The 108802-nt window shown below is 39.5% G+C and overlaps 1 protein-coding gene across 4 annotated transcripts; it reads left to right on the top strand.

Moving 5' to 3' along the window:
• The first annotated feature begins 45478 nt into the window (after positions 1-45478).
• ZNF280C (zinc finger protein 280C) lies at positions 45479-107513 on the top strand. 4 transcript variants are annotated; one of them, XM_082609137.1, is made up of 20 exons: positions 45479-45590; positions 55364-55409; positions 55533-55579; positions 59793-59942; positions 70680-70745; positions 70845-70981; positions 73767-73857; positions 77001-77171; positions 77320-77429; positions 79237-79451; positions 84087-84244; positions 84951-85051; positions 85810-85956; positions 91639-91770; positions 95616-95914; positions 96377-96517; positions 101449-101511; positions 105183-105301; positions 105716-105752; positions 105870-107513. In XM_082609137.1, the coding sequence occupies exons 3-20, from the start codon at positions 55549-55551 to the stop codon at positions 105883-105885; spliced, it is 2184 nt and encodes a 727-aa protein (XP_082465263.1). In that variant the 5' UTR covers positions 45479-45590; positions 55364-55409; positions 55533-55548; the 3' UTR covers positions 105886-107513. The 4 variants fall into 4 exon arrangements, with proteins under 4 accessions (XP_082465263.1, XP_082465261.1, XP_082465264.1 ...); XM_082609135.1 differs by having other exon boundaries at positions 73767-73881; XM_082609136.1 differs by lacking the exon at positions 45479-45590 and adding an exon at positions 45607-45836 and having other exon boundaries at positions 73767-73881.
• The last annotated feature ends 1289 nt before the right edge of the window (positions 107514-108802 follow it).

The following is a 108802-nucleotide window of genomic DNA, read 5'->3' as shown; positions in this document are numbered from 1 at the left end:
AATTAAAATCACACTGCACACGCACCAGCATGGCCGAAGTTAAAAGGACTGTCAAAACAAGAGGTTCGGTGGAAAGCATTTCAAATTCTCATACACTGCTGGTGGGAGGACCTATTAGTTCTCTATTGTTGTGCTAAAGAAAATTGCCACAAATTCAGTGGCTTAAAACATCACACATTTACTGTCTCTTAGTTTCTGCAGGTCAGGAGTTCCAGGCGTGACTTGACTGGGTCCTTGGGCTCTGAGTCTCACAAGATTGCAATCAATGTGTCAGCCAGACTGTGTTTTTATTTTGAGACTTAACTGGGGAAGAATTCACTTCCAAGCTCACTCAGGTTGTTGCAGAATTCACTTCTATGCAGCTGTACCACTAGGGCTTCAGTTTCTTGCTGACTGTTGGCCAGAGGCCACTCTCAGCCCCTGAAGCAGTCCCCAGTTTCCCACGATGTGGCCCTCTCCATAGGCAGTTCACAGTACGGCCACTTGCTTCTTCCAGGCCAGCAGGAGACAAGATCCTAAGATGTGGTTTTATCCACGCAGAATATAGTGGGACTATTATTTTCTGTGATAAAGGACTATACCTATTTTTGAAAGTACAATAGCTTCATTTTTCTGATTATAAAAAAGTACATAGTCATTATAAAACATTTGAACTGTATACAAAAGTGGAAAGAAGGTATAAATTACCTGAAAGCCAAACATCCAAAGACTACTCCTCTTAACAGTGTGGAGCACCTCCTTCTAGTCCTCTTTCTATGCCTACACACGTGCTTATACTATCACTCTTGTGATTTGCATGTTCCTGTCACAAGTTCCTGTGGGGTGGCCTCGAGCTAAAGTCAGTGTTTCCGGCTACCTCTAATTTATGGTCCCTCTATATTTCCCCGGTTTTAAAAGTCCCCGGTTTTAAAAGTTATGCCTCTTTATGGAGGAAAAAGGAAAATACAAAAACATATATTACAAAAGGAGTAAAAATAAAATGTAAACGTCATCCCCACTACCCAGATACTGGCATTAACATTTCTATGTGTTTCTTTCCAGTCTTTCCGTCTTTTCTATAACTGTATACATGCCACATAAACCTTGCCTTACCTCCAGCCTCCTTGTAGACCTTGCTCTCTCACTCTCCGCCCCCTTGCTGATCCTGGAGAGCCAACTTCTCCCTTTCTTATTAACTTCATGTTCTTTCCAGGCTACCAAAGGAAGAAAATCCTCTTCTAACCCTGTGACACCCCCTAGATATTGCCCGATCACCTTCCATTCATAGCCGTTTTAAAAAATTTAACATTTTATTTAACCCAATATAACCAAAATAATATCATTTCAGAATGTAATCAATATAAAAAGTATTAATGAGATGTTTTACAGTTTCTTTTTATACTAAGTTCTTGTATATTTTACACTCACAACTCATCTCAGACTAGATATATTTCAAATACTCAATAGTCACGTGTGGCAATCTGACCACCGTACTGGACAGCAGAGATCTAACTTTATGCTCCACCTGATAGATTATCACATACCTTCTCCAGCATCCACCCACCCCAAAGAATCATCTAGCTCACTTGGCTGCATCAACATCACCGGATGTTGTTAGAAATGAAGAATTTCAGGCCCCACAAAGACTTGTTTAAATTAGAATCTGCATTCTAACACTATCCCCAGGTGATTCATTTGCATACAAAACTTAGAAGTCTGTTCTACCTCCTGTTAAACACTTCCAGTAGCGTGAAACTCACTATCTCATCCCCAAGGAAGCCCTTTCCATTTTTAAATGGTTCCAATTATTAGAAATACATTTGTCCTTCCTTTATTGAGGATTCCCTATAAGCCCAGCATTATGCTAAGCACTTCACATGAATTATCTCGTTTAAGCCCAGCACTCTATGTGATAGTGTAATGTTGTCTCCTTTTGTCATTGCTGCTGCTGTTGTTGTTGTTTATGGTAAAATATATATAACATAAGTTAACCTTTTAACCATTTTTAAGTGTACAATTCAGGGCATTAAGTACATTCACAATGTGCAACCACCACCACTATCCATTTCCAGAACTTTCCATTATCCCAAACAGAAGCTCATTAAACAATCACTTCCCCTTCTCCTCTCTCTGCAGCCCCTAATTACCATTATTCTTTCTGTCTCTCTGAATTCGACTCTTCTAGATACGTCATATAAGTGAAACCATACGATATTTGTCCTTTTGTGTCTGGTTTATTTCATTTAGCATAATGGTTTCAATGTTAATCCATGTTGTACGCTATATCAGAAATTCCTTCCTTCATACAATAATTATTCCATTGTATGTATGTACCACATATTGTTTATCCATTCATCTGTTGATGGGCATTTGGGTTGTTTCCACCTTTTGGTTACTGTGAATAATGCTGCTTTGAACATTGGTGTACAACAAACTGTTTGACTCCTTGCTTTGAATTCTATTGGGTATACACCTAGGAGTGGAATTGCTGGGCTATATGGTAATTCCATAATTAACTTTTTAAGGAAATGCCAAACTGTTTTCCACAGCAGCTGCATCATTTTTTCATAGTCTTTTTTAAAAAAAAGAACAGTCATTGTGACTAAATTTCTGATCAGAACATTTTAAAAACATGCTCTTTTAAGAAAACTGGAGTATAGAGACAAAGAAGATTTTTGTAAAAACCTCTAATCCCATTATCTCATAAAACTCTTCACATATTGATAACGTTCTTCCAGGATTTCTTTTTGTGACAATTATTTCTTAAAATAAAGGTTTTGTTTGTTACCATGGAATTCTAAACATGTTTTTGAAGGAATAATATCTTAGAGATATACTTGTCTTAAATATATACCATTTTTCAAATAATATGCATCCATCAGAAATTATGTTTATGAGAACTATGTAATAATAATAATAAACTCTACCTTCTATTGACTACCATATTCCACAAACCTTTCACATGCTGACTCTATTCCTTACAACAACCCTGTTTATAATTTACCACTGATGGGCCAGATTTCACCAGCTGTGTGGTCTTGGATAAGTACCCATCCTCCCTGTTCCTAAGTTTCCTCTCCTGTGAAAAGAACACTCCTGCTAGCACCCACCTCCTGAGTTACTGAGCATTCAAATGTGATGATCCACATAAGGCATTTGGAACAGAGCCTGGTGCACCACAAGCATTCCAGACATGTCTTTTCACCAAGTAAATTCCAGGTCCCCTGAAAATTTAAACATGAAAAAGAAAATCTAACCATGACAGTACTAGAAGAAAATGCAAGTGAACATTTTTATAATCCTGGGCTGAGCAAGACCTTCTAAGCATGCTATCAGAGGCAGAGACACTAAAAGCAAAGGATTATTAGAACTTACCTCACAATAAAAATCATTTCTGAATGGCAGAAAACACCAAAAAGTTAGAAGATGAGCAATAATTTGGGGAAAAATTATAACAAATTTGACGGACTAAAAGCTCTTTAATATACCATGAGCTTCATAACTTAAAAAAATACAAACACTTAAAGATATTTCCCTAGAAAAATAGGTAAAAGATATAAACAGCAAAGCAAGACAGTCTGATGTGGCCAATTTATCTGTGGAGACATTTTAGTGAGCCCTATTGACACAGCTGCTCCAATGCAGCCGCTGTTTCCCACTGTGTCCCATCCCAAGGCACAGTGCACTCTCCCAGTCTGCCCTCTCTCCTCACCTCCAGTCCACAGGACTTTCACTTTCTACCTTAGTTAGTCCTTTCTGCATTGCTTACATTTTCTTTTACAAAACTGTTCCTTCTAATCAGAAAAAATGAAAAGAAAACAAAAGCCAAATCATCTTTAAAAAGGAGATTTTATGATATTAAATATATTTGCATACTCAAATCCTGAAAGTTAAAATTTCGTTGAGCAATTTTCCTCTATAGTCTGGAGCTGAGGATTAGGAATCTTGTGTTCCAAATGCCTTCCTTCCCTATACTATATCTATGTATACATATACATATATATATATATATATATATATATATATACATCTAGATATATAGATGTCTATATCTATATCAGATTCATTCATTCATTCACTGATAGGTACCTACAGGCACTCACTGTGTGCCAGGCACTGTGCTGGGCATGGGGATCTAGCAGTGAACTACAAACATTCCCTGCCTCCATGGAGCAGACAGTCTGGTTGGGGGAAGAGCAGGCAAAAAGGAAGTAAATATTCAGGTTAATAACACTGTCGAGTGTGAGGAATAATGAAGCAGGGAAAGAACACAGAGAATGGCAGGGGCTGCTGTTTTACATTAAGTGGTCAGGAAGGCCTCTCTAATGAGGTGATATTTGAGGAGAGGTGTGAAGGAGGTGAGGGAGTGAGCTATAAGGATCTCTGAGAACGTTCCAGGCAAAGAGAACGGCAACAGCAAATGGCCCTAAGCAGGAGTGACCCTGGTGTGTTTGAGGAACATCAAGTTCACCAGGGTGGCTGGAGCAGAGGGATGAAGGGGGACAGCAGTTGGAGATGAGGTCAGAAAGGTAACAGGGGTCGGGGAGACCAGGTAGGACTGTAATATCCTGGTAAAGACTTTGGATTTTATTCTAAGAGTCTGGGAAAGTTGATGTTATCAGGAAAAAGCAAGACTACAAAAAAGCAGAAGTGTCTATTCTTTACATTTTTTAATGAAAAAGAGAGTAATTTCCATTAAAACAAATGTCTCCTGGTTATTTGTGATTACAGACCAAATGGTGCCCAATCCCCAACCATTTTTCACTGCCCCATGACTGAGACCTGTGCCTCAAATTGGCAGGAGTTACCAATAGGGAAATCTCATGTTTGGGTGTTATGAGGAAAGAGTTCACACAGCAGGCTTGGCGACTTACTCCTTGCATGTCTCCAAGAGAACCATGATTGACCCTTAGCCAACCCATGAGAATATGTCTGTCAGAGTATTCTTTATATCACCAATGGATTGACGATTTTGTTGTGTACACCTGGAGTAATAGACATTGCTGTACCATCTTGTTAGGGTTGCTTTGCACAAATATCAAGCTTGATGATGTGAACCTGTTTTCATTGCTGGAGTCAACAAGAATGTTAGAGTCCTGAGTTTTCTGGTCATGGCCAGTTGTTAACAAGATGTGCATATGTGACCAACTCTCCCATCATTGGGCATAGATATTCCACACATATTCCTGGAGTTCACTGCTACAAGAAATCGAAAGGGAAATTAGAAAATATTTTGAACTAAATGAAAAATGAAAACAACAAAACCGTGGGATGCAGCTCAAGCAGTATTTATAGCACAAAATCCCTATATAGGAAAAGAAGAAAGGCCTCAAATCAATGACCCTAACTTTGATCTTAGGAAATTAGAAAAATAAGAACAAATTAAATTCAGAGTAAGCAGAAGAAGGGACATAATAAAGTTAAGGGCAGAAATCAGGGAAATAGAAAATAGAGAAAATCAATGAACCAAAAGCTGGTTCTTTGAGAAGATCAATAAAACGTATACACCTGTATCCAGACTGATCAGGAAAAAAGAGAGAAGACATAAATTACCAATATCAGAAATGAGAGACATGTCCTCCAGACAGTAAAACAATAATAAGAAAATACTATGAAAAACAAGCAATAAAGAAAATTTAGATAAATTGAACTTCATCAGAATTTTTTAAAATTTGTGAATTAAAGGACACTACCAAAAAAGTGAAAAAATAACTCACAGAAAGGGAGAAAATATTTGCAAGTCATATATCCGATAACAGGTTAGTATCTAGACAAAGAACTCTCACAATTCAACAAAATTTAAATAATCCAATTAAAAAGTGTATATCACCAGGGAAGGAGAAGGACATTATATTGATATGATTATTAAAAGGGGGATAAATTTTACAAAAGGACATATAATACTAAACATTTACACACCTGATAACAGAGCTTCAAGAGACATGAAGCATAACCAGAATTGAAATAAAAAATAAACAAAAACACACAGAGATTTCAACACACCTGTCAATAATTGATAGTGAAAGTAGACAGAAAATCAGTAAGGCTATAGAAGAGTTAACACTATACCAAGTTGACCTAACTGGCTTTTATAAAACATTCCAATCAACAACAGATACATTCTTTTCATGGCCAGGGAACATTCACCAGAATAGACCATTTTCTGGGCCATAAAACAATTCACAACACATTTAAAAGTATTAAAATTAATACACATTACTGTATATAAAATAGATAACTAATAAGAACCTACTGTATAGCTCAGGGATCTCTACTCAATACCCTGTAATGACCTATATGGGGATAGAATATAAAAAAGAGTGGATATGTGTATATGTATAACTGATTAACTTTGCTGTACAGCAGAAACTAACACAACATTGTAAATCAACTATATTCCAATAAGGGACTTCCCTGGCAGTCCAGTGGTTAAGACTTCACCTTCTAATGCAGGGGTGCTGGTTAGATCCCTGGTTGGGAATCTAAGATCCCACATGCCTTGCGGCCAAGAAACCAAAACATGCAACAGAAATGCGAAGAGAGAGAAGAAGCACTCACTGCAATGAGAAGCAATGAGAAGCACTATCATATTAAGTGAATTAAGTCAGACAGAGAAAGATAAATATCATATAATATCACTTATATGTTGAATCTAAAAAAATGACACAAATGAACTTATTTGCAAAACAGAAATAGACTCACAGACACAGAAAACAAACTTATGGTTACCAAAGGGGATAGCGGGGGTGGGGGGGATAAATTAGGAGTTTGGGATTAACAGATACACACTACTACTACATATAAAATATATAAACAACAAGGACCTACTTTATAGCACAGGGGACTATACTCAGTATTTTGTAATCACCTATATGGGAAAAAAATCTGAGGCAGAATAAATATATGTATATATATATATATATATGTACACATATATATACATATACATATATATAACTAAAACTGAATCTCTTTGCTGTACACCTGAAACTAACACAACATTGTAAATCAACTATACTTCAATAAAAATGAATTAATTATAAACAAAAAATTTTTAAAGAATATATATATATAACTGAATCACTTTGCTGTACACTTGACACTAACACAACGTTGTAAATAAAATAGACTTCAATTTAAAAAAGAAAAAATAGGGCTTCCCTGGTGGCGCAGTGGTTGAGAGTCTGCCTACCGATGCAGGGGACACAGGTTCGTGCCCCCGTCCGGGAGGATCCCACATGCCACGGAGCGGCTGGGCCCATGAGCCATGGCCACTGAGCCTGCGCATCCGGAGCCTGTGCTCCGCAACGGGAGAGGCCACAACAGAGAGAGGCCCACGTACTGAAAAAAAAAAATTATTTCAGTTGGATAACATTGGATATATATCATAAATAAGTATCGGTTCAGTATGTTGAGGGAAATCATTTCAAGCTTGTTATTCTCAAAATAAAAATATTACAATATACGAAAACAAAAGTACATCACAAAAGAAACTAATATTTATTGAGCATGAAAAGCTGTTGACATACCTACCCCATTTAGGTCTCATAACTACCCCGTGAGGTAAATATCTCCTTGTCCCTTTTTAAAAGATTTGAGAAACTGAAGCATCCTCTCTTCTAAGAATCTGCATTGTCATAAGAATCTGGGTTGCCCCTGTTTTATTCCCAATAATTTCCAAAACCAAAAAAAAAAAAATCTAATGTAGTGAACTTCTCCAATGACTCCAATTTTACAAACAGACTTTAATTTTCCTGACTTACAAGAACCTTTGGTTGAGCACTTAAAAAACAATAACAGATCCATCATCTTGTTCAGGACAAACTGTAGGAATTCAAAACAGCTACCTCTCTAAGGAGAATCCAAGATTTATAAGAGTTCCTAACATGGTTTGTATCAAAACCAATTTGTAACTTTTCATGGGAACAGAAGTAAAAAGAGGAATGAATGTTTATGGAGTGCTTAATAAATTCCACATATTGTGCTAAACAATTTATAAAGCTTCCTCTGTGTAATTCTCACACCCTCCTTATGAGATAAGATATACCTTGCTTCTGGAATGTTTTATTATTATTATTATTATTTTTTGGGGGGGGTACGCGGGCCTCTCACTGTTGTGGCCTTTCCCGTTGCGGAGCACAGGCTCCAGACACGCAGGCTCAGCAGCCATGGCTCACGGGCCTAGCCGCTCTGCGGCATGTTGGATCTTCCCGGACCGGGGCACGAACCCGTGTCCCCTGCATCGGCAGGCGGACTCCCAACCACTGCGCCACCAGGGAAGCCCTGGAATGTTTACTTTTAAAATTATGAGTTTTAAAAGTTAGAAAAACAAAGTGCATAAATGGGATAAATGTTTAATAATGAAGATTAGCCATAAATACACAGAAAGTAAACTTAAAGACAGCACTAGTCTAGGAAAAAAAATTCATTTAACTTTAAATCTAAATTTCTATTTATTTGTATCATTTATTTCATTAACATTTTAAATAATAGTCCACAAATATAAGGCAAATACATTGAGTGATACTATTTCCCAACAATACTTGGGAAATATTGGTTATGTTCTGTTTTGAAAAACCAGTCACTTACATGAGAGATTTTAAGATTATTAAGTTTAAATTGTAAATTTTTGCCTCTGATCTTCATTTTGGAACGAAGTGAATCTCACTACATTTACACACATGCAGTCAAAATTGTGTTCAGTGACACTACCATACACAGTAAAGATTCATTATATCACAGTTCTATAGAACAGCTGCGGGTCCTGCCTCTTACCCAACAGTGAACAACAAAATTCAACCCATTAAAAGGGCAGTGGCCCTTTGGTTTCAGCTGAAACTTTTTAGTTATTAAATTATTCCCCATGTCAAAAAAAAGCCAAAACAGTCTTATATAATAAAAGTGCCCAGCTAAATTGGCTGGAAATTCTAGCCCTGTACTGTCTTTCTTATAACTGACATCTTTCAGCTATCATAAACTATATTAATCTGATCTTGGAGAGGGGAATTGAAAGGGATGTTGAAGAAAATTTAATGTTCTTTTTTCATATAAGACCTCAAATACCTTAATTCCTAATAAACATCGGGATCAGAGACTGACTCATGATTTCACTGTTCTCAACTGGTTAAATCAAATGACCCCTCTGGCAGTCAAGTTTTAAATCTGCAAGTCTAGACATTACATCAAAATTCAGATGTCCAAGTCCTGGAAGCTGGACTCCGGCCCCGAGAACTACTGCTCAAAGTAGATGGAGTTTAAGCTGCCTAATCTCCACATCGCTTTTTTTTTTTTTTTAACCTGGCAGCACTCCAAGATGCAGCGGAAAGTTCTCATATCGCACTGAAGTCGAACAGGTTGCTAAGCTCCTAGGTCCGTGTAGCGGCCACGCGCTGCTGCTGGGTTTCATCTTAGGACCCCACGTCCAGCAGGTCCTAAGGCTGGGGAAAGGGGCTCAGTGGGAGGCAACCAAAGCCAGAGTGGAGAGTAGGCAGGTGGGGCACGGAGTCAGGAAAGAGGAAGAAGTTTGGGGGCGACGGGCTGACTTCCAATGTCCCCTACTAGTTTCCAAAGCAGTGCGGGCAGGAGGTGGGAGACCCCAGGCCGGGTAAGGGGGTCAATTAGGCATCCCACCAGCTGGGCGGCAGCGGCGGCGAGGAGAGACGTGAAGTGACCCGCTAGCCCCGCAAGGGTAGAATTGCCAAGTTGCAGGGAACGCGCCTCTGGCAGCGCGGGATCCGAGAGGCCGCTGGATGTCCCCAACGGGGTCCTGGGGTCGGAAAGCAGGTCCAAGGAGCGCTGTTAAAAAGAAAACAGCGTCTCGCTGTCGCCTGGCATCCTCCTCCCTTGGGTTGGCCTCCTCCCACTTTTGCTGTCCTGCCCGCGGCCGACCGACCCCGGACCTGCCGAGACAACGAGGCTCTCTGGGCTCGGAAACCGCGTTCTGCCCCACGTTCCCTGGAGCCAGGGCGCCGGCCCTAGTCCGGCGTGTCGCCCGTGGACTCGTGATCCCGGACTTGCGCCCCCCATCCGCTCCCCAGTGTAGAGCGAGCTAAGGGCTCGGCGCGCTACCGAGGAGCGCAGGGGTCGGGGCGCGGGGCAGGGGCACTCCTCTACCTACTGCCAGCCTGAAACTGCCAGCCGCCCCACGACTGCATCCATCCACCGGAATTCCAGCTCCTTTGGTGGGGAGAGCGCCTCGGTTCACTTTGCCCCGCAGGGGCTCTGGGTCCCGGCGGGGTAGGTGGCTGTCCGTCCTGGCTGCCCCTTCCTCCTGGGACGAGGTGGCCATCCCCTGGACTAGAGCTGGTGGGTCGCCTCAGGCGGGCATTTTTCGCTGGGGTGGGATTGGCACCGGCTCTGCCCCAGCTCCCGCTACTGCGCGCCCCCTAGGCCGCAAAGAGCCCCTGGTTAACCCCTTAGCCCCTGGCTCGCTGGCGCCACCTGCGCAGAGGAAGTAGGGGCCCGCGGGTGGCCGAGGGGCTGCGGGCACAGAAGAGCCGGCGGGAATCTGAAGGGGCGGAGGGATGCTACACAGCGGGAGGACAAAGCCCTCTGTGAGGGAAGGAGGGGCCGGCAGAGAGGAATGCAGGCCCCCTGGGGAGTGCGGGGCTACGGGCGCCGCGGCGCCTCCTGCCTTCCGCTCTTCCCGCTCCTTCATCCGCCCCGAAGCGCGGCCAGAAGGAGATGCAGCTGCGGACGCATCTGGATCGGCTGCCCAGGCCATTGATGGCTGCCGTCCCCCAGCCAGCCGCTCTGGACGCTGGCGACTCGGGCCCGGGGAGGCTATGCTGCGCTTGGCGCTGAAGATGCGCGCATGAGGGAAGGGAGGCCAAGATACCTCGGCCCACTCTTGGAGTAGGTTTAGGTTGGTCAAATTCGGTGCGGAGCCCAATGCAGAATAAAGGGCAAAACCTCCCTCAAACTCTGCAAAGCAGTGTGGGCTTCAGGTTTCCAAACATGACACTCACTGAGCCCCTCACGTCGACGATCATTTCCTCCCACCAGAATCCAACTTTTCATCCTTCGAATACCAACTGATTCAGAGGGAGAAATAGCCATCTGCCCAAATCCTCAGTCACTGCGACTTCTGTGTGGGTACTGACTGGTAGAATTTTTCATATCGATCATGGTCACAGAATTGCAGTGGGACCAGTCCCTGGAAATGGATCAGAACACCCTTTCATTTTACCAAGGACCAGATAGGTTCTGTCACATAGCCACTATCTGGCATAAGTTCTGAATTTGGCCTGAGGAAGAACCCTCAAAAGCAGTAGAAAGAAAAGATAACTAACCTCCATTCATTTCAATTCAGGATTCAGGAAAAAATTCCAGTGACAGCTAGTCACTTTTGGGGTCAGTGAATTCAGTACAGAATGGTAAGGCCCAGGCAGAAGAGACGCTGCTGAGAAAGAAGACACATCCAGAGTAATAAATGCAAGGAAACAGCATGGCAAGAAGGAGCCGTTGGTACTCTGAGTTGGATGGAAACAGAGAGGTTGATTCAACGGAAAATATACTTTCTTAAAATGCAAGTTGTACAGCAGGGAAGGCAATTGTAGCTTGGGAATGGGGATTTTCATGATGTTGTCAATGGCTAAACCAAGACCCTATGCCAGACAGACGCTGTGGTAACTTCCTCAACATCCATCCCTTCTTATCTTGGTGGTCACCTCCTGTTCTTTAATATCACATCCCTGCCCTTACTCCCTTCTGGAATATATGATTCCAATCTTAGCAAATTGGCACAATTCAAATCCAGATTAATCAGCATAGTCCCATGCCCTGCCATTGGTTGGCTATGGGTATAACCTAATTGGGGCCAATGAGGGTAGCAATTTCCTGGGGCTTTGGAGAAAGTTTTTCTTTCATATTCTGGAGGAGTTTCAGAAGCAACCCCCTCCTCTGCATGTTTTCAAAGAAATAAAGAGCCCCTAATACTGCAGGCAGCTATACATTAGCAATAAGAAAGAGCCAAGTTAAAATAAAGCAGACATCAAGAAGCATAGGCAGGACTTCCCTGGTGGCGCAGTGGTTGAGAGTCCGTCTGCCGATGCAGGGGACGCGGGAGGATCCCACATGCTGCGGAGCGGCCGCTGAGCCTGTGCGTCCGGAGCCTGTGCTCCGCGGCCGGAGAGGCCACAGCAGTGAGAGGCCCGTGTACTGAAAAAAAAAAAAAAAGAAGCATAGGCAGAAAGAAATCTGACTTTGGTGCCAATTTTGAGCCTCTGAATCAAGCAGCTTTTGAGTCTAGGTCCACCTTCATTGATTAGGCCAGTGAGATTTGAGTTTTCTGTTACTTGTAATCTAGTGTTTCTAACTAATACAGGCCCAATGGTCATTTTTGGTAGCAAAGATGCAAGCGTAAAATGGGCAGATGGATTAAATAACTTTTAAGGCCCCATCCCAGTGATAAGGGTCTACCTCATTTCAGTGGTAGAGCTAAAAGGAAATCCTGGAGAAGGAGAAAACATGTAACCTGATCTGAGGGATTCATGTCTGTTTTCAAGAGTAGCAAAGAGCCAACTTTTCACCGTTCACATAACAACTGATTCAGAGGGAGAAATAACCTTCTGCCCAAATCCTCAGTCATGGCGGCTCCTGTGTGGGACTGAATGGTGGAATTTTTCATAGCTATTATGGCCCATAATGTTTTATTTTATACTTTCTTTTCCTCACTATACTGCAAATTCCATGAGAGTTGGGGCTGCTGGGCATCTTTCTACAACATATAACAAAGTAGACACTCAAACAATGGGAGCTGGAATAAAATCTGTCAATCATTTGACATTATAACAGAAAAAAAATTGTATGCTGTAATGCAGTCTTTGCATGTGTCATTTTTAATGATTTTTAATGACACATTTTATTATTCCCACCAGGGGATTTCCTATAATAGTTCTGTCCACTTGGGACTAGAGGGAACAATATGATAAAAAATATTAGGTTAATAACAATCAAACCCTTCTGTTCACGGCATGTCTGTTATCACTGAACTAAAACCCAAGATTTAAACCTACTTTACCATAAGCCAGGTTTCAGCATTTACCAACAGTTTACTCCCGCTATTCTCCTCTATCAGCCAGCAAGAATATCCCACCTCTGGGATTCCCTGGTAGAAAATTTATTTACATTTACTCTCTGAACATTGGTAGGTACAAAGATCTCTCTAAACCTTGCTGGTATTCCTGTTTATTTTTATTAAGGTAAAAATCACATCACATACAATGAACCATTTTAAAGTGTTCAATTTAGTGACATCTAGTACATTCAGAGTGCTGTGCAACCATCACCCCTATCCCGTTTCAAATCCTTTCATTACCCCAGAAGAACACTCCATACCCAGTAAGTACTCACTCCCCACTTGCCTCTCCACCCATACCCTGGCAACCACTAATCTGCCATCTAACTTTATGCATTTGACTATTCTGGATATTTCATATTAAAAAATCATACAATATATGACCTTTGTGTCTGGCTTCTTTCACTTAGCATTATGTTTTCAAGGTTCACTGATGTTATAGCATGCTTCAGTATGCCATTCTTTTTAGGGTTGAATAATATTCCATTTTATAATTATTCCATACTTTGTTTATCCTTTCACCCATCGATGGACATTTGGGTTGTTTCTACCTTTTGGCGAATGTGAGTATTAGGTAGACCCTTATCACTGGGATGGGGCCTTAAAAGTTATTTAATGTGAATATTGCTGCTACAAACATTAATGTACAAGTTTTTGTTTGGATATGCTTTCATTTCTCTTGGGAATATACCTTAGAGTAGAATTTCTGGATCATATGGTAATTCTATGTTTATCTATTTGGGGAACCACAAAAATGTTTTCCACAGCAGGGATGATATTTTACATTTCCTCCAGGAATGTATGAGGGTTCCTATATCTGTACATCCTCACCAGGACTTTTATTATCCATTTTTAAAATTATACCCACCCTAGTGTGTATGAAGTGGTACCACATTGATTTGCATTTCCTTAAGGACATCTTTTCATGTGTTTGTTGGTCTTTTGTATGACTTCTTTGGAGATATGTATTCAAGTCCTTTGCTGATTTTTAATTGGGTTGTTTGTCTTTCTGTTGTTGAGTTATAAGAGTTCTTTATATATTCTGGATATTAAACTCTTATCAGAAATATGATTTGCTAATATTTTCTACAATTCACAACTTTTCACATTCTTGATAATGAACTTAGAGGAACAAAAGTTTTTAATTTTCATGAAGTCAGATTTATTTATTCTTCGGTTGCTTGTATTTTTGGCATCAATCTAATAAACAATTGCTAAACCCTTATACAATGCTGGTAAGAATGTAATATGGTGCAGCCAGTGTGGAAAACACTTTGGCCATACCTCACAAAGTTAAACATATACATAAATATATGATCTAGTAATTCCATTCCTAAGTATATACCTAAGAAAATTAAAAACTATATGTTCACACAAAAACCTATACAATGGTCATAATGGCATTATTCATAATAGCTAGATACAAAAGGACACATACTGTATTATTCCACTTATATGAGGTATCTACTTTACACCAATTTATAGAGAGAGAAAGTAGGATAGAGGTTACAGGCACTGGGAGACAAGGGAAATGGGTAGTTATTGCTTAATTGTTACAGTCTTTCTGTTTGGGGTGATGGAAAAGTTATGAAATAGATAGTGGTGATGGTTACACAACAATGTGAATGCATTTAATGCCACTATATCATAAGCTTTAAAATGGTTAAAATGGTAGTTTTTATGTGATACATATTTTGCCACAACTAAAAAATAGCATAATACACCAAAAAACATTGCATTGTACTCTTTAAGTGAGCAAATCCATTATATACGAATTATATCTCAATAAAGCTGTTTTGAAAATCCAGTATCACCCCCCAAAAAAAGTATCATTAAGAAGGACAAAAATATTTAGGAATATATTTAACCAAAGAAATGCAAGACTTGTACACTGAAAAATACAAACTATTCTGGAAAGAAATTAAGGAAGACCTAAATAAGTGGGAAGCCAGCCCAATTTGATAGACTAGAGAGGTAATAGGGTTAGGATGGCAATTCTCCCCAAATCGATTTGAGGTTTGATGTAAGAACTATCAAGATACCTTTTTTTATAGAAATAGATGAGCTTATCCTAAATTTCATATGGAATTCCAAAAGACCTTGGATAGCCAAAACAATTTTCAAAAAGAAGAACAATGGTGAAAGATTCACACTACCCAATTACACAACTTACTATAAAGCTGCAGTAACCAAAACAGTGTTTAGCAGTGAGAATCCAGAGGTAAGCTATATCTCTATGGGCAATTGATTTTCAGCAAGGGTGACACATTGATTCAATGGGGAGAAATAGTGTTTTCAGCAAATCATTCTGTGACAATTAGACACTTATATACAAAAGAATGTATTTGGCCCCTACTTCAAACCATACATAAAATTCACTCGAAATGGATTAAAAAAATGAAGTGTAACCTAAAACTATAAAAATTTAGAAGGAAATATAGGTTAAGTCTTTGTGACCTTGGATTGAGAAATGGTTTCTTCATTATGATACCCAAAGTACAGGCATGAAAAGAAAAAGTAAATGACTTGGACTTCATCAAAATTAACAATGTTTGTGCCTCAAAGGACATTATCAAGAAAGTGATGAGACAACCTACAAATGGGAGAAATTATTTGCAAATCATGTATCTCATAAGAAGGTAGTATCAAGAATACATAAAGAACTCTCGCACTTAGGACAAAAAGATAAACAATCCAGTTTAAAAAATAGGTAAAGGACTTGAACAGGAATTTCTCCAAATAAGATATATAAAGTCAATAAACACATGAAAAAATCCTCAATTCTTTAGTCATTAGGGAAACACATCAAAATCACAATGAGATATCACTTCACATCCACTGTACATCTACAATTTTTAAAAGGTTAAAAAACAAGTATTGGCAAAAAATGTGGAGAAACTGGAACCATCATATACTGTGGATGGGAATATAAAATGGAACGGTCCCTGTGAAAGACAGTTTGGCAGTTCCTCATAAATTTATGCATAGAGTTACCATATGACCAAACAACCCACTTCTAGGTATATACCCCCAAAATTGAAAATATTATTATTATTATTATTAATTATTCTTATAGAGAAAATTATTCTTAATAGAGTAAAAGTAGAAGCAACCCAGATATCCAGCAACTGATGAACAAATAAACAAATGAGGTAAACCCATACAATAAAACAGCATAGAGCCATAAAAGGGAATGAAGTACTGCTACATGCTACCATATGGAGGAACCCTGGATACATTTTGCTAAGGGAAAGAAGCCAGGCACAAAAGGCCACATAATGTATGATTACATTTATATGAAACATCCAGAATAGAAACAAGTAGATTGTGTTTAATTAGGGTTGGGGGAACAAGGGGTGAAGGTAATGATAGTTAAGTATAGGGACTTTCTTTTTGAAGTGATGAAAATGTGCTATAATCAACTACGGTAAAGAAGACATACAAATGACCAATAAGCACATGAAAAGGTGCTCGACATCATTAGTCATTAGGGAAATACACATCACAACCACAATATGATACCACTTCACACTCACTAGGATGGCTATAATTTTTTTAAAAAGAGGGAAACTAGTCTTGGAAAGGATTTGGAGAAATTAGAACCTTCATGCATTGATGGTGGGAATGTAAAATGGTACAGTCGCTGTGGGAAACACTTTGATGACTTAGCAATTCTACTAGATACATACCCCAGGAAAAGGAAAACATATATTCACACAATAACTTGTATACCAATATACATAGAAGCATTATTCATGATAGCCAAAAGGTGAAACAACCCAAATGTCCATCAAATGAAAAATGGATAAACAAAAGGAGGTATACTCATACAATAGAATATTATACAGCCATAGAAAAGAACAAAGTACTACTATATGCTACAACATGGATGAGCCTTGAAATACATTATGCTATGTGAGTGAAACCAGACACAAAAGACCACATAATGTATGAGACCATTTATACAAAATGTCCAGAAAAGGCAAATCTATAGGGACATCAGGGAGAATGGAGGTTGCTTATGGTTGAAGTAAAAAAGGAGGTTAGTGAATGTCTGCTTAATGGATATGGATTTTCTTTACAGAGTGATGAAAATGTTCTGGCATTAGATTGGTGATAGTTGCACCGTATTCTGAATATACTAAAAAACCACTGAACTGGACACTTTAAAATGGTTAATTTTGGGACTTGCCCTGTGGTCCAGTGGTAAAGAATCCACCTTACCATGCAAAGGACATGGGTTAGATCCCTGGTCGGGGAACTAAGATCCCACATGCTGTGGGGCAACTAAGCCCTCGTGCCACAGCTGCTGAGCTCGCGAGCCTCAACGGGAGAGCCCGCGTGCCACAAACTACAGAGCCCATGTGCTCTGGAGCCCACAAGCCATAACTAGAGAAAGAAAACCTGCATGCCACAACTAGAGAGAAGCCTGTGTGCCACAATGAAGACCTGATACAGCCAATAAATAAATAAATAAATAAATAAAATAAATATTTTAAAAATAGTTAATTTTACACTATAGGAACTACAGCTCAAAAGTATATTTTCTATAAATGAACAATACAGAAACAAATAAAAAATTATATTTCACTTTTAATCCCACCAAACAAATAGCCAATAGGGACTTTTTGGTAGATTTTCTTTCCTTTCTAGTATATGTATGTGTGTATACATATATAATATATATTTCAAAATTAAAAGTAAGATCTTGTTCTAAATATAACTTTATAACCTAATTATATTTTATGAAAAATTCATACCTTATAATATGGATAAAACAGTATAATTAACCTCCATGAATTTATCATCTGAATCAACAAATATTCACCTCATGGCCAATTTTGCTTCATCCTTACTTCCTGATTAATTGAAGCAAATCCCAGATATCAATTCATTCTATCCATAAATATTTCAACATACATATCTAAAAGATAAGGATACTTCTTAAAAACAAAACTGTGATATCAATATTGTATTTACAATTTTTATAATAATTTTTCATAGCATCAACCTTTCAGTCAGCATTCAGATTTCCCCTAATTGTATCACGAATGTTTTTGTAATAGTTCTTTTATTCATAGTGGGATCCAGATAAGTTCCACACACTAAAATTGTTTTGTTATAGTTGTTTTGTTTGCTTTTTTTTGTTTGGTTGGTTTTTCCTGTTATTTATTTATTTATTGCCACTGTGCGAGGCATGCGGAATCTTACTTCCCCCCACCAGGGATCCAACTGGCGCCCCCAGCAGTGGAAGACCGGAATGTTAAGCAATGGACCACCAGGGAAGTCCCTACAATTGTTTATGTCTTAGATGTCTTTTAATCTAAAGCATCTCCCTCCTTCACTTTTATTTATTTATTTATTTCAAAGGGCAACAACTTATTAAACAAATAACTTTTATTTTTCTGGTTTTGTTCTGGAACAGGAAGAAATACCAAAATCATTTTAATGGTGAAGACTAAAACTCCAAATTACAAGGTACAGGATGGATGGTGAGAAGTAAACAAAAATAATTTTATAACATCATATGAAAAGCAAGTCACATACAGAATAAAATTTGTTCCTGTACTATATCAACTAATTTAAATCATGATGCTAATAAATATCAAATTACTACTAAGTATTTTCTAAGGGTATATTATATGTATAAGATTATATTCTAGGCTATATTCTAGTTCCTGATTGGGTTCACAAGAAATATAAAACCAAGGTCTACCATATGTTATTTTTTCCTTTTTAATATTGTGTTAAACATAATATAAAATTTATCTTTTTTTTTTTTTTTTTTTTTGCGGTAGGCGGGCCTCTCACTGCTGTGGCCTCTCCCCCTGCGGAGCACAGGCTCCGGACGCGCAGGCCCAGCGGCCATGGCTCACGGGCCCAGCCGCTCTGCGGCATGTGGGATCTTCCCAGACCGGGGCACGAACCCGTGTCCCCTGCATCGGCAGGCGGACTCTCAACCACTGCGCCACCAGGGAAGCCCAAATTTATCATTTTTAAGTGTACAGTCCAGTGGTATTAAATATGTTCACATTGTTTTGCAGCCAACACCACCATCCATCACCATAACACCACCTGTTCTTTTTTTTTTTTAACATCGTTATTGGAGTATAATAGCTTTACAATGTTGTGTTAGTTTCTGTGTATAACAAAGTGAGTCAGCTATACGTATAAATATATCCCCATATCCCCTCCCTCTTGCGTCTCCCTAACACACTCCCTATTCCACCCCTCTAGATGGTCACAAAACACTGAGCCTATCTTCCTGTGCTATGCAGCTGCTTCCCACTAGCTATCTATTTTACATTTGATAGTGTATATATGTCCATGCCGTTCTCTCACTTTGTCCCAGCTAACCCTTCCCCCTCTCCATATCCTCAAGTCCATTCTATAGTAGGTCTGTGTCTTTATTCCCGTCTTGCCCCTAGGTTTTTCATGATCATTTTTTCTTTTTTTTTAGATTCCATATATGTGTGCTAGCATACAGTATTTGTTTTTCTGACTTACTTCACTCTCTATGACAGATTCTAGGTCCACCCACCTCACTACAAATAAGTCAATTTCGTTATATTTATGGCTGAGTAATATTCCATTGTATATATGTGCCACATATTCTTTATCCATTCATCTGATGATGGATACTTAGGTTGCTTCCATGTCCTGGCTATTGTAAATAGAGCTGCAATGAATATTTTGGTACATGACCCTTTTTGAATTATGGTTTTCTCAAGGTATATGCCCAGTATTGGGATTGATGGGTCATATGGTTGTTCTACTTTTAGTTTTTTAAGGAACCTCCATACTGTTCTCCATAGTGGCTGTATCAATTCACATTCCCACCAGCAGTGCAAGAGTGTTCCCTTTTCTCCACACCCTCTCCAGCATTTACTGTTTGTAGATTTTTTGATGATGGCCATTCTGACTGGTTGGAGATGATGTCTCATTGTAGTCTTGATTTGAATTTCTCTAATGATTAATGATGTTGAGCATTCTGTCATGTGTTTGTTGGCAATCTGTATATCTTCTTTGGAGAAATGTCTATTTAGGTCTTCTGCCCATTTTTGGCTTCGGTTGTTTGTTTTTTTTTGATATTGAGCCTCATGAGCTACTTGTAAATTTTGGAGATTAATCCTTTGTCAGTTGCTTCATTTGCAACTATTTTCTCCCATATTGAGGGTGTCTTTTCGTCTACTTTATGGTTTCCATTACTGTGCAAAAGCTTTTAAGTTTCAGTAGGTCCCATTTGTTTATTTTTGTTTTTATTTCCATTTCTTTCGGAGGTGCGTCAAAAAGGAACTTCCTCTGATTTATGTCATAGAGTGTTCTGCCTAAGTTTTCCTCTAAGAGTTTGATAGTGTCTGGCCTTACATTTAGGTCTTTAATCCATTTTGAGTTTATTTTTGTGTATAGTGTTAGGGAGTGTTCTAATTTCATTCTTTTACATGTAGCTGTCCAGTATTCCCAGCAACACTTATATAAGAGGCTGTCTTTTCTCCATTGTATATTCTTGCCTCCTTTATCAAAGATAAGGTGACCATATGTGCATGGGTTTATCACTGGGCTTTCTATCCTGTTCCATTGATCTATATTTCTGTTTTTGTGCCAGTACCGTATTGTCTTCATTAATGTAGCTTTGTAGTACAGTCTGAAGTCAGGGAGCCTAATTCCTCCACCTCTGTTTTTCTCTCTTAAGATTGCTTTGGCTATTCGGGGTCTTTTGTGTTTCCACACAAATTGTGAAATTTTTTGGTCTGGTTCTGTGAAAAAATCAGTGGTTGTTTGATAGGGATTGCTTGAATCTGTAGATTGCTTTGGGTACTATAGTCATTTTCACAATGTTGATTCTTCCAATCCAAGAACACGGTATATCTCTGCATCTCTTTGTATCATCTTTAATTTCTTTCATCAGTGCCGGGAAGTCTCTGGTGGACCAGTGTCCTGAACTCGGCTCTCCCACCTCAGAGGCACAGGCGTGACACCTGGCGGAAGCCCCTAGACCCTGTCAGCCACGCGGCTGAAGGTCAGGAACACCGTCCCCTCACTGGGGCGCCGGGGGGCGGTGTGTCTGGGAGGGGCGGGGGAAAGAGATCCAGTCGGAACTCGCAGTGGAAATCTAAAGGCTCACGAGATTAGCAACAGTCTGAAGGCGTGGACTCGGAGCGCGCCTCTGCGCGCGGATAAAGAAGGCAGCCGCCGCACGAGGGTTCGTACGTGCCGTGGCGCCCCTCCCCCGCGGCCGAGCCTGGCCTGGCGCCATCCCTGGGCGTGTGCTCCGAGGAGCGACCGGGGCTCCTGCAAAACGGGGCGGGGAGCTCGGCGAGCGCCCCGCGTCTGCGGCTTCCTCTCGACGCCCGAGCCTCCGCGGAGCGAGCAGAGGACGCGCCCCGGAGCCGGTTCCCCGCGCCGCGGCGCGCCCGGCCTCCCGGCCCAGCCCAGGTAACTTTTCTGCTTCCTGAGTCTTTTTTAGCATGATCCAGTGATCTTTCATATTTAACTTCTGATATGACAGGATGTTCCAGAATCATATTGTAATTTCCTGCTCCAATCCTAGAGTCAGCTATATCTCCAAGAAGACCTGGAAAAGATGATTTTTAATGGCTGCATCTTATGGATGTACAGGTTCTTATTTAACCAGTCCACCATTTGGAGGGAAAGAGCTTTAGATAGTTTCTGTAATTCTTCTGTAGTGTAAATTAAATACTGAGATGTTTTATAGAAATAGTATATATAAGTGAGTGATGATGACCTTATAATTGTTTTCTCTATTATTTAATATTTTTAAAAAGCCTAGTCAGTTGACCCACCTAAGTAAGGCGTGACGCATAAACTGGTGTGCGTCATTCACCTGTTAGAGATGTCTGCTTCTAGAGAGGGGCTTGCAAACAATGAGTTAAAAGGTGGTAGCCGAACAAAATTAAGAAAATAAAAGGTGGCAACAAACATGAAATAAAACCTCTGGAGAGAAGAGTACGTACATTTTAGTCGCTAATAGTCACTAGCCCCAAGGATATTCTGCTTCCTGGAACTATAATCCCTCTGACAGTCCCTGGACATTTCATCACCTGTCAAGAGGATAATATTAATACTTCGTGGGAATGTGATAACTGAAAGGTGTTTGTTGTTGACCTTCATTGGAGGAAGCTCACTTCTTGGTCACCTATGCAAGAAGCTTTTATCTAGAAAACTTGTCCCTTATTCCTAAGAATTATAAACAGAAAGCACTCTCTCCCAACCATGCAAAACTCCTTATTTGGTTGCTTGGCAATAGGTGTATTGGCTGAAATGTTAGAGTGAATTAAGCCGTCTTATACTTGATATATATACCAAGGCAATTGGTATATATTTTGGAGCCCTAAAAGTTTTCTCTAATTTTTTAACATGATGCTTCTACTTCCAACTGATGCATCATACAGTCTGCCTCTTTCTCAGACAGAATGTTTGATAACTCTTTTTCTAAGACTCCTGGACACGGGCAACAACTCTTTTCTTTAGAAAGAAAATGAAGCGCTCTCCAGATGGAAGCCAGCACATATTTTCAAATTTTCTTGTTTTTAACGACGTATTTTCTTTATTTACTCTAAGACTCATTTCATCCATATTTTGAAAGGAATGTAAGTCCGATTCTATGGGATAAATGTGTTTTTGGTCAAAATTCCTTAAGTATAAGTAATTGTACGTCTAATTCATAGATCTGTTTGGAAAAAAGACTTAATATTCTATGGAACAGTTAATAGAGGAAGCCACTCACCCTTCAAATTATAAAGACCTCAGGAATGGAATGCGTATGCAGAATTCAGTGTGTTTAAAACTGTATAGAGTTTACATGCTCTACTGTCATGCTATTTATAATCTACCCTGTCAAAATAGAAAACTTGTGTACCCGCATTCCTCTCGGCCATTATGTTCACTTTTCCTTTTGTTCATTCTCTTAATTGTAGAGAGAGGGGTATATGGATGAGTAGAGTTGCCAGATAAAAGATGGGACATGCTTATACTAGAAAAAGTATTCATTGTTTATCTGGAAATGCAAATTTAACTGAGAGTCTTGTATTTTTATTTGCTAAATCTGAAAACCCTATGTATGGTAGAGAGTAACAGTTACTAATCTTGGGACATTAAAAAGGACTAAATATTGTAAAATGTAGACTCGGCTGCGCGGACTCGGAGCGCGCCTCTGCGCCAGGATACAGAAGGCAGCCGAGGCGGGACGGTCCTGAAGGCCCGCGATGCTCACTCCCTGGCGGCGAGTAAGGGTCCTGAAGTCCCGCGGCGCCCCCTCGCCCGCTGCCAAGTGAAGCTCCTTAAGTCCCGCGGCGGCCAAGCCTGGCCACGCGCCACACGTGGGGGTGCTCCGAGGAGGCCCCATGGCTCCTGCGAAAGGGGGTGGGGAGCTCGGCGAGCGGCCCGCGTCTGCGGCTTCCTCTCGACGCCCGAGCCTCCGCGGAGCGAGCAGAGGACGCGCTCCGGAGCTGGTTCTCCGCGCCGCGGCGCGCCCGGCCTCCCGGCCCAGCCCAGGTAACTTTTCTGCTTCCTGAGTCCTTTTTAGCATGATCCAGTGATCTTTCATATTTAACTTCTGATATGACAGGATGTTCCAGAATCATACTGTAATTTCCTGCTCCAATCCTAGAGTCAGCTATATCTCCAAGAAGACCTGAAAAAGATGATTTTCAATGGCTGCATCTTATGGATGTACGAGTTCTTATTTAACCAGTCCATTCTTTGGAGGAAAAGAGCTTTAGATGGTTTCTGTAACTCTTCTGTAGTATAAATTAAATACTGAGATATTTTATAGAAATAGTATATATAAGTGAGCGATGACGACCTTATAATTGTTTTCTCTATTTTTTAATGTTTTTAAAAAGCCTAGTCAGTTGACCCACCTAAGGCGTGACACATAAACTGGTGTGCGTCATTCACCTGTTAGAGATGTCTGCTTCTAGAGAGGGGCTTGCAAACAGTGAATTAAAAGGTGGTAGCTTGCTAGGTAGAGTAATCTTGCTTGTAGGTTTTTCTCTCATCACTTTAAATATGTCCTGCCACTCCCTTCTGGCTTGCAGAATTTCTGCTGAAAGATCAGCTGTTAAGATTATGGGGATTCCCTTGTGTGTTATTTATTGTTTTTCCCTTGCTGCTTTTAATATATTTTCTGTGTATTTAATTTTTGATAGTTCGATTAACATGTGTCTTGGCGTGTTCCTCCTTGGGTTCAGCCTGTATGGGACTCCCTGCGCTTCCTGGACTTGATTAACTACTTCCTTTCCCTTATTAGGAAATTTTCAGCTATAATCTCTTCAGATATTTCCCCAGTCCCTTTCTTTTTCTCTTCCTCTACCGGGACCCCTATAATTCGAATGTTGGGTCATTTAATGTTGTCCCAGAGGTCTCTGAGACTGTCCTCAACTCTTTTCATTCTTTTCTCTTTATTCTGCTCTGCAGTCGTTATTTCCACTATTTTATCTTCCAGGTCACTTATCCGTTCTTCTGCCTCAGTTATTCTGCTGTTGATTCCTTCTAGAGAATTTTTAACTTCACCTATTTTGTTGTTCCTCAGTGTTTGTTTGCTCTTTAGTTCTTCTAGGTCCTTGTTAAACATTTCTTTTATTTTCTCCATACTATTTCCAAGATTTGGGATCATCTTTACTATGATTACTGTGAATTCTTTTTCAGGGAGACTGCCTATTTCGTCTTCATTTGTTTGGTCTGGTGGGGTTTTGCCTTGCTCCTTCATCTGCTGTGTGTTTCTCTGTCTTTTCATTTTGCTAAACTTACTGTGTTTGGGGTCTCCTTTTCACAGAATGCAGGTTCTTAGTTCCCTTTGTTTTTGGTGTCTGCTCCCAGTGGCTAAGGTTGGTTCAGTGGGTTGTGAAGGCTTCCTGGTGGAGGGGACTAATGCCTGTGTTCTGCTGGGTGAGGCTGAATGTTGTCTTTCTGGTGGGCAGGACGGCATCTGGTGGTGTGTTTTGGGGTATCTGTGAACTTATTATGACTTTAGGCAGCCTCTCTGCTAATGGGTGGGGGTTGTGTTCCTGTCTTGCTAGTTGTTTGGCCCAGGGTGTCCAGCACTGTTGCTTGCTGCTCGGTGAGTGGAGCTGTGTCTTAGCGTTGAGATGGAGATCTCTGGGAGAGCTTTCTCCGTTTGATATTACGTGGAGTGGAGCTCGGAGGTCTCTGGTGGACCAGTGTCCTGAACTCGGCTCTCCCACCTCAGAGGCACAGGCGTGACACCTGGCGGAAGCCCCTAGACCCTGTCAGCCACGCGGCTGAAGGTCAGGAACAGCGTCCCCTCACTGGGGCGCCGGGGGGGGGGGCGGTGTGTCTGGGAGGGGCGGGGGACAGAGATCCAGTCGGAACTCGCAGTGGAAATCTAAAGGCTCACGTGATTAGCAACGGTCTGGAGGCGTGGACTCGGAGCGCGCCTCTGCGCGCGGATAAAGAAGGCAGCTGCGTCACGAGGGTCCGTACGTGCTGTGGCGCCCCTCACCCGCGGCCGAGCCTGGCCGGGCGCCATCCCTGGGCGTGTGCTCCGAGGAGCGACCGGGGCTCCTTCAAAACGGGGCGGGGAGCTCGGCGAGCGCCCCGCGTCTGCGGCTTCCTCTCGACGCCCGAGCCTCCGCGGAGCGAGCAGAGGACGCGCCCCGGAGCCGGTTCCCCGCGCCGCGGCGCGCCCGGCCTCCCGGCCCAGCCCAGGTAACTTTTCTGCTTCCTGAGTCCTTTTTAGCATGATCCAGTGATCTTTCATATTTAACTTCTGATATGACAGGATGTTCCAGAATCATATTGTAATGTCCTGCTCCAATCCTAGAGTCAGCTATATCTCCAAGAAGACCTGGAAAAGATGATTTTCAATGGCTGCATCTTATGGATGTACGAGTTCTTATTTAACCAGTCCACTATTTGGAGGGAAAGAGCTTTAGATAGTTTCTGTAGCTCTTCTGTAGTATAAATTAAATACTGAGATGTTTTATAGAAATAGTATATATAAGTGAGCGATGACGACCTTATAATTGTTTTCTCTATTATTTAATATTTTTAAAAAGCCTAGTCAGTTGACCCACCTAAGTAAGGCGTGACGCATAAACTGGTGTGCGTCATTCACCTGTTAGAGATGTCTGCTTCTAGAGAGGGGCTTGCAAACAGTGAATTAAAAGGTGGTAGCTTGCTAGGTAGAGTAATCTTGGTTGTAGGTTTTTCTCTCATCACTTTAAATATGTCCTGCCACTCCCTTCTGGCTTGCAGAATTTCTGCTGAAAGATCAGCTGTTAAGATTATGGGGATTCCCTTGTGTGTTATTTATTGTTTTTCCCTTGCTGCTTTTAATATATTTTCTGTGTATTTAATTTTTGATAGTTCGATTAACATGTGTCTTGGCGTGTTCCTCCTTGGGTTCAGCCTGTATGGGACTCTCTGCGCTTCTTGATCTTGATTAACTATTTCCTTTCCCTTATTAGGAAATTTTTAGCTATAATCTCTTCAGATATTTCCCCAGTCCCTTTCTTTTTCTCTTCCTCTACTGGGACCCCTATAATTCGAATGTTGGGTCATTTAATGTTGTCCCAGAGGTCTCTGAGACTGTCCTCAACTCTTTTCATTCTTTTTTTCTTTATTCTGCTCTGCAGTCGTTATTTCCACTATTTTATCTTCCAGGTCACTTATCCGTTCTTCTGCCTCAGTTATTCTGCTGTTGATTCCTTCTAGAGAATTTTTAATTTCACCTATTTTGTTGTTCCTCAGTGTTTGTTTGCTCTTTAGTTCTTCTAGGTCCTTGTTAAACATTTCTTTTATTTTCTCCATACTATTTCCAAGATTTGGGATCATCTTTACTATGATTACTGTGAATTCTTTTTCAGGGAGACTGCCTATTTCGTCTTCATTTGTTTGGTCTGGTGGGTTTTTGCCTTGCTCCTTCATCTGCTGTGTGTTTCTCTGTCTTTTCATTTTGCTAAACTTACTGTGTTTGGGGTCTCCTTTTCACAGAATGCAGGTTCTTAGTTCCCTTTGTTTTTGGTGTCTGCTCCCAGTGGCTAAGGTTGGTTCAGTGGGTTGTGAAGGCTTCCTGGTGGAGGGGACTAATGCCTGTGTTCTGCTGGGTGAGGCTGAATGTTGTCTTTCTGGTGGGCAGGACGGCATCTGGTGGTGTGTTTTGGGGTATCTGTGAACTTATTATGACTTTAGGCAGCCTCTCTGCTAATGGGTGGGGGTTGTGTTCCTGTCTTGCTAGTTGTTTGGCCCAGGGTGTCCAGCACTGTTGCTTGCTGCTCGGTGAGTGGAGCTGTGTCTTAGCGTTGAGATGGAGATCTCTGGGAGAGCTTTCTCCGTTTGATATTACGTGGAGTGGAGCTCGGAGGTCTCTGGTGGACCAGTGTCCTGAACTCGGCTCTCCCACCTCAGAGGCACAGGCGTGACACCTGGCGGAAGCCCCTAGACCCTGTCGGCCACGCGGCTGAAGGTCAGGAACAGCGTCCCCTCACTGGGGCGCCGGGGGGGGGGGCGGTGTGTCTGGGAGGGGCGGGGGACAGAGATCCAGTCGGAACTCGCAGTGGAAATCTAAAGGCTCACGTGATTAGCAACGGTCTGGAGGCGTGGACTCGGAGCGCGCCTGTGCGCGCGGATAAAGAAGGCAGCTGCGTCACGAGGGTCCGTACGTGCTGTGGCGCCCCTCACCCGCGGCCGAGCCTGGCCGGGCGCCATCCCTGGGCGTGTGCTCCGAGGAGCGACCGGGGCTCCTTCAAAACGGGGCGGGGAGCTCGGCGAGCGCCCCGCGTCTGCGGCTTCCTCTCGACGCCCGAGCCTCCGCGGAGCGAGCAGAGGACGCGCCCCGGAGCCGGTTCCCCGCGCCGCGGCGCGCCCGGCCTCCCGGCCCAGCCCAGGTAACTTTTCTGCTTCCTGAGTCCTTTTTAGCATGATCCAGTGATCTTTCATATTTAACTTCTGATATGACAGGATGTTCCAGAATCATATTGTAATGTCCTGCTCCAATCCTAGAGTCAGCTATATCTCCAAGAAGACCTGGAAAAGATGATTTTCAATGGCTGCATCTTATGGATGTACGAGTTCTTACTTAACTAGTCCACTATTTGGAGGGAAAGAGCTTTAGATAGTTTCTGTAGCTCTTCTGTAGTATAAATTAAATACTGAGATGTTTTATAGAAATAGTATATATAAGTGAGCGATGACGACCTTATAATTGTTTTCTCTATTATTTAATATTTTTAAAAAGCCTAGTCAGTTGACCCACCTAAGTAAGGCGTGACGCATAAACTGGTGTGCGTCATTCACCTGTTAGAGATGTCTGCTTCTAGAGAGGGGCTTGCAAACAGTGAATTAAAAGGTGGTAGCTTGCTAGGTAGAGTAATCTTGGTTGTAGGTTTTTCTTTCATCACTTTAAATATGTCCTGCCACTCCCTTCTGGCTTGCAGAATTTCTGCTGAAAGATCAGCTGTTAAGATTATGGGGATTCCCTTGTGTGTTATTTATTGTTTTTCCCTTGCTGCTTTTAATATATTTTCTGTGTATTTAATTTTTGATAGTTCGATTAACATGTGTCTTGGCGTGTTCCTCCTTGGGTTCAGCCTGTATGGGACTCTCTGCGCTTCTTTATCTTGATTAACTATTTCCTTTCCCTTATTAGGAAATTTTTAGCTATAATCTCTTCAGATATTTCCCCAGTCCCTTTCTTTTTCTCTTCCTCTACTGGGACCCCTATAATTCGAATGTTGGGTCATTTAATGTTGTCCCAGAGGTCTCTGAGACTGTCCTCAACTCTTTTCATTCTTTTTTTCTTTATTCTGCTCTGCAGTCGTTATTTCCACTATTTTATCTTCCAGGTCACTTATCCGTTCTTCTGCCTCAGTTATTCTGCTGTTGATTCCTTCTAGAGAATTTTTAATTTCACCTATTTTGTTGTTCCTCAGTGTTTGTTTGCTCTTTAGTTCTTCTAGGTCCTTGTTAAACATTTCTTTTATTTTCTCCATACTATTTCCAAGATTTGGGATCATCTTTACTATGATTACTGTGAATTCTTTTTCAGGGAGACTGCCTATTTCGTCTTCATTTGTTTGGTCTGGTGGGTTTTTGCCTTGCTCCTTCATCTGCTGTGTGTTTCTCTGTCTTTTCATTTTGCTAAACTTACTGTGTTTGGGGTCTCCTTTTCACAGAATGCAGGTTCTTAGTTCCCTTTGTTTTTGGTGTCTGCTCCCAGTGGCTAAGGTTGGTTCAGTGGGTTGTGAAGGCTTCCTGGTGGAGGGGACTAATGCCTGTGTTCTGCTGGGTGAGGCTGAATGTTGTCTTTCTGGTGGGCAGGACGGCATCTGGTGGTGTGTTTTGGGGTATCTGTGAACTTATTATGACTTTAGGCAGCCTCTCTGCTAATGGGTGGGGGTTGTGTTCCTGTCTTGCTAGTTGTTTGGCCCAGGGTGTCCAGCACTGTTGCTTGCTGCTCGGTGAGTGGAGCTGTGTCTTAGCGTTGAGATGGAGATCTCTGGGAGAGCTTTCTCCGTTTGATATTACGTGGAGTGGAGCTCGGAGGTCTCTGGTGGACCAGTGTCCTGAACTCGGCTCTCCCACCTCAGAGGCACAGGCGTGACACCTGGCGGAAGCCCCTAGACCCTGTCAGCCACGTGGCTGAAGGTCAGGAACAGCGTCCCCTCACTGGGGCGCCGGGGGGGGGGCGGTGTGTCTGGGAGGGGCGGGGGACAGAGATCCAGTCGGAACTCGCAGTGGAAATCTAAAGGCTCACGTGATTAGCAACGGTCTGGAGGCGTGGACTCGGAGCGCGCCTGTGCGCGCGGATAAAGAAGGCAGCTGCGTCACGAGGGTCCGTACGTGCTGTGGCGCCCCTCACCCGCGGCCGAGCCTGGCCGGGCGCCATCCCTGGGCGTGTGCTCCGAGGAGCGACCGGGGCTCCTTCAAAACGGGGCGGGGAGCTCGGCGAGCGCCCCGCGTCTGCGGCTTCCTCTCGACGCCCGAGCCTCCGCGGAGCGAGCAGAGGACGCGCCCCGGAGCCGGTTCCCCGCGCCGCGGCGCGCCCGGCCTCCCGGCCCAGCCCAGGTAACTTTTCTGCTTCCTGAGTCCTTTTTAGCATGATCCAGTGATCTTTCATATTTAACTTCTGATATGACAGGATGTTCCAGAATCATATTGTAATGTCCTGCTCCAATCCTAGAGTCAGCTATATCTCCAAGAAGACCTGGAAAAGATGATTTTCAATGGCTGCATCTTATGGATGTACGAGTTCTTACTTAACCAGTCCACTATTTGGAGGGAAAGAGCTTTAGATAGTTTCTGTAGCTCTTCTGTAGTATAAATTAAATACTGAGATGTTTTATAGAAATAGTATATATAAGTGAGCGATGACGACCTTATAATTGTTTTCTCTATTATTTAATATTTTTAAAAAGCCTAGTCAGTTGACCCACCTAAGTAAGGCGTGACGCATAAACTGGTGTGCGTCATTCACCTGTTAGAGATGTCTGCTTCTAGAGAGGGGCTTGCAAACAGTGAATTAAAAGGTGGTAGCTTGCTAGGTAGAGTAATCTTGGTTGTAGGTTTTTCTTTCATCACTTTAAATATGTCCTGCCACTCCCTTCTGGCTTGCAGAATTTCTGCTGAAAGATCAGCTGTTAAGATTATGGGGATTCCCTTGTGTGTTATTTATTGTTTTTCCCTTGCTGCTTTTAATATATTTTCTGTGTATTTAATTTTTGATAGTTCGATTAACATGTGTCTTGGCGTGTTCCTCCTTGGGTTCAGCCTGTATGGGACTCTCTGCGCTTCTTGATCTTGATTAACTATTTCCTTTCCCTTATTAGGAAATTTTTAGCTATAATCTCTTCAGATATTTCCCCAGTCCCTTTCTTTTTCTCTTCCTCTACTGGGACCCCTATAATTCGAATGTTGGGTCATTTAATGTTGTCCCAGAGGTCTCTGAGACTGTCCTCAACTCTTTTCATTCTTTTTTTCTTTATTCTGCTCTGCAGTCGTTATTTCCACTATTTTATCTTCCAGGTCACTTATCCGTTCTTCTGCCTCAGTTATTCTGCTGTTGATTCCTTCTAGAGAATTTTTAATTTCACCTATTTTGTTGTTCCTCAGTGTTTGTTTGCTCTTTAGTTCTTCTAGGTCCTTGTTAAACATTTCTTTTATTTTCTCCATACTATTTCCAAGATTTGGGATCATCTTTACTATGATTACTGTGAATTCTTTTTCAGGGAGACTGCCTATTTCGTCTTCATTTGTTTGGTCTGGTGGGTTTTTGCCTTGCTCCTTCATCTGCTGTGTGTTTCTCTGTCTTTTCATTTTGCTAAACTTACTGTGTTTGGGGTCTCCTTTTCACAGAATGCAGGTTCTTAGTTCCCTTTGTTTTTGGTGTCTGCTCCCAGTGGCTAAGGTTGGTTCAGTGGGTTGTGAAGGCTTCCTGGTGGAGGGGACTAATGCCTGTGTTCTGCTGGGTGAGGCTGAATGTTGTCTTTCTGGTGGGCAGGACGGCATCTGGTGGTGTGTTTTGGGGTATCTGTGAACTTATTATGACTTTAGGCAGCCTCTCTGCTAATGGGTGGGGGTTGTGTTCCTGTCTTGCTAGTTGTTTGGCCCAGGGTGTCCAGCACTGTTGCTTGCTGCTCGGTGAGTGGAGCTGTGTCTTAGCGTTGAGATGGAGATCTCTGGGAGAGCTTTCTCCGTTTGATATTACGTGGAGTGGAGCTCGGAGGTCTCTGGTGGACCAGTGTCCTGAACTCGGCTCTCCCACCTCAGAGGCACAGGCGTGACACCTGGCGGAAGCCCCTAGACCCTGTCAGCCACGTGGCTGAAGGTCAGGAACAGCGTCCCCTCACTGGGGCGCCGGGGGGGGGCGGTGTGTCTGGGAGGGGCGGGGGACAGAGATCCAGTCGGAACTCGCAGTGGAAATCTAAAGGCTCACGTGATTAGCAACGGTCTGGAGGCGTGGACTCGGAGCGCGCCTCTGCGCGCGGATAAAGAAGGCAGCTGCGTCACGAGGGTCCGTACGTGCTGTGGCGCCCCTCACCCGCGGCCGAGCCTGGCCGGGCGCCATCCCTGGGCGTGTGCTCCGAGGAGCGACCGGGGCTCCTTCAAAACGGGGCGGGGAGCTCGGCGAGCGCCCCGCGTCTGCGGCTTCCTCTCGACGCCCGAGCCTCCGCGGAGCGAGCAGAGGACGCGCCCCGGAGCCGGTTCCCCGCGCCGCGGCGCGCCCGGCCTCCCGGCCCAGCCCAGGTAACTTTTCTGCTTCCTGAGTCCTTTTTAGCATGATCCAGTGATCTTTCATATTTAACTTCTGATATGACAGGATGTTCCAGAATCATATTGTAATGTCCTGCTCCAATCCTAGAGTCAGCTATATCTCCAAGAAGACCTGGAAAAGATGATTTTCAATGGCTGCATCTTATGGATGTACGAGTTCTTACTTAACCAGTCCACTATTTGGAGGGAAAGAGCTTTAGATAGTTTCTGTAGCTCTTCTGTAGTATAAATTAAATACTGAGATGTTTTATAGAAATAGTATATATAAGTGAGCGATGACGACCTTATAATTGTTTTCTCTATTATTTAATATTTTTAAAAAGCCTAGTCAGTTGACCCACCTAAGTAAGGCGTGACGCATAAACTGGTGTGCGTCATTCACCTGTTAGAGATGTCTGCTTCTAGAGAGGGGCTTGCAAACAGTGAATTAAAAGGTGGTAGCTTGCTAGGTAGAGTAATCTTGGTTGTAGGTTTTTCTTTCATCACTTTAAATATGTCCTGCCACTCCCTTCTGGCTTGCAGAATTTCTGCTGAAAGATCAGCTGTTAAGATTATGGGGATTCCCTTGTGTGTTATTTATTGTTTTTCCCTTGCTGCTTTTAATATATTTTCTGTGTATTTAATTTTTGATAGTTCGATTAACATGTGTCTTGGCGTGTTCCTCCTTGGGTTCAGCCTGTATGGGACTCTCTGCGCTTCTTGATCTTGATTAACTATTTCCTTTCCCTTATTAGGAAATTTTTAGCTATAATCTCTTCAGATATTTCCCCAGTCCCTTTCTTTTTCTCTTCCTCTACTGGGACCCCTATAATTCGAATGTTGGGTCATTTAATGTTGTCCCAGAGGTCTCTGAGACTGTCCTCAACTCTTTTCATTCTTTTTTTCTTTATTCTGCTCTGCAGTCGTTATTTCCACTATTTTATCTTCCAGGTCACTTATCCGTTCTTCTGCCTCAGTTATTCTGCTGTTGATTCCTTCTAGAGAATTTTTAATTTCACCTATTTTGTTGTTCCTCAGTGTTTGTTTGCTCTTTAGTTCTTCTAGGTCCTTGTTAAACATTTCTTTTATTTTCTCCATACTATTTCCAAGATTTGGGATCATCTTTACTATGATTACTGTGAATTCTTTTTCAGGGAGACTGCCTATTTCGTCTTCATTTGTTTGGTCTGGTGGGTTTTTGCCTTGCTCCTTCATCTGCTGTGTGTTTCTCTGTCTTTTCATTTTGCTAAACTTACTGTGTTTGGGGTCTCCTTTTCACAGAATGCAGGTTCTTAGTTCCCTTTGTTTTTGGTGTCTGCTCCCAGTGGCTAAGGTTGGTTCAGTGGGTTGTGAAGGCTTCCTGGTGGAGGGGACTAATGCCTGTGTTCTGCTGGGTGAGGCTGAATGTTGTCTTTCTGGTGGGCAGGACGGCATCTGGTGGTGTGTTTTGGGGTATCTGTGAACTTATTATGACTTTAGGCAGCCTCTCTGCTAATGGGTGGGGGTTGTGTTCCTGTCTTGCTAGTTGTTTGGCCCAGGGTGTCCAGCACTGTTGCTTGCTGCTCGGTGAGTGGAGCTGTGTCTTAGCGTTGAGATGGAGATCTCTGGGAGAGCTTTCTCCGTTTGATATTACGTGGAGTGGAGCTCGGAGGTCTCTGGTGGACCAGTGTCCTGAACTCGGCTCTCCCACCTCAGAGGCACAGGCGTGACACCTGGCGGAAGCCCCTAGACCCTGTCAGCCACGCGGCTGAAGGTCAGGAACAGCGTCCCCTCACTGGGGCGCCGGGGGGGGGGGCGGTGTGTCTGGGAGGGGCGGGGGACAGAGATCCAGTCGGAACTCGCAGTGGAAATCTAAAGGCTCACGTGATTAGCAACGGTCTGGAGGCGTGGACTCGGAGCGCGCCTGTGCGCGCGGATAAAGAAGGCAGCTGCGTCACGAGGGTCCGTACGTGCTGTGGCGCCCCTCACCCGCGGCCGAGCCTGGCCGGGCGCCATCCCTGGGCGTGTGCTCCGAGGAGCGACCGGGGCTCCTTCAAAACGGGGCGGGGAGCTCGGCGAGCGCCCCGCGTCTGCGGCTTCCTCTCGACGCCCGAGCCTCCGCGGAGCGAGCAGAGGACGCGCCCCGGAGCCGGTTCCCCGCGCCGCGGCGCGCCCGGCCTCCCGGCCCAGCCCAGGTAACTTTTCTGCTTCCTGAGTCCTTTTTAGCATGATCCAGTGATCTTTCATATTTAACTTCTGATATGACAGGATGTTCCAGAATCATATTGTAATGTCCTGCTCCAATCCTAGAGTCAGCTATATCTCCAAGAAGACCTGGAAAAGATGATTTTCAATGGCTGCATCTTATGGATGTACGAGTTCTTACTTAACCAGTCCACTATTTGGAGGGAAAGAGCTTTAGATAGTTTCTGTAGCTCTTCTGTAGTATAAATTAAATACTGAGATGTTTTATAGAAATAGTATATATAAGTGAGCGATGACGACCTTATAATTGTTTTCTCTATTATTTAATATTTTTAAAAAGCCTAGTCAGTTGACCCACCTAAGTAAGGCGTGACGCATAAACTGGTGTGCGTCATTCACCTGTTAGAGATGTCTGCTTCTAGAGAGGGGCTTGCAAACAGTGAATTAAAAGGTGGTAGCTTGCTAGGTAGAGTAATCTTGGTTGTAGGTTTTTCTCTCATCACTTTAAATATGTCCTGCCACTCCCTTCTGGCTTGCAGAATTTCTGCTGAAAGATCAGCTGTTAAGATTATGGGGATTCCCTTGTGTGTTATTTATTGTTTTTCCCTTGCTGCTTTTAATATATTTTCTGTGTATTTAATTTTTGATAGTTCGATTAACATGTGTCTTGGCGTGTTCCTCCTTGGGTTCAGCCTGTATGGGACTCTCTGCGCTTCTTTATCTTGATTAACTATTTCCTTTCCCTTATTAGGAAATTTTTAGCTATAATCTCTTCAGATATTTCCCCAGTCCCTTTCTTTTTCTCTTCCTCTACTGGGACCCCTATAATTCGAATGTTGGGTCATTTAATGTTGTCCCAGAGGTCTCTGAGACTGTCCTCAACTCTTTTCATTCTTTTTTTCTTTATTCTGCTCTGCAGTCGTTATTTCCACTATTTTATCTTCCAGGTCACTTATCCGTTCTTCTGCCTCAGTTATTCTGCTGTTGATTCCTTCTAGAGAATTTTTAATTTCACCTATTGTGTTGTTCCTCGGTGTTTGTTTGCTCTTTAGTTCTTCTAGGTCCTTCAATGTGCCTTGTGTTACAGAGGCTGCAGGATTGTAGTTCTTCTTGCTTCTGCTGTCTATCCTTTCGTGTATGAGGCTATCTCAGAGGCTTGTGCAAGTTTCCTGATGGGAGGGACTGGTGGTTGGTAGAGCTGGGTGTTGGTCTGGTGGGCAGAGCTCAGTAAAACTTTAATCTGCTTGTCTGCAGAGATTTCAGAAACAGACTTTTGTTTACCAAAGGGGAATTGTGGGTGGGAGGGATAAATTAGGAGCTTGGGATTAACATACACACACTACTATGTATATGATAGGTAAGCAGCAAGGACCTAGTAGGTAGCACAGGGAATTCTACTCAGTATTCCATAATAACCCATATGGGAAAAGAATCTGAAAATAAAGGAAAATCTATGTATATGTGTAATTGAATCACTTTGCTGTACAACTGAAACTAACACAACATTGTAAGTCAACTATACTCCAATAAAGTAAAAAAGAAAAAAAAGAAGTACATACAGGGACATCAGTACAATGGCTTGAGAGCCTGAGGACTTAGTGGGCAATCCCAGCTTGGCCACAGACACCCTCTGGGACCTTGGCCAAGTTAAATCAACTCTTTTTGTCTTTGCTGCTTTCTCGTAAATTTAATTAGACTTTTTTTATCTTTTCCTATCTCACAAATATGTCATAAAATAAACAGATACCTGAGGTGAAAATATTGAATGTTTCTTTTTTGGGAGGAAAGGGAGTGGCAGGTAAAAGGCACTCTGCATGAAGATTCAGTAGAAAGAAGCCTTTTGACCTTCAGTTTAGAAACCAATCAACTTCAAATAAATTCAGTACACATCTGTTGAGCACTAACTCTGTATATGCAGCATTCTGGGCTGTGTGGTATGTGGCCTTCATAGACGTTATTATCTAGTGGAGCCACATTCATTCCTGCGTACTCTGACCTTCTCCCAAGCCTGTGCCAGTTCCCAACCCTGAGTCTGGGCTGTTTTCATTCACTCTATTCATGGTCAAAGGCAGTGGAGCATTCTAGATAATGCACAAAATGGTGCTGAATTTGGGGTCCCCCACTTGAGCCTAAGCTGTGATTTGGGGTTCAGACATGTCAGATTACCTCAGTGAGTGAGGAGCCTCCTGGGAGAGAACATGTCCTCAAGGAAGAAGGAGCCAAACACAATAAGCTTGAGCCAAAAGCAGAGCCCAGGTCATCAGAAGAGAGAGATCCTCCGACTCCAGTCCTGTGTTTCCTGGCCCATGTCTGAGTCCAGTGGGAGGTGGGGTAGGGATGGTGTGAGGGAAGGGGGGCCAAGGTGAAAGCTGAAATATCTGTTTCAAACTTTTCAAATCCCACACCTCATATTTATCACACATGCTTTCACTTCTTACTTTACTCCAAGGGATCAAGGAAGGCATCAGTACAAGTGCAACAGAATACCTGAGTAGAAATGATTTTTTTTAAATGGCTGTGTTCTGATAAATCTTTTTCTAATATTTTTTTATTTATTTGGCCTTGTCAGTTCTTAGTTGCGGCACATGGGATCTTTGTTGTGGCATGTGGAATCTTTTCCTTCTGGCACAGCCGTCTTCTCTCTAGTTGTGATGCATAGGCTCCAGGGCTCATATAGGCTTAGTTGCCCCGAGGCATGTGAGATCTTAGTTCCCCGACCAGGGATCCAACCCGCGTCCCCTGCATTGGAAGGTGGATTCTTAACCACTGGACCACCAGAGAAGTCCCCAGAAGTGACTTTTTAAAAATAAAGAAATGTATTAGCTCATAAAATAGGTTTGGGGGAAGATGGTTCCAAGATTGGTTAATTGGGTAGCTCAAGTATGTCATCGAAGACCCAAGTGGATTTCTTCTTCCTGCTCTGCCATCCTCAGAATGATGGTATATTTCATATCACTTCCTGGCAAGGCTACACCATGGCTTCAGCATTCCTTGATGTCAGATGCAAATGGGGGCATCCAGCAAAGACCGGGGATATTGCCTCCCATACTTGTGATATTCATATTCTTTCCCTCTCCCCCTCTCCCCCTCTCCCCCTCTCCCCCTCTCCCCCTCTTCCCCTCTCCCCCTCTCCCCCTCTCCCCCTCTCCCTCTCTCTTCGGGGAACTTTGTTTCTCCCAGAAGGCTCGGCTTGAAATTCATGGCTCTCTCACAGGGACTAGAATGGAAACAAAACCTAAGAGCAATGCTGAGTTGTAAACTCTACAAAGTATATAACCCATGTTTTTTTTTTTTTTGTATGTTTTAATTTTAATGATTATCATCAACATCCTTAATTTGAGAATGGCTATTTTCCTAAGGTTAGGTATCTTATACATGTCAGAAATGGGACTTGAACCCAAGGCCTCTGACTTCAGTACTCCATTTGCTGTAAAATTGGGGTCCTACTTTTCTCAGTTTGCTCTCTCAGATGCAACAAGTCTCAATATAACCCATGTTTTTGTCCTTCACAAACAACTACTATTATTAGTCTAAATTATTTTGATCTTTATATAATTCATAACATATTACATTTTTCACTGAGGCCATTGTTTCACACAATTACAGTTTCCAACAAGATAAGCACAGTGTAGGGCAATGTACTTGTGGTACTAATGCTTTATTAACAATATGCCATGTCAACTGAATGGGCTAGGCCATGGATGGATGATAACAGCAAAAATGGAGCCTATATCTGATCCAAGTTTATGTATCATCAGAGTCATTCTCCTTTCTCTGCTCATCATCAGAACCTATCAGATTATTCAGCAGAACGATTTGCAGATGCACCGTCAGGGGATAAAATATTTACTATTACTTACACTCCTTTGGCTACACTTGCTGGAGGATATGTAGTAAAGTAAAATTTTATTTTCTTTTTTTATGCTTCAAAATTCACCCAAGTTATTATTTCCATTTTTGCTCTTAGGAAAAAAATCTCCAAAAAAAGTGCTACACTATATAGAAAATCAAAACTCCCTTGTTATATAGCAGCTCTGCTTCTGAGGGTATCATGGACCCTTGGTGTCTAATTTATCCTGACAGTGTCTAAAGTGGAAGTAAAGCAATTCAGAAATATGAGTCTGAGAAGGTGGATGTAGCAGAAGTGAAATGAGAGCGTTTAAATGAAATGTGAACCCCAGTCAAAGGGTGCCACTTCTAAATTCATCTTCAGCTCATTCCTCTTCTTACTTGACACATTCCACTAGGTGAGTTCACATACCCACTAACCTATCCCAAATCTTTATCTCCAACTCAAAATTACCTCTTGAGTTTTAGACTTCCATATATGATAAATTGCTGGACATGTTAATGTCCCATACATGATCCATAGAGCAACAACCCAAACATATCCTAAATGGAACTTGAAGCTGATGATTCCTCTCATATTCTCTACGCAGAAGCCCACACTACAGAACTGGGCCTCATCCTAGGTTCCACCTTCACACTTAATCCCCACAACCAGACATTCACCAAGTCCCTCCAGTTTTTCTGCCTAAATATTAATTAAATTTTTCTCCTCTTCCTTCCTATTGTCACTGTCGTTTTTATTCCTTTCTAAACCACCACAAAGGCATCTTAATTAGTCTTCGTGCATCTAGCCTTTTTTTCTCTTATCCTTAGCCAATACTTTAATTTTTTTAAGCTACAAGTGTAAAATAATAATAAAAGAGAAAAAAGAGCAGTTATTGAGCTTCTACTCTGTATCAGGTACTATGCTAGGCATGTATTAACTATATTATCATATTTTATTTTAAAATGATTCTGTAGAGTAGATCTTCCCACCTATTTTAAAGATGAGGAAACAAAGGGTCAGACTAAATTACTTACAAATACTACAAATGCTACCATATTACAAATATGCATAATAAGTAGGAGAGGCCGGATTTAAAATCAGGTCTCTTGTTCATGCATCTAGTCTTAACTCCTTCAAGTCTCTCTTCCACTTTGAGTGCAGAGAGATCAAAACTAAATCACAAATCTGCACTTCATTCTTCTGTAAAAATTTTCAATGGCTCCCTATGTCCACAGGCTTAAAGTCCAAGTTCTGTGTAAGGTATTCAGTGCCCTCAGTCATCTGCCCCACCCCCACCCGCATCTACCTCTCCACCTGATTTCCCTCCACTGGCCCTTACCCACAAGTAATACTGCATGATTTCTTGTTCTCCTCCATATATTTTGCTGCTTTGTGTCAGTTTAATTCCTCAGAAAAGCAGAGGTCAAGACAGGATTGGACATGCAAAATATTTATTGGAAGAACCATTTGTAAAGGATAAAAAGGGAGGGAGCAGCAGTAGTTGGGAAGAGCTTAGAAACCATGATGCAGGTCTGACACCTGTGAAAGAAGAGGAAAGAAGGATTGAGAAGGAAGAGCCTCATACTGCAATGAAGTTCTAAAAAAGTCTTGGACAAGGTTGATGGGGATTAACCAAGCAAAAGTTGCCCATTAAAAGAATCCAACAATGGGCAAAAAATGGACTGATACTAGTAACCCTGCTATGCCCAGTCTTTGAGAATTCCCCGGGGGGAAGCATGGCCTGATGGGAACACTGCAATGGATTCAAGGGTGTTGTAGCTAGAGTCTGTCATCAATGATCTCCACAGCAGGTACTCTCATAGGAAGATCTGATTAGGCTGTTGCCATGGCTGCTACATGATCCTACTCATGTAGGATTTGCCCATGCTTCTCTCTGCCACTCTAACTGTCCTCCCCACTTTTGATTGGTTGAATCGTACCAATAATTTAAGCTCAGCCATCACTTCCTCCATGAAGCCATCCCTGACACAGCCAAGCTGAGTCAGGAGCCCACTTCTATCATAGCACTATTATGGTTATGAATCTGTTTCTACTACTTGAATATAAGCAACTTGAAGGCCAGGATTGGGTCCGATTTATCACAATATTCCCAACACATGACATTGTGCTCACTTAGCATTTGCTCCATGAATGAATGAGTAAATGAATAAATACCCAACTTCAGTTCCCTTACCCCTGATGCACAATATCTACTCTAACAAAGTGGTCCATTTATTGAGTCATAGAAGCATTATCTATGGTTGGTTTCCTCCATGTCTCTCCTCTTACCTAAAATGCTCTTCTTTGTGTTATCAAGTTGCATTCATCTTGCAAGACCCTGCTTAGTTTAAACTCATTTTCAGACCAGGCCTTCCACATCTATTTCCATCTGCTCTAATATCCCATTTCTCTGAATTCTCACTCTGCTTGACAGTCTGAATCACACACTTGATTATAAGTGTTCTTGCATTGCTCACTAATCATTTGTGGGGTGTTGAGCCTAGCTTGCCAATTAGATTGTAATGCCATAAGAGAAGGGTCTATGTTGTATACTTCCTTATCCCCCCCACCCTTTAACATATAGTATAATGCAAAGTACTGATTACAAAATTTTAAACCTTTCAACTTTGAAGGGCTAAGTCAATCTCTGCTTACAGTTACCAGAGGAGTGGGAAGACTCTGTTTTCCTAGAAATTATATAAGTGGGCTGATATCCTTGAGACTTGTTCAAGAGCCCTCTACTAAGCCCTCTAAGTGGTTCAATCAGAAATGTGAGGGACATAGAAAGGCTTAACTAGAATCCTAGAGGCCTAGTTGATTAAACATATTTTTTCCCACCAAAATTTATGACAAGTGTGACTTTTTCTTAATAAAAGATTCATTCGACTTACTCTGTTGCACTTATTCTACATGAAGGCAGCATTGTTTGATGTTCCCGTTATTTGATACGTCCCCAAGAATCTCTGATTCCACTATCTACTATCTATTCATTCATTCATTCATTCAACATATATTTATTGAACATCTGAAGAGAAGTCAGTCTAATGGCTTAGATTCCAGATGCTAGAGCAGGAATGCCTGGGTTCAAATCCTGGCTTTATCACTTTCTAGTTGTACGACTGCAAACAAAGTACTTACCATCTTTGTGCCATCTGTAAATGGGGATGGTAAAAAGAGTACTTTCCCGATAGAATTGTTGTATTGAATAATTAATATTATAAAGTACTGAGAACAGTGCTTGGCACACACTAAGTGCTATATAATTTTTTATAATTTTTTAAATTACAGTTGTAATCATTACTGTATACCCAGTGCCTCTACTGCTACTTCTCCTTTCTTTTTTTTTTTTTTTTTTTACTTTTTGCGGTACGCGGGCCTCTCACTGTTGTGGCCTCTCCCGTTGCGGAGCACAGGCTCCGGATGCGCAGGCCCAGCGGCCACGGCTCATGGGCCCAGCCACTCCGCGGCATGTGGCATCATCCCGGACCGGGGCACGAACCCATGTCCCCTGCATCGGCAGGCGGACTCTCAACCACTGCGCCACCAGGGAAGCCCCTCTCCTTTCTTTCTTGCATTCAACTTCTTCCATTCACTAAAATGTTCTGAGCGGGCATTTCTCTAGAAGGCCCCACTCATAATCAGCATACATTACTGGGAACTTTGGTTACTCCATCAGATATACTACTTGACATCTTTGTTTTTTTCATGGGACGAGAAACAAAACAGGGAAATTGTAATGTGGGACCATTGAGTAAAAATAGGAAGAGCATTAGACTGGAAATAGGGAAACCTAGGTTCTAGTACTTACCCTGCCATTTTTCTCTTGTCCTTTGTGTGATATTGGACAACTCTTTTTTTTTTTTTTTTTTTGCTGTACGCGGGCCTCTCACTGTTGTGGCCTCTCCCGTTGCGGAGCACAGGCTCCGGACGCACAGGCCCAGCGGCCATGGCTCACGGGCCCAGCCGCTCCGCGGCACATGGGATCCTCCCAGACCGGGGCACGAACCCGTATCCCCTGCATCGGCAGGTGGACTCCCAACCACTGCGCCACCAGGGAGGCCCTGGACAACTCTTTTTAACCGTTCTAATTTTCCATTGACTTATCTTCAAAATTAGTTGGTTGGCCTAGAACAGTAGTTTTCAAATGTTTATTATTTATTTTATATCAGTGGAAACTTTTCTTCACATAAATATTAGGTAGGAGTTCAAAATATAAACATGGAGCTGATCCTTTGGTTAAAAAGAAGATGAGGCACTTCCTGAGGCACCCCTTAGTTAAGCACTGGGCCACAGGCATTGAGACCACAGAATTTAATCAGTGATATGTTGGTAAATCAGTTCTCCTAGAACCAATGAGCCCTAATTAGTAATTTTCCTACCATGGCCAACTTTCAAGGGTTAAAATTTGCCATACTTTTCTGTGTGCAACCACTCTTTAGGAGCAAAACCAGTCCATTGGCCCAGGTCAGTCAGTTACAATAGCTACCTAGCAAAGAGCAAGTCTCTGAGGGTTATGCTAGAGATAAGTAAGATTTCAGAGAAAAATAAGGGCAACAGATAAGAATAAAAAGAAATAGAATGAGACACTTTCTGGAGAAGGCAAGCTCAGGTAGGTATCATAAACACACAAAGGCATCATGAATTTCCAGGGTACTGGAGTGTGTTGGCAGGAGGGGAAGAAACATGGAAAGGGAAGAAGGAAAAGGAGTAGCAGACAAACTTGTTTCACAGTATCACCATTTTGCTTAGAAATGGCCTTTTTTAACCAGTGGAGGGAAATGGAATCAAGGGTATCCCACAAAAGATGCAACACTCACATGTTTTTCTACTTGAGTTTGGAATAATTTTTTATTTTCATTTGAATATATGTCTGTATCTCAATAGAGAACTATATCTCAATAAAGCTGTTTTTTAAGTCTTGTACACCAGTGTTCACAGCTGTATAGCTGTATTATTTATAATAGCCAAAAAGTGGAAATAACCCAAATATCCATCAGCTGAAGAATGGATAAACAAAAATTGGTATATCTATACAATAAAATATTATGCAGCCATAAATATGGAATGAACTACTGATACATGCTACTACGTAGATTAACCTACCTCAAAAACATTATGGTAAGTGAAAGAAGCTAGACACAAAAAGCTGCATACTGTGATCCTATTTATGTGCAATGTCCAGAACAGGCAGATCTGTAGAGACACAAAATTGGTTGATAAAAAGTTGATAAATTATTCCAAACTCAAGTAGAAAAACATGTGAGTGTTGCATCTTTTGTGGGATACCCTTGATTCTATTTCCCTCCACTGGTTAAAAAAGGCCACGGGGTGTGTGTAGGAGGGAATTGGGAGTGGCTATTAACAAGTATGGGGTTTCTTTTGGGGGATGATGGAAATGTTCTGATTAAACAGTGGAGAGGGTTACACAATATTGTGAGTATATTAGAAATCACTGTATTTACACTTTAAAATGGTGTATTTTTATGTTAACTTATCTCAATTAAAAATTGCCCACAAAAGGCTATATAGGAGTAAATCCTGATGAATGGTGGTCCTGGAAGAAAAAAGAACACGTGGACAGTTAGTCAAGAGAATCAGAAGAGTGGTTTCCTAGAAGCTTGGGGAGGAGTTTTAAGGATAGAGTAGTCAAAATCATCCAAACAATTTCCCTTGTGCTGATTCCATTCTCACCAGGCGTCCTTTTTATTATAATTTGGCTTCTCATGTACATTTCCTTTTGAAAGAAAATTTGCTGACCAGAGTTTTTCAGTCTTCTTGGCTGTTATATTTTTCCTGAAGAAAGAATAAATTGGATTGGAATTTTTGTTTGTTTTATAACAATTTCTGGTCCTCCCTCTGAGGCAGATTGACTCTCCCTCCTCCTAATTTTAGTTCAGATGTGCAGGCTCATGACACTATACACAGAATTTGAGAGAAATTTTATTACTCAAGGGGCCCCCCACGGAAAGCAGGGGGGCCAAAATGGTTAGGACTGTCTTGAGAGAGAGGCAGAGGGAGTGCGTTGGGCCTTTATAGTCTTTAGGCAGGGGACTGGGGAAAAGCACTCCCTCATTAGCTGTAGGTTTGCAAGTTTTAAATTTCCCACCTGCGCCAAAGGAGGAGTCAGGCTGGAGAGTTGCGAGTTTGAAATTTCCCATGAGGCTGAAGGCGCCAGGACTGTAAATTTGCTAGTTTTAAGTTTGCTACTGACAACATGGAAGAGGGAGCTGGGCTTTCTTATCAGCTTGTCCAGAAGTGGGGAGCAATCTATGAATACTTTAAGATTTTGGAACTTTAAACTTTCCAAGTTCGTTATTTTGATTATTCTCTGTATATCAGGGCCAGTAGCAAAGAGCAGTATAGGTGAGAAAGAAGAAACTAGCTCAAATAGAAGAATTGGTAGAGTTCAGTGGCTGATTGAGCTTACATGTGTGTTAAGGAACTACTGAGGCAAGATTTTAAGTCTTGAGAGGAGGAACACTAGTGCCATAGACCTTGTGAGGAAAATTGGGAGATAAAATTTTCTATATTTGTTTAGTACACATTGTTTAGAATATGTTTGTGCAAGCAGTATCTTGCAAGTGTTTTTCTTGTAAATGTATTTTTTCTTAACATTTTAATAACTATTATAGACGACTATATGACCAAGTTAGGAATAATAGAGATGCAACCAAAATCATATTTTTTAAAGTAAATTTAGTAAAATTAACCAGTTACTTAAAATAACCTGATTTTTATTCTTTTCACTCATCTGATTTATGTCTTCACCTCTTGGGTACAGTATTTTTTTTAATTGGTGCTTCTAGCCCTTACACACTGGGAGGACCCAGAATTCACGTTTCCATGTGCTCACATTTCATGTGTAGCCCTGATTTCGGGATTGCAACACGGGCTAGACAGTTGTCTGGCCGAGGAGATAGGCATCAGCCCAGACCCTCGTCCTGACGCGCGGAATGTGGCCCACAGCACACCACCCGCAGGCAGAGCACCGCTGCCTTCGAGAATGTGTAAGGCCGCGCACATGTCCTCGCCCGCCCTCCCTGGTCCGTTAGAAAAGAAACCCGGATGTTTGGGGGGCGGGGGAGAAGCTGGCGTCTACCCATGAGCCAGCGCGCGTAGTTATATACTTCTCCCCTCCTCAGAGGTGCTCGTTCCGCGCCGATAGTCGCCCCAGGAGGTGGCTGTGGCTGAGGCCGCCGCCTAATTTTTTCACGCTCCTCCCTTTCCTCCTCCTCTTTCTCCTCCTCCGAGTCCCAGTCAGCCCGACCTGCTCCGCTCGCGGTAAGTGTCCCCCGCCCCCGCCTACGCCGCGCGGAAGCAGGCAGGGGCTCTCCCGCGAGGCGACGGCCACCGTACTCTGAGGGCAGCTGAGGTGGCCCGGCCGTGAGCACTGCAGGTCGAGGGTCTGGATGCTGGCGTGCGTCGCCAGGATGGCCCAGGGCGCGGGGCAGGGGACGGACTTGGCGGCGCGGTGGCGGGTGGGCCACCATCTTGCACCAGCCCGGCGGGGGGAGGCATCTCGGAAAGGTAACTGCTTGGCGGCAGCCGTTGGCGGCCTGAGGGCCGGGGTCACTCGGGTTGCCACTGCTGCCTCCTCACCTTCCGGGGCCTATGTGTCGGTCGGTCCCAGCCTGGTTTTGGCTTTTCTTTCTGGAGGCAACTCCCTTTGGTCTTTTGTATATATTATGCCGATGTTTGGCGAGACCCGCCCATCCCCGGCTCTTCAGTCATGGGGATAGAAACCAGAGAGGGTTCCGAACTTTCTGGCCTCAGGGCCTCTTGGGCCCCTCCTTTCTTTCTGTCCTGATTCCCCCCCACCCAGGTTACTGGTCATTCAATGCTCACATCCTTGTTCTTGCCAAAGGGACTTCTCTCCTCCGTCATAGAAATCGTGCTCCATTCCGTTATTGTCTAGAGGAGAAGAGCCCTGAGGAGAAACGTGGAGTTAAGAGACACAGTTTTTTTAACAGTGATCTTTGCAGGTTTTACTTAATGAGACGGAAAAAATTATCTCATTCTGAGGTTTTATCCTTCTCTAGACACGGAGGGAGTTCCTCTTAACTCATCTCAAGTTTTAATGCTTTTTTTTTAAAAAGGAGAAATCAGAGAAGAAAATGTCAAGTGAACCAGCTTCTACAAGCACAGGAGGTCTACATCCAAAGAGTTCTCTTTGTTTGCAAAGATTTTTTTAATCTGTGAACTTAAATTTTGCTTTTATTATTTTCAGGTTTCAACTGTGATTTCTAATGCTTTTTAGTGCCATTAAACATAAAATTAAAACCAAGAAGTAGAGTTTTAACTACAGAAGTCTGGTCTTAGCATTTGTGATGTGTCTTGCTTTGGGGGGGTTACAGTGAAAGCTCAAACTGTCTCCTTAAGCAGACACTGGGTTGCTTATAAAATTAAGGCTGTGTGCCCTTGATGTTTTAACATTTGTACAAGTCCCACTGCAGTTGTATCTTGCATTTGTATATTTCATGGCTATCACCTCTTTTGAGGTGGGCTGTGGGGTGTTGATAGAACTGTTTAGAAGGTGAGGAAACAGCCTCAAGGAGGAGACTTTACCAAGGTCATGGGGCTAGGAGTGATAGAACCAATTCTCGAACCTAGGTCTTCTGACTCCTCACCCAGTGCTCAGTTCACTATATTATGATCCATTTTTTTAATGAGAGTGAGGTGGTCAAGGAGAATAAGCATGGAGACTCACCTAAAATATATAAGTAACATTTTTCAATTCTCTTTTCCTTTATATTTAAAATATTTAAGACTTCATATCAACACAACATTGTAAATCAACTACACTTCAGTAAAATATTTTTGGAAGACTTCATATCTTTTCAACTTTTTAAATTTAAATAATATTGTTATTATTCCCAAGCATGTTGAAAAGTTGAAAAAAGTTCTACGTTGAAGGGATCCAAATTTCAGCTTCTTCTCTTCAACCCCTTTTCCCCAGTTGAAGGGATCCAAATTTCAGCTTCTCTTCAACCCCTTTTCCCCAGTTAAGTTTTCTAGTCCAATCTGATTTTTTCAGCCCAGGGTTTTACTTCTCAGCATCAGCTTTCTTAGTGGAAGAGGAGAGTAAGGGGAAAGGATATATAATTCTGTACCTCCTCTTCTATCCAATTTGTTTTCTTTATTCAAGAGGACATTTAGAACCATACCCAAATTTTTCTGTTGTTCTTGTTATACCAGTTGGACAGGGGCAATACCTAAATGAATAGCAATTTTTGTGAACAGAAAGTAACCCATAGTTTTAGTGACAGATAGGATATTGGAAATTTATATGGAAAATGTGCTTTATTTCGAAAGTGACTTTTCAAAGATCAGAAATATTTGACATATTCACTAATTAAATACGTAGCCCTGAATATTTTTTCTTCTTGCTTCAGAGAAGGACTTAAAATATATATGATTTTCAGTCAGGTTGTTTTAAATAATGACCCCAGAAGACTTGTTTTACTCAGTAATTTGTATCAAACGTGTCTAGACTTTTTAAATTCATTCATTGCAAAGCAGTTTTCTTTTAAGAAGTGTTTTTAATAATAGTATATCAGGAAAAGTAGTCATTCCTATGTACCATCTGGGTCCAATGGACAATTTTTATTTCATCTTTTATATTATAAGTCATTTTAGAAATAATTTACATAAGAATAAAGAAATAGTGAAACCAGTTTTATTAGGTATTTAATAAGTGTTTAGACATGGTGTACTTCTTTGTATATACTTAGAAGAACTAAAAAATACATTCCAGAAGCTGATAAAAGAATCCACTTTTCTTTTTTTTTTTTTTTTTTTTTTTTGCGATACGCGGGCCTCTCACTGTTGTGGCCTCTCCTGTTGCAGAGCACAGGCTCTGGATGCACAGGCCCAGCAGCCATGGCTCACGGGCCCAGCTGCTCCGTGGCATGTGGGATCTTCCTGGACCGGGGCACAAACCCGTGTCCCCTGCATCAGCAGGCGGACTCTCAACCACTGCGCCACCAGGGAAGCCCTCCACTTGTCTTTTGTTAAGACAGATATTAAAGACACTTGCAAAAACGTAAATCATTGTCATTCTTCTCCTTAAATTTTTTGTTTTTGAAATTATTTTAATTAAAAATATTTATATGGACATGTAATGGGCTTATTATTACTTTAAATAAATTAATATATATTGAATTTTTTCTCAGTTTAAATTTCTAATATGGTGTAAGTATCAAGAGATATAATCCACATAAACAGGAGGCTCATTGGGGTCCTCAATAAGTTTTAAGAATGAAGAGTGGACCTGAGCCCAAAAAAGTTTGAGAACTGCTGATCTGGTGTTCTTTATTTGTGACAGAATTTTAACAGTTCTATACGTGAACTAGAATTTTGTTTCTTCTTAGTGCTTATATTCATCAACTTGTATGATTTTCAGTAAAGAAGGAACAGTTGAGCAAAATAATGCAAAGTATTGTACAGTAATTTTTCATGTGCTTCATTTAACCTTCCAGTAGTGCTGCAAGGAAGGTATTACTGTTTTCATTTTACAGATAGAAAAACTAAGTTCAAAGAGGCCAGTTAAATATCCTATAGGTTTGGCAACCAGAAAGTGGTAGACTTCAAATTCCCACTCAGTTATTCAGCCCCTATGTCCAGTATTCCCATAATTGTGCTCCATATTTTTACTTGATATTTTCCCAGTGGATCAGTTTTATTCCTATAAAATGTGAATTAATTAAGAATATATACTCCCTGAAGTTACTTTAGGAATTAGTGATTATAGAATATCTTATTAAAGGGACTTCCCTGGTGGCACAGTGGATAAGACTCTGTACTCCCAATGCAGGGGGCCTGGTTCGACCCCTGGTCAGGGAACTAGATCCCACATGCATGCTGCAACTAAGAGTTCACGTGCCGCAACTAAAGAGCCCACCTGCTGCAACTAAGAGATGGTGCAACCAAATAAATAAATATTTTTTAAAGAATATCTTATGAAACTTATTAAAACATTTATTATATAGTTTGTCTTTGAAAGGCCAATTATGCATTTGTCTTTTCTCCAGGTTATATCTTTTACATATCAATTACAATAAAAACATCTTATAGATAAAATCTTTACCCTGAATATGATCTAAAAATTACTTTGCAGAAAGTAAATTTTATTAGAGGGGTGGTCCATCCCAAGAGCTAATTTTAAAATGTTTTAAAATATAGACAATCTTTGCAAAGTATTATGCTAATGAATTTTAAATCTTAGTGTCAACTAGCAATTTTCTACATATAGATGAAGTATGAAAGTCAACAGACAAAAGTTGAAAACTTAAATTAGGGGGGAAATAGTAGAGTTATTAAAGATCTGCTCAAAATGTACATGGACTTCATGTGTTCAGGCTTTCAAAAAAATAAATCATTTCCACAATATAAAAACTTCTTGGACAAAGAAAAGATGATGAGTCTATATTTTCCTTCTAAATTATATGTGATTTGTTCCCAAAACCTGGTTTGAGAGTTTGAATTGTTTAGGTGCCAGTGAAATTGTCTAAGAAACCAAGGTATAACCCAGTGTTTCTTGGATTTGAGTACCGTACCAATTAATTCCTATTATAAGGAAAACATTTTCACAGACACCCTCTTACTTAAAATGTTTAAATATTCTTAGAGTTCTTCTACAGTCATAAAACAAAATAATGAAAACTGCAAAATCAGTGCCATTCGAATCAACTTTAATACATTGAATAATGTATTTTGGTGAAACAAAGTTACTGACTACTTTTTTTGAGTTTTTCATATCCATGATTCATATCTATCTAAGCAGTAGCAAGATTTTTCTGTTTAAACTTTTTCAATACCTTCATTTCTCTAGCTAACCATAAATACTGTCATTTTCCTTGCATTTAGTATAAATGCATCATTTAGATATTCCCTCCCTCTGTTCTTTTATTATTAGCCAGCAGCAGTAAAAGTGATAGTACTTGATGACAATGCAATAGTAAATACAGACAGAAACATGAGTACTGGTATGATCTAACAGTTCCTCTTCTAAGTGTTTATCCAGAGGAAACAAAAACACTAACTCAAAAAGATATCTGCACCCCCGTGTTCATTGCAGCATTATTGTAGTATAATGTTATAATATTATTGTAATAGCCAAGACATGGGAAAACCTAAGTGTCCATCTTTAGATGAACAAATAAAGAAAATGTGGAATACTATTCAGCCATAAAAAAGAAGGAAATCTTGCCATTTGCGACAACATGAATGGACCTTTAAGGCATTACGCTAAGTCAGACAAAGAAAGACAAATAACATATAATCTCACTGGTATGTGGAATCTTTAAAAACACACACACACACCTCATAGATACAGAGAACAGATTGGTGGTTGGGGGAGAGGGGGACAAAATTGGGTGAAGGTGGTCAAAAGGTACAAACTTCCAGTTATAAAATAAGTCCTGGGGATGTAATATAGTGTGGTGACTACAGTTAATAAGACTATTGTATATTTGAAGGTTGCTAAGAGAGTAGATCTTAAAAGTTCTCATCACAAGAAAAAAAAATTGTAACTATATGTGGTAATGGATGTTAACTAGACTTACTGTGGTGATCATTTTGCAATATGCACATATATCAAATCATTGTGTTGTACACCTGAAACTAATATAATGTATGTCAGTTATATCTCAGTTTTAAAAAATGTGAGTACTGAAATTATGTGACTGAGCTTCATTATAAAGTAGTCATTCAGATGATCCTTGGAGTATGCTTATGTTAATTTTTTAGATAGCAAAACAATGTATTGTTTTAGAGCTTTCTTGTACCATCTGGAATATAAGTATTTTCCCAGAGGTCTGTTAGTTTCAAAAATGTTGGGGTAATTTGTTGGAAAGTGCATTATTAATCTTGAATGTAAGTACCAGAAACTTAACTCAAAGTAGTTTGACCAGAAATGAACAATTATTCCCTCTCTTAACTGAAAAGTTCTAGTAGCTACTTTGCCTCCAAGCATGGCTTAGGTGTTTAGATGGTAGCAAAAGAACTTGAATGTCTCCCTGTCCTACCCTCTTTTTCTCTACTCCATAATCTTATGGTTTTGCTATTCTCTTTGTTGGCGTCTTTCTTAGGTAGTCTTTCTCCACATAGGGACTTCCATCACCACCAGACTTATATCCTACCAGCTTAATACATGCTTAACAGCTTTACTGAGCTATAATTCATATAACATACAATTCACCCATTCAATGTACAATTCAGTGATTTTAGTACATTCACAGTGTTGTGCACCCATCACCACAATCAATTTTAAAACATTTTCGGACTTCCCTGGTGGTGCAGTGGTTAAGAATCTGCCTGCCAATGCAGGGGACACGGGTTCGAGCCCTGGTCCGGGAAGATCCCACATGCCACGGAGCAGCTAAGCCCGTGCACCACAGCTACTGAGCCTGTGCTCTAGAGCCCATGAACCGCAACTACTGAAGCCCAAGGGCCTAGAGCCCGAGCTCTGCAGCAAGAGAAGCCACCGCAGTGAGAAGCCTGCACACCACAACAAAGAGTAGCCCCCACTCACCGCAACTAGAGAAAGCCCATGTGCCGCCATAAATAAATAAATATTTTTTAAAAAAACAAAAAAAATTTAATCACCCCATAAAGAAACACCCCATACCCATTAGAAGTCACTCCTTATTTTCCCCCCAACCCTCCCAGCCCTAAGCAGCCACTACTCTACTTTCTGCCTTTATGGATTTGCCATTTCTGGACATTTCATATAAATGAAATCATACAATATGTGGTCTTTTTGACTGGTTTCTTTCACTTAGTATAATGTTCTCAAGGTCGGTCCATCCATCCATCCATTTTGTAGTATATATCAGTACTTCATTCCTTTCTATGACAGTACTATTCCATTGTATGGATATATCACATTTTGTTTCTCCATTAATCAGGCATTTGGGTTGTTTACTTTTTGCTATTAATAATACTGCTATGAACTTTCATCTGCAAGTTTTTGTGTAGACATACGTGTTCAATTCTCTCTTGCTAGGAGTGGAATTGCTGGGTCATATGGTAACTTTAAGTTTGTGAGGAATTGCCAAAGTGTTTTCCACAGTGTCTGCACCATTTTATACTCCTACCAGCAGTGTATGAGGGTTCCAATTTCTCCATATCCTTGCCAACACTTGTTATTGTCTGTCTTTGTGGTTATAACCATCCTAGTGGGTGTGAAATTGTATCTATTACTTTTTTTCTTTTTTAAATAAATGTATTTATTTTTGGCTGCGTTGGGTCTTTGATGCAGCGCGCAGGCTTCTCACTGCAGTGGCCTCTCCTGCTGCGGAGCACGGGCTCTAGGCACCCGGGCTTCAGTAGTTGTGGCATGCTGGCTCAGTAGTTGTGGCTCGCGGGCTCCAGAGCACAGGCTCAGCAGCTGTGGCGCAAGGGCCTAGGTGCTCCACAGCATGTGGGATCGTCCCGGACCAGGGCTCAAACCCATGTCGCCACATTGGCAGGCGATTCCCAACCACTGCGCCACCAGGGAAGTGACAGGCTCTTGTTTTAACGTCTTCCTCCGTGTTCTTTGACATCGCCGTCGACGGCGAGCCCTTGGGCTGCGTCTCCTTCGAGGTTGGGGCGGGCGGCGGGGGGAGGCCGAGGGCCTGGGTGCGGGCGCCCCGCCTGAGGAACGCGGGCGGCGCGGCGCCATTTCCTGACGAGGGGCCATTTTGGGAGGCCGGGGGCGGCGGGCAGACAAAGGCGGGGCGGGCGGGGGAGGCGCGGCCACGCCCTTCCGGCCGCGCACGTGCTCGGGCCGCAAGCCGTTGGCCGCCTGTGTGGGACCGCGGGGCCCTGAGGGTCGGCAACGCCCCAAGCGGAAGGCGGGCGCCGGCCCCGGCCAGCCGCGACCTTCCCGGGGCCGCCCTCGAGGACTCGGAAGCCGCTTCCTTCGAGCCGACGCCGTATCTATTACTTTTTAAAATATTTTATTTTGTGGTAAAATACACATAACATACAATTAACTATTGTAACTATTTTAATCCACTAATGTTTTTTTTTAATTTTTGTAGAATTAACTCTTAAAAGATAGTTGAATTTTAGATGCATAAAAGCTGAAACAAAATATATGTATGTAAATTATAATTATAATTATTTAGACATGCAGTCTCCAAAAACTGAATGGGTTGTGCTGTAGGTCTTTCATTAGTCAGTTACTTGGAATTAGTCAGTTACTTGTCAATAGCTGAGGTGGAGAGTTCTTTTCCGCTTATTTTGGTGCCAACTCTGAGTTTCAGAACCTAGAGACCCTTTGGAGTTGCTCTTACAGGGATTCTAAGATACTTCTTGCATATTTTGCTAGATATTCCATTTCTCTAACAGATGATTTAATGTCCCATGGAATTCCTTGCCTTGCCACCAAAACTGTTAGTTTTGGGGGGGGCTCAACTACCTTATTGGATAGCACAGCTTTAGACTGAAGTTATGGTTCTAATGGCATCTGAGAGTGTTTATGAATGTACCAATTGACGCTCCTTGGTGGCTGCTATCAGCCTCAGAAGGTACCGCTGTAGTAGTCATGGGCAGTGGATATGACTTGTTTATATAGACTACTTGTACATTTAGTACCAATTTAGGGTATTTGTACCAATAGATATTGTATATGATCATTTAATAAAAGGATTCTATATGAATCTCAAATGCTGTACAGTTGTGACTCTTAAAAAATGTTCTGTATTCTTCGTAGCAGTAGGTCCTTAATGCTGAGTGAGAATTGTCATGTATTTATCTACTTGACATATGCATTACCTTAATTCTCGTTTAGGGACAAGCAATAACTATTCAAATAATTGAGTTCAGAGGTTTCAATAGCCAAACCTCAGAAATAGGGGAATTTACTTAAGTACAGAATTCACTAGAGATTCTTGTAATAGTAATTCAAACATTTATACCAGTAACTTCTTTTGGAGTTAAAGTCGGTTTTTTCCTTTGATCTAATTCAGTCTAAATGATTTGGAATTGGAAAAAGCAAGAAAGCTTGCTTTTGCTACTCTGAGGATTATGACAAATGTGGAAACTCAGTTAACTCTATTTATCTTAATACTTTAGATTATTGATGTTTAAGTTTTAACTTTTTTAAATAGCTGAAATAGTTTTTTAAGCATGTTTATCTTGTATGTAAAAAAATGTGTATGTGCATGAGAATTCAGAACAGAAATTCCTGTTTTAAAGAAAGCAATTTAAATGTTTTTTTGAAAATGTTTATTGTAACAGCTTTTTTTTTTCTTTTTTTTTTTTTGCGGTACGTGGGCCTCTCACGGCTGTGGCCTCTCCCGTTGCGGAGCACAGGCTCCGGACGCTCAGGCCCAGTGGCCGTGGCTCACGGGCCCAGCCGCTCCACGGCATGTGGGATCCTCCCGGACCGGGGCACAAACCTGTGTCCCCTGCATCGGCAGGCGGACTCTCACCCATTGCGCCACCAGGGAAGCCCTGTAACAGCTTTTTGAAAAGCCCAAAGAAACATAGACATTATTAGATTGTAAACTTCTGAAGGCAAGGACTATGATTTCTTCATCTTAATTTTTTCCCTAGAACTGAGCACATTTCATTGAGTACAGAAGGCAATGAGTAATTATTTTTAATGAGTTAATCTATGATAAAATGTATCCAACTAATTTTCTGTTCTTTTGTTAGCATTGATAAGAAACAAAACCTAAAAATTTCTTTGAATGTGTTTTTTTATAATATTAATTTATTTCTGAAATGTAAAGAACAACAGTTAAAGATTAATGTTACTTAGCATTTCAAAATTCAGATTTACTAAAGCATGTATTACAGGGTGATTACTCATTTACAGAAGGGCCTCTTTCAAAAATTATTTGTAATTTAATAATTGCAGATTTCTTCAAATAATAAATGCTTATTACATTCAGCATTTTATTTACAAAATTTGCATTCATTCAGGAATGAGCCAATTATGGAAAGTGAGTAGCATGTGTATATCAAACTCAAAAGGTAAACTTTTTGTAGAGAAAAATATTTAATGTGTGTACATTTAATTTAACAAATCCATCCTAATAGTAAGTATCTTTATTTTATAGGGCAGAAAACTAAGACCTAACTTGCTACCTTGTGTGGAGTCACATGGTGAGTTTCTGGAGATTGAAATTAGACCCAAAGATTTCTGAATCCCAAGTATCATGTTTCAGTATATTTGGTGTTACTTAAAGTGACTCATAAAATTGATTGATGTCATGTGTTAATGCTTAGGTGACTCTGCAACTTGATGGACAACGACAACCCTTTTCAACCAAAAAGTAAGTATTGCTGCTGCAAGTGATACTAGTGTACTTGGGTCTTGTACTGATAACCTTGCTTCATGAGAAAAGGTGAGAGAGACAGAGGTGGGCACGTTAAAAAAACACACAAAAACATTAAAGTAATACCATAGTAAAAAAGAACTACATACAATAAAAATGTCAGTAAAGTAGAAATGAAGTGTTTCTTCCTCATTTCCAGAGATAACTACTATTATCGGTTTGGTATACATAATCACAAACTTTTTTCTATGCATAGACAAAAAATAAATTATTTCTAGATAAGATCATACTGTATATGCTATTATGTGCCCTTAAAATTTTTTACTCAACCATCTATCTTGAATATATTGACAGTGTCGGTACCCAGTTAAAAAGAATGAGGAAGACCTATGTATCAACATGACATTAAGACCATGGTATTAACGTAGATATAAATTTCTTTATTATCAGTATACATGGGTCTCTCATTTTTTAAACTTGGCATTGCCTGACTTTGCCTAGTTCCTTAGCCCTTAGATTACCGCATGTTAAGTGCCTACTGCATATCCAGTAGACTACTGTGTGTAAAAGGAAATGTAAAGGAAGAAGAAAATATGTTCTTTACTCTCAAGGAGCTTACTTTGGAGCTAGACATGTACAGTTAAGACACATTAAGAAATAGCAGTTTGAGATTATATATAGTATATTCTGAGTTGCCTGGCATAGGCTGTCAGTGTAGTAAAAGGTGGAAGAAAAACAGGGTCTAATAGTTTATCGAGGAGTTACAATTGAACCAAGAGTTGGGAAGGAGTAGGGAATTAATATTTTGTTGAGTATTGCTTGAAGTTAGGTACTTCATGTAGCTTTTCCCTAAATCTATATTACCACTTCTATTAGGTAGATATTACACCCATATTTTAGGTGAGGAAACAGATTCAAGTAATTTCTCCAGAGTTACATTAGAAATGGTGCAATGAAGATTTGAACTATTCAATTTGATGTCAAGTCCATGCTCTTTCTACTATAGTTGAATAATATGGACAGTATAAGGTAAGGAGGAAGGGTATTTTAGATGGAAAAACAGTACAAATGAGGGCTCTGAGGGACACAATATGCAAATGCTAAACTATGAATTACACTTTTAATTTTTTCACTTAGAACATTCTGTATATATTTTTTAAAGTAAGGTTTGGAAAAGAGATAGGTTCTTAAAATTGGTTACATTTGGGAGAGTGGAAGATTTTTTTATTTTGTTTTATGGTAGGTGAACTACTAAGCATTAAACAACACTATGCTAAGAAATTATTTGTATAGAAGGGGAAACTACATTTTACAAATTTGTTAGAAAATAGCACCAATTTATTAAAGTGTTTCTTTTGTATGCCATCCCCAAATCATTATATTCACATAGTACCTTTTAATTTTGAGTCAAAAGTAGAAATGACATTGTTTTAATCTAGTAAAATTACCTTTATAAATTATTTAAAAGATAAATCTTAGATATCATTGTCTAATAAAAAAATGATATCATTGTCTAAGCCAGAACTCTAGAGTTATTATTTTGTTTTGTTTTTATTTTTTCAAAGTTGTTAGCCCATCCACATCTTACTCCATATATCTAGTGCCACTTATATCCATCTTCATTGCTATTATTTTAATTTGGGTGAATTTTTAAAAATAATACATAATTTTAAAAAGACAATCAGAAATTTATAGGTTGCATACCCACAGATTCTTGAAAAGTGAGAGAGCAAGCAAGAGAGAGGTGTGTGTGTGTTTTGGGCCTACGTACTCCCTGTTCTTTCAAGACATCCACTTTGAATAGTTTAGCTGTTTTTCTAATAATTAGTTTCATATTTCTAAATGTTTGAAATATGTACTGCTGTCTCTTGAATCATCAGTTTTTGACATTATCTAATGATTTTTCCATTAAGGAATAGGAGGATTTTAGTTTTCGTACACTTAACCACCACCCCCAAGCACCTCCCAATGTAGTTATATCTCAATTTTTGGTTAAATCATATTTGATGTTTTTATTGTGATGACTGTAACAAATATTGTTTGCTGATGAGCATAGTATTGATATGATGGTAATAATATATTATGGATACATTTCCTTTTTTTAATACATATCCAGCAATTTAAATTTTTTGGTTTTTAAAATTTGTTAAATTTTATTAAAATTTATAGCCAAGTCTTCTCACACCCTTTTGTAGCCTCTTAAGTTGATTTTCTATATGGTAAAACTTGTCAGGTAATCTAACAATTTGATTGTTAATCTGTGTGTGTGTGTGTGTGTATGTGTGTGTGTTTGGTCTCCTAGAGACATTCCTCCTGGGAGTAATGGTCGTCTCTACTCTGGCTGGTTGCTTTCTAGACCTGTTGAACAGCTATTGTCCTGGGACTTCCCTTTGTCTTTGTATTGTGTTCAATGTCATGTTTTCTGCATTCTGTGTCTTCCTCCTTAAGTCTCATATTTTGCTGGGGTCTTCCTAAGAAAGAAAGGGCGAATGGGAGGTAAATTTTGTGTGATGTTGCTGGTCTTTATTCTTTTTTTTTTTTTAAAGTTGTGTATTTATTTATTTATTTATTTTATTCATTATTTATTTTTGGCTGTGTTGGGTCTTCGTTGCTGCTCATGAGCTTTCTCTAGTTACAGCGAGTGGGGGCTACGCTTCGTTGCAGTGTGCTGGCTTCTCACTGTGGTGGCTTCTCTTACTGTGGAGCACAGGCTCTAGGCACACTGGCTTCAGTAGTTGTGCCACGCAGTCTCAGTAGTTGTGGTGCATGGGCTTATTTGCTCCGTGGCATGTGGGATCTTCCCGGACCAGGGCTCGAGCCTGTGTCCCCTGCATTGGCAGGCAGATTCTTAACCACTGCACTGCCAGGGAAGTCCCACTGGTCTTTATTCTTGCTGAAAGAATATGTAACTTCATGCTTGACAAAAATCTTGGCTGGGTATAGAATTCTAAATTGAAAATTATTTTTACTAAGACTTTTGAAATCATTATTCCAACTTTCTTCTCTCCCTCTCTCTCTCTCTCTCAGATTTTAGGATATTCTCTTTATTTCCAGCATTCTGAAATTTCATGATTTGTCCATCTACTGTAGGTTTTTTTCTTGATCGTTGTGCTAGGTGCTGGTGGGCCCTTTCAATCTAGAGATTTATGTCCTTTAGAACTGGGAATTTTTCTTGTATTTTTCCTTTGATTATATCCTCTTTTTTCCTCTGTTCTTTTCTGGGCCTTTATTACGTGAGTTGTACCTTTGAAATTGATTTTATAGCCAACTTGTCTTCTCTATTTAGTATATGTATACTTTTTGACTTTTTCCACTTATGGGCTGTTTACCCAAATTTGGCATTTTATTTTTCTTTACTGAATTTTGGCTATTTTATTTTTAATCTTTTTGCTTTGTGAATATTACTATTTATAACGTTCCTGTCTTATCTCTTTAAAATGCTAATTACAGTCTCTAATGTTTTCTCTTGTTCTCTGTATTATCTGTGTTTTCTTTAATATCTTTTGGTCCATTTTATTACTTTGGTCTTTCACATTGGAGATTTCAGTCATATTTCTGGGGCTTATTGGGTGTCTATCCATATTTAAAAATGAGGCACTAAAATGCTTCCTGGTAGCTCTGTGTGATTGGTCAGCATTTGTAGGCTGGTGGTATCCACAGTATGTTCTTTACTTAGTTTCTTCAGGTGAGAAATGCGTAATCTGCTCTGGGATGGAATAAGCCTCATTTAATTATCCTATTTTCGTTCCAGCATCTCATCCCTGCCTTGTCCTGTGCCTGGTATCCCTGAATCTGGTTCAGTTTTTCTAGCATATCTCCCACCTGTTGCTTCTTATTCTCAGTTTATCTCCCTTTTGTTAATACAGAAGTTTGTGGGGGGGGGTTCAGATAATAGGTACAGTTATTTCATGGATATAATCATATTCTAGTCATAAAACTGAAACTCACTTTGATTGGATTTGATTGTTCCTAAAATTTATTAGCCACTGTAAATAACTACTGTCATCCATTATCTATCTAGCTAGATTAATTTTACTAGTTTAGATATTAGAGGTTGAGTTCCAAGTTTCATACTTCTGTTACCATTTACTGACAAATACCAGTTCAGTAATTGCTATCAGAATATTAAAGTACATCTTAAATATCATACTATGTATTGCAAAAAAAGTGTTTAAAAAATAAAATTTGATTCTCTCTTTTTGAAAATTAGATAATTCCAAAATGGCAGAACTGTTCATGGAATGTGAAGAAGAAGATCTGGAACCATGGCAGATGACAGTAGTAAAAACTAAGGATGAAGATGAGGAGGAGGAGGTGATCTTTGTTGGAGAGGTAAAACATTCAAGACCAGCCATTTCAAGTAAGCATTCACTTTCAGTGAAGCAAAGCTTTATAAGATGTTGCTTCTAATGGAAAACCTGGGGCTGTCTTATATGTCCTTGTTACTCTATAAGGAGCTGGAGGTGAGAGAGAGCATAGAGGTCAGTAAGAATTTGTGAGAATCGGAGGGAGAATGTGGTTGGGGAGTTGAACAAGGAGGTATGGGAGGTAAAAATGTCATATGAGAGAAAAGGAAAATGTTAACTAAATTACCTAAAGGTTAAGATTACCTAACAACATTGTAGGCCTTTTGAGATTAGAAATCATAATTTTATTGAAGCCAAGTAGCCTATTTACTTGTTTATTTGTTAATTTTTCTTTTTTTCCCTTAAGCCCAAATGTACCCAGAAAAGGAAGTGTTGGAATGTTTTGCTTAAAATATCAGACTACTAAATAAGTTTTTGTTAGTCTCTGATGGAGTTTCTTACACACAGGCAAGTGCCTCATCAGAGTCATCTTGATTCATGGCTACAAAAATTAAAGGTGCTGGTCTGTGTGCCAACATGGCCGGTAGCTTCTGGCCACACCCATCTTTCAGCAACTCCTGATTACTGTATATTCATGAAGAATATACAGTGGCCTGATCTTCAGCTGCTATATTGGGATGATGCAAGCAGTCAGCACACTTAATCCTTAATCCACACTTTCTAGGAGAATATGTCCAGTGCCTTTGTGGATTTCTCGTAGAGTAATTAGACTTGACATTGTTATAATGTTAAAGTGAAGATATTAATGATACTTGTTAAGATGTCCAATCAGAAATGTGTAAAATGCAGAGGAACAACACAATGAGTTTCAGCGGAGAATGAAGAAACAGATTCTCATTATACTTACTTCTGTTAAGCCAGGAGAATTTACCAAAGAATGTAGCCAGCCTACCAGTGTTTTCTTACTTACTATGGCAGTGCATAATAGTGTAGTTTAGAGAAAAGTTTGTAACTTTCTGAAAGCCTAGTTCTTACTTCTCTTGACTCTAAACTTAGAATAGCACTTCTATTCAGTTTTATAAAAGGTAGAATAATTTAATTTAGTTTAATTCTCAGTATCACTTCCTGTGGCAAATTGAGAGATGCTAAGTGGAGTGCGACTTCAAGGAAGTAGGCATGTTGGCATATTTGCTGCTGATAGAGAAACAGAATATTATATTCTCTTAATGTTTCCTAGTCACTGTGATTATTTTTATACTGAAATATCGCCATATTTCAATATTATTCACATCATCTTATTGAAAGCATGACAGTTCACATTGGATTTATATCAGTTATAGATGACTAGTACTCAACTAGAATAATGTGTATTAGTTTTTTTTAAATATCTATTTTTTAAATTAATTAATTTATTTATTTATTTTTGGCTGCATTGGGTCTTCATTGCTGCGTGCGGGCTTTCTCTAGTTGCAGCAAGCAGGGGCTACTCTTCATTGCGGTGCACAGGCTTCTCATTGCAGTGGCTTCTCTTGTTGTGCAGCACAGACTCTAGGCATGCAGGCTTTAGTAGTTGTGGCACATGGGCTCAGTACTTGTGGCTAGTGGGCTCTAGAGTGCAGGTTCCATAGCTGTGGTGCATGGGCTTAGTTGCTCCGTGGCATGTGGGATCTTCCGGGACCAGAGCTCGAACCCTTATCCCCTGCAATGGCAGGCAGATTCTTAGCCACTGCACCACCAGGGATGTCCTGTATTAGTTTTTTTTTTTTTTTTTTTTTAGTTTCTGCTTTATAATAAAGTAAATCAGTCATACATATACATCTGTTGCCACATCCCTTCCCTCTTGCATCTCCCTCCCTCCCACCCTCCCTATCCCACCCCTCCAGGCGGTCACAAAGCACCGAGGTGATCTCCCTGTGCTATGTGGCTGCTTCCCACTATCTATCTACCTTACGTTTGGAACTGTATATATGTCCATGCCTCTCTCTTGCTTTGTCACAGCTTACCCTTCCCCCTCCCCATGTCCTCAAGTCCATTCTCAAGTAGGTCTGTGTCTTTATTCCTGTTTTACCCCTAGGTTCTTCATGACATTTTTTTCTTAAATTCCATATATATGTGTTAGCATACAGTATTTGTCTTTCTCTTTCTGACTTACTTCACTCTGTATGACAGACTCTAGGTCTATCCACCTCATTACAAATAGCTCAGTTTCGTTTCTTTTTATGGCTGGGTAATATTCCATTGTATATATGTGCCACATCTTCTTTATCCATTCATCCGATGATGGACACTTAGGTTGTTTCCATCTCTGGGCTATTGTGAATAAAGCTGCAATGAACATTTTGGTACATGTCTCTTTTTGAATTATGGTTTTCTCAGGGTATATGCCTAGTAGTGGGATTGCTGGATCATATGGTAGTTCTATTTTTAGTTTTTTAAGGAACCTCCATACTGTTCTCCATAGTGGCTGTACCAATTCACATTCCCACCAGCAGTGCAAGAGTGTTCCCTTTTCTCCACACCCTCGCCAGCATTTATTGTTTCTAGACTTCTTGATGATGGCCGTTCTGACTGGTGTGAGATGATATCTCATTGTAGTTTTGATTTGCATTTCTCTAATGATTAATGATGTTGAGCATTCTTTCATGTTTTTGTTGGCAGTCTGTATATCTTCTTTGGAGAAATGCCTATTTAAGTCTTCTGCCCATTTTTGGATTGGGTTGTTTGTTTTTTTGCTATTGAGCTGCATGAGGTGCTTATAAATTTTGGAGATTAATCCTTTGTCAGTTGCTTCATTTGCAAATATTTTCTCCCATTCTGAGGGTTGTCTTTTGGTCTTGTTTATGGTTTCCTTTGCTGTGCAAAAGCTTTGAAGTTTCATTAGGTCCCATTTGTTTATCTTTGTTTTTATTTCCATTTCTCTAGGAGGTGGGTCCAAAAGGATCTTGCTGTGATTTATGTCATAGAGTGTTCTGCCTATGTTTTCCTCTAAGAGTTTGATAGTTTCTGGCCTTACATTTAGGTCTTTAATCCATTTTGAGCTTATTTTTGTGTATGGTGTTAGGGAATGATCTAATCTCATACTTGTACATGTCCGTGTCCAGTTTTCCCAGCACCACTTATTGAAGAGGCTGTCCTTTCTCCACTGTACATTCCTGCCTCCTTTATCAAAGATAAGTTGGCCATATGTGCGTGGGTTTATCTCTGGGCTTTCTATCCTGATCCACTGATCTATCTTTCTGTTTTTGTGCCAGTACCACACTGTCTTGATTACTGTAGCTTTGTAGTATAGTCTGAAGTCAGGGAGCCTGATTCCTCCAGCTCCGTTTTTCGTTCTCAAGATTGCTTTGGCTATTCGGGGTCTTTTGTCTTTCCAAACAAATTTTGAAATATTTTGTTCTAGTTCTGTGAAAAATGCCATTGGTAGTTTGATAGGGATTGCATTGAATCTGTAGATTGCTTTGGGTAGTAGAGTCCTTTTCACAATATTGATTCTTCCAATCCAGGAGAATGGTATATCTCTCCATCTATTTGTATCATCTTTAATTTCTTTCATCAGTGTCTTATGATTTTCTGCATACAGGTCTTTTGTCTCCTTAGGTAGGTTTATTCCTGGATATTTTATTCTTTTTGTTGCAGTGGTAAATGGGAGTGTTTTCTTGATTTCACTTTCAGATTTTTCATCATTAGTGTACAGGAATGCCAGAGATTTCTGTGCATTAATTTTGTATCCTGCTACTTTACCAAATTCATTGATTAGCTCTAGTAGTTTTCTGGTAGCATCTTTAGGATTCTCTATGTATAGTATCATGTCATCTGCAAACAGTGACTGCTTTACTTCTTCTTTTCCAATTTGGATTCCTTTTATTTCCTTTTCTTCTCTGATTGCTGTGGCTAAAACTTCCAAAACTAAGTTGAATAAGAGTGGTGAGAGTGGGCAGCCTTGTCTTGTTCCTGATCTTAGTGGAAATGGTTTCAGTTTTTCACCATTGAGGATGATGTTGGCTGTGGGTTTGTCATATATGGCCTTTATTATGTTGAGGAAAGTTTCCTCTATGCCTACTTTCTGCAGGGTTTTTATCATAAATGGGTGTTGAATTTTGTCGAAAGCTTTCTCTGCATCTATTGAGATCATCATATGGTTTCTCTTCTTCAATTTGTTAATATGGTGTATCACATTGATTTGCATATATTGAAGAATCCTTGCATTCCTGGAATAAACCCCACTTGATCATGGTGTATGATCCTTTTAATGTGCTGTTGGATTCTGTTTGGTAGTGTTTTGTTGAGGATTTTTGCATCTATGTTCATCAGTGATATTGGCCTGTAGTTTTCTTTCTTTGTGACATCCTTGCCTGGTTTTGGTATCAAGGTGATGGTGGCCTCGTAGAATGAGTTTGGGAGTGTTCCTCCCTCTGCTGTATTTTGGAAGAGTTTGAGAAGGATAGGTGTTAGCTCTTCTCTAAATGTTTGATACAATTCGCCTGTAAAGCCATCTGGTCCTGGGCTTTTGTTTGTTGGAAGATTTTTAATCACAGTTTCAATTTCAGTGCTTGTGATTGGTCTATTCATATTTTCTATTTCTTCCTGATTCAGTCTTGGCAGGTTGTGCATTTCTAAGAATTTGTCCATTTCTTCCAGGTTGTCCATTTTATTGGCATAGAGTTTCTTGTAGTAATCTCTCATGATCTTTTGTATTTCTGCAGTGTCAGTTGTTACTTCTCCTTTTTCATTTCTAATTCTATTGATTTGTGTTTTCTCCCTTTTTTTCTTGATGAGTCTGGCTAATGGTTTATCAATTTTGTTTATCTTCTCAAAGAACCAGCTTTTAGTTTTATTGATCTTTGCTATCGTTTCCTTCATTTCTTTTTCATTTATTTCTGATATGATCTTTATGATTTCTTTCCTTCTGCTAACTTTGGGGGTTTTTTGTTCTTCTTTCTCTAATTGCTTTAGGTGCAGGGTCAGGTTGTTTACTCGAGATGTTTCCTGTTTCTTAAGGTGGGATTGTATTGCTATAAACTTCCCCCTTAGAACTCCTTTTGCTGCATCCCATAGGTTTTGGGTCGTCGTGTCTCCATTGTCATTTGTTTCTAGGTATTTTTTTATTTCCTCTTTGATTTCTTCAGTGATCACTTCGTTATTGAGTAGTGTATTGTTTAGCCTCCATGTGTTTGTATTTTTTACAGATCTTTTCCTGTAATTGATATCTAGTCTCATAGCATTGTGGTCGGAAAAGATACTTGATACAATTTCAATTTTCTTAAATTTACCAAGGCTTGATTTGTGACCCAAGATATGATGTATCCTGGAGAATGTTCCATGAGCACTTGAGAAAAATGTGTATTCTGTTGTTTTTGGATGGAATGTCCTATAAATATCAATTAAGTCCACCTTGTTTAAGGTATCATTTAAAGCTTGTGTTTCCTTATTTATTTTCACTTTGGATGATCTGTCCATTGGTGAAAGTGGGGTGTTAAAGTCCCCTACTATGAGTGTGTCACTGTCGATTTCCCCTTTTATGGCTGTTAGTATTTGCCTTATGTATTGAGGTGCTCCTATGTTGGGTGCATAAATATTTACAATTGTTATATCTTCTTCTTGGATCGATCGCTTTATCATTATGTAGTGTCCTTCTTTGTCTCTTCTAATAGTCTTTATTTTAAAGTCTATTTTGTCTGATATGAGAATTGCTACTCCAGCTTTCTTTTGATTTCCATTTGCATGGAATATCTTTTTCCATCCCCTTACTTTCAGTCTGTATGTGTCTCTAGGTCTGAAGTGGGTCTCTTGTAGACAGCATATATATGGGTCTTGTTTTTGTATTCATTCAGCCAATCTGTGTCTTTTGGTGGGAGCATTTAGTCCATTTACATTTAAGGTAATTATCGATATGTATGTTCCTATTCCCATTTTCTTAATTGTTTTGGGTTCGTTATTGTATTTCTTTTCCTTCTGTTGTGTTTCTTGCCTAGAGAAGTTCCTTTAGCATTTGTTGTAAAGCTGGTTTGGTGGTGCTGAACTCTCTCAGCTTTTGCTTGTCTGTAAAGGTTTTAATTTCTCCATCAAATCTGAATGAGATCCTTGCTGGGTAGAATAATCTTGGTTGCAGGTTTTTCTCCTTCATCACTTTAATTATGTCCTGCCACTCCCTTCTGGCTTGTAGAGTTTCTGCTGAGAGATCAGCTGTTAACCTGATGGGGATTCCCTTGTGTGTTATTTGTTGTTTTTCCCTTGCTGCTTTTAATATGATTTCTTTGTGTTTAATTTTTGACAGTTTGATTAATATGTCTTGGCGTATTTCTCCTTGGATTTATTCTGTATGGGACTCTCTGTGCCTCCTGGACTTGATTAACTATTTCCTTTCCCATATTAGGGAAGTTTTCAACTATTATCTCTTCAAATATTTTCTCAGTCCCTTTCTTTTTCTCTTCTTCTTCTGGGACCCCTATAATTCGAATGTTGGTGTGTTTAATGTTGTCCCAGAGGTCTCTGAGACTGTCCTCTGTTCTTTTCATTCTTTTTTCTTTATTTTGCTCTGCATCAGTTATTTCCACTATTTTATCTTCCACCTCACTTATCCGTTCTTCTGCCTCAGTTATTCTGCTATTGATCCCATCTAGAGTATTTTTCATTTCATTTATTGTGTTTTTAATCAATGCTTGATTCATCTTTAGTTCTTCTAGGTCCTTGTTAACTGTTTCTTGCATTTTCTCTATTCTATTTCCAAGATTTTGGATCTTGGAAATAGAATCTTGGATCAGCTTTACTGTCATTATTCTGAATTCTTTTTCAGGTAGACTGCCTATTACCTCTTCATTTGTTAGGTCTGGTAGGTTTTTATCTTGCTCCTTCACCTGCTGTGTGTTTTTCTGTCTTCTCATTTTGCTTATGTTACTGTGTTTGGGGTCTCCTTTTTGCAGGCTGCAGATTCGTAGTTCCCGTTGTTTTTGGTGTCTGTCCCCAGTGGCTGAGGTTGCTTCAGTAGGTTGTGTAGGCTTCCTGGTCGGGGGGGGAGACTATTGTCTGTGTTCTGGTGGTTGAGGCTCGATCTTGTCTTTCTGGTGGACAGGTCCACGTCTGGTGGTGTGTTTTGGGGTGCCTGTGGCCTTATTATGTTTTTAGGCAGCCTCTCTGCTAATGGGTAGGGTTGTGTTCCTGTCTTGCTAGTTGCTTGGCATAGGGTGGCCAGCACTGTAGCTTGCTGGTCGTTGACTGAAGCTGGGTGCTGGTGTTGAGATGGAGATCTCTGGAAGATTTTCCCCGCTTGATATGTGGAGCTGGGAGGTCTCTTGTGGACCCATGTCCTGAAGTTGGCTCTCCCACTTCAGAGGCACAGCACTGACTCCTGGCTGCAGCACCAAGAGCCTTTCATCTACCCGGCTCAGAATAAAAGGGAGAAAAAGTTGAAAGGAAGAATTAGTAGAAGAAAGAAAGAGAGAGAGAAAGAAAGGAAGAAGGAAAGAAAGGAAGGAAGAAAGAAAGCAAGGTGGGAGGGAGGGAGGAAGGACAGAAAGAAAGGAGGGAGGGAGGAAGGAACGAAAAAGAAAGAGTGAAAGGAAGAAGGGAGTTAGGGAGGGAGGAAGGAAAGAAAGGAAGAAAGAAAGAAAGAGAAGGAACGAAAAACAGGGAGGGAGGGAGGAAGGAAAGAAAGGAGGGGCGGAGGGAGGGAGGGAGGAAGGGAAGTTAGGAAAAAAAGAAAGAGCAGGTAAAGTAAAATAGAATGAAGTATAAAATATAGTAGCATTATTAAAAGTTAAATAATTATTGAAAAAAACCTGACAGAATCTTGGGACATATGGTGGAAGCAAAGCTATACAGAGAAAATCTCACACAGAAGCATACACATATACATTCACAAAAAGAGAACAGGGGAAAAAAATCGAAAATCTTGCTCTCAAAGTCCACTTCCTCAATTTGGGATAATTCGTTGTAAAAAGAAGAAAAGGGGAAAAAGTCTGAAATCTTGCTCTCAAAGTCCACCTCCTTAATTTGGGATAATTTGTTGTAAAAAGAGGAAAAGGGGAAAAAGTCTTAAATCTTGTCCTCAAAGTCCCCCTCCTCAATTTGGGATGATTCGCCGTCCATTCATGCACTCCACAGACGCAGGGCACATCAAGTGGACCGTGGAGCTTTAATCCGCTGCCTCTCCGAGGCTGCAGAGAGATTTCCCTGTCTCTGCTCTCACAGCTCCCGGGTCTCAGCCTTGGACCTGGCCCTGCCTCTGTCCGTAGGTCGCCGGAGGGTGTCCGTTCTTTGCTCAGTCAGGACGGGTTTAAAGGAGCCGCTGATTCGGGGGCTCTGGCTCACTCAGGCCGAGGGGAGGGAGGGGCACGCAGTGCGGGGCGGGCCTGCGGCGGCAGAGGCCAGCGTGACATTGCACCAGCCCGAGGCGCTCCGTGCGCTTTCCCGGGTAAGCCGTCCCTGGGTCCCGGGACCCCAGCAGTGGCGGGCTGCACAGGCTCCCCGGAAGGCGGGGTGGACAGTGACCCGCGCTCGCACACAGGCCTTGTGGCGGCGGCAGCAGCAGCCCCAGCGTCCCACGCCCGTCTCCGGGGTCCACGCCTTTAGCCGTGGCTCGCGCCCGTCTCTGGAGCTTCTTTAAGCAGCGCTCTTAATGCCCTCTCCTAGCGCACCAGGAAACAAAAGGGAAGAAAAAGTCTCTTGCCTCTTCGGTAGCTCCAGACTTTTTCCCCGGGCTCCCTCCGGGCTAGCCGTGTTGCACTAACCCCTTCACGCTCTCTTCCTGCCGCCAGCCCCAGTCCTCTCCCTGTGCTCCGACTGAAACCCGATACCCGAGCCTCAGCTCCCAGCCCCACCCACCCCGGCGGCCGAGCAGACAAGCCTCTCGGGCTGGTGTGTGCCTGAGGGCACCGATCCTCTGTGCTGGAATCTCTCCGCTTTGCCCTCCACACCCCTGATGCTGTGCTCTCCTCCGCTACTCCGAAGCTTTCACCCTCCGCCACCCGCAGTCTCTGCCAGCGAAGGGGCTTCTAGTGTGTGGAAACCTTTCCTCCTAAACGGCTCCCTCCCACTGGTGCAGGTCCCGTCCCTATCCTTTTGTCTCTGTTTATTCTTTTTTCTTTTGCCCTACCCAGGTATGTGGGGAGTTTCTTGCCTTTTGGGGGGTCTGAGGTCTTCTATCAGCGTTCAGTAGGTGTTCTATAGGAGTTGTTCCATGTGTAGATGAATTTCTGATGTATCTGTGGGGAGGAAGGTGATCTCCGCATCTTACTCTTCTGCCATCTTCCTCCGGTCCCCAACACCAATCCTTTTCAAGTTCCACGTGCTGATCCAGACGTTTAGGACGGTGTTGGAGTCGCAGGCGCAGCTACGTTAGCTGCAAGTCGCGCACCTCTTCCCCGACTCCTCATCCAGAGTCCTAGCAGTGGCGGGCGGGTGAGCTTCACAGCTTCCCCCGCCGGCCCCGCCCCACTCGCTCCCCTCCCACCGGCCCCAGCCTCAACAGAACCCCACAGGCTGCACTTCGCCGGGGTGTCCCAGAGGCCCTGCCACCCCCTGCAGCAGGATAGGCAACACTACCGCCCCTCACGGCCTTGCTCTACCAGGCCACCTGCCTAGCAAACCGCTCACCGCCACTGGGCGTTCGGGGCTGAGGCAACTCTCCCTGTATTAGTTTTAAGTGATTCTGTCAGAAAGAAAATTGACCCCAGTGAAATATCTTTTCTAAATAACTCAGAATTTAAATGATTTTATTGATGTTTTATGTGTGAGCCATAAAATATTTTAGCATATGGAACATGAGCTAAATATTTTAAAAGAACCACTGTAAGAGGGGGGATAAAAACTTGTGTTTGATACACTGCACTCACCAAAAAGTACTACAGGAATAGCTGTTTACTGGCTTGGGTAAGTACTTACCTTGAATTTCTGAACGAAAACAATACCAAGTTGTTTGAATGAGCAGATTTTTCTCCTAGAAGACTTCTGTAGCGCTTAGTCAGAAACCCTACTTTTGTGTGACCCTTTACTTTATAGAATTATTTTATGAGATCTGGTTCTTTTCTACTAGGAGGGGAAAAAGGAAATTTTTTGATGTCTTATGGGATTTTTTTGTCTGCTTTGTATCTTCTCCTGATTAGCAATTTTTCAAATTTTCATTTGATTTCTCAATAACCTAGACATTATGGATTCACATGGGTATAAGAGTGAGCAATTTTAAACTGATAGAGAAGGTCATGTCAGGCTCAAATTGACTTTTGGTGTAGTAGGTAGATATGAGATACTTTTGTAAACTCTAGATTCAATTTAGTCTGCAGTCTCTGATGGTATCCCTTTCAGAAGTCAAGAGTAATGGTACAGGTAACCCATCAGCTTGCCCTTAATGAAACTTCCAGGCTTTTAGGGGTGTGAATGCAGCATGGAGATTGGGGAAGGGCTTGATTTCCAGTCACAATAACCCAATTCTATATACAACCCTGTCACCATTAAGAGAAAAAAATATACTTCAGCTATTGGTTATATATGGATATATTTTTGGAAAGTTTTTTCTATTATCTTAATATATATTTCATTCAAATAATTTTTTTTTTTTTTTTTTTTGCGGTACACGGGCCTCTCACTGTTGTGGCCTCTCCCGTTGCGGAGCACAGGCTCCGGATGTGCAGGCTCAGCGGCTATGGCTCATGGGCCCAGCCGCTCCGCAGCATGTGGGATCTTCCCGGACCGGGGCACGAACCCGTGTCCCCTGCATCGGCAGGCGGACTCTCAACCACTGCGCCACCAGGGAAGCCCCCAAATAAAAATTTTTTAAATAAATATAATTTTTACAGATATTTTGAACAGAAGTAGTCCCCGCTCATCTTCAAATGGAACGAAGAATGAGACAGTCAGACGAGGTATAGTATTATTGTATTACTTTAATTTTAAAGTGAAATATTTTGACAAAATTGGTTGTGTAGAGAAGTATTCAATATTTGTGTAATCTTAAAATACAGGTGTTACTGGTGATTTCCAGCCTACAAGTGAATACTACAGACACCCGACGTCAGATCTAGTGGCTGCCTTGCCTAGATTTCGTCCTGAATCTACATCTTCACGTAGCTCTGGTATTGTTCAGAGCATGTCTGAACCTGTAAGTGTTTCTAAAACTACAGAATTAGATCAGAGACACAGTGGATATTATTATACCCAGTCAGAATTGTGGACCATCATAGTTAGTCACCATCCCAGTAGAAACATAATCACTATCAGAAAATGTCACCATCTTCAAAGTGAGAGAGTGGCATGGACATATATACACTACCACATGTAAAATAAATAGCTAGTGGGAAGCAGCCGCATAGCACAGGGAGATCAGCTCGGTGCTTTGTGACCAACTAGAGGGGTGGGATAGGGAGGGTGGGAGGGTGGGAGATGCAAGAGGGAAGAGATATGGGGACATATGTATATGTATAACTGATTCACTTTGTTATAAAGCAGAAACTGACACACCATTGTAAAGCAATTATACCCTAATAAAGATGTTAAAAAAAAAAGGAGCAAGGGAAAGTGGAAGGACTATTATAAACAAGGAGTCTGTGATTGGGAGATTGGGATTGACACATATATACCATTTTTTTAACGTCTTAGAGTATAAAAAAAGAAAAAAAATGTCACCATCTTTATGATGGCTCAGCCAATACCCAAAATAATAGCTGCAGGAACTAACTATCCAACCTGTCAATAAATCAGGTAATATTCTTAAATTAAATAGGTGTAATATTGAAAACTATGCTATCTAAAGGTGAGTAAGTATAATCAGTAATGAATATTGCATAATGGCAACATTCTTAAGACAGTAAACTGTGAACCAGGCATTCTTAATTGGGAAGATTTTTCCAAGGTCATTATTGCTGTTTATTTTGAAAACATACTTTCATAGTTTAGTTTTTAAAACTTTTAACAGAAATAATAGATAATGGTAATATTTAACATTTGTTAGTCTGTCACCATGGGTAAGTCTTAGTTCTAGATGCTATATATAAATTAATCTCTTTTAATTCTTATGACTTTCTTATGAGGTAAGCGCAGTTATTTCCCCCATTTTATAGTTGAGGAAACTGAGGCTCAGAGAGTCTAAATGATTCTCTCAAGGCCACACAGCTGGTAATGATGGATCTGGGATTTCAATCCAGGTTAGCCCAGAGTTTTTAAAATATGCACATACACACATCCATACATACATTTAAGTATGTGCTTTTAAAAACAGAAGCATTGCCTTGGAGCAGTGGTGTATTTCACAGACCATTGGGGTTCCCTGAGACCCTCAGTAGTCTGTGGGTCAAAACCATTGTCATACTAACACTAAGACATTTGCCCTTTTCACTCTGTTAACATTTGCACTAGTGGTACAAAGGCAATGGAGGGTGAAACTGCTGGTGCCTTAATATGAGTTAAGGCAGTGCCACCCAACTGTACTAGTAGTTTTTGTATTGGTGGCCACCAAGCACTCACAGTAGAAAAATTCCACTTTCACTTAAGAATATTCTTGAAGAAGTAATAAATTGTTTCTAGTTTTATTAACTTTCAACCCTTGAATACACTTCTTTTTAAATATTCTGTGTGACAAAATGGGTAGTATGCATCATAAAGCTTTTCTGTATCTGCAGTATGAAGTTTTTCTTGAGGAAAAGCACTTGTGAGATTGAATTGCAAGCTGAACTAGCTGGTTTTTTTTTTTTTAAATAGAATGCCATTTTTACTTGAAAGGATGACTGACAAAGCACCATGGAGTAATTATTTATTGCTGCTTAACAACAGTACCACCAACTTAGAAGCTTAAAGCAATATATACTTATTATTTCATGGTTTCTATGAGTCTGGAGTCAGGGTATGGCTTAACTGCGTCCTCTGCTGGGCCAGGCTGAATTCAAGGTGTCAGGCAGAGCTGCAGTATCAGTTAATACTGCTCCCAAGCTCACATTGTTGTTGGCAGTATCCAGTTCTTTGTGGGTTGTCAGACTGAAGGTGTCAGTTCTTGCTGCTGTCAGCTGGAGACCGTCCTCAGTTCCTTGCCATGTAGGCCTTCCTAACATGACTTGCTTGCTTCCTCAAAGCCAGCAGGGAAAGATGGCCTATGTAACATAATCGTGTACATCCCTTCACTTTTGCCATACTCTCTTGGTTAGAAGCAATCACAGGTCCCGCCCACACTCAAGGGGAGATTATACAAGTGTAAATATCAGGAGGAAATTATGGGGGCCACCTTTAGAGTCTGTCTGCCACACACAGTTTTTCAGTACTCAGACATATACAAAGCATGCCTATCATGGAAGAAAACTGATAATATTCTTGCCAATGATAAAATTTGAGCTTTCAAGCAAAAAATTCAATTTTGGAAAACCTATATCTGTATTCCGAAATTATTATCAATCATAATATGAGCCCTGGATTAATGGTCCAAGAAACCTGGATTGAAAATGAGACTTGAATGCTGATTCTGTCTTTGTTCCTAAGTAGAGCATTGTCACAACCTCTGTGGGCCTCACTTTCTTCATTTCTAAAATGACAGCCTTTACCCAGACCACTGGCTCTCAAACTTGGATTTAAAGCCCTTGATAGATACTCCCAAAATTTCCTTGCAGAAAAGTTATACCAAAATATAACCTTTACTTTGCTAGTAATATTATCATTATTTTTAAATGTTAACTGTTCATTTAAAACTAACTTTAGATCTTCAGAAAAATTACAAAAATTATCCAGAGTTCTCATGCACCCTTTACCTAGTAGATGCTGATTTTGACAGCAAGTAATAAATATCTTTGTGTTTTATAACTTATTAGTAATTGAATCATTAAGGTTATCTTTATAGTATTGACATACAGTTAAATTTACCTTTATAAAACTTTGTAAAACAAAATAATTATAACTTATTACAGGATTTTACAAAGAATCCATCACAAGGTGATTTGGATGATTCTTCAGATCTAGTGTTCGACTTGACCCAGGATACAATACCACCATGCCAAGGTGGATCACCAGTTTATGTAGAAGGTGTGGTTTGGCAGTTTTTATAAATATAATAAAAAGAGACTTGATGAATATATATATACGATGGATTTCTATTTTGAGGCCTGTATCTTCATGCTATGTTTTTCATACATTGTAAAATGGAAGCTAATCATTCCTGAATGTCTTTCTTGGGTGATTTTATATAAAATCGTATTTAATGATAGAATATTTTATTTCTTTTTATTAAGTTGGCTAACATTCTTTGAGCTCATTCTCACTTGGAGCCAGCCATGCACTGAAAAATCTTAATATAATTTCTGTGAGTTAGGGAAGTCCCCTGATACCCTAATACTGTGGTTTAAAAAAAAAGTATTAATTACTTGGTAATTAGTATGAGAAAAAAATGCATGGCTATAGTTGATTTCTTAATAGGCTAGAGTCTTTCTATCGAAATTAATGTCGTAGATGTGATAGTTAAATATGGTTATAGGGTAGTAGTACAAAATGGCAATACTAAAGAAATAAGTGATTTGCACATAGTAACTACTCAGTAAATATCCATTGAAGGAATAATGAAAATTTCCAATTAAAGAAGAATTACAATTCTTTGATTGTATACCATAACAAAGTTCTTCATTAACCTGAAATAGTATGCCATGAAGGAGTTTCATCTAGTTGAAAAATTCCCTGTTATCAAAGCAATTATTGTTTCTATGTTAGCAAATTTGATGTATTTCACTAACTGGAGAAAGGTACACAAAAATTTTTGTGAATATTTAAATTGTTTACTAACAAATTATTATATATTTACAAAACCAAAATAGAAATTTATAGTAATATGTGTGCCAAAAACATTTTCCCTTGATAATACTTGGTTTGATAATCAATTACCTAGGCGCCACTTATCTAGTGAGTAAAATAACCAAGAACCAAAATAAATAAGAAGATGAAATAGATGTCTGAAATCTGATTTTATAATGCACACAGTCTTTATTCATAGAAAAAATCTGAATTCTTGAAGCTTCCACTCTCTCTCTCTCTCTGAGTTGTTACACTGCAAAGAGTGGAACTTTGCCGTGATGGTAAATAGGGTTATAGTTGATTAGGAAGATATAGGCTTGAGCCTCTATTCTAAATATTTTTGTAGCCTTTATTAAATCACCTAACCTCTTTACACCTCAATTTTCTCATATTATTAAAATAGATATTTTTATTTTTCTCACGTAATGCATTCATTTTCTAGACCTGAAATCAGCCATTTAGCTATGTAATTTTTTTTTTTTTTTTGCAGTACATGGGCCTCCTCTCACTGTTGCAGCCTCTCCCGCTGCGGAGCCCAGGCTCCAGACGCGCAGGCCCAGCAGCCATGGCCCACTGGCCCAGCCACTCCGCGGCATGCAGGATCTTCCTGGACCGGGGCATGAACCCGCATCCCCTGCATCAGCAGGCGGACTTTCAACCACTGCGCCACCAGGGAAGCCCTAGCTGTATAATTTTGATTCTTGCTCTGTTTATCTCAGGGCTTTTTTGAGGCTCAGATGAGATAAGTGAGAAGTGAAAAATTCATTAAAGCTTTAAAAGACTTGACAATAAACATTGTTAGCATGATAATTATGAATAATAATATGCACTATATGTTCAGAAGCATGATTAATGGACTCCTGTCTAGGATGATCATAGGATCTTGGAGACAGCTGGATTTGAACTTGATTTTGAAGGAGGAGAATGGGATTTTTATTGGCACTGTTGAGGATAGCGAACAGCACAAGCCAAAGGCAACACAGATAAATAAGTTGAAGAATCAGAATTTAAAACTATTGAGCTCAGAGTGATTTTATTTAACTTGGAGATTTATGCATGCTTAAAAAATTATATATAAAACAGCCTATTAGATAACTAGTTGCCTAGTCCAAAATACCAGCACTCATTGGTTGTTCAGTTAACCTAAGCAACTGGGAAGAATGTTAGTGTGATTACACAGAAATCAGTCCTAAGTGTCTGCAATATAGCTGTCAGTAATCATGTGCTTGAAGATGGAAAAAAAATCATTTCTGTGTTATCTCAAAGAATGAAACGCAGATTTGACAGAGGAGCCCACTGGTGTAATACTCTTATTTTCCTGGCATATATCTATTCTGCTTCTCCTATTAGTATACAGTTGGGAGCATTAAAACATGTGCAGTTTTAGAATCTTTATCACAAAGTACAGTTGTGTGTTATTTTCAAAAGGGACTTTTTCTGGGTCTGGTTATAGCCTAAATAGTCCCACTTCTCTCGCAAATACCCTGAATTGCATAATTCTTTAGCCTTTAAGGTGATGGTTTTCAAACTCAAAACTATTTTTAGCAATGAAATCTCTATTCAAACAGAATTTTATATAAAAGTCTCATTTTTTTTTAAAGTAAAATGAGAATTTCTCTATCTGACATGCCCACTGAATTCCCTAAAGCAGAACCATTAGGCTCAGGGGAACATAGTTTGAAAGCCATCATACTGACTCCAAACCTTTTCATATGAATAAGTGAGGTATTGTCATTCAAGATATTTAAGATTAGTTGTTTCTACTTTGCATTTAGGAATTAAATAGATAATTTAAACTACCCATAAGGTTGTTAAGTGGGAAAAGAACCAACTTGGTTTTCCATTAGATATCTTAGGATTGTTTTTAAAGTATCTTAAGGAGTTTCTCTAAATTTTTAGATTAGAATATAAATTGTTTTTGTTTACAAGCTCAAATGCATTTAAGCATCTGAAGAGAAATTCATTTTTTGGAACTGAGCTTTTAGAGTATTCTCTCTGCTGCCTTTTTTTTGGGAGGGGGGCTTGGGATTTTTTGGTCTGACTTCTTTCATGATACCTATTTATATATTAATTTGAAAGCATCTTTAGAATTTTCTCGCATAAAAAGTTTATTTCATGAATTGTTCAAACTGTAGTCCATAATAATGGTTATTTGTGCAGTTTCTTTCTACCTATTGATCATATAAATTTTGGTCATTCTTTATTGTCAGTTGTATGATATGGTAATTAAATTATATTACCTTTATCTCCAAAGTATTCTCACTTAATTTTATATGTAAGGCCATTTTAGTAGCATTTGTAAGCAATATTCTATACTAAAACAATTTCATATATCTTTTCCACTATTTTAATCATTGTAGGTCTAGATGAAACTCCGCGTATAATAGAATATTCTTCTATTTCTAAAGTAATCAGTGTTAATCCAGAAAAGCCAAAGACCAGCGAAAGAGTTTCTGACAGAAATCCTTGTGCTTCATTGTCTTTAAAGCACTCTCCTTCAGTGACATCCTCCCATATCTTGATATCAAAAGGTAAATATGAATCTGGCATATAAAAAAGAAATTGTATTATTTATACATAAATTTCAGAAATTGTGATGAAGTTTAAAACTGTTATAACTGGTTGGGTTTAAGGTTAAAAAAGAGAATTTGACTCATGAAACTCCTTAATTTATTTTAGGTACAAATACCTCACCAAGTCTCTATAGAACTGCAGCACCTTTACTAAGATCTTGTCCAAAGTGCAATGTTCAGTTCAATCTTTTGGATCCTCTGAAATATCACATGAAGGTAAAACTTCTTCAAAATTTGATTTTTAAAAATATTCACAAATCTCTGAAAATATTAATATTAAAATACTAAGGATTGATATATAGTAAATGCTAGTTTATCCAGATGTTTAGATAAGAAATCTTCTCATTGGTGTTTTCATATAACTTAAGTAAAAATTGATACTCATAATGATTAACTTGATAAGAGATTTAAAAATCCTTCCCAATCATTAAATTATTTTATTTATTTATTTATTTATTTTTGTGGTATGTGGGCCTCTCACTGTTGTGGCCTCTCCCGTTGTGGAACACAGGCTCTGGACGCGCAGGCTCAGTGGCCATGGCTCACGGGCCCAGCCACTCCACGGCATATGGGATCTTCCCAGACCCGGGCACGAACCCGTGTTCCCAGCATCGGCAGGCGGACTCTTAACCACTGCGCCACCAGGGAAGCCCCCCAATCATTAAATTATTAAAACTAAGTTTACAAACACTACATATTATATTTTAATTTTTAATGAAATAATATATTAATCAGAATATTTTATTGACTAGGTCATGCCATTCTTCAAACTTCTTGTAAAGCAGGCATTTTATTAGGTGCTTAATCTTTCATGTAACTTAATTCCTTTTTTTTACGTTATTTTTTGTCCATGGTGATATATGCATGTCACATTACTCAATGAAAATCTTAGCCTTGCATTTTAATTTTTAGCACTTAGACATAAACTCCTAATGGTGGAGCATTTCATATGAAATGATAGTTTTAACTCAATCCAGAATATAGTATGTGTAGTTGTTATAAATTAATTCTAGATTTATATTGGTGTAAGAAGCTCTTGAAATTAGGTTTTAGGTAATTTTCACAGTACTAATGAAAATATTTTAAAATATTTTAGTAGATACTACAGTGTCCTTTGTGTCTTTGGAAAGATAGTCCGTATTCTTTTTGTATGCCCAGTATAAATGGCAGGAAGGGGGGAAGGAGGCAAGAAAAAGGTCGTGTAGACTATATGCAGGAAAGAAGGGATGAGAAGAATGCAAGGTAAAGAAAACTATTTAGTAAAAGTTATTGCTCACTATTTCAAAGATTGGCAATTTTTTCATTGAAATTCAGCATTTTACAAAAAAAATGTAGAAAGAAAAGGAGCATCCTGGAATTCCAATTACAGTCTCTTTATTCTTGGGCAAAACTGTATTTGATCTATCACTATTTCCATCTCCGAGTGTGACTTCTGTTAACTGGACTTTGGGCTTTCGTTTTAAAAGTAAGAAGTAACTTCTACAGTGCTTTCAGGTTTCCTATTTATGTAATATTGTGTAGAGATACACAATCAAGTGATGTTTTTATGTTTTGCATCATAGATAGAGAAAAGAAAGGAATGAGTTTGTTAGTTATCTTTAGTTTATTTTATTTGGGGGTAATTATAGTCACATGATTCAAAAAGTATAAGAAGGAATACAGTGAAAAAATCTCACCCCGACTCCTGTTTGCCTAGTTTTCAATACAACTCACAAAGGAATCATTTTTTATTAACTTGTTTTGTATCCTCTTTGATTTCCTTTCTGCATATACAGGCACATGTGAATGTTCTTATTTTCCATCTATTAATATATACAAATCATAGCATGTTATATATACTTCTGCACCTGGAGAAAGTGACAGACTTTTTCTAAAATGTAGCTTTAATTTATTGTTTGTGATTAAAACTATGTGAGACTGTCTTTCCACATGAGCTGGCCCTAGTTATAAACAAAGAATCATTTTTTGGTGTCTAATTTTTAAAAGAAATATAAATAAGGCTTATATATTTTTTCTCTTTCAGCGTTGTTGTCCAGACATGGTAAATGAATTTTTGGAAATGCTTAAAGTACAACTTTCCTGTATTGAAGATAAAAATGATGCAGAGAATGGAAAATTGATTATGTTAGTTAGTGACTTTTACTATGGAAGACATGAAGGAGCTGTTGATGTGGAAGAGAAGACTTATACAACATATAAATGCTTCAGTTGCTTGAAAGTTCTTAAAAATAATGTTAGGTATGTAAATACTTATTTCTATTTCTATTGGAAAATTGGGATGCTACAGATGTAAATATTGTATTTCTTTTTCTGTGCCATCCCAGATAAGCAATTTTAACTTTCTACTAAGAATAAAGGCAGATTTTCATGTTGAAAAGCTTTTATCTTTTCTTGTATTTTTAGGAGTTTGACACTTGGATCCACTTTAGTTGTATTTCTTTCAGATAGCTTAAGAAAGGACAAAATTTGGGCTTCCCTGGTGGCGCAGTGGTTGAGAGTCCGCCTGCCGATGCAGGGGACACGGGTTCGTGCCCCGGTCCGGGAGGATCCCACATGCTGCGGAGCGGCTGGGCGTGTGAGCCATGGCCGCTGGGCTTGCGCGTCTGGAGCCTGTGCTCCGCAACGGGAGAGGCCACAACAGTGAGAGGCCCGCATACTGCAAAAAAAAAAAAGAAAGGACAAAATTTATTTTAAGCTAGGGGAAAATCATTCTTTTCTCTGTATCATTGAACTAGGAATTTCCGTGAGATATTTTTATTTTTTAACTGCTTGTGAATCTTATTTTTCCTGTCACAAGAAGAACCACTTTTTCCAATTTTACCTCCTCCATGTTTGTCTTATTTAATGTTCTCTTTTACAATTCATATTTATAATTTTAGTACATTTTCCTTACAGAAAAAGTGATTTTTTTTAATCTTCTTTAGAGAAGTACCAGTTCTTTTTTTTTAATTTATTATTTATTTTTGGCTGTGTTGGTTTTTTTTTGCTGCACGCGGGCTTTCTCTAGTTGCGGCGAGCGGGGTCTGCTCTTTGTTGCGGAGCGTGGGCTTCTCATTGCGGTGGCTTCTCTTGTTGCAGAGCACCGGCTCTAGGCGCGCGGGCTTCAGTGGTTGTGGCACATGGGCTCAGTAGTTGTGGCTCGCGGGCTCTAGAGCGCCGGCTCAGTAGTTGGGGCACACGGGCCTAGTTGCTCCATGGCATGTGGGATCTTCCTAGACCAGGACTCGAACCCGTGTCCCCTGCATTGGCAGGCAGATTCTTAACCACTGTGCCACCAGGGAAGCCCAGAAGTACCAGTTCTATGCAACATGTCTGCTTTGATTTTATAATTTAACACATTTTCAAAGTAGAGATTTAATTCTCAGTGGAATTCTGAGGAGTTATACATGTATGCTTCAAATTTTAGGAACTTATACTTTGCAGTCTTTGAGTTATATGGCATATTACATATCTATCATCCTAAGTGAAATATAACAAGAACAAAGTAATGAGATATATTGATTGGTATTTTTTAATTGGCTATATAGCCTGACATTGTTTTTCCAATATTTTATTATAAAAAATTTCAAATAGTCAGCAAAGTTGAGAAAATTTTACAGTGAACATCTCTATATATTTACCACCTCAATTCTACCATTAATATTTTACTCTACTTTCATTACTACATATCTATTTATCCATAGACCCATCTGAGTTTTTTATACTTTTCAGAGTAAACTGCAGACATCAATGCACTTTCCTTAGGTGAGATACATATATGTATATCTATGTCTGTACCTATATTGTGACACATAACGCTTATAAACTTTTAAAAATATTTACCCTTGAAAACCATCATTTATAAGTAGCATTCTTAAACATTTTATAGGTAGGTCGTTTCTAAGCTCAGCATTTATTTTTTCTGGTGAATTCTTGGGTCCAAAATGAAGTACATAGAAAAACACTGAAATACACTGTAATATAAGCCTAAAACAATTGTGAATGCTACATTTATGGTAGTGTTTTATAGTTTTCAAAGACCTTTCACTTATATTATTCATATGAGTTTTCACACTTCATTACCTCCTTTTATCAAGCCCTACCAGCCATCAATTGCTAATGGTCCCAGTAGCTTAACAGAAGAGAAATTGTTATTTGCGATATAACACTGAAACAATGTTACGATAAAACTCTGTGACTCAGGGCTTCCCTGGTGGCGCAGTGGTTGAGAGTCCGCCTGCCGATGCAGGGGACACAGGTTCGTGCCCCGGTCCGGGAGGATCCCACATGCCGCGGAGCGGGTGAGCCTGTGAGCCATGGCCATTGAGCCTGCGCATCCGGAGCCGGTGCTCTGCAACGGGAGAGGCCATAACAGTGAGAGGCCCACGTACTGCAAAAAACAAAAAAAACACACACAAAAACAACTCAGTGACTCATAAAAACAGAGTAGAACAATAGTTACCAGGGATGGGGGAATTGGGGATATGTTATTTAGGGGTACAAACTTGCCACTTTTTATAGATAAATAAGTCCTGGAGATCTAATGCACAGCATAATGGTTATAGACAACAATGCTGTGTTATAAACTTCAAAGTTGCTAAGAGACTAAATCTTAATGATTCCTACCATTAAAAAAAGAAATGATAATTATCTGATGTGATAAAGGTATTTATGCTACTGTGGTAATCATATTGCAATGTATAAATTATCAAATCGATACATACCTTAAACTTGTACAGTGTTATGTATCAATTATATCTCAATAAAAATAAAATAATGCCCAAAAAAACCCAACTCTGAGACCTCATTCCATACTATCATTCTTATAGTAAAATACATCAGAAAAGGGACTTCCCTGGTGGCATAGTGGTGGGAATCCGCCTGCCAATGTAGGGGACACGGGTTCGAGCCCTGGTCCAGGAGGATCCCACATGCCACAGAGCAGCTGGGCCCATGCGCCACAACTGCTGAGCCTGTGCTCTGGAGCCCGCAAGCCACAACTGCTGAGCCCATGTGCCACGCTGCTGAGGCCCGCGTGCCTAGAGCCCACAGTGAGGGGCCCGCGCACCACAACAAGGAGTAGCCCCTGCTCACCGCAACTAGAGAAAGCCCGCGCGCAGCAGCGAAGGCCCAATGCAGCCAAAAAAAAAAAATCAGAAAATAATGTTGGTAAATTTCGTAAAATGCATAGAAAAATGGTTCACTAGTTAAGTTCCTTGTTATACTTAAATATTATGCATATGATATTAGAAGTTCTTCCAGCATTAGCTTTTTGGCTTTTCTTTAAGATTAGCCCATTTAATATTAAACATGAAATTTTCTTTGTTTTTTTTGTTTTCATTTCAAAAGACTGGCTACAGATTTCTAGATTATCAGAATATCTAGAAATTTTGAACTAACCATGTTTTGTAATACCTAGGAATTTTGTGGCATTTTGACATATACTATTTAGTAAATGAAACCGGGACAGTAAACACTGGATAACCGAAGATGTTATATGTGTTAAATAACATTTTACCTTAATGGTAAAAATTAGGGTGGAAAACTGATGGTTTTAAGGGATGGCAGACCCTAATAGCTCAAGATTTCTCCTCTCAGCCCTGACAACATATTGTAGTATATTTTTCCCTACATCGAGTGTCACCAAAACCAGTTAGGGTTATTTTATTCTGAGAATAGCCTTGTGAGGGGTTTCCTTTTTTCCACATCTCCATCTACTGGTTTAAGAAGTGTGAGCTGCTGATGGGGACAGGGTAATAACTGAGAGGTAGCTAGTTAACAGATTATTTTATACAAATAAATTTTACTAAAGTTGTGAGCTGAAAGGTTAATGGCTCATGACCTTTATATGTAAATATTTAGGCAAGACTGGGATTTTTAAATAGATTTTAATAGAGATGATGTAAAAATGAAAGGAGGGAAAAAGATATTTCAAAGTGTACCATAAGCAGCTCTTAAAGAGAAGTGGTGTTTTGGAGGTGTGAAGAGATAAATGTTAAAACCTCTGTAATAATTGCTGCCTAGGTTGCTGACATTATTACTTCATTTCAAGATTATTTCCTTTAGGGACTCATAGTGACTAGCTATTAATACTTGACCCAGACTTGAGATTGTAATTTTGATTAAATAACTTTACTTTGAAATTCAGTAAAACATTTCAGTAAGCCGTTTGAAATAGATATGCCTTTTTATATTGTACTCTCTGCTATTAAAGGTCATAGTTCTTCTCATAAGAAGCCTTTTAGGGAATCTGACATAGCAGAATGTAGAACTGAAAAATGGACTGTGCTACAAAGGGCACAGTCTGCGAGTTAAAATGAACTGTTTGTGCTAACAGTAAACCTGTATCATTAAATAAAACAAAAGATTCTTGTAATTATAGGTATTAAAATTGCTATTACATGCATGTAGAAACCAAGAAACAAATAAAAATACTAACAATTTGTCTTTTAAGCAGCTGAAAGCTATTGTATATCACAAGGCTGTCAAAAGATTTCTCTCATGATTCTGTAGCTGCTCTTGGTGGTAGAGTTTCCTTTAAGTATTTTATTTTAAAATGTAAATAGTATTTCATGTACGGAAAAGAAGCCTGCTGTTTTTCTTTACAAAAAAATTTTAATCTGAAATAATGGTGAGGAAGCAAATTAGCAGTATTTCGTATTAACTATATTAATGGATTATTTTAAAACAAAGATGCAAAGAAGAATGTTCGCTGATGCACTTAATGAAAGTGATCATTTGAATTGCACACTTTTCCAGAGGACTGTATGGCTTTGGAGGTGTTATTTTGAGTAATACAACTGCATTTTTAACATTTAGGTTCAGATACTTATTTGTGAGATTTGTCTTTGGTTATAAATTTGAATATTTGCACCTGTTAACAATCATTTATAGGTTTATGAACCACGTGAAACATCATTTGGAACTTGAGAAGCAGAACACTGAGAGCTTGGAAACCTACCCCACCTGCCAGCACTGCTACCGTCCGTATCCCACACCATTCCAGCTGCAGTGTCACGTTGAGAAGACACACACTTTCTATGAGTTTTCTAGTAAGTCACAATTTTATTAAAATCCTGAACATTAATGATTTTGATTATCTACCCTATGAGGAATCCTTAAGAATTCTGATGGAAAAATAAGAATTAAGAAATAGATTTTGTAATTTGGGGGCAAAGTTGAAAGCATATTTTAACTTGTATAAACTTTTCAATAAAATTACTTACTAAAATTGAAGTCCCTCTTGTAAATTGAAACTTTGTTGGCATAACTTATGCATTGTATGTAGGAAGTAAATTATAAAACTCAGATTCCCTGGTTTGCAAATATAAAATTAATGGTCTTCATTTACACTCTAATAAGAAAAGTAACTGCAGTGATAGTTAAAATCACAGAGTCTGGAGTTAGCTTGGATTCAAATCCCAGCTCTGCCTCTTAATACAGCTGTGAGATGTCAGTCAAGTTAATTAATCTTTCTGTGCCTCAGGTTCCTCATCTGAAAAATGGGGATAAAAATTAACAGTACAGCTCTCAGTGATGGTATGAGAATGAAACAAGCTAATACTAAGTAAAGTCCTTAGAACAGCGTTACAAAGTTAACCACAGTAGAATTGTTGGAACCACCATCACCACTATTATTATTATTATTATTATTATTATTATTATTATTACTTGTTGTTGCTGTTGTTATGGATGTGCAAACTGAATCTTTGATTTATATCCTTAAAATGATGTAATGTTTTTTTTTTTCCATTTCAGCTGTTTGTAAAATCTGTGAATTATCATTTGAAACAGAACATTTTCTTTTACAACATATGAAAGCTACTCATAAACCCGGTGAAATGCCATATGTTTGCCAGGTACACACACATTTTATTGTGTATTTAGGTGTTTAATTTTCACATGCTGTGAAATAGTATTGTTCTTTTGATTTTTTTAAAATAAAAATGAAGACCCTCTTCAATAGTTGAAACTCTTGGTTTAACTCATGTATGTGTGGGTGGTGGGTTGGATTTGACCTGTGGGCCATAGTTTGCTGACGCCTCTACTAGACAAACAAAAAGCCCTGCTGCAGAAAGACAAACATATTGACTTTCTTACACTGTAGGAAAGAATATAGACGTGTTAGAGAAATAGGAAATACTGTTAGTTATGGGGAACTCAACTAAAGGCTTTGGGGCCAGTATTTTTCCAGAATTTCAAGTGGTTCCCAGTAAGACAGCAAGATAAAGATAAATTGCTTCTGTTATAGCCTGGATGCTGTTTAAAATCCAAAGAAGAGAATCCTCATTTGATGTAACAGGAAAAACTTTATAGGTCAAGAGGTGTCAGACTTTGAAAATTCAAGTCAGGATGGGGATGGGGGATAGTAGATCTGAAAAGAAGGGAATCTACTGATGTTTAGGAATATATCCCTAAACTTTGAAAGACAACTTTTCTGCTTCAGAAATTATCTGTATTACTTGCAGTATCAGGATCCTTGGTTGTACAGGCAGCAGAGCTGAATTAGTAGTACATCATGTTACTCTATAAACAAATGACTTATTGTTGCTACTTTGATATAATTGCATATTGGTTATAAATTTTCAAGTTAAATTAAATCTTCTTTATTTTCTAGGTTTGCCAGTTTAGATCATCAACATTTTCTGATGTAGAAACTCATTTTAGAGCATCCCATGAAAATACTAAGAACTTGCTGTGTCCATTTTGCCTCAAAGTTAGTAAAACGGCAGCCCCCTACATGAATCATTACATGAAGCATCAGGTGAGATTTAGCAATTCGTATTTGTTCATTTTGTCTTAGTGAAAAGGTTATATATATAAACTTAGAACATTGGTTAGATTTGTTCTAGAAGGAAAGCAAAGTTGTTCCAAATGACACCATTAATTTATAATTTATGCTGAAATACTTGTGAAACTTCCACTTCTTTTCCTTGTCTGCTTCCTGGTGATGATGAGGCTCATGAATAGTAAAAATTCTGAAAGGTAGGTACCAATAGGAGCCTAGTGTGGAGGGGAAGAGGAAAGATGAGTGGAATATTTACATTGGACATTTCAAGGGTTTAAGAGTGGTGAGAATGGGAATGATTTTAAAGAGCAGGGAAAATGATAAGTTTGAACTAAGGAAGATAAGATTGAGGATTCACAATCTTCTGTTTTCCTCTTTCTCTGCAAACTTTATCTCCACTTTCTAGTCCACCTTTTTTTTTTTTTTTTTTTTTGCCCCACTGCTTGTGAATCCCAGTTCCCTGACCAGGGATCAAACCAGGGGCCCCTGCAGTGGAAGTGCAGAGTCCTAACCACTGGCCCTCCAGGGAATTCCCTAGCCCACTTTTTATTATGAGAAGACATGTGGTTGTCATCAGTGATCCAGGATGGTCTCTTGTAGCAGCCAATGACAAAGGAAACAGCAATGACACATTTCTAGATAACGTGAACTATGCCAGAGAACAGTGTTTAGGTTATAACTTGTTTCTTAGATGACTTTTACCAGTTCTGCTTTTGTAATTTCTGGAATATCAGTACTAGTGCTTGCAGCTTTCCCTTGAATTTTCATTTTATGCTTGCTGGTTCTTTTCCTGACACAATTAGATCATCCTTTCTTTGGGCTGAAAACTTGATAAAACAGTGAGCCTATTCTTGAGTGCTTGAAAGAGCAGTCATACATTTGCCAAAATCAGAAGTCAATGAATTTACTGAATCTGATTATGTAATCAGGTTTTGCCTCCTCACTGATCAGCTTATTATATTTCCTTATTATTGAATGCGTTATCATGGCCATTTTATTCAGCACTTGTGCTAACATTGCTTTCAGTTCCAGTCATTAGATAATCATGAAATCAACTTATAGTTGTTAATTGGAAAAAATCATAAATATAGAATATCCAAATGCATTCAAGATCACCTGTGTTATGGCAACATGCTTATTTTTTTATCCTGGTATGTCACCTCACTGTTAAACTCTGGCAAAATCTTTCTATTCTAGAGTTTCCCCCATGTTCCATCAGATGTCAAATAGATGTTCTACTCTAAAATTGTTCCTGGAAAAAGAAATTCAGTAAATGGCTGCCCTTATAAAATGAATAGTTTTTTGTTTATTTTTAATAGGATTTTTCAGAGCTTTTAACATGCTAAAAAATGCTTAAAAGATCATAAATCTCCAAGCAAGTGATATTGTATATGTTGTTCCCAAAATTTATTTGACCATTGAATCCTTTATTTGTACAATACATATTAACATTTCTTGAGGAATAGAGTTTTTGAAACACTGATCTTGGTGCTCTCTATTTCATCTTTTGACCTTTGATTTTGAAAGAAAGAACGAGATATAAAGCAGTAGCTCTATTTTATTATGAAGCTTTTAATGTAATTCTTTCTCTTGTGCTTTACTAAGCTCCAGAGTGAGGTATAGATGTGGAGGGAGTAATAGATGCTTAGAAAGGTAAGAAAGAGACAGATGGGCTTGCTATGTGGACTGTGTCTCCTAAATGGTTTAACCTGATCTGTAGTCACTCTTCATACCGTGAGCTGTATGTTTTAACTTGCCACATATATAGGAAAGCGTTAACCCAGCAGGTCTGAGTTGCTCAAATACGCACATTTTCAGAAGAGTCCACTTGCATAACTAGCCCTTGGCTAATTCTGGAAACTGAGCCTTTGTTATTAATTGATGAGTGTTTTACATGCCTGGAACCTTGAGCCATGTGGTACCAGCTTTTCTAGATCTTGTGCAAAAATATGATTATGGTGAATGCCTGCTTTTCTTCTGGAGTCTGAAGATTTGGTGACTGAACCCCATGAAAAACCTGGGCTCTTAGACTCAAATAGAGCTTCCCTGGAAAACAAAATAAAACAACACAAAACAAAACAAAACCAAAAAACTTCATACCTGTTGCTGCAGTTAGTTGCTGAGGGATTGATGAGCATGTCCTATGCACCTCCACTGGGAGAGGGCACTTGGAAACTGGTGCCAGTATCCTCCAGACTTCACCCAATGCACTTTTTTCCTTTATTAATCCTGTTCTGTATCCTGTCACTGTAATAAATCATAGCTGTGAGTGTAACAGCTTTTAAGCCCTATAAGTCCTTCTATTGAATCATCAAACTGGAGAGTAGTCTTGGGACTACTGACACACCATGGGTGCCCAATTTTTTTTGTAAGTTTGGAGTACTTAAGAGGTAGGCAGTCAGCAATCAATAGAGGAAAGACTCTCAGTTTGTATGTAATTGTTCACAAAAGACTCAAAAAACATAGCTGAGCAAGATTATAAGCTTGTAATTGAGATGATATTAGGGCAATTTTAGACCATAAGAATTGTTGAGTCTGTGGCTCATTTTATTCTTTTTAAAAAAGACTTTGGTTGTAACCTTTTCCTTACAAGAATAGATGATTATGTATTGAGTGATTTCAGAGCTAACAGTATAGTTTGTACAACTTTTAAGAAAGGATGAAGGATTTCAGATGTGTTAAATAGCCTCATTAGATCTTTATAGTAATAACAAGCAGTTAACATATACTAATCACTTGCTGTACGACAGCCACCAGTGCTTTTACTTGCATTATCTTGTCTGATCCTTACAACCACTCTGCAAAGCAGGTATGTGATCATTTCCATTTCATAGATAAGGAAACAAACTTTATAGAAAGTAAGTTACCTTGCCCAGTGTCACATTCTCTAATAGTTGGCAGAGCCAAAAATTGACCTAGGGCCCAAGCTTTTACCACAGAGTCATTCTTCACTGACATTAGGTCTAAAGGCAGATATTACAGAGAGTCAGAATTAGCCTTGAAATCCCTCAAATCACCCAAAAGATATAGTATCCTTGTCAAAAAGTTCAACACAATTTTTTTCTCTATCCTTGGAATAGGTCACCATTTTTTTGGTTGAACATCATGTTATTTAAAAAACGTACTGTATTATTCTCAGCACATCACAGGTATACATGCATAAGAGAGAGATGAAAGACTTGAGTCCATCTAAGGGAATAGTAGGTTAATGTCCCCATCTCAGGGCTCTGGGCAAATGCTCATTGAATGGAATGGCAGACATTTTGAACTAGTTTAATTGTGCTTGCTTCTCATGTGCACTCTCTGTCAGTCTCTTGCTGCCTGCCTTACTGGTTATTAAACAGATATTTATTTACTGTTTAATATATGCCAGGGGCTGTTTTACAGAAGTGAGCAAAACAAAGTTTGTGCCCTCTGGAATTTGCATTATGGTGGCAGGGGGGAGAGAGAATGAGAATATGTATTATGTCTGAATGTATCTGTATGGCAGCTGGGAATAAGTACCATAGGGAGGAAATACATGAGGATAGGGGACGCCAGGGCTTAGGAGGTGAAAGAGTAGCTTCTGTTTTTTTTATGCGGGGTGGTCAAATAAGTCTCTCCAGAGGAAATAAGGGATTAAGCCATGTGGCTATCTGGGAGCGAATGTTCCAGGCAGAGGGAACAGTAAGTAGGCAGGGTGAGCATATATCTAGATGTTCAAGAAGCAACAAGGAGGCCAGTGTGGCTGGAGCATGGTAAACAAGTGGGAGGAAGAGTAGTAGGAAATGAGGTTGTAGCAATAGAATGCGGGGAAGATAGTATATGGCCTTCTAAGCCAGAGTCAGGATTTTGGAGTGTTACGGGAAGCCATTGGAGTGTTTAGGCATGTGAGAGATTATTCTGGCTGCTATGGAGAGAATAGACTGTTAGGAGGAAAGGGTGGAAACAAGAAGGTAGGAGGCTATTGTGAGAGTGCGGGTGAGTGTCTTGGACTCATCTGGTGGCAGTGGTCGGAGGTGATGACAAGTGGAAAGATTATGCTTTTGAAGGTAGAGCTGAAAGGTTTTATCAGTGGGGTGTGAGAGAAAGAGTTAAGAGTGACCAAGTTCTTTCGTCCTGAGCAGCTGTAAGAATGATGTTCCCATATATTGAGATATTGGGAAGACTAGGGGAGGAACAGATTTTTTTAAGGGTGGATGGGGGAAAATCTAGAGTTTAATTTTGTCCATGTTGATTTGAAGTGCGTGTTAGATATCAAGTAGTGATGTTGAGTAGGCAGTTGGATGAATACTATTTAAAGTCATGGAACTGGATGAGATATAGGTACAGGTAGAGAAGAGATTTCTGGGACCTATATCTGGGGAACTTTCTGTCATGTTACCTTGCTATCAGCTTCTTGACTGAGTTTTTTTTTTCCCCCTCTTCCCCTCTCTTGAGTACATATAGGTGAATCTGTTTATGTTGGCTGTACCTATGATATGATCCAATTAACCATACTTCTTAAAATGAAACTAAAATAGTAATACAAGTACATTATATTTACCTATTGCTTTGAACTTTGTAAGGAATTTTTATTTATCAAATGCCTGCTGTGCACCAGTAATGGCTAGGTACTTTAATGTATGTTACCTCATTTGATTTTTCCTAAATGTTTATTTGTGTTTTAAATGCAAATAGTGATGAACCTGTGGAGATACAGCTTTAGAGAAAACATTTTTATATTTGTACGTTGTTCCAAATTTACAGATGAATGTACAATACATGTTTTAATTGATGACAGCATATACAAAAAAACTGCAGTTGCTAATATGTAATAGAAAGAACACTAACTAGCTATGAGCAAGTGCCTTACATCTCTCTTCGGTCCTGTTTCCTATTGGTAAAATAATAATATGACCAGGTTTCAGAAGGAACATAGTCAAGGGGTTCTCAAATAGTAAATTCAGATCAGTTGTTCTGATTTATGCTTCTGTAACCATGCCATCCAATATCAGTCACTAGCCACATGCGTCTATTTAAATTTAAATTAATTTAAAATTAAAATTAAATGAAATTTTAAAATCGATTCCTCTGTTGCACTTGCCACATTTCAAGCACTCAATAACCACATGTGGCAGTGGATACCACATCAGACAGTGCAGTATAGCACATTATCATCACTGTTTAAAGTTCTGTTGGACAAACACTGACATATACAACCATTTCTATAACATAACTTTCTTGGGAGTGTCTGGTTAAATTTGTTTGGTTTTAGAAAGTTCAATTTATGTTACCAACTTGTGAAACAAATAGAAATAACAAAAATTATTTGATCTTTCCAAGAATAAAAGTATAATATAGCTCATTTTCATGGTATCGTATGTTTGAATAGTTTATACTTCAAATTAATAATTAAATAAACTCACACTACAAGTAGTATAGGACTTGTCCCATTGTAATCTAATTGATATAATTATCATATTGATTGCCTGTATGATAAATACTTTTGAAACTCAAATACTAATGCAAGAAATACTTGTAAAAAATGAAATATTTTGGAATTATTTATGATAGGATGTGGTAAAATTCTGGTTTTAAAATTCTTTAGCTATTAGAATGAAGAGCAGTTTCAGGTCTCGGGATTTGTGGTGGTAGAAATTATTTTCTAATATTATTTCTAATATTTATTGTAAACAGAATAAAGGAGTTCATCGTTGTACAAAATGCAGACTACAATTTTTGACCTACAAAGAGAAACTGGATCACAGGACCCAGCATCGGACATTTATAAAGCCTAAGGAGCTACAAGGATTGCCTCCTGGTACACAAGTGAGTTTTAAATATGTTGTGTTTTAACATTGTATGATAATAGAAATAAATCCCTGCCTGTTTTTATTTATTCAATATAATATTAAAAATTGACTTCTGGTTGTCATTAAAATTTTAATTGTAGGTTTTATCATTCTTATGCTTGGAAAGAAAATTTTTTATCCATTTTTTTTAAAAAAATTATTTATTTATTTATTTATTTGGCTGTGTTGGGTCTTCATTTCTGTGCGAGGGCTTTCTCTAGTTGCAGCGAGCGGGGGCCACTCTACATCGCAGTGCACAGCCTCTCACTGTGGCGGCCTCTCTTGTTGCGGAGCACAGGCTCCAGACGCGCAGGCTCAGTAGCTGTGGCTCACAGGCCCAGTTGCTCCGCGGCATGTGGGATCTTCCCGGACCAGGGCTCAAACCCGTGTCCCCTGCATTGGCAGGCAGATAGATTCTCAACCGCTGCGCCACCAGGGAAGCCCTATCCATTGTTTTTTGAGGTGATTGAAATGTGCTATATTGGAGCATATTCCTTTGCAGTGAGTGCAACTATATTAACTGTAGACTGAATCATTGTATTGTTTCAATATTCTGTAGTCTGGGGACTTCTCTGGTGGCACAGTGGTTAAGAATCCACCTGCCAATGCAGCGGACACGGGTTCAAGCCCTGGTCCAGGAAGATCCCACATGCCGTGGAGCAGCTAAGCCTATGCACCACAGCTACTGACCCCACGCTCTAGAGCCCACGAGCCACAATTACTGAAGCCCACACACCTAAGAGCCCGTGCTCCACAACAAGAGAAGCCACCACAATGAGAAGCCCACGCACCGCAATGAAGAGTAGCCCCCACTCGCCACAACTAGAGAAAGCCCGCACAGCAGCAAAGACCCAACGCAGCACCAAAAAAAAATTTAATTAATTAATTAATTAATTTAAAAAAGTACTTAACTTAAAAAAATATTCTATAGTCTGTTTTTGAGCTTTTTCAGTTGGCAGTGTACATGTCTGCTTCAGCTGGTGAGGAATCATGTTTATCTTTGTGTCTCCAACATCTGTCATAATGCCTTGAATGCCGTAGTTTGTTGAAGTTGGTATTACTGAGTCACCTCTTCGAGAAGCAAATTCTCTTAATGAGCATTGCACTGTTAAGTGAGCAAACACACATCTGACTACAAATTTCATTTTCCCTCTGCCTTACGTACATCTGTCTTCTTTGACTTCTTTTATGTAAAAGTCAGCTTTTGACTATTTGCTCCAGTAGAGGGATGCACAATCCAAAGTGAAATAATTCCCAAACATTTAGTACTTATGTTTGAGTACTAAACTTTGATGTGATTATGTCTGCTATTTGAGTTCATTAAAATAATATAAAAAATGCTCTGAAGCTCTAGAGGGAGAGAAGCTATCCAGTATCCTTCCCTGTAGTCCATTCATTCCATGCTGGAACAAGACATGCAGAATACTAACATAAGCAGTGCAATCCTCTCTTGTATCTTCCCTTATTAATAATAATAGTAATAATTAGTATACTATAATATAATTATGATATTATTAATAAATGATACTAAATGTCTTGTTAGCACTTCAGAATTAAGCTTTCCATGTGCTTTTTCATACATTCTATTATTTAATCCCTGTAGCAAACCAGTGAGGTAGAGAAGGCAGGTATTATTCCCATATTACAGATGAGGCTTAGAGAGGATAAGTTACTTACTCGAGGTCACATGGCTAGGAAGAGGTAGTACTGAAATTTAACCTCAGGTCTTTTGACTCCTAGTTCAGTGCTTTTTGTATGATACCAACTATATAGGTGACTGTTTTTCATTATCAACCAATGGGTATAATCAAACATTTCTTTTTCTGCATATTAAATGAGAAATTTTATATTAGTTCCCTCTAAGAAAATTCGGAATATTATTAAATTCTCCATGCTGTATGATGAATTGATGTAACCTCCACAGTAACCTTTGCCCAAAGAACCCCCAGAGAGAGAAGGTCATATTTACTGGAGGTCTGGGTTTTTTGGGGGGGTGCATTATTGTTTTTAATTGAGGTATAGTTGATGTACAATATTATATAAGTTTCAGGTGTTAACAGTGATTCTGGAGATCTGTCTTATAGTTACCAAAGATTAATGCATGCCTTTCCAGAGTTATTTCAGAATTTGAGATTTAAATTTTGACCTCTATATTTACCAAAGCTATTTAGTTATATCAGAGCATAAAATAGCCATGGAATGTGCTCTTCTGACCCATTACTATCTGTGTTAACATATAAATGCTGTCAGTACAAAACTAGTATTACAATAGTAAATAAATACTGAGGTAAATTTCATTTAATTGGTATGACCATTTAGAATAAGTGCGAGACTTACCTGATTGTAGTTTATACTCTGATGTTTAACTTTTTGTATTGCAGTGATTTTTTTTTTGGTAACAGCTTTATTGACATGTAATTCATATACCATATGATTCACCTATTTAAAGTATACAATTCAGTGGTTTTTAGCATATTCACAGAGTTGTGAAAACATCACTACAATCTATTTTAGAACATTTTATCACCCCCTAAAGAGACCCCATATCCACTAGTAGTCACTCCCAATTTCCTCTCCGCCAGCAACAGGCAAACTTTAATCTGTTTTCCATCCCTGTGGGTTTTCCTATTCTGGACATTTCATACAAATGGAATCATACAATATGTGGTCTTTTATGACTGGTTTCTTTCACTTAGCATAATGTTTCTGAGGTTCATCCATATTGTAGCTTGTATCAGTACTTTGTTCCTTTTTAAGGCTGTATTAGTACTTGTGTATCAGTACTTTATTCTTTTTATGGCTGAATATTGTTCCATTGTATGGATATACCATATTTTATTTATTCACTCATAAGTTGATGAGCATTTGGGTTGTTTCCACTTTTTGGCTGTAATGAATAATGCTCTCATGAAAATTCATGTACAAGTTTTTGTGTGTACATTTCTGTTGAGTTGAATTGCTAGGAGTGGAACACCTAGGATTATATTATAACTCTTATGTTTAACATTTTGAAGAACTGCCAAACTGTTTTCCAAAGCTACTGCACCACTGTACATTCCCACCAGCAATATATGAGGGCTGCAGTTTCTCCACATCCTGTCAACACGTGCTGCTACCTGTCTTTTTCATTATAGTCATTTAGTTGGTCTGAGGTGATATATTACTGGAGTTTTGATTTGCATTTCCTTAATGACTAATGATGTTGAGCATCTTTTCATGGGCTTATTTCATGTGTATATCTTCTTTGAAGAAATGTCTATTCAGATCATTTGCCCATTTGTTAATTGGGTTATTTGTCTTTTAATTGAGTTGTAAGAGTTCTTTATATATTCTGTATACAAGTCCCTTATTAGAGATATGATTTGCAGATATTTTCTCTCATTCTGTGGTTATCTTTTAACTTTCTTAATAGTGTCCTTCGAAGCACAAAAGTTTTAATTTTTACCAAGTCCATTTATTCTTTCTTTGGTTGCTTGTGCTTTCAGTATCATATTTAAGAAATCATTGCCTAACCCAAGGTCATGAGGATTTACTCCTATGTTTTCTTCTAAGAGTTTTATAGTTTTAGCTCTTACAGTCTGGTCTTTGATACATTTTGAGTTAATTTTTGTATTTAGTATGAGGTAGGGGTCCAAATTCATTCTTTTGCATGTAGATATCCAGTTGTCCCAGCACCAGTTGTTGACAATACTATTGTTTCCCTCACTGAATTGTTTTGGCATCCTTGTCAAAAACCAATTATGGCCTGCATAATGTTTGATCTTTTTAATATTAATGTGATGCTTAATTTTCTAAAAATATATATTGCCTTCATTTTTATAGGTTACTATTCGAGCTTCAGCTGGACCTCTTGGTTCAAGTCTATCAACTACATCTTCCAAGTATACTCCAAGCACTTCTTCTTGTCAGGTCTCACCTTCAATGTCTACAAGTAAAACTGCTAAAAATCCTACAAAAGCTCATGAAAGTAGATATAATACAAGAAGCGCTCGTGCAACTACATCCACTGCAAGTAAGCAAGGTGGAGGTGTATTTGAATATAAAGCAAAAACCTATTATTGCAAGCAAAAGAAAGAGCGCAAAAGGAAGAATAAAATCGGCATAGCTTTGAAGAACTTAAGGTAATATCTTCTATTCCTGATATACAATCCTAATCTAATATTAAATATTAAAGGTTATTTAAATATAGCTTAGCATATCACTAGATATGCACATTTACATGATAATCACTTATCTGGCATGAAGGCCAAGAAGATAATAAAAAGGTACTTTTTACAACTGCTGAACAGAACTTGAATTACTGAGTTTATTGTATAATTGTCATCCTTTACACTAATCTTATATTTTATTCTTATATCTTGTGATAGTTGAATTGTTAACGTGATCCTTTTTATTCCAAGGAAACATTAACTGGTATTAGACTTTTTTTACTTATTCTAGCTTGTTGTTTCCAAGCAAATTTTCAAATTATAAGTTTCTATTTAAAGATTTAATTTAAACACCTTGGCTTCAATTAATAAAACATTAATAAGCCTCTACCTTATTTTTTTGTTTTACAATATATTTTTTTCTGTCTCCATAAGGTGTCGTTGGGGAGTTCCCAAGTGCATTGAGTGTCGTTCCAAAATAAAAGATTTTGCAAGCCACTTTCCAATATATATCCACTGTAATTTTTGCAGATACAAAACAAACTGTAACAAAGCCTTTATAAATCATATGGTGAGGTGAGTTAAACATGTACACTGCCAGTCAAAACTGCCATTCAAGATATTTGGTTTTTGAAAACAAAGCCAGTTTGTCACATCAAGGATCTAAAAAGATCTAGCAACAGGGAACTTCTAGGATATTACCCAATACTGTTTTCCAGCGTAATAACTCATGAAATTAGTGGAACAAAAATTTTAAGAACACTTAGACTAATGAAATTAGAATAAGTTTGTTAAGGAAATTATTTTTCAAAGCCTTTCAAAAAGTGGTCCATAAAATTTTAAATGTTTCCAAAATATTTATCAAATAAATATATGTAACCACGTGAGTGTTATCCACTTCAAAGCAGTCAACTTTTAGAGACTTCAGCTTTGTCAAAGACGCTAGGAACATCATCGGTGCTCACATGCTCACTCTCTCTTATCCATCTGTCTGTCCATTTGTCTTTCAAGCCATCTATCTTTGCATTCATTTGATGAATGTGAAATGAGAGAGTACAGGGATATTCCGGTCATGACGCTACTGTTGGAATTTCTTTTCATATACCAATGCTAGAGAAAGACTTCAGAGCCCACATTACTTTCATTTGAACCTCATTGGTACTTTATGCCTTCGGGATAGATTTTTTTTTTTTTTTTTTTTTTTCCCGGTACGCGGGCCTCTCACTGTTGTGGCCTCTCCCGTTGCAGAGCACAGGCTCCGGACACGCAGGCTCAGCGGCCATGGCTCACAGGCCCAGCTGCTCTGAGGCATGTGGGATCTTCCCGGACCAGGGCACAAACCCGTGTCCCCTGCATCGGCAGGCGGACTCTCAACCACTGCGCCACCAGGGAAGCCCCGGGATAGATTTTTTTTAATAGACAAAAATTATTCAGATATAAATATACTAAGTTGATTATTCAGATTGAGGTAGTTCCATTTATTTTCAGTCAGAAATAAGGTATAACCAATAAAAGTGGTTTTCTTGCAAATCATAACAAGACCTCTACATTACTTTATGGTCATAGTTAACTACCACTTTCAAGGAGTTGCCCACATTTTTTAATGCCTTCAGAACTTAGCTCTCAGGTTTTTTTTCCCCTTGATGATCAGCCTGTCATCATGTTGCCTTGACTTCTTTAATGCCAGCACTTCACATCCACCTCTGAGGTGTTGTACCCCCTTCTTTACCACCATCCAATTTTACCTCATCATATACAATATTCATTCGTTTTGAAATCTCATTACCCCAGGACTTTCAGTCTTGACCCCTCTTTTCCAGTCCAGCATCACCAATCCAGTCGTATAGTCAACTTCACCCTCAAGTTCATCTGTTTTGAATGTTGCTCTGTTTTTTTGTTCTAGAATCCTTTACATCTTCAATCATGCTTAACCTTGCTATCCTTGACTCTCTTATCCTTTTTGATCTTTCTCTATGCTCAATTCTAGAACCCAAACTATGCTTGATTCAGTCAGCTCTGGATTCCTGATCTTTAACTTTAATGTGGTCCTGTCTTTTTAAAAGTACCTCTTTGTTTTTATCTACAACATGTTTAAATCCTTTTCAGTACCTTCAAGATTTTATTCTAGTCTCTCAGTTGTTAACCTTGCCTACTAATTACTCAGAGGTCATCCTTTTCATTTTTCCCAAGGTTAACCTCTTTCTACCTCGTTTTTTTTCCTTCATCCAAACATTAATCTCAGAAAAAGATATGTCCTCTTTTTCAAAGTTAATCCTGCCCCTCATCTCCTCCATTTCCTCCATAATCTTATGCACCTACATTTCATCTTTTTCTCTCTACCACATTCCTTCTGCCTGCAAATATTTTCAGGTTTTTTTTTTTTAGGATGAGGGAGATTTGCCTTTACTTTGCATATTTTCTTATCTTCCTTTTACTGTCAACATTTGTAAAGAGTATTCTTTACTATCTTGTTTGTCATTTCTTTACCCTTTGTAATTTGAGTATCACCCCCATCTGTCAGTTCAAGCTGCCCCTTTGAAGGTTATCAGTCATGTCCTAATCCCTCAGTGTACTCACTGCTTTTCATTCTTACTCCTTCATGACTGCTTTAGAGTATTTGATACTTTTGATCACTCACTTTTGAAACTCTTCTCAACTTCTCAAACTATTACCACCATTTTTTTCTTGTTTGCTACTCCTCTATTTCATTACCTTTTCTTTCTTCAGCTCTTCTTGCCTCTTTACGTTTCTTTTCTTGGTACTTCAACCACTCTCAGAGTTTTATCTTTTACCTTTCAACTGTAAATCCTCCAATTTCAATGCTGAGTTTTCCTGAGATCCAACTCTTCATGTCTAACTATTTGATAGATATTTTCATCTTTAACTCACTGGCATTTATACAGGACACAAATAAGTCAAACATTTTTGTCTGTCTAGGATCCAAACTCTTTATCACCCCAGTACCCTTTAAGCTCAGTCTGTCTCCACGCATTATTTCCATAAATGTGGAGCATCACCTGGAAATAATACACTTTAAGTTTCTGAAGCCTGTGGAGTTCTCTTGGATCTGCCACCATTCATCATGGCTTCCTGAAAGTCCATCTTCTGTAATTTACCACTCTGCCTCACAACTACTGCAGTGGTTCTGCACCCATACCTCAGTTGTTCCAAACCAGACCACAGCCAACCTTTCTCTCAGTATACTGCTGGGGAGAATGCTGGTCTCTTATTCTGTGTCAAACACATGGCTGCCCCAGTGGGGCTTTAATTCTGCCCCTAATTTCCAAGAGATTAAATTGGAAATTATCTTTGGTGTTTCTTAAACCCATGGATCATTCTGTCCTCTCCTTTCCCATTTTCCATAGGCTCCTCAACTGTCCTGTAGGACTTCTGACCCCATTCTATCCCAAAATATTCCCAGTTGGCTCCAGGCTTCCTTCATAGCCCTTTTCTAATTTCCAGTTAGCCCCAACCCTGCACTGCATTGTCATCACGCACACTGATTGCTTACTCATCGTTAGCCTCATACAGAACTGAAATCTTCCACTTCTATTCTTCTAAGGGCCTTGAAGCTCTCTCTGTGTTTCCCCTACTTCATTGGTGCCTTGCTTCCCTGGTTGCCTCAAGTACCTCCCCATTAATTGGATACCCTCACTCCGACCCGTGTGGACTTTTGTCATAGGATAAAGCTCTGTACATACAGAAGCTTCATTTTTCTCAGAGGTTGAGTATCTTTATTCTCAGCCCATACCAACTCTGTAATCATACAGAAGTCAAGCCTCCCAGATTAATTAATCTTCCCCAATGTATAGTTCATCCCATATTCAATATCTAAAGTGACTTTTCCTTATTCTTTGGAATGCCCTTCTCCTTCCCTTTCATTTTACCTTCTGTGAAGTATCTGATCACCACAGCCACTCATAGGAATCAATTGTTTCTTTGAGTTCTGTACTACTCAGCTATTCTGCCTCATATTAAATGTGTCTGTCTTACCTACTTGAGAGAGCAGTTCTTTGTATTCACCATAGCACCTATTCTGAGGATTTTTTCTTGGGATTATAGGTAGCCATTCTTTTCCCATGTATACGTGGTATGCTGATGATAGTTACTGTGTGTCTTAGGGTAACCATTGACTTGATGTGTTGTCTGGTTTGGGTCTGTCAGTGCAAGCTAGGGCTAGTACTTTTCAAACTTTATCTTGCATAAGAATCATCTGAGGGCTTCCCTGGTGGCGCAGTGGTTGAGAGTCCGCCTGCCGATGCAGGGGACACGTGTTCGTGCCCCGGTCTGGAAGGATCCCACATGCCGCGGAGCGGCTGGGCCCGTGGGCCATGGCTGCTGAGTCTGCACGTCTGGAGCCTGTGCTCCGCAGCGGGAGAGGCCCGTGTACTGCAAAAAAAAAAAAAAAAAAAAAGAATCATCTGAAAAACTTGTTGAAACTGATTTCTGGGCTCCACCACCAGAGATTAATTCAGTAAGTCTGGAGTGGGAGCTGAGACTTTGTATTCCTAATAAGCTCCCAGTTGATATGGATGCTGCTGGTCTGTGGACCACAGTTTGAGTAATACTGTGCTACACTAATCCCAGCTAATTCTGCGTGACTTTCTAATACAGGAAAGCTTTCCTTATCAGTTTAAAAGGGGGTATAAAAGCTATTAGCATTCGCTGCGAAATTTGGTTAGCGGTTTTCTGTTCTGTGTGTAGAGAAAGTATTGTTTTAACTCATGAGCTCTGCTTTTTTTTTTTTTTTTTTTTTTTTGCGGTACGCGGGCCTCTCACTGTTGTGGCCTCTCCCGTTGCGGAGCACAGGCTCTGGATGCGCAGGCTCAGCGGCCATGGCTCACGGGCCCAGCCGCTCTGCGGCCTGTGGGATCTTACCGGACTGGGGCACGAACCTGTGTCCCCTGCATCGGCAGGCGGACTCTCAACCACTGCGCCACCAGGGAAGCCCCTATGAGCTCTGCTTTTAATTCATGTTCTTTAAAAGTTCTCCTAGTAATTGCAAAAGATTCTTTAAATGTTTCATTTTTACTGATGGTAAGTAATGTCATTTAGCCCAAGAAACAGTTACTTTCAGGATCATTCAGATTGGTCCCCTGGGCTAAGTATATCAAGATTGGAAAGTAATAATTATTATTCATAACAATTTATATTATAGCAAAATACATTATTAGCCAATACCTTTTAAGTTGTTCTCAACTCTTAACAGTTGAAAAACTTAATTTGATGCTCTTTGTATTTTTAACTCTAAAGGTTTTTTTTTTATAATGGTGAGGTATGATCATTTAAGATTATTCTCTGGGAAATATGTTGTTCGAAAACACACAGGGAAAATGAAACGTAAGATGAAAATCTTGAATTAAACAGAGATGCTAATAGAGTTTTATAATTTAAATCATGGTCTTTTATTCAAAACTAAGAAACTAAGCATAGGCTTGAAAACTGGTCATAAAATTAATTAATGACTTATTGTATAATAAAATCTCATTTGTCTTTTGTCTCTCCAGCTCTCATAGCAAGCAGCCAACTAAACGGTTTTATCTTTTTAAGAAGCACCCTGGAACTCTCAGGTAAGTACTCGATCTTTTTTCATTCTCTCTACTGAAAAATTATAGTAGCTTTTTAACCTGATGCTGGAGTGCCTAGTTTGGAAAATGAAGTGATTGCTACTAGACATAATAGAGTTCTGTACTTTATATCCTTACCTCAAAGAGGGAATTGCCTATATTCTCCAGCTAAACTTGTTTCAGTGATGTCAGGCATTAAGGTGAAACTTGCATGAATTTGCATTATAAAATTAAAAAAAATAAGGCTCTCCAGCAATATTTGAAAATTTAAAAGACTTTTAAGATACCTAGTAAAGTGACTAACACTACTTTGGTTGTGATCAATATATAGCCTTCATAATCCTTGGGGCTTTTTATTTTTGAAATAAAAGTACACAACTTGTTTACTGTTCGGAGGAATTGTTGTGAACATTTCTAAAGGCATTGATAATTCATTTTGGTTATACCACACACACTTTGCTCAGAATTCACTAAGCACCATTTTTTTCACATTCTTCTAATTCCTTTTCACTCCATATTCCTTTGTTTAATTATTTTGTTCATGTTCTCATTGCTATTTGAAATACCAGTGTCAAGATCTTTGTAGCAGGAGGCTAAGACATAGACTAAAGTTTAGCCAATACTTGTTTTGATGCTTTGGGTTAGTGGAAAATTAGAAGAGGGGTTGCTGTGTCTCAGGACCTTTGTATTTATTATTCCTTTTGCCTCATTTCCTCTTCCCCGGATATCTGCATGGGTAGCTAGCTCCCATGGTAGCTACCTTTAGGTAGCTCCTTTAGGTCTCTCCTCCAATGAGTGAGCCTTTCCTGGACCACCCCATTTAAAGTAGCATCCGGGCTTCCCTGGTGGCGCAGTGGTTGAGAGTCTGCCTGCCGCTGGAGGGGACACGGGTTCGTGCCCCGGTCCGGGAGGATCCCACATGCCACAGAGCAGCTAGGCCCGTGAGCCATGGCCGCTGAGCCTGTGCGTCCAGAGCCTGTGCTCTGCAACGGGAGAGGCCACAACAGTGAGAGGCCCGGGTACCGCAAAAAAAAAAATAATAATAATAATAATAATAATAATAATAATGAGGTAGCATCCTTTCCCCGGGCCCCACCCCCAGCACTCGTATCTCCCTTTCTTGCTTTATTTTTACGTCATGGCAGCTTTTTACTGTTCAATATATTGTATATTGTATATTTCACCCTCTTGTTTATTGTCTATATCTTCTCACTAGGATGTGTGTAGTTCAGATACTGAGCTATGCCAGACATTTGCTGGGCATTGAATAGTGCCTGACACGTGATAGACATTCCATAAATATTTGTTGAATAAATTAATATTGAAAGTGACATGTGGAGTATGTGGATGATAGACAAATAGCTCATAGGCAGAGGAAAGTTTGATTCCATTTTTAAAATATATTCGTGCTATTTTTAAAATATTACTAAATTCAAGGCATTAGAAGATTCTAATAAACTATATTTAGGTATTAACCTGTACTAAAAATTTTTATGGTAATGAAAAGGATTTGTAAAGATGAGAATTTAATTTGATTTTTACCTCACTGTTGTCAAACACAGTTGTGTGCTTGGTTCTTAAATTAACTGCATGTCTTTAAAGATCTGAGGGGCTTTTTTCTTACCTTGGGTGGATCTCAAATTTAAACAGAAAATTGGTTATTTTCTGTGTATGGGAGTTTACATACTTGAAATTTTACAAAACAAATTTTGTAATTAATATTTTGTTAAAATGCAGTGTTCAGTCTTTAGCTATTTATTGTACATCTATTATGTATAACACAACGTAGCAAGTCCCGTAAAGATGACAGTGATGAAGAAGGCTTGGTACCAACCTTCAAGGAATGTACCATTTACAGTAAGGTGTGAACATAAATAACTACAGAAATTAATGCAAGGAGGTTTGTAATAAGTGCAATGAGAGTTACTGATTTCAAAAGAAAGAAAGCTTTCTACTTATAAGAAGAGGCATGGGGCATTTTAGTTGGAAGAAATAGCATGAATAAAAATGCAGACAGGAAAAAAGCAGAAGACATACACAATGAATGACAAGTAGTACAGTTTGAATGGAGCATGAAGTTCATATAACATAGCATTAAGTTCAGAGTCTGGGGAAATAGTTTTGAGCTGAGATGCAGATTGTGGAATCCTTGAAAAAGGCTGGGGAATTTGGACTTAATTTTAATTTGAGGATGTTGGGAAAGCCATCGTGGTTTTGTGTAGAATCAAGGGTACTGAAAGAAGATGAATTTGGAGGGGTATACAAGGTGAATTGTAGCTACATGAGGCACATAGACTGGTTAAGACTATTGCAGTAGTTAACACTAATTTAATAAGATAACCTGGGTTAAGGTGGCGAGGTGGTGTCATGTCACATTTAAGAATATGGGCTCTGAAAGGGAACCCTCTTGAATTGTTGGTGGGAATGTAAATTGATACAGCCACTATGGAGAACAGTATGAAGGCTCCTTAAAAAACTAAAAATAGAACTAGCATACGACCCAGCAATCCCACTACTGGGCATATACCCTGAGAAAACCATAATTCAAAAAGAGACAGCTCCAGGCTTTTTCCCGGACTGCCTCCTGGCTAGCCATGGCGCACTAGCCCCTTCAGGCTGTGTTCAAGCCGCCAACCCCAGTCCTCTCCCTGGGATCCGACCGAAGCCCAAGCTTCAGCTCTCAGCCCCTGCCCGCCCGGGCGGGTGAGCAGACAAGCTTCTCGGGCTGGTGAGTGCTGGTCGGCACCGATCCTCTGTACGGGAATCTCTCCACTTTGCCCTCTGCACCCCTGTTGCTGCGCTCTCCTCCGTGGCTCCGAAGCTCCCCCTTCTCCGCCACCCGCAGTCTCCGCCCGAGAAGGGGCTTCCTAGTGTGTGGAAACCTTTCCTCCTTCACAGCTCCCTCCCACTGGTGCAGGTCCCCGTCCCTATTCTTTTGTCTCTGTTTTTTCTTTTTTCTTTTGCCCTACCCAGGTACGTGGGGAGTTTTTTGCCTTTTGGGAGGTCTGAGGCCTTCTGCCAGCGTTCAGTAGGTGTTCTGTAGGAGTTCCACGTGTAGATGTGTTTCTGATGTATTTGTGGGAGGAAGGTGATCTCCGCATCTTACTCTTCCGCCATCTTGAAACTCCCTGCATGATTTATTTTTAAGGCCTCCTCTCTTTTCTGATTTTATCATCAACTAAATAGGGCATTAGATTGTAGGCCTCACAGAGTGTATCCTTTTTTGTTCACTCTTGTATCCATAAGACCTAGTAGTACAGAGTATGTAACGAAGGTTCTCAGAAAATGTGTATTGAATGGATGAATATTGTAGCCTTGCTTTGCAGATGGGCAAAGGCATGGAAAGATTGTACCTTGCACAAGTTATATAAGTTAATGGAGTCATGACTGGGCTTTAGTTCTCTTCACTCGTATCTTTTGGAAACTGGCATTAGAGGGAACAGCTTATAGAGCACTAAATGCTAGCATAATTTAGACATGGCTATGCCATTTTCTAGAGACATGGTTATACCATCTCATATATATCAGGTTTATATAACAAAATTTGCAAATGGTGATCATGACACATAAAAAACAAATCAAGTTATTACATGGAAAAAATAATGATTGAACTTGTATATGGATTTTCATAAAAGATAAAAACCTTTTCTTTCTGTCTTCTTTTTTTTTCATAGGGACATTACTCTGGTGTGCCTTAAATGTGATTTCCTAACTGATTCTTCTGGTTTAGATCTTATGGCTAAACACTTAAGTCAACGTAAAACTCATACTTGCCAAGTTATAATGGAGAATGGTACGTATATAATTGTGCTACTCTGGATTTCTGATACTTATTCCAGTATTTTTGATCAGCCACAATATGGCTCTTACATATTAAAATGATAGTTTCATTCCTCATATATTCTTAAAGAAAATTTTTTATTGAAGTATAGTTGATTTACAGTGTTGTGTTAGTCTCTGGTGTACAGCAAAGTGATTCAGTTATACACATATACATAGATTCTTTTTCGGATTCTTTTCCACTATAGTTTATTACAAGATATTGAATATAGTTCCCTGTGCTATACAGTAGGACCTTGTTGTTTATCTGTTTTATATATAGTAGTTTGTATCTGCTAATCCCAAACTCCTAATTTATCCCTTCCCCCCTTTCCCCTTTTCATTCCTCATATATTCTATTTTAAATGTAAAACTCTTCTAATTTCAGTTCCTGGAAGTATCTCAGCTTCTGGACCCACTTCTGCGTAAGTTTAATATTCATTTTTCTTTGATGGATTTTAGCACTGTTGCATTTTTTAAATGTATCATTAATAGAAATGAAAAATATTAAAGTGTTTTTGTTTTTGTTTTTGTTTTTAAAGCCACTTGTTGAAATAGATTCCTGCTCTATGGAGCTCGTGCAACCTGGTGCAAGACAAGTTGGAATTTCCTAAGTTCAAAGTTCTGAAGTGTTTTCTTACACAAAGGCAGTTTCCTAAGTTCAAAGTTCTGAAGTGTTTTCTCATACGAAGGTGGTTAAACAGCCAAGTTCATGACACTAGTTCTCATTATTCAGCTCTTTTCAGCTTTCAGATGGCACTAGAGTCTTATTCCACCTTATCTTTGTGTCAGGTTAACATATCTTAACATATGCTTTACTCTCTAGTTGGCTCTCTTCAAAAATAACTTTTGTTGCTATGGTCTTTTCTTGCTTTGCTTAAAATAATTTGTGTTTTTCTCTGCTATACTTGCTTTCAGAATATTGCATTCCCAAAGATGTGACTGTTCATCTTTTTTTGTCTGTTTTGTCTGGTTTCTTAGTTAATTTCTTATAAGTCTTAAAATTTTAGGTCAGATAGCTGTCTTTTTCCTCCTTCCTTGTCTGTCATTGTTCTATTTTTCATATTTTTCAGATGCAGAAGCAACACAGAAATTTCCAAAAAAATCCAGGGTACTCCTGGTCAGTGTCCCCCTTCGATGGACACATCTGATGCCTGTTCTCTCTTTCCAAGGAATGTGAATTGTTTGACTGTGAGACCTCCTCTAGGTTGTGGCCTTAAGAAATCAGATCTTAGGGAGAGTCCGTTCCTTCATGACTGTCCTCCCATAAGACTGATGCTAATGTGGCCAGAGATGACCTCAAGGCCCACCAAATTGAGCACAGCTTCCCACTGGGGGCTTTGGTTCGTGATCTTAAGCTTATGGATTGATTCTGACCAAGAAAAAAGCCCATCAAATCAATGCTTCAACATCCAAGTTGAAGTTTAATCATTTTGGCTGCTGCCCTTTAATCTTTCTCTAGCATGCATGCAGTCCAAGGAATATAAAAACTGGTTATGTAGGGAACCAAGTTTATTTCCATGTTCTTGGAAAACAAATTTCTAAAATTACAGTTCTAAAGTTAGTTATTTTTACTAGTCATTTAAAGTTTTATCCAGTGTTAAAGTTAAACCCTAGGAGTTTTCAGCAGTACTAATATTCAATTTTTTAAGTCTAATTTAATTTTTTTATCTTGGTTTTATGTTGTCTTCACCAAATTTATTAATGTCCATTTTGTCATGTCCTCTTTTATTTCTTTAAAACTTGTGTTTGTTTTGTTTCATTAGTAGCTCCCCCCAAAATCCTTACAATTCTCCACAGATTTTATGTAGCTACCTATTGGTAGCTTCTTAATTTGGTAATTGTTTAGACCATTAGACATTATTATATCCTCTATCTTGGGACTATCATTAACATCTTAGTGATTGTGAGGTCAAAGACATAAAGAATTAGCAAAAAAAACACTTCCTACAGACCTTAAAACAAATTTTAAAGTTACATTTTCTGTACATCTAACACATAATGTCATCTTAGCCATTAATGTAACTCCTTTGGATAAAGATAATATATCCAGAAAATATTGGGACCAAAAACTGCACTTGTTTCTTGTCCATATATATATAGATGTATATTTTTTTTTATTTGGTGTTTATTTTGGTTACATTGAATATAGATTTGCTGAACAGTTTTGATAATAAAGTTTGTTTGTTAAAGTGCCTCTGGAATTATTTTCTAACAAATAACTTCGAATAAAAGCTGTAGATTTTGTCATACAACCAGGAGCATTGCTTTGCTTCTTACATGGAAGCCTGATTACTTGGCCTACAGACTGAGAGCTTTATCTGTTGAATCCATCTTCTGGTTTTTCCTTCAGGGCAGTTAAAAGCTCACTATGTAGGGCTTCCCTGGTGGTGCAGTGGTTGAGAGTCCATCCGCCTGCCGATGCAGGGGACACAGGTTCTTCCCCCGGTCCGGGAAGATATCCCACATGCGGCAGAGCGGCTGGGCCCGTGAGCCATGGCCGCTGAGCCTGCGCGTCCAGAGCCTGTGCTCCGCAACGGGAGAGGCCACAGCAGTGAGAGGCCCACGTACCGCAAAAAAAAAAAAAAAAAAAAAAGCGCTCACTATTTATACTTTACTAATTTTTAGAACTTTAAGCGGTGGCAAGAGTCCCTTTGTAATCCTAATAACCATAAAGGTGGGCAGGCTCAGAAGTTGTTTGGCTCAATCATGAGTGGTTTTTTTCCTCTTAACATTAGAACTTCTTGAATTGTGCTTTGAAACTTGGTCCGTTTGTGCTGCTATAACAGAATTGGGTGGCTTATAAACAATAGAAATTTATTCCTCATTTTTCTGGAGCTGGAAGTCCATGATCAAGGTGCTGGCAGATTCATTGTCTGTTGAGGACCTGCTTCCTGGTTCATAGACAGTCGTCTTCTCTCTGTGTCCTCACATGGTGGGAAGGGCAAGAGAGTTCTCTGTGGTCTCTTTTACAAGGGCATTAATCTCATTCATGAGGGCTCCACCCTCATGACCTAATCACCTAATGATGCCTCACCTCCAAATACCATCACACTGGGGACTAGGTTTCAACATTTGAATTTGGCTGGTGGGAGGGGGAAACATATTCAGCCTATAGCAGAAACATATTGAAAGCCAATTTCAAGGACCACTTGTTATGTAGTCTACTTGTAACTCATAGTCAAAAGAGTTGAATTTATTAGTTTTAATTTTCCAGACTGATTTCTGCTGTAAATGATTTTCCAAAATTTCCAAAAGTTGCTTGTTTCTTAGTAGTGGACTTGGCGATATTTCTAGTCTTTATTTCCATATCTGTCTCTAAGATGTTTTTTCATTCACCATCCTTCTATCCATTTTTTTTTACTTTTCAAAAATTGTGGTAAAAATATATAACATAAAATTTACCATTTTAACCATTTTCAGGTGAATAATTCATCAGTATTAATTGCACCAAGCTTTAAACTTTTGCCCAGAA

The sequence above is a fragment of the Mesoplodon mirus genome (assembly GCF_964341445.2).
Source record: "Mesoplodon mirus genome assembly, chromosome: X".
NCBI lineage: Eukaryota > Metazoa > Chordata > Mammalia > Artiodactyla > Ziphiidae > Mesoplodon > Mesoplodon mirus.
This window is presented reverse-complemented; position numbering and strand designations above follow the sequence as displayed.

Excerpts from the sequence above, each read along its gene's own strand:
- ZNF280C (XM_082609135.1), top strand. The coding sequence starts at position 55,549 with ATGGACAACGACAACCCTTTTCAACCAAAAA. Across the intron at positions 77,172-77,319 it reads CCATATCTTGATATCAAAAG|GTACAAATACCTCACCAAGT; the intron begins GTAAATATGAAT and ends AATTTATTTTAG. Across the intron at positions 96,518-101,448 it reads TTTATAAATCATATGGTGAG|CTCTCATAGCAAGCAGCCAA; the intron begins GTGAGTTAAACA and ends TTGTCTCTCCAG.